Source organism: Prunus persica, chromosome G1, assembly GCF_000346465.2.
Source record: "Prunus persica cultivar Lovell chromosome G1, Prunus_persica_NCBIv2, whole genome shotgun sequence".
In the NCBI taxonomy this organism is placed as follows: Eukaryota; Viridiplantae; Streptophyta; class Magnoliopsida; order Rosales; family Rosaceae; genus Prunus; species Prunus persica.
Window position 1 is genome coordinate 45,722,658 of NC_034009.1, and position 110,945 is coordinate 45,833,602.

The 110,945-nt window shown below is 36.5% G+C and overlaps 12 protein-coding genes and 1 long non-coding RNA gene across 20 annotated transcripts; 7 read left to right on the forward strand and 6 right to left on the reverse strand.

Moving 5' to 3' along the window:
• Positions 1,575–12,681, forward strand: LOC18791802 (NAC domain-containing protein 104). Of its 3 annotated transcripts, XM_020566409.1 has the most exons (4): positions 1,577–2,116; positions 2,557–2,885; positions 3,142–3,290; positions 12,607–12,681. In XM_020566409.1, the coding sequence occupies exons 1-3, from the start codon at positions 1,954–1,956 to the stop codon at positions 3,280–3,282; spliced, it is 633 nt and encodes a 210-aa protein (XP_020421998.1). In that variant the 5' UTR covers positions 1,577–1,953; the 3' UTR covers positions 3,283–3,290; positions 12,607–12,681. The 3 variants fall into 3 exon arrangements, with proteins under 3 accessions (XP_007224294.1, XP_020421998.1, XP_020421993.1); XM_007224232.2 differs by lacking the exon at positions 12,607–12,681 and having other exon boundaries at positions 1,575–2,116; positions 2,557–2,876; positions 3,142–3,431; XM_020566404.1 differs by lacking the exon at positions 12,607–12,681 and having other exon boundaries at positions 1,578–2,116; positions 3,142–3,431.
• On the reverse strand, positions 5,141–10,995 carry LOC18788576 (TMV resistance protein N). Its single transcript, XM_020566393.1, has 6 exons — positions 10,097–10,995; positions 8,672–9,791; positions 8,013–8,285; positions 7,106–7,858; positions 5,935–7,008; positions 5,141–5,805 (listed from the first exon to the last, which is right to left on the reverse strand). The coding sequence occupies exons 1-6, from the start codon at positions 10,612–10,614 to the stop codon at positions 5,266–5,268; spliced, it is 4,278 nt and encodes a 1,425-aa protein (XP_020421982.1). The 5' UTR covers positions 10,615–10,995; the 3' UTR covers positions 5,141–5,265.
• Positions 15,037–17,555, forward strand: LOC18791828 (putative clathrin assembly protein At1g03050). The gene is made up of 2 exons (XM_007221998.2): positions 15,037–15,697; positions 16,190–17,555. The coding sequence occupies exons 1-2, from the start codon at positions 15,037–15,039 to the stop codon at positions 17,311–17,313; spliced, it is 1,785 nt and encodes a 594-aa protein (XP_007222060.1). The 3' UTR covers positions 17,314–17,555.
• On the reverse strand, positions 18,182–31,859 carry LOC18789176 (probable manganese-transporting ATPase PDR2). The gene is made up of 22 exons (XM_020564935.1): positions 31,556–31,859; positions 31,157–31,407; positions 30,662–30,754; positions 30,317–30,519; positions 29,336–29,408; positions 29,068–29,240; positions 28,814–28,985; positions 27,480–27,584; positions 27,256–27,366; positions 27,076–27,162; positions 26,804–26,986; positions 25,835–25,885; positions 25,619–25,744; positions 24,586–24,665; positions 23,693–23,801; positions 22,545–22,673; positions 21,894–21,959; positions 21,628–21,699; positions 20,711–20,862; positions 20,368–20,479; positions 20,167–20,283; positions 18,182–19,658 (listed from the first exon to the last, which is right to left on the reverse strand). The coding sequence occupies exons 2-22, from the start codon at positions 31,403–31,405 to the stop codon at positions 18,537–18,539; spliced, it is 3,585 nt and encodes a 1,194-aa protein (XP_020420524.1). The 5' UTR covers positions 31,406–31,407; positions 31,556–31,859; the 3' UTR covers positions 18,182–18,536.
• LOC18793937 (peroxidase 43) lies at positions 33,108–36,378 on the forward strand. The gene is made up of 4 exons (XM_007222630.2): positions 33,108–33,368; positions 33,600–33,782; positions 33,900–34,062; positions 34,999–36,378. The coding sequence occupies exons 1-4, from the start codon at positions 33,165–33,167 to the stop codon at positions 35,418–35,420; spliced, it is 972 nt and encodes a 323-aa protein (XP_007222692.1). The 5' UTR covers positions 33,108–33,164; the 3' UTR covers positions 35,421–36,378.
• Positions 37,264–39,411, reverse strand: LOC18788334 (serine decarboxylase 1). The gene is made up of 5 exons (XM_007227545.1): positions 39,168–39,411; positions 38,729–38,960; positions 38,407–38,600; positions 38,180–38,316; positions 37,264–37,830 (listed from the first exon to the last, which is right to left on the reverse strand). Exons 1-5 carry the CDS (start codon positions 39,409–39,411, stop codon positions 37,264–37,266), a joined length of 1,374 nt encoding a protein of 457 aa, XP_007227607.1.
• On the reverse strand, positions 40,296–57,180 carry LOC18788213 (phosphatidylserine decarboxylase proenzyme 3). The gene is made up of 21 exons (XM_007221743.2): positions 56,887–57,180; positions 56,696–56,775; positions 55,382–55,406; positions 54,871–54,930; positions 53,748–53,816; positions 51,571–51,669; positions 51,438–51,488; positions 51,256–51,339; positions 50,794–50,885; positions 50,051–50,206; positions 49,852–49,936; positions 48,990–49,101; positions 47,534–47,634; positions 46,443–46,490; positions 45,695–45,841; positions 43,532–43,627; positions 43,357–43,431; positions 43,142–43,234; positions 41,539–41,625; positions 41,380–41,430; positions 40,296–40,659 (listed from the first exon to the last, which is right to left on the reverse strand). Exons 1-21 carry the CDS (start codon positions 57,073–57,075, stop codon positions 40,513–40,515), a joined length of 1,947 nt encoding a protein of 648 aa, XP_007221805.2. The 5' UTR covers positions 57,076–57,180; the 3' UTR covers positions 40,296–40,512.
• LOC18788246 (cytochrome b-c1 complex subunit 6) lies at positions 58,459–62,399 on the reverse strand. Of its 2 annotated transcripts, none has more exons than XM_020555794.1 (5): positions 62,307–62,399; positions 61,726–61,795; positions 59,284–59,368; positions 58,764–58,853; positions 58,459–58,665 (listed from the first exon to the last, which is right to left on the reverse strand). In XM_020555794.1, coding segments are annotated over exons 2-5 (210 nt in total). In that variant the 5' UTR covers positions 61,728–61,795; positions 62,307–62,399; the 3' UTR covers positions 58,459–58,632. The 2 variants fall into 2 exon arrangements, with proteins under 2 accessions (XP_020411383.1, XP_020411384.1); XM_020555795.1 differs by lacking the exon at positions 62,307–62,399 and adding an exon at positions 62,011–62,034.
• Positions 64,081–65,565, forward strand: LOC18788658. The gene is made up of 4 exons (XR_002269778.1): positions 64,081–64,289; positions 64,380–64,427; positions 65,148–65,223; positions 65,309–65,565. It is a non-coding gene; the product is annotated as an uncharacterized LOC18788658 (long non-coding RNA).
• Positions 70,626–71,708, reverse strand: LOC109946741 (uncharacterized abhydrolase domain-containing protein DDB_G0269086-like). The gene is made up of 2 exons (XM_020555424.1): positions 71,429–71,708; positions 70,626–71,228 (listed from the first exon to the last, which is right to left on the reverse strand). The coding sequence occupies exons 1-2, from the start codon at positions 71,636–71,638 to the stop codon at positions 70,827–70,829; spliced, it is 612 nt and encodes a 203-aa protein (XP_020411013.1). The 5' UTR covers positions 71,639–71,708; the 3' UTR covers positions 70,626–70,826.
• Positions 76,971–81,210, forward strand: LOC18789979 (diphthamide biosynthesis protein 1). 4 transcript variants are annotated; one of them, XR_002271958.1, is made up of 4 exons: positions 76,971–77,234; positions 78,395–79,723; positions 79,857–80,464; positions 80,911–81,210. XR_002271958.1 is itself a non-coding variant. In XM_007222086.2 (3 exons), exons 1-2 carry the CDS (start codon positions 77,220–77,222, stop codon positions 79,718–79,720), a joined length of 1,341 nt encoding a protein of 446 aa, XP_007222148.1. In that variant the 5' UTR covers positions 76,971–77,219; the 3' UTR covers positions 79,721–79,723; positions 79,857–81,181. The 4 variants fall into 4 exon arrangements, 1 of the variants encoding a protein (XP_007222148.1); XR_002271960.1 differs by having other exon boundaries at positions 81,069–81,210; XR_002271961.1 differs by having other exon boundaries at positions 79,893–80,464.
• Positions 77,093–85,669, forward strand: LOC18791240 (Golgi apparatus membrane protein-like protein ECHIDNA). Of its 2 annotated transcripts, none has more exons than XM_020565251.1 (6): positions 77,093–77,234; positions 83,394–83,450; positions 83,560–83,763; positions 83,906–83,965; positions 84,333–84,459; positions 85,284–85,669. In XM_020565251.1, the coding sequence occupies exons 1-6, from the start codon at positions 77,220–77,222 to the stop codon at positions 85,370–85,372; spliced, it is 552 nt and encodes a 183-aa protein (XP_020420840.1). In that variant the 5' UTR covers positions 77,093–77,219; the 3' UTR covers positions 85,373–85,669. The 2 variants fall into 2 exon arrangements, with proteins under 2 accessions (XP_020420840.1, XP_007223546.1); XM_007223484.2 differs by lacking the exon at positions 77,093–77,234 and adding an exon at positions 82,151–82,399.
• Positions 94,482–98,831, forward strand: LOC18792799 (WAT1-related protein At1g25270). The gene is made up of 7 exons (XM_007224773.2): positions 94,482–95,328; positions 95,717–95,779; positions 96,314–96,430; positions 96,567–96,831; positions 97,716–97,874; positions 98,019–98,170; positions 98,369–98,831. The coding sequence occupies exons 1-7, from the start codon at positions 95,129–95,131 to the stop codon at positions 98,586–98,588; spliced, it is 1,176 nt and encodes a 391-aa protein (XP_007224835.1). The 5' UTR covers positions 94,482–95,128; the 3' UTR covers positions 98,589–98,831.

Consider the following 110,945-nt stretch of genomic DNA (forward strand, 5'->3'; position numbering starts at 1 on the left):
GCCTCGTTTCCCCTGCTGGAAATAAGCATGTCCGAGTGCCCTCACCTTCTATAAATTGACAACAATGACCTAGGCAAAGACACCCTTCTTTTGGATGCTGCAAAACATGCAGGTCTTTAGCTCATATGGAAAATTCCAGTAAAAGAGAAGAATCCGTGCTCAGAAACACTCCAAGAGGCCTAAAACACGTAGCCATTGGAAGCACAACAAAGTATTGCTCTAAGACTTGTTTGTCATTCAGGATGCTTAGTTCTTGCTAACTCAGAAAATGGGACAATAAATACTTGATTCACCTTTCTACGGCATTCCAAAAAATCTACAAGTCCAACCAAACCTTCCAACAGAAAAAGGACCCCAACAAAGTCATTTAATTGTTAAAACTTATGAAGAACTCAAATGAGTGCCTTTTTTTTTTTTAACCTTGTTTGATTCTTTTTTGACAAATGAAAGGAATATATTTATAAGATACTTTTATAACGGACTAATAAATTCACACAATGGATCAATACACCCACAACAAAGCTATACACCACAACTAGGTATTGAATATATATCATCCTCGCCATCTATATGAATCGAATTGAGGCCTCCTCCAACCAACTGGATAATTAGTCTATTCATAAGTTCACTTTATCTTCAACTATTTTGAAATTAGGTTTATCTTCAACACACTTATTTACGTTTATCTTATATTTCCTACTTCATCTATCTGCCTACTTTAAGCTGAGTAATGTCACATCCGCACACTCCTAAAAAAACAAAAAGTTAAGCGTTGACTCTCAAGGCTGAGAGATTTGTAGGTGAATAGGGTTTTTGTTCGGCTTTGTGTTTGTAATTTGAGGGTTAGAGAGTGAAGTGTTGTCAAATTGCCTTAAAAGAAGTATAGGTAAGTGGAAGTAGCAGTCAGCAATTACCAGAACATGAACGTTAATTGTTGTTTTTATGTGAGTGCAAGATGATCTCGATTGCCGTATTAAATTATTGGTGACTAGTATTCTAAAAGAGAAGCAAAGCCAGAAGTTTAGCTCAAGATTACAATAATTATGAATCCGAAATCATTATTGGTGTTTGGGCACACTCCAAAAGGAATGTGGGCCATATCCAACCTCAAATTGGTCCACGACCAAACCCATATAAACGTGTGCTACGTGGATGAGAAGAGGTGCATGAGATCAGCATGAAGTGGGATGATGAAGTACACCTAATTTTTTATATATTATTTTGTATATACCAAAATGCAAAAATTTACATAATTGGATGAATGTGGCACAGCCACTCACTCTTATTGCAGGCTTGCAGCTGCTTACGGTACAAACAAGTCTCCTCTTTATTTATTATTATTATTATTATTTTTCGAGTGATACATAAACACAAGGAGGGAACCACACTTAGACTGAGATGGGCAAGCTCAGTGCAATTTATAAAACTTTAACAATTTTGGTGCTAATTTTGTAAAGAAATCGATCTTAGCAAGTGAAAATTTGGCAACCCCACCCTTGTAATAATTGATTGTTTACACTCGAACATCTCTCTTATACAAAGTCATTCAGCCATTCATATATATATAGACACAAGTCGGTTGGAAATTTCTAACTCCGCCGTTACATAAATAGGTCCTTTGGCCGCCGCCTTGCATATGGAAAGCACTTTATCATCAATCAAACCATCAACTCCACATTTCTGATGAAAACCCACCTTCTTTTTCACGTCACTCACTCACTCACTTTTTTCTTTTTCTAAACTATTTATCTTCTCTCTCTCTCTCTCTGCTTTATCGCTTAGCTATAAGTATCACCTTCAGCTAAAACTTCGTTTACACGCGAATCATCCAAAGCCTACCTATATACTGCGTTCTTCTTTCTTCTTTCTTCTTCTTCTTCTTTGTTCTTGTTGTTTTATTTTTATTTATTTTTATTATTTGTTGTTTGTTTTTTTGATCTTGGGTCGATCGTAATGGGAGATGACCAGTTTAAGCTCCCTCCTGGATTTCGATTTGACCCGACGGACGAAGAGCTTGTAGTTCATTTCCTTCAACGTAAGGCAGCTCTCTTACCTTTCCATCCCGACGTCATTCCCGATCTCCATCTCTACCCATATGATCCATGGGAACTAGATGGTATGCACCTACCATATAGTCCTTCACTACTATATTAATGCTACTAAAAAATCTCTTGGCCTTGCCTTAATTTAATTAACTTATGTATTAATTTCATGATGTTTGATATTTAATTGCCGCCCTTTTATGTACAAGCACTTGTGCACTTACATATATAGCTGAAATGAGTAATTGACATACTAATACTAGTACGTACATATTGCACACATAAGTAGGGTACTATTCTCTTGTCGAATTACTTATGTTGTTAAAATAATTGTTTATTGTATGAACTGTGAATATGGACCACACATATTCAAATAAAGTTTCACATGACAAATGGTGTACTGATTAAATCTGATAGCTTAAATCTTGTGTTGCCAAATTGTATGATAAGAGAGTATGTTTTCGCGTATATATGTATCTTGATCTATGCACCGTATGCATATATAAATGTATAGGTAAGGCTCTACGTGAGGGAAATAAGTGGTACTTCTACAGCAGGAGGACGCAGAATCGGGTTACAAGCAATGGGTATTGGAAGGCATTAGGCGTTGAGGAACCAGTGATCACAAGAAGCTCTTGTAATTCTACGCACAAAGTTGGGATGAAAAGATACTTGGCTTTTTACGTCGGAGAAGCTCCAAATTCAGGCATCAAAACTAATTGGATAATGCATGAATATCGTCTCTCTCCACTCTCAGCAGGAGATGGAGCTTCTTCTTCTTCTTCTTCTTCCACCACAACAAGATCATCCAAAAGAAGAGGGCATCTCAAAACAGTTAATAATGCATGTCTCAATCACTACTTGTAATTACGTTATTAATTATTTATTTGATTTAAATAGTCATTTCACTCTATGACATGGTAGCATGCGTGGCAAGTCATGTACTTTATTTATCACGTCATCAAGTAAAATAATTGCGCAGATATGACATTTTTCTTACATGTGCATACCAAAAACAAAAAACAAAAAAGAAAGGAGAATGTGCATGACATAAAATAAATGGAGTTTTATTGATATTTTGGTTTACAAATTTTCTCAGGAATTTAGTGAATACGTTCTATGTCGAGTCTACGAGCGTGATGAAGATGACGACGACGACGATGATGGGACAGTGCTTTCATGCTTGGACGAGGTGTTCTTATCTTTGGATGACCTTGATGAAATAAGTTTGCCAATTTAATTAGCATGGAGAGAGAGAGAGAGAGAGAGAGAGAGAGAGAGCTAAGTGCTCCCTTGTTATGAATTAGCTTTATCCCAATTGTACAATTTCATTACTGGATTAATGTTATGAACAAATTCAAGTGGATTTCACTTATATGTGTACTCTAACAAAATATGTTATGAGTATAGTTTTGAGAATTCCAATTCATACCATCCAATACATGGAACTTCCCTGAATGTTTATTCCAAAAGTGACGTATATATTGAGCGGAAACACAACAGCTACATGCATGTTTTACATATATATTCATATTTCTCACCAAAATGAGACTTAGCTAGGTTTTATCCTGACGTATGATTTGATCAGTATTGTATTTAATACATATGGGACAACAATACGTATTCAATAGTTAATGATTGAGAGGCTCCTAAGAACTTTCAATTCTTCCCTTCCTTACTGATTAAAAAATATCCAATAATTATGTTCGTTCTTCAAAATAACTTAATTATGTGTTATATGAGAGAAGATATATACAACTAAGTAATTTTTATATTAAATATATTATCACGTGATATAACCAATTCACTTACATTATGACACATATATACTGTAACACTTCAAATAATAACATCCCTTGAAGGTTCGTAATACTACCACTCAATAATTTCTTGTATATTACTGTAGAATTTCCTCTTTTCTTCCATTGTCCATGACAGGTGTTAGAAGTTGACTTGAGCTTATGTTGCATAGAAATTTGGTGCACTTGAGATCTGGTAGTTTTGGTCCTCAGCCTTTGTTGGAACTTGGGATGCTCACGTGTAGAAATTATTGTGAGGAGGATAAACGTGAGGGATGAATGTGGAGCCCAGTGAGCACTGTAATGTGTAAGTTTGCAGCTAAGAGGCATTGAGCATACCTCAAAAACTCTTCTTTTTCCTTTTTCTACTTTTATGGCATTCGAGTGTAATATTTTGCACAATGCCAAGCCACAATTGGTATTTTTGGGTGGCCGCTTAGGGCAGCATGACTCATACGTGATGCTAGCTAGCTAGCATTCCCATGCCCCATTGCATACTATAGTAATGGAAAAGAAGTTGCATGGATTGCACTATTTTATTACTTATGTCCAATTACATTTTATTATCTGGAATCCTTATTACGTGTGACGAAACGTAATTTGTTGGAGATGACAAAATAATGTTATTCCTTTAATATATAAGTTTTTCTCAATCTTTTTTCTCAAGTTGCAATCTTCTTTATCAAAATCGTTCAATTTATCTTAGCTATATGGGTTTAAAATTTAATATTACAAGTTAAAGAAAAATGGAGACATACAGTGTGTAAAAAGATTACAAATTTATTGTAATCACCTTATCTACCACTAATTTTCTAAACAAAAAAATAATTTGAAGCATAGAATTTTTCTATATTTTGGGATCTACGTTTGGGCTTAAATTTGAAGCTCATGTATTATTCAGCCTTGTAAAGAGCTATCTCATATAAATACCTCTAATTTTGTGCACGAGTGGTTTGCGATGTTTCATGTGCAAAGAAGGTGTGAAGTGTATGTTGCTATGCTGACACGTGTCTCTTACTTCCAGAAGTGAAAAGTGCACCAGAATGTGACATGTGGGGCTTTGGGACAGGTCATGCGTGGCTCTCTCATTTGAGTCATCTCATCACCAAATCATTTAAGTAGATTTCATACTGAAATTTGTAACGTTGTAATAGATTTGGGTCATTTTACCAAACCACAGCCCAGAAAACGGGGTGGACGTCTCTCCGCACTGGAAGTTTTGCAAGTGCTGTTGCATTAGGGTGTTGGTCTAATTCAGGGGTGCGTTAGGTGTGCAAGGCACGTGAGTTGTTAGTAGTGTATTTGAATTAGTTAGACAGCTGTATAAAGTGTAATAGTGTTGTAGTACAATCTCTGCTTGCTCAGTATGGTTACCCTTTGTCTCAGTGACAACAATTTCTTGAAATGGATTCATCAACTCCCCATCAAAAATCCCGATTCGTTTTCCAATCATACAAATGAGGATCCAGATTATCCATATTTTCCTTCATGACTTTGTCCCATTCTAAATGAACCCCCGTCTTCTTCACTCTCACAAAATCCACATCATGAGGCCTTACAAGAATCGATACGTGGTCACCACCTTCCAAACAGATCACATCGTTTGACAATTGTCCCTGCCAAAGATAACGGTCTTTAAGTCTGGTTGGCAATAGTCTCCGAATAAGCAAATCCGGTCCTGATCTTCCGTATCTGGCAAACACTATATTGGCGTGCAAAGTAGTTTGTTTGGTAAGATTTCTAACGATTATGCCAACAGGACCTTCAGAATCTTCATGTTTTGGGCCAAAACCAAAATAAGAGTAAACGAAGCATATAGTCAACCCTTTTAAATCACGACCCATGATTCTTTGAGGAACTTCAAAGAAGACGATATTGTCCGCATCATTGACGATTTTGAACCACTCAGGAATATCATAAATTCCATTCAAATAAATTCCACCAAATCCGCAAGAAGTCCATCTCTGCACACCAGAAGCAACACATTCTTATACATGCATATGCAATTTACATGGGCCGCATCTGCAGCTGTGCCTCTGTGTGTGTGTGTGTGAGTGAGAGAGAGAGAGAGAGAGAGAGAGAGAGAGAGAGACCTGTTGGATGTTGTTCCTAAAATCGGCAGTCAGATTGGTGCAGCCTTCCATATGAATCCTTGTCATGGAGTTTAATGACTTATCCAAGCCTGGAACCTCAGTGAGTTTGAACGAATCACAGAGATACAATTCTCTCATATTCCACATTTTTGAAAAATCTGGAATTGTTTCCAATTTTGGGCAGCCATTTGCTTTCAGAACATACAAATTCGTTGGTAAATCTAGGATTGCATGAAGTTCTCTGCATGCATTTAAACACAAGACCTTGAGCTTTGAAAGAACAGCGAGACTTGGAATTTTTCTGATGGCTGTGTTATCTGCTTTCAAAATTGTCAATGATACCATGTCCCCTAAGCCATCAGCCAACTTTTCAAATCTTGAACAACCATTCAGTATAAGAGTTTCAATAGACTTGGATTTATAGAAATTCAGTGGGAGATCCCTTAGCATTTCGCAGTCTTCAAGATTTACCAAAGAAAGTCTTCCAAGATCCCCGATGTATGAGTGAACCTTAATCAACTTCTTACAACCTTTCAATATCAACTTCTCGAGATTTGGGAATTTTGAAAAGTCTGGTGATTTTGTTATGTGATTATCATCTTCGACATGAATGATGTCATCATCATTGACCAGATTTTGAGATGGGCGTCGTTCATATCGACAAAGATGGTAATCAATCATATTTTCGTTCATAAATTTGTCCCATACCAGACTAACACCTGTTTTCTTCACCTTCACCCAATCCTGTTTGGGTATTATTTCAATCAAGACTTTATCACCGTCTTGCAATTTGAGCTCGTCATTTGATAACTGTCCCTGCCAAAGATAATAACCCATAGTTCGACAATCGGGTATGATCCTGGCTTCAAGCTCAGCACCCTTGGTCAAGTTTTTAATGCTAATGATAAAAAAGCCTGGAGAGGAAACGAAGAACAAAGTCAACCCTTTAAAATTACGACCAACACTTCGAGGCACAGTGAAATACACAATATCGTCGTCATGGACACAGTCGAACCAATCAGGAAAATCATTTACGCTGAGAAAAATGCCACCATATCCGCAAGAAGTCCATCCCTATACCATGTAGAGCCAAATTTCTATAAGAAATACGTTCTTATTGTATGTGACTGAAAGAGAAAGATGTATGTGCGAGAGAGAGAGAAGGATTGACCTGTAGGATGCTCTTCCTAAAATCGGCAGTGAGTTTAGTGCACTTCTCCATATGAATCCTTGTCATGGAGTTTAATGACTTATACAGGCCTGGAATCTCAGTGAATTTGCCTGATTCACGTAGATACAATTCTCTTATATTTGACATTTCTGAAAAATCTGGCATTTTTTCCAATGCAATGCAGCCATCTGCTCGTAAGACTTTCAAATTTGTTGGTAAATCTGGGATTGCACGAAGATTTTCGCACATATGTAAAGACAAATCTTGAAGCTTTGAAAGACGACTGAGGCTTGGTAGGCTGCAAAAGTAATTGCCTGCAAGATCTAACCTTTCTAAGGAAATTAGGCTACCGAGATCCTTGGGGACTGCATCATTAGTTAAACTACACTTTGCAAGAGCTAATTCTCTTAAAGAGCTTAAACTATGCAATGAAGGATCCGCTTTCAGAGTTGTCAATGATACCATGTCCCCTAAGCCCTCAGCAAACTTTTCAAAACTTAAACCCCAATTAAGTAGAAGAGTTTCAATAGACTTGGATTTATAGAAATTCAGTGGGAGATCCTTTAGCATTCTGCAGCCTTGAAGATTTACCAAAGAAAGTCTTCCAAGATCCCCGATGGATGAGTGAACCCCAGACAAACTCGTACATTCTTCCAATATCAATTCCTCGAGATTTGGGAGTTTTGAAAAGTCTGGTGATTTTGTTAGCCAACGGGAATGACTGAGATTAAGAATTTTCAAATTCTGATGCAACTGTTACACAAAAACAAAATTAGAATGGAAATTAAAATCCAAAAGGAAGGTCTCTGATACAGAAATTAAACCTAAATGAAGAGAAGGTGAAGTATAATATATGCATAGAACCACAAGGAAAGAACCAACAACAACTAGGTTGAGATTATTATACCTTCCAATCCTTCCAAACTATTTTGAGTGCGCTCCGCTGCAGGTCTAAAGCAACTAGTTTTGGTTGCATAGGAAAGTCATCTGGTATGGACTCTAAAGGGAATCGATGCCAGCACAACCATATTAACGTTTTGGGAAAATCTTTGTACTCTCCAGTGAGCTCTACTCCGCTGAGGTGGAGTAACCTCAGTTTTTTCATGTTGGTAAATGCTTGTGCACTGAATCTAGTCCCGTAAGAGCCATGTAGAGCAACTCCTTCAATTTTTTTAGTTCCCTGTTAACAAAAGATACCGAGTTAGAAAAATGATTTACAAACATGAAAATCCGTGTATGTATTAACCAAGAGGTATAATTAATAGTTTGTGTTTGCAATTAAAGCACATATTTTTTTGTTGGTTATGCCTAATTGAGCTTTGATATTAATGGATATAATATAAGAAATAGGTCTAGTGAAGTGAAAAATGGTCTAAACTTGCAGACTAAGGTCTCATGTTCAAATGGCACCTTGGTAGCGTGGATGTGTGAGAACCCCCTCTTTTACTTTGATTTAGCGCTTGTACTAAACAAAAAAAAATAAAGAAATGGAGAAGGACATTTTAATTTATTATAGACACCGGATACATATGCTTCTCTTGCATGATGCATTGGGAAAGTACTTACAGATTCATCGTTCAGTACATTTGTTACGTCTTCATGTTTCCACAATCTACTACATTTTTCTGGGCGGCCATCGACATTTTCATAAACGATCTTTCTTCCCATGTCTCGAAGCAAATCATGCATCCCCAGCTTGTTATACTTACTAAGAGTTACAAGGCACCGTTCGATGAGGACACTGATTCCTATCGTTGCATAAAAGCCACATCCATCTAATATTTTTGTTACATAGTCCTTGTCATCTCCAATAAAGAAACAAGATATATCAAGGAATATCTTTCTCGTTGTATCATCAGGTAGCCCGTCAAAGCTTATTCTGAGTATTTTTTGAATATCTCCATCAAGACTTGTTTGCAATTTCTCCAAATGGCTTTCCCACTCCGCTATGGATCTATTAAACAGAAAAGACCCAACAACTCGAAGTGCTAGTGGCAAGCCTTGACAGTAACGAATTACTCGTTTTGAGAGGTCAAGGTATTCAGGATAACATCTTTTGAAGGCCTGCCAACTAAAGAACTCTAGAGCTTCTTCCTCATCCATTTTTTCAGCGATATATGTGCCATCCACTCCAACTTGCTGTAGCAAATGTTGATTTCTTGTTGTTATAAGAATTCTACTTCCAGGGCCAAACCAATCACGAGCTCCAGCTATTGCTTCTAGTTGGTGTAGATCATCTGCATCGTCAATTATGACAAGTGCTCTTTTACAGGGAAGTCTTCTTCTTATCATATCGATTCCGTTAGCAACAGAGCCAACCTTTATGAGGTCCTCGCTTTTCAAGATATCATTTAGAAGTTGTTCTTGCAAACCAACCAGACCATTACTGCGTTGGTTTGCAAATACTTCCCTCACGTTTTCAAGGAAACTCCTACCTTCAAAGCTACGTTCAAATTCGTTATAAATGGCTTTGGCAAGCGTTGTTTTCCCAATGCCGCCCATCCCCCAAATACCGATCATGCGAACATCATCCTGATGAGAACCTGAATTTTCAATCTGTAAGTGATTACTCAAAGCCTTCACCCGAGAAGTAATTCCAACAGGGTGTTTGATGTCTAATTGGGATTTGATGTCCAACAGCTTATTAACCACCCCAAGAATTTTGTTGATAAACTTTGCTTCATGCCTGGCAATTAAACAAAGAAGCAGAACTACGAATCATTCGATGTGGAACAAACTACAAGGTTAAATTGAATCCCTAACTTAATAATTTAGAATTAAGATATAATTAACAATTAAGATTGGGATTTAACATCAACTGTTAAATGGATCTTACATTATCAAGTTAGAAAGAATGGATAGTTAAAATCAAACCAAACCAAACCAAACCATAGTTAAAAACAAAAACAAAAACAAAAACAAAAAGGACAGAAAACATATGGTTGTCAAGTAAGGAGATGATAATCCAAGGAACAAGAAATTAGTAATTACCCATTGTCAGCATTTTTAAGATCTTCCCCACACAAATCTGCAACTTGAGTGAGAGCCTTTTTCCATCGCTGTACCTTTTCTTTCTCATGTTTACCTTCATGTTTCTCAAATGCTTGTGCAAAACTACCTTTTTGGTTCCGGACATCTGAAGCATCAACACTGTAGAACAATGGAATAACATGTTTCCCCAATCTTTCTCTACACTCCATGATCTTCACCAGCTCGTCAAGACACCAACTGGAATCGGCATAACTCTTAGAGAAGACAATTATGGAGATAATGGACTTGTCGATTGCCTGCTCCAGTTGGGTTTTTATAAATTCCGCTCTTTCTAGCTCGTTGTCGTCAAGAAAGGTGCTGATTCCGGCATCAGATAATGCGGCGTGGAGGTGGCCTGTGAAGCCCTTGCGTGTGTCTTCACCTCTGAAGCTCAAGAACACGTCGTACTTCAAACGTTTTGATGAGGAGGTGGATGTTGAGGATGAAGAGGATGCTTTATGGGCTTTCCTGGCATCCATTAATTGATACTGGAGGAGCTATCGGTTCAGATCAGACCAGCAACAAATTATGCACAAGTTGGCCTTCCGATCCGACTTGAGCAGAAGAAGTTATCAATTATTTTTTCTGGGCAGTGGTTTGTGTGTTGCAGCGCAGATGAATAATTCGAAATACGCATAGTCAAGGTCCTCAAATGTTTCAGTCAACAAAAGCAAAAGTTCCCATGTGGGGAGAACAGTGAAAATATAATATCTTATTGGCTACAGGATCTACTGGACGGCTAAGATTGAAGGTCAGGAAAATGCAAGGAAGCATCGGGGAAAGAGGCATGAAAGCAGAGGGAAGAGACGAGCACAATGTCCACTCACAAAAGAAAAAGAGAAAAGAAGAAGAAAAACACGTCTTGTTTCAGTGACAAAAATTGATGATTTCATTTATAAATTTTTTTTTAAAAAAAAACCTTATGCAAATTGTAGAGAAATTGAGAGAGGTAAGAGAGAATAAGAAGTATAATGGAAGAATACCCCACGATGAGTATTCTGGTTGTATTGGAGTTCTTTTATATGCAAGTTGAGTAAACCGTTCGCGAGACAAGTTGTTGGCGAAGAGATCGGCAAGTTGAGAAGAAAAGGGAACATAGTGCATCTGAAGAACACCTTGGGAAATTAACTCGTGAACAAAATGTTAGTCGATTTCAACATGGCGGGTACGAGCATGGAAGATGGGATTCGCAGCCATGTGGAGGGCAGATATGTTGTCGACAAAGATACATGGAGGGGAACAAAGAGGAATACCCAACTCACGAAACAAGTAGCCAAACCAACAAAGCTCAGCTATAGTGGTAGCAAGTGCGCGATACTCGGCTTCAGAGCTTGAGCGGGATACGGTGGATTGCTCAAGAGTGCCCTTAATGTAGCGATAGATCCTTTTAACAGCTTGGAGGTGAGTGGAACACGGGTGATGCATGAATTGGCACACATGATTCATGGCAAAAGCGGTATCGGGGCGAGACAGAGTGAGGTATTGGAGGCCCCCAACCATGCATCAGTACAGTGTGGGGTCAGAGATCGGATCACCATCATTTGCAGAGAGTCTGGTGGAGGAGAGCAGTGGTGTGGGACTTGGTTTACATGCTGCCATATTAAATTTCGTGAGAAGGTCAGATGTATAACGAGCTTGAGAGAATGATAGACAGCCATTGGTGCGACAAACTTCCATGCCAAGAAAAAAATTGAGCTCTCCTAGCCTGCGACTATCAAAGGTTGAACATAAGTCATCAATGAATTTGTTAACTGCAAGAAGGGTACTATCTGTGACAATTAAGTCATCAACTACAAATTATGCACAAGTTGGCCTTCCGATCCGACTTTAGCAGAAGAAGTTATTTCATAATCAATTATGTTTTCTGGGCAGTGGTTTGTGTGTTGCAGCGCAGATGAATAATTTTGAAATAGGCATAGTCAAGGTCCTCAAACGTTTCACTCGACAAAAGCAAAAGTTCCGATGTGGGGAGAGTAGTGAAAAGATAATATCCTTTTGGCTACACGATCTACTGGACGGCTAGGATTGAAGGTCAGGAAAATGCAAGGAAGCTTAGGGGAAAGAGGCATGAAAAGATAGGGAAGAGGCGAGCACAATGTCCAATTAAAAAAGAAAAAGAAAAACACGAGTCTTGTTTGTGTTTGTTTTCACAAAATTCTTTTCGTTGATTGTTTGTACAAAAATTGATGATTTCATTTGTTTTTTTAATAAAAAAAATCTTATGCAAATGATAAAATTAACCTCAATGAGTATATGCAATCTAACATGAGTAGGTGTTAGTATAAATAACTCAAAATGGAGACATACAATGTATATAAAGATTACAAATTTATTGTAATCACCTTATCTACCACTATTTTTCTAAACGAAAAAAATAATGCATTAAATTTCTATTGAAAAGTTGATATAGATACAAATAATGCAGTTGTATAAAAGATTTTATTGAAGAGAGAGAGAGAGAGAGAGAGAGAGAGAGAGAGAGAGAGAGAGAGAGCTAAGTGCTCCCTTATTATGAATTAGCTTTATCCCAATTGTACAATTTCATTACTGGAGTAATGTTATGGACAAATTCAAGTGGGTTTCACTTGTATGTTGTACTCTAACAAAATATGTTATGAGTAGTTTTGAGAATTCCGATCCACACCATCCAATACATGGAGCTTCCTTGGATGTTTATTCCAAAAGTAACGTATATATTGAGCAGAAACACAAAAGCTACATGCATGTTTTACATATATATCCATATTTCTCACCAAAATGAGACTTAGCTAGGTTTTATCCTGATGTATGATTTGATCAATAATGTATTTAATAAATATGAGACAACAATACGTATTCAATAGTTAATGATTGAGAGGCTCCTAAGAACTTTCAATTCTTCCCTTCTTTATTAATTAAAAAATATCCAATAGTTATGTTCGTTCTTCAAAAATAATTTAGTTATGTGTTATATGAGAAAAGATGTATACAAGTAAGTAATTTTTATATTAAATATATTATCACGTGAATTCATATACTGTAACACTTGAAATAATAACATCCCTTAACAGTTTCGTAATACCACTCAATAATTTCTTGTATATTACTGTAGAATTTTCTCTTTTCTTCCATTGTCCATGACAGGTGTTAGAAGTTGACTTGAGCTTATGTTGCATAGAAATTTGATGCACTTGAGATCTGGTAGTCTTGGTCTAAATGAGAAATTAGCATACCAACTACCAAGCGCTGGCTTTTTATAATTTACTGAAGTTTTAAATATACACCAAAATGTTGTATTTTGCCTCTTGCATTATTTAAAGTGTTAACATAAAATATGATATCTTGAATTGAAAGGAATCATTATGGTGGTTGGCCTTGTACTAGCATAATATTCATGATGCCTTTCTTTGTTTTATTAATTTATTTTTTAATTTGGTTTGAATGCCATGACTTTTCTTGGTAAATTTGCAAAAATTAAAATTAAAAATTGAAAAAAATGGTATATACGTGTTTACTGATCAAACACTCCTTAGTGCACTAGCTGCATGGTAACTTTTTCTATGTTGATCAACTCTCGTAGTACGATGGAGCTGTGTGCATAAAATATGATAATGAATTGAAAAAAAATCCAATAACACAACTGGTATTTTGATCAACAAAAAGAAGGTAGCTAGCTTCAAATATAGTTTTAACAATGCTTTGATTTCTCACCAGTCCCCGTCATTATCAAACATGCATATGTCAAATGACATCAAAGTTATATAAGTGGTACTAAAAAAATCAAATTGTAGGCTAACTTCTTTAGCAAGGGAATGACCATCATATTTTTTAAATATTATTTCTTTTTCTTCCCGGAAAATGTGTAGTTTCATAAACTTCTTTATAGCAAGGGAATGACTTTTGCTCATATGCTCTTTTGCGTTTTGATCCTCCAAGTAATTAAAAAAATATTATTTTAGTTTCGTTTTTATTTTTCAAGACAATCCGTGTAACTAAAAAAAGATGAGACAGTAGATGACATGTGTTGTCATGCCATATGATATGTATTCGTATCAATATGTTGGTAAACAAATTAGCCCCATAGCATTATTACACTAAAAAAAACTCATCCGTAGTTTGACTTCATTTTAGGTTTGTGTTTTTTTTATCATAAAAAATACTACTCATTGAAGGGGTGGCAGAAATTTTCATCATCTCACTAAAACATTAATTTGAAAAGAAAAAAAAAAAAAAAGAAAATAAATCGAATTTAAGAAATTCATTCACCCCTATAGTCAACAACTCAATAAGGAAATGAACCGTTGAATTCTGTTCAATTGAAGTTGAAGTGAGAAGATTTTGGGGAATTGAGAGAAAATGAGGGGAGAAATTTAGAGGATCCAGCTGCTTTCCCAACACCAATCATTTTCGTGGCCCCAAGAGCGTTGAAATGGTCAAAGGGTGATGAGAAACTGACAAGCTAAGAATTCCTTAGAGACCAACCCCCCACAAAAAGAAAAAACAAAGGGTTAATTTCTGCATTACAAGAATTCCTGAGACAGGCAATCATCATGTGACACGTGGCTCCATTGCTCCCATTGAATTTGCACATTTTTTGGCTACAATGCCGCGATATTGCATGGTTGTTTCAAAGGCGTAAACCCTTAGATTTTGAGCAACAAGGAAGGAAATAGGGATCGACAGAGGAGAAGAACAAAGAAAACAAAAACACAAAAACACAAAAAACACAAAAAAAAAGGAAAAAAAGAGGAGAAGAGAAGCGAAAAGGCGAAGCTGTCTTTCTTCTCTTCTTTTCTTTTCTTACTATCAAATCTTTCTTTGTTTTCCTCCATCTTAACATCACAAAATAAGTGAAGTTACTATAAATTTTTAATAAGGCAGTCCCTTTTAATTCCAACATTTGCTGCCGTTAGGTGTCAATCATGACTTCGAGCAAGTTTAGAAGAGCCTTGGGGGCGGTGAAGGACCAGACGAGTATAGGCCTAGCTAAAGTTGGTAGCAGCACATCTCTGGCGGACCTAGACGTGGCCATTGTGAAAGCATCGAGGCACGAAGAGTACCCGACAGAGGAGAAATACATACGAGAGATTCTGAGCTTGACATGCTACTCGCGCGCCTACATCAGCGCCTGCGTCAACACCATCTCCAGGCGTCTCAACAAGACCAAGAACTGGATCGTTGCCCTCAAAACCTTAATGTTGGTCCAACGGCTGCTGTCCGAGGGCGACCCGGCTTATGAACAGGAAATATTTTTCTCCACAAGGCGCGGCACTCGCTTCCTCAACATGTCCGATTTTCGGGACGCTTCCACGTCCAATTCGTGGGACTACTCTGCGTTTGTGCGCACGTACGCCTTGTATCTGGATGAACGGCTTGAGTTCCGAATGCAAAGCCGGCGCGGGAAACGTAGCGCCTTCGGAATCGACGAAGAAGAGGATCCTCAGGAGCCGCCCCATAATTATGCTAACCAGCAGTCATGTCCCAGAGCCACGCCTGTGCATGAGATGAAAGCTGAGAAGCTTTTTTCTAGGATGCAGCATGTGCAGCAGCTCCTTGAGCGCTTCTTAGCATGTCGCCCAACAGGTTTCATCCAATCCAGTTGCCATTTACCATTTACCATATCCATAACGCACGCACCTGCATGCAAACGTTTCATCCATGCATGCATGGCTGCGCTCCTGCATTATCTGTTCAATCAAATCAATAATGTTAAGGAGACAACATCATTTCTATAAGAAAATCATCTGCCACATCATATTATCAATTAAATACATAGTTTGTCTAGAAGGGAATACATTGTAGGTCAATCTTTGGTACTTGGTACATTGTCGATATTTTGTCAATAGTCTTTTGATATTAGGTAACATCGATAAAATATTGACAAGACATTAGATATTAGGTACTGTAGATTAGTATTCGATACTAGTCAATCACTCTATTTTATAATTACTCTTTTTTTTTCTTGTTTCGGAGAGCATTACTCTTTTCTTTCATGAACAATTAATATCATAATTCATCGTTTCTAACATTTTTGTTGCTTTTATGTGCAACCAAATTGGAACGTACGTACAACAGGTGAAGCAAAGACCAACAGGGTAGTAATAGTGGCGCTGTTCCCAATAGTGAAAGAAAGCTTCCAGATATATTATGACATAACAGAAATAATGGGCGTCTTAATCGATCGCTTCATGGAGCTGGAGATCCACGACTGTGCCAAGGTATTCGAGATATTCTGCCGCATCGGAAAGCAGTTTGATGAGCTGGACACATTCTACAGCTGGTGCAAAACCATTGGCATTGCTCGCTCCTCAGAGTATCCCGAGGTTGAGAAGATTACACCCAAGAAACTGGAGGTGATGGAGGAGTACATACGCGACAAGTCAGCCTTGGCGCAGGGCAGGAAGTCGGTCAAGGCGCTGCTGGAGCAACAGAAGATTGAGGAGATAGATCAAGAAACTAATCGGGACGAAGAAGAAGAAGATATGAATGCCATGAAGGCCTTGCCACCACCTGAAAGTTTTGTTGAGGAAAGCAATAACAAGGAAATAGAGCCAGTAAAGGAAGAAGAAACTAAGAAACCGCAACAAGAAGAAGGGGACCTGTTGAACTTGGGAGACGACGCTGTGTCGAGCGAAGAGCATGCTGACAAATTGGCGTTGGCTTTGTTCAATGGCGCTACTGCAGAGGCAAAAACACGCCTTCCAGCATGGGAAGCCTTTGCTGATGAAGCTGATTGGGAGACGGCGTTGGTCCAGTCGGCCAGTCACTTGTCCCATCAGAAGGCGTCCCTCGGAGGCGGCTTTGACGTTTTGTTGTTGGATGGAATGTACCAGCAAGCTGAGATATCAGCGGCGATGGCTGGCCCAGGATCTGGAGTGAGTGGAAGTGCGAGTAGTGTTGCATTGGGGTCAGCAGGACGGCCTGCAATGCTAGCATTGCCTGCACCACCATCATCATCAGATCATCATGATTCTAGTAAATCAAACGTACACGTGGACCCGTTTGCTGCCTCGTTGGTGGTGCCGCCGCCTTCATACGTGCAAATGTCGGACCTGGAGAAGAAGCAGAAGCTGTTGGTGGAAGAACAGTTCATGTGGCAGCAGTATGCAAGAGATGGGATGCAAGGGCAGCTTGGATTGACAAAGCTGCAACATAATCCTCACAACATCAACATGGGAGGTTACACACACACCTACTGACGATGACTTAACTTAATTAACACATTGGTTGAGTTGTTAATGGTCATTAATTAGGGTTTAACCAACCTCCATGTGAATTTGGACATATTGTTTTTTCCTCTTATTTAGGTGAGGTTCAGTTCGTTAGCATTTTATGCTGGTAGGGCAAGTGAAATATGCAAAGGATTAAGGTAATCCATGTATCATCGAAGTATGAAAAAGGTACTAAATGGTCCACATTTATATTTATATGCATATGCATATATAGATGGCCCTCTTGGCAACCATCGTTTTGAAAGCTATCCTTGCAAACTAGAATGATTGTTTTCTGCCTCTCACATCGGTCCCCAATACACATGTATACAAAACACAAGTACAGGCAGACATCTAAAGGCAACCGGAGAAAGGGAAACTTGTCAACCACCTGTGTTAACAAATCAGGCAGGTGGCATGGAAATCCTAGCCGGACACTTGCAAAGTATTGTCGATGCGAATCAGCATATTTCTTGCGACCCAAGAATTCACATACGCTTATCTTTGAAGCCCTACCTACGAGTTCCAAACGCAGTTGATAGTCCACCTGTAATAATTTCAATATCATCGAAAGTGTTGCTCTTGCTTCTGATCTAATCATCTTGGCGAGCAAAGATCAAGGTCACCAAAATATGCTGACATTATGAATTCCACATCGGAAATTAAATAGTCCAACTTGAAGCGTTGTGCAATAGTTTAACAAAAACGAAGCTATCTGAGCAAATAATGAGATTCAAACAAACTGGCCTGCCTGTTTTAATATCAATATTTCATGAAATTTTAGACAAACATTGAAAACCAAGCAAACCACCAACTGAAACATAAATGAAACAAAATTTGTTGAATGAACATACAATGAGTAAGGTTAATCAGCATAAACATCATTTCGAATTGGGGCCGAGATTTCCAATTTTTGACATGTAATTTCAAATACAAGGGATTTGAAGGGGTCAGACAATTTGTAAAAGAAACTAATTATGAATACAGATGCTTACAAGGCACATGTCCCAAAAATAATGCTCCTAGAAATAGAATAACTGATCGTTTAATAAATATTCCCTAATACAGGGGGATGAAACCTCGTACTGTAATGAGAGCTGTGGCATATTTAGAAAAAGAAAATCCATATTATGCTATATGTAACTCTGCAGGGCCATTTGCCAAAAATGCCAAATGCAGTTGATTTTTCTGGACATCAAGCATACATTCACTCAAACATTTTTCTTCTTTTCAAGACTAGTTGCAGCATGCCGTTGGCGCTTCTTCCAGGCAGGGACTTTACCTGGGAAAGCCCACCGTAAAAGCTTCTCCCATGAGTAGCAGGTCAAAAACATAAGAAGGGCCCATAGCAGTAGCTTATCCCTCAGTCCCACTGGCAAGGGCACCAGCCTAAGCCAGTCATTCAAGTCCCTGAATAGATCAGATGTGATGACTGTGAAGAAACCAGCAGCAGCCACGATGGCATACAAGAATGGCTTGTTTTCGGAGATGCTCTGATTGAAGGGATGCCCCATGTAGTTCACAGCAAAGGTGGCCACCTGGAGCATCATGCTGACCATGTACGAAACTGTGTTAACAAGATTCGGATGAAAATCAGAGTCCGGTTCGATGCACTCATCAGGCATGTATCTCTCAGCCTCGTTCACAGAAGAAATCAAGAAAAACAAGTGGATTGCGAACTGCCCTAACAGAGAAAGAAACACATAGGAGCAAAAGACATGTGGATGAGGCCTCTCAGCTGAAAGGGTTGGAAGAGGGCGCGCATGTGAGATAAATAGGAAAAAGGCAGCTGTAAATACACCACTGATTGTAGCCTGCACATCGCCCAACTTGACACCATCCAAATACATAACACTCAACACATATGCCGTGGCGAGACAGTTAAGGCCTAGTATTTTAAACATCTGGAGGGTAGTCACCAGAGTACTGCGACCTTGACGAATTATGTCCGTGGTGGGAGCAACGGATGCATGCTTTGCTGTGAATGGTGATGCCATGGAGGCATCTCCAAGCCTTACAACTGGAGCTGAGCGACCATCCCCCTCTTCATTCAGCTCATCCATTAGTTTCTTTTGTAATGAGACTAGCTTCTGCCGTTTCAACTCGGCAGCTGACACATTCTGGTTACCAGCTGAGTGGCTAGCGGTTGCGATGGCCTTTCCTTTTGAAGAGACTTCTCCATTTATACCAGTAGATTTACCCGCAGCATCCAATGCAGGCTTGGGCTTCTTTGTCCGCATAGTCTTTCCACTCTCGTCTTTAGATGTTTCATTGGGTGACTTTCCACTCAGAGTTGGAGGCACCGCATTCAATAGAGCAACTCCCACATGGGCCTGACAGGGGAGAAACATATATCAAAAGAATTTAATTTTGGAAAAAACGTACACGCAATGCTTACTTAGCTTTCTTATATTAAATGCACGAAAAGAGATTAAAATGTACAAATTGGAAGTATCTCAAAATTTGTTAGGGTAAAAAGTGAGACACCTTATCTGAAATCTGCAGAACCTACAGGTGTGAGTGTAAATGTGTGTGGTGCACAATGGGAGTGAGAAAAGTTGCCACACACAGAATTTTAAATTCTTCTTCTTTAATTTAAAGCCTTGATAACTGACTTTAAACTTGATGAGAGCTCTACAGCTGCGGAGTCGATACAAAGGATAACCCCCAAGGGGACTAAATGGTTTAGAACTGTATTAGAGCTACCACTACTAATAGCCATTATGACAAACGCCGGTTTCTAATACTTATACTGAGGAACTATTATTTAACACGGGTTGTCTGATTACAAAAGAAAAAACAACTCAACCAATAATTGAATATCTTCACAAAACAAATTACCTGCTTCAAAGCTCCAACATCATTGGTTCCATCCCCACACATCAATGTTATCCTCCCCACTGTTTTGAAAGTGGTCAAGATCAGTTCCTTCTGCTCAGGAGCAACCCTAGCATAAACCTAATAAGATGACTCAGGTCAGCAATGACAAGATAAAGCCACTATCAAAGACAAGTTTCACAATCAACAGTTTTGAATAAGCACCTTAACATATGGAATGACTTGTATAACAGCAGAGGTTTGTTGCAACATTTCAAAGCAGTCACCTCCAATACAAAGATCATGACTCTCTGACAAAGCTTCCACCTCGTTTTCACTGAAATCAATTTCATAAAGTCCAGTCAGAACAAAGAAGGAAGACGAAATACGCAAGTGAATTAGCAAATAGACAGACCAACAAGGAAAAGCAATCACAAGACAAAAATGACAACCAAAAAGGAGAGCAACATCCATGTCCAGAACAAGTATTAGGTCTCCAGCCAAGAAAAACATCAGAAGTTTAATACCAAATTGAAAATAGTCAATCCAGTAACAAGAAGAACTTTACCTGTAAGGAATCACCTCAGCTTCATCAGGAGATATCCACTCATATACTTCACTGTCCCTTTTTGGACCAAGAATTAATGCTGGTTTTGATATAATATGAACTTGGCTGGCAACATGGCAAGCTGTCAAAGCCTGGTCACCAGTAATCATCACCTGCCAAAAGAAAAACTTCAGATTAGTATCTAGACTTTATTTTTTTACATCCGCCCATGCGGCACCAAAGTTCATTATGAGAACAAATTTACATCAGAAAGGAAGACCGAACACCAGAGACATGGAACAGTAAACCAAAAAGAACTGGAGGAAAAAACACGTAGAAACAACACTAAGCTGTGAACCAGTACAACCCAAACAGAAGCAGTTGGTCGAATATTCTTAACACTATACGCATGCATGGTTCAATATAATAAAACTAAAGAGCATACTGGGAAGACTCATAAATGATTCTAGGCCCTTAATTTCACCGTTTCTGTCAGAATTAAACAGTAAAACATGGTTTGAATTTATCAACTGAAAGAATTTAAGAACAGCTACACCAAAATCAAACTTAGAATTCCATACTGCTGATAATTCAACAAATCAAATCTCGTAACTCTCCAATATCTCTTCATTGGAATACTTCCTAGAAATGTAATAATAATATCAAATATGAATCTTACAGATTCTTTGCTAAATGTTTATTTCCAAAAATAACTATCAAATAATGGAAATGACTTCTACACTTCACTAAAAGACTTCAAACTCATCAAAGATTTACCTTTAAATCTTCTTCTTTCTTCTTTTTTGGTTCTAGAACTTACACTTTTCAAGCTATGGCAGTTATGGACAATATACAAGTTACTATTCCTTTATATAAAATATAGATAGATTATGTACTAGTTAGTCAGGGGAGTCTGAAAGTATAGCATGCCCACATACCAAGTCATGCGAGGATCCTTTTAGCTCAGACAAAATAGCCGCTGAATCTGCCCTAATTGGACAGTTAAAAACCTGAAATTCAAATTATGAGAATTTAGTGACAAGAAGTAACACAAACTTACTCCAGACACTTATCTAATCATCTACATCGGATTAAAAAAAAGGACGAAAAACAAATACATAATCTAACATAATGTCAAAACTAGTAACTTCATGTGGACAAGGAATTCAATAAACTTGCATTAATAGAAAAAAAAGTCATTTACCGCAAAACCAGCAAAGGTAAGCCCAGTCTCCACCACATCCCTATCCAAGCTTCTGGCTTCACTAACCTTCATGCAATAAACATATAATAAAAAGCACTTCAATATACACTTCAGAAAACAAAGCCTACAATATTTCGTCTCACAGGGGTTAAAGTACATGATTCTCAGCCCAAAATAAACTCAGATAAACCAAATTTTTTTTGAGTAAAGGAAGTTCCAATGCAGTTGATTTCACTTATCCATAATACTATAAAGATGTACTTAACAATGATGTAAAATGGAAAAATAAAGAACTGTGCTTTATTTAATTCATGTTGTTTGACTTGGCATCTTCATGCATGTCAAACTTCATAAACAATTCAATATTTGTAACCATTCTATCAATAAGGTCAAATCTCTAGAGTAAAAAACATATACAAGAAAAATACTTAGCCTTGGGATAGACTGAATATGATAAGCAAAATGAGGTTTGCTTAAAATTTGACATGACATTATGAGGCAGACCAAAGCATTAAATCCACAAGTTTGATTGGGCAAAAGAAGAAAACAATAAATAAATAAAGAGTGGCGTACAGACTAACTAGTTATTAGTATTACTAATAGCTTCAAACTCTAAGCTTTCTGGAGAAAAAATAAATCTGAAGAACTTACTGTCATGTCGGGAAGGGATTTGTAGGCAAGGGCCAGAACGCGAGACCCTTGTCGTGTAAATCTCTTGTAAGTCTCAACATAAAATGATGGTACCTCAGTTAGTCTACCCTGAATAGTTTCAGGGGCACCCTGCAGAGAAAAGACAACCATTGCTTAATGAATACCAAACTGGAGTGAACATTACTATGGCAAAGAAGTAAGACATTTATGTCGGCTTCCTTTTAGACATGAGGTAAAATATAGCGATCGGAGCTTCTAGATTGTGCTACTTTAAATAGGAAACAGAACATCTTAAATGACAACAAAAGGGAACAATACAGAATGGTGAAGCAGAGGATAACCTAAAAGAGACTTAAGCAAAACAAGACCAGAAAATACATATCAAACAGACAGCCAAACATAGCAGGATAAAGCAGCCCAATAAACTGCATTCCGAGTTCACATTCAACACAAAAGGACAGTCAGTAAACTCATTAGAAATTAAGGCTCCCAAATCCATCCCACAGTTCTTCCGCCTCCCTTCCACAATCTTCAAAAAAACCCTCCTCCTTTGCTCAAATCGCAAGTGTTGAACAAGTCACAACAACAATCCATAAAAATTAACATTTACAGGTAAATTAACCAATACTAGACATCGAATACCATCGAACCTTCATCTCTTTCCCAGTTATCCACTCTCAATCAAGTCATCTCTACTTAGCCACACATTCAGAAAACAAAAGGCTACTTTATGATGGCCAATGATTTGAACTAGTCAGGGTAACAAGCTGTCAGATAGCAAAAAAGCTTCATAAACATGTCCAGCTATTTTTTTACTATGACTTGCTCAACACTAATTCATTTTTCCACTCCAGCTTTACCATGTGGCTTTTGGACCAGAACAACATTAACCAATTATTATCCCTATCTTCACGGCCCAGTATGGTAACTATGCTAATGGAAAAAATCGAAGGAGACCAAACATGACAAAATTCCTTCATCCGATTGATTGTAGAAATAACCAGATTGATGAATTTAAGATATATTGTGCCCTGTCCCAGACCAGAAACATGCAAATTGACCATAATCTAGTACTCTATAATGACAAATCTACTTATGGCATTCACATAATATAGTTTGCATGGCACAGTGATGAATGACTGGCAAACCTTCACGAAAGCAAAAAATGTCTCTTCAATGCGAACAACAACTGCCATTCGTTTCAAATAGGATGCAAAGTGGTGTCTCTGAACAATCAGCACAGGATTACCAGTTCCCCTGCATTTGGTGAGAAGTACAATAAGCAAAAAGTAGAAACCACCATAACTCATAAAGATAGATGAAACCACAGCATTTGCTGCCTCAGAAGAAAATAATGAATGGTGAAAATAATCAAACTTTATGATGATAAATTAACAAATCGTAGATTTATAAGATACTCATATGTCGGCCCATTTTTTTCATTTATAAATTTCAAATTGATACCAACACACATTACGGGTGAATTTTCCCAACCCTGTAAATCTAATTTCGCATCTACCTCTCATACTATACCGGGCTTAAAGATAAGCACTGTCTAATGTTATTTTTGTACAAAAGAGAAAAACAATCTTTCCATAAGAAACTAACTGGCTTAAGCCTTAAGGATACATAATTGGGTTGGACATTTTAAGACAAATTAAATTAGATATGAAAAAGGGCAGTTCATACCAAGTGGATCCTGGGCTTTTCGAGATAAGATTCTACATTGATCTATGTTCTTCAGAAGGTTTTCTTTTCTTAACTATTTTCTAAAGCTTCCCTTGCTTAATTAGATTTTAAAAGTTGTCATTCCTATTAATACAACTTCCAAAAACACTCTAACATCAACAGAGTCAGGATACTTTTAGAGCAACCAACAAATAGGGAAAATATGAATAAGCAATAGGAGAAGAAAAGGTTGAGAAACAAATATGAAATTACATGTATTTAAGGATATATGAATCAGTCCAGAAGTGTGATTATAACAGCAGACATTTTGATATGTGAAAAAAAAATAACAATAATAATAATTGCAGCTTACTTTTTTGGCACAGCCTTCTCATCAGATTTAAAGGTCCAATCTATTCCTTTAAGCGCAGCCTTTTCGAGAGGATCGCCAACCTACATGCAGTTGTGGATGGAGCATTACTCAACAATTAATGTCACTTGTAACCAGGTCTTGATAGAAAACACAACAGCATATTGAACCATTTCATGAGTAAGGATAAAATCTTTCTTCAGCAAAGTATTTCTAGTTCCACTCACTGTAGTAGCCATTTATCTTCTTACAAACATGTTAACATGATCTTACGTTCTAACTCATTTGAAAGTGTTACATATTCCAGTAAAATACAAAAAGGAGCTGTTTTGAAGATTAATAAATTCATACAAAAGGTGGGAAATGCAACTTAAATAGATTGGATTACGCAGTTGAAAAAGTGGATAGACAAGATTCCAAAACAAATAGATTCACGAGATTTGTTATGCATAGATACTCCAGAAGCACAAACAATACAAAAATACGTAGAGCTAGATCGCTTTTAGCACTCCTTTTCATTCATATCAAAAACCAATTGATGCAGTAGATAAGAAAATCTAGGAATAGCACAGAACATTATAGTCGAAGATTGTTTTGTAAAATAAAATAAAAATATTGAAACCTTTTCTTGTAAGATACACGAACTTTCAATATAAATAAATAAAGAAAAATAGAAGGGTGCACTAGATCAAAAAACAGACCAAGAATCATCAAACAAAAAAACATGTGAGAGACAAACTTTTCTAACTGACCATTGAATAGAAAACCACAAAAGGACTGAGGCTCCTCTTTATTGCAGGTTTTAAGGAGCAAGCATCTAATGGTTCTTCAAAGATGAAAGCAAAGGAACAAACATCTAATGGCCATAAAACTAAGCAACTGCAATTGGCATATCTTTTTTACAACATATGCAATCTAGAACTAAAAGAATTTACTTCATCAACAAGCACATTGTATCACACAAACTACATAAAATAGAATACAACCAAAAACATAGTTCAGAAGACTACTTGTTTACATGATAACATTAGCATACCAGCTTATTGTCCACAAACACCAACGCATGGCAAGAAGCCAAAATCTCTGCTGCGCGCACAGGCACTTTGGTCATGTCGGGTTCTATATCTGTACTACTAGTTGACCCAACAACCCCACAGAACTCCTGGAGAAGAGAAAGGAAGAAAGAAGTAATAAACTGTATATAAATCCATTCAATTTAGTGAGAACTGTATACTCAATTAAGGTGGAATACCATGTCGTCTGATGTAAGTGTTCCGGTTTTGTCAAAACAACATATATCAACCTGCATGCCAAACAGAAAACAAATGGTGTATCAATATACTTTGCACAGAACAATGGTACTGTGTTGTATACCATATTTGGCAATGACTAGGTCAGTACGGCAAAACAGTGAAAATAAGGTAATAAAAATAAAGTACAAGCATCAAACAAATATGAATGGTTTATAACTACCAAGTCTACAGATATTATCACATTTTATAAATCCCTATAATGCATTTTCTGCTTGAAATGGAAGATAACATCAGAACACTGCATGCCCAAGCAGCCAAATTGTGCATTGGATTTCCACGTCAGGTAAATACAGCCATTTTGAATAAAGCAGTGCTACCCTGTTTGATGGTGTGAGATGTATAAAAATGATGCTTCATTGTCTCATTACTCTGTCCTTGGGGCAGATTGTTTAGAAAGAGAACAAAGAGAACTGGGAAATTCCAGTTTCATGCAATCCCTTGTGTGAGAGTTATAAAATCTTTGGAGGAAAGACGGGCAAGGTGCTGGGAAGATGTACTGTGATGGTAATTTTCTGGGTGGTGTAGTTGGAAATCTTTTAGGGGGCTGGGGGTTAGGAGGTTGATCACTTTGGGCGTGGGAATCTTCAGAGTTAATAGATAGTTCACTTTGTGCTACTTTTAGTGATTGGAGTGCTTCTGTGCTCTAAACTATTAATTTCTTAAAGATTCATTGTAACAGCTAGTATAATTGTTAATGTTATAGTTGCAGATCAGATAGTTCAGTGTACATCATGTCCCCTGTGTTGTACTTTTCATCTTTATATTAATAAAAATTTGATACTCATAACGAAAAGATTCAAGCGGCATTATCCAAAGAACATCCTTTCCATATATGAAAGAAAGAAAGAAAAAAAGAAAAAAAGAAAAGAAAAAGAACGGACAACGTAATTAAAGCGATCAGAACAGACCTTTCCAGCAAAAGGAATCCGGAAAGGTTCTGTGCAAAATATTCCACGGCGTGCCAGAGCAATCAGAGATGTATTAACAGCTATAGATAATTCCATTGGTAGCTCAGGAGGAATCACAGAAGTAATAATAAGTGAACAACTAAGGAAAAGCTTGTACTTGCTCCTAGTGGGATCCTCAAGCCCCTACATCAAAGATGTCCTGATTGTCACAAAACAACATCACAAGCATAAGCCTCAAGTCTCCTAAGTACCCATGAAGAAGCCATTTTTACCTTCTTTAGTACATAACCAGCAGCTATCACTGCAAATACGACCAAGAACAAAATGAACAGCCCACTTTCCCAGCTGTTAGCAGTCACCTAGAATAAAATGTGTACACAAATTATATAAAGTATAAATAAAGTAAAACCATAGTGCGTATAGAGTTGAGTAGTCATTGCTAAAATAATTACCCTCTCTGTAGAAAACAAAATTGTACGCATAAGTTTACCCTGACTTGTTTCAAACCCAGTTCTCAGAACAACAGCCACACAGCCACCATCAGGGGTTTTTAATGGAAAGCCCTGACTCCAGAAAATGAAAAGCATAAATACAAAATCCATGAGATTATGAAAACATTTTTTACGAGTTTGTTGGTTTTTTTCTTGGTTAAAGCATATGTTCGAACATAAACCACCTTATCCAGAGTATGCTGCAATATTTTAGTCCCACCAAATAAAACATGGCTTTTATCTCGCCTTGCTGATAACTTCTCCTCAATTCCTCTGCCCATGATTGATACCTGAAAAATAATAATCCTATAATCATTCTCCAATATGTATATCATCAAAATAACAATCCACAATAAGCCAAAAGCAATGGACTCAACCTTGCTTTGAAGAAAAGTTTATGCCATTAATCTAAATGCAATTGGAAAATGGAGAAATAAATTATCAACATTTTCTGCTACCGTTTCCAGATGAAATACACCAATAAGTAACAAAGTTTGGAAACCATCAGTTATCGTGTATTCACCCATCCCTATGAGCAATTATCCAAGAAAGACCTTGTACCTTACAAGGCACCTTACTTTTCATATATAAGTGAAATTTATTAATTAATTAAAAATGAGCACATACAGAAATAGAGCACAAGAAGTCCACTGCACTAAAATCTTCTACCAAAAGCTAGAAACCAAATACACAGCAGAACACATCCAGAAGAGCAGAACGTGGTACTAGGAAGCATCCACAAATTAACCCCATTCCTTTGCTCCTATCAAAAGCCCGAATCCTCCACATATTTATCAAACTCTGGCCCCAAAAAACTACCCAAGCAACGATATAAAACAGAATCTCCCTGCCTGCAACCAGATTTTCTCGACAACAAGCCCCTGCTTATTCCAAAATTGTATTTTGTTCAAGCCCACCAATTCTTCAGACTTTACCACACCAAATTTACTCCGATCTTGGATTTGAGATCACAGTGAGCTTAAAACCTATTATTTTTTACAGTGAATGAAATTTCATTTTCAGCTAACTATGAGATACAGCTGCCTAGTAGTGTCCCTCTTTTTGCTTCCTCTACCTCTCAATTTCTCCTACTTTTACACCTATTTGCAGTCTTTAGTTCTAATTTTCTCATCCACTTGTTTATATCTTATCCACCTGAACCTAATTACAACCCCTTTCTTGTTCCACGAAGGATTCATCAAACCACACCCTGATTACCCTCGTAAACTTTGCATCAACCCTAAATCTTCAAATTTGTGCTAAGCTATTAAGATTTTGAAGCTGCATCAAGCCTCCAGGGAAAAGTAGAAGGCGAAGACAAAGATAAAGTGATATTAAATAACAGGGAAAAAGTGTTAGTAGGAGACCAAAGCAATTTTTCCAAGAAATCATCACCAGGAAGAATGTATGCACATGAGATGCATGTATATGTGTATAAATTTATACATTTATATCTAAAGAAACCAAAATTGAACAATGGCAGCATATTAAAACATATAATATGAAAAGAGGTGACCACCTTCCACTGGGGAGTAGACTCGCCTGTGAGAATGGCTTCATTGACAATCGCACTTCCAGCTAATAAAAGCATGTCTGCTGGCACAGCCCTATCTTCACCATTCGGACCAGAAGATCGCCCAATAGAAACAACATCCCCAGGCAAAAGATCAGTTCCAGCAAGCTTTATCCACCTAAAAGTTATAGCAGTCATGTATAAGGTATAAACAGCTTAAAAATTCAAACAAATAAATAATTTCCTTGTAGACAACGTACTTCCCACACCGATGCACCATGAGGGTCTGGTTATCCACTCTGACACGTCTTAGCTCAGTAAGAGTCTTTAACTGACTTTTAGCCATTGTTGACTCAAACATAAACAGCATAAAAAGCGTGAACAAACTATAATACCAATATTCATCCAAACACCAGAGGCCCACACAGAACACCTACATACAGTGAGCACAAAAGAATGCGGTGAAGGAAAGTGAGTACGGAAGAAAAGGAGACCTCACATTGGAGAGAGAGAGAGAGTGAGAAAAACCTGGAAGACAAAGAAGGGCTCCATGCAATTTTCTTTCATTAATTTCTGGAACGTAGGTTGTGGATATTCAAATCTGCACAAGCAAGAAACGTGTACAAGAAGGAGCAGTTAAAAAATGATAATTTAACTGGATCATGCTCAGTGTACAGGATGTAACCAATTTAATGGGGAGTACATAAAATAATAGATGTTAATTAGCCACAAGACTTTACAATCAAGGATACCAGGAAAGAATAAAACCAGTAGCTAACAGGTGCATCATATACATAAGCTAACGTTAGCTAACAACCAAAAAGAGGAGCAGGAAACAAGAATAGTTGCAGAAGTAATGTGTGAAATACCACCGATACAAACTGGATAATAAAAGGTAACTTCATGTTCCAAATCACCAAGAGATAGTTAATACATGCAGAATATACAATACACATTAACGATCCAGTAACAAAACAAGGCATGCAGAATTGCACCTAAGGATACTTACAATGCAAAGCATATGCAAAATCCATGAAGAGCTAAACAACCAGAGGGCAAGTGACACACAAGAAATAATAAATTGCCAAACAGCAAACAACCAGTTACCTTATAAGTAATATCAAGTAATATCATCAACACATCTTCTTTGTATGACTCGCAAGGGTTGCCAGAATCTCATAAGTTTTTTATATTAACAAAAGAAAATTCTGAAGACTGGTGTAAAGTGACCAGGCAGAAGCAAAGCAACAATATATTCATCTACGAAAGAAGCAAAATCAACTAAATGGAGGGCAGTCCAGCATTAAAAATTTATTGATACTCATTGGCACAGCTTAAAGAAAACAAGATGGTAAATCAGTCTAAAATTTAAAATAAGAAAATGTAATCCAGCTTCCATAGGAACCAAACCTATACTTTAATTGCCAAAAGATGAATCAAGAAACATTAAAAAAAATGATAATTCAACAAATACATCTTTAAGAATGAAAAAGGGAAAAGGCAACTAACACATTCCGTCCCCATTTTTCAGTAGCAGCAATAACTTTAGGTTCCGAGCCATGGCCAGTACTTTTTAAATAGTAACCGAATGTTTCCTTGGTAGGGTAAGGAAGCTTGCAAAAGTTATCCTTCTCTTTTGAAAAGATGTAACGTTGCTTTCTGAAATCAAAGTAAATCTCTTCGACATCCACTGAGGATGATGAACCTCCAAGCTGAAAAAGTCACCAGATAAATCAAGGGATAGTTCCCAATGTGGGGAAAAAGGCACATCATTTTGCAAAATTTGGTCATTCTAGTAATTGATACTGCTTAATAACCAGGAGTTGAAGTATTCCAACTGTATAATGGACTTACAAGCTTACGGAAATGGAGTGATACAATTTCTTTAGAACCGGAAAACTTTGCTGGTGTTATTTTGCATGCGTCTGCCTCGTGAATGTCATTTACCTTAAAAACAAAAGGAACACCGATTACAACAACAAATCATCATAAAAACTTAATGGATTGCCAATGTATGGTCCAATTCATGTATTTGCATACTAATTAGGATTATATTACAAAGGGATTGTATCTTTCTAGACTCTAGCTTATTCAGACCCAGAATATGCTTTGTTGCCAGAATCTCTGTTATTACCCATCAAAGAAGTTGATGAGTGAGACTATGTGCCAATATACGGTCCTCATTGTCATGACAAATCCTCCCTCAGAATACAGCACCACTATATACAAGATATACACAAAGCGCAACCTCCACTTTGCATGGTGCAACTTTATCGTTGTACCAAAGTACACACGCATATACATACATAAATGCAGATGCATATATCAAACGAATACATATACACATACCTTGGTATAATGTACAAAGCATTTGAAATCCACGGACCAAACGGTGAAAAGCCAAACGAGAATATGAAGAGCTACAAGGGCACCGAAAACAATAGCGGAGTCGACAATGTCAATGCTAGGAACAATTGTAGTAAGCCACAGAGCATAGAGGACACAGAAAGGCCAGACATCGAAGCGCCACCCCAAGCTCTTCTTCCTCAACAAATCAACTTTATCTACCACCTTCCCTCCCACATGGAACCTCGACATCTCTATCAACCACATTACAGATTCAAAAATCAAACCCACTTCAGCAAAATCAAAAATGAAAACAAAATAATCGAACAAATTATGTAAATTATCTCCAAATCAACATCAAATCTTTCTGAAAACAAATCACAACATTTTTTTTCTCTTTACCTGAATCTCCTCGTTTCAATTTCAACGGCGATCGCAAGCCTAACGCCTCTGTGCAAGCCCTAATTTGAAACTATCCAGGACGATGATGAGTACGGTACATATTAAGTTCAGGTGGTGGACGGGGATACAAACTCTGCAAGCCCTAATTACTTCCGTGTCGTCGTCTTAAACCCCCCTTGTTAGCCAACCGAGTTCAATTCTCCTGTATGCCCATTTTCTCTTTGCCCTCCTGTACCCTCCATATTCTCTTGACAGCTGTCCTCTCACCTTTTTTTTTTTCTTTTTTTTAACGAATACCTGTCCTCTCACTTAACCATCAATATAACGCTGTTAGCTTTTAATAAAATATTTATGCAAAAAAGGTAAAACAAATAAAATTCGAAGAGAGAGAAAGGAGACTTGGGGCGGTGAGCAGAGATGTTGCCGCTGAGGTGGGCTACAGAGAAGATGAAGGAACCAAGCTTTTGTGTATTATTTTATAATTGTTTTTAGTAAAATTAATAACCTTAACAGAGTCTGGCAAAAATAATAATGACCTTAACAGAGTTAGTGTTCCGTTAAATATTAAAGCACTAGATTCTTACTTTTAGTGCCAATAATAAATATTTTTTCATTTTAAAGTACCAGATTCTTACTTTTAGTGCTAATAAGGAGAGTAGAAATATTACCCCCAAAAATAAAAAGACAGAGAATAAAAATAGATTTTTTTACTCGTAATAATCTCTAAACTTATACCTGAATTTCATTTTGATCCTTCAACTCTTCCTTGTGTGTCAATTGTCATTTCTTAATAATTTCAATAACTTTGAATAACATGAATAGCACATGAAGTTCCAAGCTCTTTGGCTGTCTCATTTTCTTAAACAAGCTTGGCATAATTTTGGAAAACATCCCGCATTGCATGGACTATGGTTTGTAAAATTAGGGGTTATATTCAATTAAGATTTTAAAAAAATGTAAAAGTACAATTGTATTTAATTACAATTTTATAGAAGTCTATAAATATCACAACTCACTCTCTTAGTCTTAGCAATGGAGGGAAAGTGGCTTGGCAGAACCCTAAACATGGCATGATGAACCAAAGTTCCCATCCACATGAGAGGCACACATCTAAAAAGTAACATAAATTAGAGACATTTTACAGAAATTCACGATTATTCTTGAATTGCTCAAAATTAGAAACTACATAGATAAAATTGATCAAATTAAAGCAACAATGACCAAAATGATAAAAGTAACAAACTATTGAGACTAGAAGTGACTTTTTACCTTTACATTTCCTCATCCAAAAGCAACATAAAAGTTAAAAATTGGTGGGAAAAAAAAAAAAAAAAAAGGAATTTGACTGCGGAAAAAGAACACACTACTACAAAGTAGATAGGAGGTGAATAATAATTATTAATGCGGCTAAAATAAAAGGATTATAGCAAGGTGACAAATTCTCATGCACTCTAGTTGACACATTGCTTGTGGTCCCATCCTCAAAAACCTGTCAAGCGTTTCTAACATAACATGTGTGTGTGAGTATATGTAAATTACTTTGCTGGCCTTTCTCTTATTGCTTCTTTCTGCCTCTTTCTGACGAGAAGCCCATTGAATTAAATTTGAAATGGCCTTGGTTTTGGCTATGGCTTTGGCCATGGTTTTGGCTGTGGCGCAGGAGGTTGAGGGGCAGCTTATGGTAGGTTTCTATGGTGAAACATGCCCCCAAGCCGAGCCCATTGTCCGCAACGTCGTTAGAGAAGCTATTCTCTCCGATACCAACATGGCACCAGTCTTGCTCAGGCTCCATTTTCACGACTGCTTCGTTGAGGTCCTCTTCTCTCTTTCTCTCTTATTATTGTTTTTTATACAAGTCATATTAAAAAAGAAAGAATCAAACCTAGGATCTAGGGTTCATGAGTAATCTTTGAGCTACAAGCTTCTTGCCTCTCTCATCTTTAACCCTTAACTTCTCTACACACTAATAAACAGCTGATTAGTTAGTTAATTAATAGATTAATAATATTGTTAATTATTTATATAATTAGCATTTGTAAAGCAGGGTTGTGATGGGTCAATTCTGATTGAGAACGGACCAAGCGGTGAGAGGCATGCATTTGGTCACCAAGGCGTTGGGGGATTTGAAGTGATAGAGAAAGCCAAGGCAGAGTTGGAGGCTGCATGCCAAGGCGTGGTTTCTTGTGCAGATATTGTGGCCTTGGCAGCTAGAGATGCTATAGCCATGGTGGGTTATAATTTACTACTTAATTAATTAAGCAAATTAATTAAAATATTAATAATATTAATAATTCAATAATATTACTTGTACCATATTTATTGATCACTTTATCGATATATATAGGCTGGTGGACCGGCGTACGAGGTGCCTACCGGCCGGAGAGATGGGGTTGTTTCAAATATGTCTCTGGCAGATGACATGCCGGATGTTAGTAATTCAATCCAACAGCTCAAGGTTAAGTTCATGCGCAAGGGCCTTACAGAAAAGGACCTTGTCCTCCTCTCTGGTACTCTCTCTCTCTCTCTCTCTCTCTCTCTCATGCAAGTCAGGGTGATGGTAAGGTTTGGTGAAAAACCAAGTTTATGTGACTAATGTTACACGCATGATCAATTCAAGTAATATTCCTGCCTTTAATTAATTAATTAACTAGCCCCTTGGCAATTGATTTTTTAAAATATTTTATTTGATTTTAGAATTATAAAAGATAATGGATAGTTGTGTTCTATAAAAATAGAACTAATTATTTTATTATTTTATTATTTATTAATTTTTTAAAATATGAATATAGATAACGGGTATTTATTATCTATATATAAAGCAAAAAGTGGAGAATGATAAAATATTTAAAATACGAGAAAATGCTCTTAGTTAATGCAAACATTAACGATTGAAATTATTAATTAATTAAGGATAATATGGTAAATTTACACTTTTTATATTTAAAAAAATTAAAATTAAAAAAATCAAATCATAGATTTTATTTTTATGAAACACAACTACCCATTATCTTTTTTTTTTTAAAGCCTCCGTGCCTGCGAAAAGGCTTGTATATATGTATATATATATATATAAATGTACATACATATAAACCTTTTATTTAACAAGGAAATTTAAAACAATCCTCTACATATTAATTGTATGAGAAACAAAATGAGGAAAATTACAAAATCAAATATAGAGTTATTGACAATCATGTCATAAGATTAGCTAAAACTATCTGCCACCATGTTTGCTTCTCTGAGAAAATATGACGTATAGATACTTCGGATACTCGATGTGGTAAATGATAAATGTCATGAATAATTGATTTAATGCTCCACGGAACTTGAATTTCTTTGTTACATATAAACTTTATCAAGGAAAAAAAATTGAATTGCAAGAAGGATTGGTTTTCGTTTTGTTGAAAATAACATACATTTTATTGATATTTTCTTTTTTTCAGCTGCTCATACAATAGGGACAACGGCATGCTTCTTTTTGACCAAAAGGCTGTACAACTTCTTTCCAGGAGGGGGATCGGATCCAGCAATCAACCCCACTCTCCTCGTCGAACTAAAACAAAAGTGCCCTCAAAACGGCGACGTAAATGTGCGGTTACCCATTGACCAAGGAAGCGGGCAGGCATTTGACCTTCATATTCTGCAAAATATCAGAAATGGGTTCGCCGTGTTAGAATCCGATGCCAAGCTCAACGAGGACGCAGTGACCAGGGGTATAATGGACAATTACTTTGGTTTCTTCAGTAATCTCCCGTTCGGACCTTCTTTTGAGGCAGATTTTGTCGAAGCAATTCTAAAGATGGGCCAGATTGGTGTAAGGACAGGTTTCCAGGGTGCGCCTAGGAGAGTTTGTGCTAGCTTTTAGTACAAAGGATGGATGACAACACATAGGAGGAGGCTTTATATGATGTTATGCATAATGCATTGATATTTGACTGTGGTGGTGGATGGTGAATGGTGTAGATAGGTTCATGTTGTATATTCCTAGACCTCTAGGCTCTATTCACTAATTTTTTTTTTTATTTTTATCCTTCGTTTCTTTTGATGTTGTTGCCAATAATAGGGTTAGTTGATATCTTACACTAATAAATATTTATTATTATATAAGCAATGATTGTTAGAGGTGTCAAATGGACATGGCCGACTCAAGCACAACACGAGTCCCGCCCGATTAAGGCTCGGCACGACCTGGTTGTATCTTTGATGCGGTAATTCGGCTTGTTTGAAGCCTATTTATTGAAGGGAGCTTTAGTTTAAGTTCACTATATAGTTTATTAATATGGAAAATAAGAATCTAATTCTCCATATTCCACTAAAAGCCAATCACTTAAATATACAATCCTGATTTACTATAATGCATTGGAAACACACCAAAATTACAAAAAATTTGGGTATCTGCGATTTGATTGCTTTATGCATTAAACACCTAGCATTGAGGTCCACCTAGTTTTGAAGTCATGTAGTTGCTCTTACAGTGCATGTTCCTGTTTTTTTTTTTCGTATTCTACCTGATGTATCTTGTTGGTTTCTTGCCTCTGGTGGCTCAGTTTTGCTACAATAACTGGCTTCTGGGTCGATTATATTATATGTTTTTTTTCTTTTCATTTTTTGGTTTATAATTAGCCCGTTAATATGATCTCATTTTGCTATGTGATTGCCAACCTCATATGGTTGGGTTTTTGGTGCTACATAACATAGTGATACATAGTGGTTTCACTAAAGTTTGTGAAGGAAATTAAGGAAGGAATATATAGCTGCATGTGTTTCAAGTTTCAACTGTTGCCAGATGTTTTTTTTTTAAAACAGTGAAATCAATCAAAAACGGCTTAGTTGCTTGAAAAAAAAATGTAATGGCTAGTTTACACTAATTAAATGTGATTAAAAAATTAATGTTGTCCATGTGTCAATAAAAGAGAGACTGTAGAGTTATTATGGTGAGCCATCTTATTGCAATGAATTTCATTTCAGAGTTCATTTTATTGACCCCTGAAATGAATTGAACTTTACCACTGCAACTCAAAAGTTCAATTTATTAAAATAAAATTAAAATAACCCTCACCATTATAGCTGCTCTTAGTGTAGAGGAATTGAGTTTTATTTTTGAGTTTCAATTGATAACGTGACAAGCCAAGCAAAATAAAACAAAAACCGGTGCAAACTCAAAACATAGGGAATGATAATTTACATTCTTTCCGATACCTTCCATTTTAATAATTTCCAGTTATTAGTCCACTGGACAAGAATAAAAAAATTGATTTTATTTGTAAAAAATAATAAACGTTAAACCCATAAATACAACAACAAAAAATAAAAAATCACCAACATTTTGTGGATAAAAAAATGTTGAATTTCATAGCATAAAATTGCTCGAATGCCTTTTGAATCTAATTTTCAAATTACGCAATCTCATGGTGGCCTTTGGCTGCACCTTAATTAATTGTCTAACTTTCTTAATTTAAGATTCTAGTTAACTAGTGCATTAAAATAACCCCTCATTATAGCATTCCGTATTAACTGGTGCTATATTGCCAAGCATATATTTAGCCTACATTTTAATTTCGACGACTCTCTATTGTAACACAGATGAGAAAATTCCCCAGTTGCTTGATGTGTTAATTTTAGGGTTTATATTCGTCCTTGTAATTTCAAAAAAACTAAAATAAAACATGAATCAGGGATCTGGATTACAACAACATCTAGCATACCGGTCACTTGTGCGAAGCACATAGACAATTCTCTGTGCCCACATCCGACGCAATACAAGGAGCTTGAAGCTTTCCATCTTGAAACCATTTGGCACGATGCTGAAGAAGCTCACTCAAGAAATCATCAAGCTTTTCAATGGTGATGTTGGGCATTACAATCACATGAGCGATATTTCCTTGGCAAGCAAGCTGCCACTTGCGAACAAACTCCTCCTCTTGCGGCCGCTCAAACACAACCGTGCTACTCAGCTCATTCAGCATTGCACCAATCCCGGCCTCGCGTAGGCGGTCTTTTAAGTAATGTGCATTCTTAAGGCATTTCTGAACTTCTTTCTGGAACCCTCCGTATCCTTTTCGATTCAAGGTGTACCAAAGGAAAATAGGAGCATGCCCATTTCGGCTGCCCATGATTGTTGCATCCCTTGAAGCAAGATACTCCACATTGCTTGAGAGGCAATTAATGTGCTTCAGTCTTGTTATTTGCACACCACATGGCATTGGGCATCCAACAAACTTGTGGCCTGAAACACTCACACTTCCTATGGGTTTCTTGAAAGTAACTTTTGGCGCCTGTCATCCCCAAAATCAATGAGAATGTGGGGTTTTGGAAGATGTAAAAGTTATATAGAAAGGCAACTTAATTAATCAATGTTAGAATCTAGCAAACCTTCATGTGTATTCTTGGAAACACAACCTTAATAAAAGACAAGAAAACTGTTCTTGGCACTCCAAAAAAGTCATCATGCGTTCGTGTATTATAAAAACATAAGAGAGAAATTGCAATTCAAGGAGTGCAGGATGACTTATTTGATGGGCACATTTGCACTTGAAATGAGCAGTATGCGTGCCCCATGTATGAAAATATTTGTATCCTCTGAGTTTAACTACATTTGTTTTAGGACAAGCATTGAATACATACTCGTTTGACGAAAGGCATCATGAGACCAAACAGAGCCCCATCACAGTGGATATAGAACCGGTCGTGTGTGAAGCCAGCTTCTTCAAGTTTCTGGATAACCAGATCAAGATCATCAACAGCTCCTTTAACAGTTGTTCCTGCAACAACATAGTATGTGAGCCATAAATCAAATGAGAGAGAGAGAGAGAGAGAGAGAGAGAGAGAGAGAGAGAGAGAGAGAGAGCTACCAATGTTAACATTTAGGATGGCTGGCTTGTCTTTGTGACAAAGAAGTTTGGCTTTGAAGTCATCACAATCTATCTCACCAGAGACAAGAGTGTTCACCTTTACACATTCCATCCTATACATCCTTGCTGCCTTAAACACAGAATAATGTGAGTCTTTTGAAGCATATAGAATCCCATCTGGAAACACTTCCCTCCTGCCAAAATAAATAAATGATAATCAACACATCTATTTTCTATTTTCAAGTTCATAAAATTCCACTGTTTTAGTCTAGGAAAAGAAATTAAAAAAGAAGAAAGAAACTGAGAATCTTTGATACTTAACCCAACCAAAATACCATGAAGGTTCCCCTCTGTACCACAATTTGTAATGTAGCCCCAGTATTCGTTCTTCTCCAATTCCCACAGGAGCGCAAACCAGTCCAGAACGCCCACTTCAAACTGTCTGGAATGAACACCGTAGTTGCTCTCGATAAACGGATCCCCAAGGTTGTTGATGGAGAAGTGCTGAAGCTGTCCCAGTGCACCATAATCGAAGTCCAAGTTATAGGGGTAGCCTATTCCAGATTTTCATGTGCCAACATATGACAGTCAGAATTTATAAGCAATATACTAATTTTTGAACAGCAACTTTTAGAACAATAAGCTAAAGCTGCAGTAGAAAAAATTTCATAACCCAATGTTCTATTCTATGTATGTAGTTAGTGCAGTACGTAGCGCGGTATTAATGTACTAACTAAAAAGTGTACAAAGGTTGCAAATACCAAGATGATGTTTGGTCCTTTCAATCAAAGACTTTCTGTAGCGAGCCAAGACGCTAGCCATATAAGCTTCCCTGTCGCCAGTGGAATCATCGTCGTCATCGGGCTCACTCACTTCATGGCATGTGGTGTGCACGTTCCTTCCGAGCGAAATCTCCCTCTTCTTCTCCACCTCATCATCAACCGTCGTCGTCACGAAATCCTCCGGCAACGCTTGGATCTTCTCGTTCTCAACACTTCCAACCATTGCTATTTATGTCATGTAATTTTATTGAAAGAAGCTCTCTTTTATTTTGTCACGCTAAAGCAGGGAATCAAAGAATGGATGCATAGAAAACAAGCTGCATTACAGTGAACAAAGTGCAGAACAAATCCAAGGCATTTTAAACTTTGTTTTTACAAGAAATGAAACAAGTTGGATCTGAAAGAAGAGAACCCTTTGCAGACTTGGGAGAGAGGCGATCAAGGCGCTCAAAAATGGGACAAAGTCAAGGTTAGAGGTAGTGGCCCAAAGTGTCAGACTTTTTTTCAGGAGGTTTAGGCCGTGGAGCGCGCGCAATCAAGCCTAGTTATTAAATCTAACGGCTCTATATTTGGTGCGGTTTTGTGATTGGAGAAATCCACATGAAGAATACATTTTGATTTGTTGCAATTTACCAAACAGGTTTATTACATAATAGCCCCCAAATTTTGGTGGTCATTTCAAATTGGTATCCGATACTTGAAGACTTTAAAAACTCAAGAAAAACCTACAAGTAAGTCGTTCGTCATCAAGACCGTTAGTCAATCTATTAAATGAATTCACTATCATTTAAAATAATTAAAAGTCAAATCAAGACTCCCCCTTCTCTTCCCTTCCTCAAACATCCCCCCGCCAAAAAAACCCCGTACTCACCTCCCCACCCTTTCCACCACCACCTCCCCCTTTCCCCATGCATTGTATTTCAGTGATACATGGTTTACATCTGGGGGTTGTGGTTCGTGATTTGCAAGGGGAATCAGGGTTTTTGGGGCTGGGGAGTTGGCTAGGTTGAGTACTAAAACATAGATTGTTCGAATCACTGAAATACAACACATGACATTCGTAGTTATGGCAAATATTCAGATTGGTGTGGACAACGAGATAATGAGTGGGATATCGGACAATCTTTCAAAATAAGATGAATTGTTTTCAAACTAGTTACATTAGATCATCCTTATAATAATACAATATTTGTCGATTACGCTGAAAAACTTAGTTTAGCATGAATAATATAGGTTTTGGCAAACCCTATTATGCTAAATTTAAGGACATCTTTTACACATAAAGACTATATTGTGTATATATAGAACACAAGAATGAGCTCTCTCAATCTTGCAACACACATTTTTCTATGTTTGGCAACCCAATATTGGCTTGTTTCTTGGAGACACCTAACTTCATCCCAACAGTAACCAAGGTCTCTAGTGATCTGGCACTATTTGCTAGGAGGTCCTCATCTATCTCAATAGCATCCTGCATAACAACCCACACAATAAGCCAACAGTTAAACTCAGAAATACCCTATGCATGCCACCATAAATCTGAAAGTGCAAACTTTTGACGACATTTACCAAGTAAAGTTTAGATTAAGAAAGCTTCTATTGCTCCCTTAAAAATAGCCACCTCACCTACCATGAAAATTTAAAAATGGCAAAGGTCCCCTTATAGTTGCCGGTTTTATTTTGCCACCTTGGTCCCCCGTAGTTTCAATTTTGTCAATTTTATCCATGTAGTTTTAAATTCCTCACAATTCAAGGACATGTTACAAATTTGTCAAATTCCTTACAATTCCATCAAAATACCCCTCAACATCAGTGACACATAGAATTGGAAGGAAATATGAACGTGGCCTAGAATTGCGAGGGATATCAAACTATAAGGACCAAAAGTCACTTTTTGTCTTTAAAAATCTTTAAAGTTCTCACAGGTCCTCACATAGTCCCAAAACAATAATCTCACCATCTGTTTTTGTGGCCCCATGTCCCACTTAACATCACAACTCATAAAACTAAACAACCTAAACCTAACTGAAAGTGCACAAACCGAACTGTGTCAAAAACAAAAGCTAGACGTGTCAATTCTCAGAACATAGGAGACTTGTTTCCTTACAAGATATAACAAAAAGAGGCCAAAAAGCGAAAAGAATAGTAATGTGACGACGTTTATTCAACCCCTATTCATTCAAACACCAACCTTTTCAAAGACGCAGATTACAGTGCTTCCACCAAATGAGAAATAGCCAAACTGTAATAAATGAACACAATGTCAAGACAGTATACATCAACCCATTATCTGCCTGTAAATAAATAAAATATAAAACCAAAGAAAACTCATCAAATAAAGAATATTAACCTCTTCTCCTTTCTTAACATGGTCACCCTCCTTCTTGGAAAAGGTAATGCTGCCAACCATAGTTGCACCAATGGCAACAAAAGCCACCTGCAGAGAAAAAGATGATCAAAAGAATTAGGCTACCACTATCGGCACTCCAATATGTAAGTACAGAAAAGTTATAAAACATTCACTTTGAGGTGCAAGAAATAAAAGAGGAGTGCTAATAGTATTATGTCACTAATACCCAAGAATGATACATCTCTTCTTAATTAGAAAAGAAAAACGTACCGACTCTATCCAACAGAATGATGGCTCTATTCTAACAGGAAATAAATATGAGAGCTCAACCCAGTTTACTATTGAAATTTGCCATTCAAGTAAAGGGTGTGAATGCTTTTACTTTTCTTGCATTATAATAGCATAGCAACTGCAGGTATTTTCTGTAGCAGATTTACCCAAGACAGATATTTCAGTCAAAGGCTAGGTTGAGAATGTCAACGTCAGTGGAAATTATGGTAGTGAGATTTTATGAAAAATATTGGTATTGGTGGAAAAAGACGACAGAAATTTGCTTAACAACATGAAAATTTTGAATGAAATTTTACAAAATGCTAAACCAATCAATAATCCATCATCTAACCATGTGAACTTCGTAAAAATGGTATTCTAATGATAAATATATAAGGTGATAAGCACATGACATTGAAAGTTAATTATAAATGTGCAAAAACATTTTTGGTTCATTGAATTTTATCTTTGAGAACATGTACATACTAATTTAAATTTAACTGGCCTTCCTTAAATAACATTAGTATACATTTACCATAATGAGCTTTGACACCAACTACAAGCATACAACCTTAATTACAACAGGGAACACCTGTAAATCTAAATCAAATTAATTGAGTTTGTAATTTACAGCCCATACTTCAATTTGGTTAGAAGCTGACACTTTAATTTCGGTTAAAATTTTGATTGAGTAGCTCAAATTTCATGAAGGGCAACACTTTGAGGGACCACTTTTTTATTAAGCCATACATACAGCCCAAACCCAAGCCACAATTTATAAGCACAGTTTTTACTGAGAGTAGTTTGAAATTCTCTCTTTGGATCTATATGTCTACAAATGCAGACTCCTGCTGGTTCACATGAAAGTGGGTGCCTTTGCAGCCTCTCTTTCTTGTTTCCTATTTTGGTAAACAACTACTTTTTTATCACATGGGGTGCATAGCACACACCCCAAGCAGGCAGACCACAGCCTACATAATTAAGCAGCTGGAATATTTTCACAGATAAAATATATTCCACCAAATTTAGGTGGAAACATCGGAATTTTCGGATTTCCACCCAAACTCTTCTTGGGCAACAGAATGCAATGAACCAACTTTCATCCTGTATTTGTGTCAGCACTGCCAAACCACCAAAGCATAAACTGATTTTTTGAAGTTTCAGTCAGTTTTTTCATCTCAATGTAATGCACCAGTTTAACTAGTTTCTAATAAGAAAAATGGAGTGAGCATGTATCACTACTAATATCCAAGAAATGGGGTTAACTTTTGCCTTTTTGTAAATAGAAATGATATTGACATTTTGAAAAAAATAAATGATTGCACTAACAAACCTTTCCAAATTCTGCAGTTGATAGAATTGATACTACTCGCTTATTCTCCGTGAAAACATTACAATACTTGCTATTCACAGCTATGGGGTTAACCTGAAGAAAGAAAAAGGAAAAAGATCAAGAAAAAGAACAAAGGAAATCTGTAGAGAAGCCAGAAAATAGATGATTAGCCAAAAATAAAGGAATTCCAACATGTCACATCTATAATCACATACCGTATATAAGCATCCAGGTATATGCACAAACTGTTGAATAGTTCCAGAAACAGGAAAATGGAAACGATGATAATCCTGAAACCATAGTAGATGATTAATATCAAAATACAAATCAGAGTATGTATGGTTCAACTTCATGGTACAAGTTAATAAAAGTACATATTGCAATAAATACCTGTGGTGCCAAACGAAATATTACCAATGTTCCATTGATGAAAGCATTGGAACATTGATCTTTCCCCAAAAGCCCTTGAATTGAAAATTTTCGACCCTAGAAATACAAACAAAAACCAAGAAAATAAAATCAGAACAAAAAACAAAACAACAATAAAAACACGAACAAGATTAAAAACCATATGTGGATTACAGACATCCAATCCAAATATAAAAGAAAAATGACCCAACTGATCTATTAATTTAATACAATTTGAACCTTCATCCTTTTAACTATTTGTTCTTTGCAATGTCGTACAAAACAGAATAACTAAAATTGGGTACACGGGTGTGATGATAAACTGCCAGTTCAGGAATGGGAGACATGTCCCGCTTGAAGCTTGCAAGACAATATGCCCCTCACTAACCAGAAGGCGCCACGTCATTAGCTCAGGATGGAACTACCATGCAGAGCAGACCTAACCGGATGGGGTGTGCAACAGGTGAATGAGTCACAGAACTACCACATCAGTACAGTTCTAGTAAACAGCTCGGCAGTAGCATTTCAGCACTTAAGAATACATCATATCTAATATCAGTTCAACTAAACTGGTGCTTTCATTGATTGAGTTGAATACTTGGGTTCTTTAGCCAACTGAACGCTTGAAAGGAAAACTTCTCCAAAAACTTAAATACTCAAACACTCAGCTCCATGGTACAAAACACAAGGACCAATTCGAACAACCAGACTGAACAAAATCAGGACCCTGTGTCGGCGTGATTTTCTTGTATAGTTGACATTTAGAATTAATTAGGTTGATTATATGTAACTAGTTAGGCTAACTGGGAAAATTTAGCATAATCTGCTTATTCCCTTTGGGGACATAGAGCTTCTATCCAACTGACACTTGACCAATAACTGGTTAAACAAAGAGCTTCTCTTCAACATCAAGATGACAGAATGTTGCTCAGCTCCAGTGAGATGTGGTATTGATACTGAACACTGGGGGTAAAAAATGTGAAACTTCCCATAAAATTGAAACCATTGTTTGGGTAACAGAGTTTCCCAAGATGAACAGTGAGGGTACAGTCCCCAATAATCTGAGACGTGGGGTAGAAACCTTGGGGACAAGGGCAATGATTGTAGAATTAAGCACTTTGAGAGCCTGCTTGAACAGATCAATAACATTGATCGCATCATCTTCAAGAATATGCCAGACTTTTTGGAAGAATAATCCAACAAAACCATCTGGTCCAGGCCTTACTAGGATTCGGGTCAAAACCATACCACCCTGATCTCCTTAGCTGTCATATTATAGGGAGCTAGCTTTCTCCTCAGAGATGGGAGTCTGGATTATGCTTCTAAGGCAGGAAAGGCTAGAGGCAAGCAAAGTCCTGAAGCAGGAGACAACAGTGATGTCATTCTTACCCATTTCCACAGTACCATCCCATCTCTTTGATTTCTACTAGCTTGTTTCTATTCCCATCTTAGCCATAGACTTACATATATATATATATATATATATATATTACTGTCTTAGGAGGCCTTATTTTTTTAGACTCTGTTTAATGGATACCTTTAAATCATGATTCTATTTAGTTTACACTATTATTCAATTTTCATAAAAATTCTAAAATTCCTTTCTCACTGTCAGGAAATATGATTTCTTCCTATCAACCCTTACATTCCAAGGTGGTTAAGATTGAGTGCATACTTCTCTACCAGTCAGAAAATTTCCAGGTCTAAGAGGTAAATTCGACCAGCCAAGTCACTGTTTTAGAAGAATTCAAAGTGCTAACAGCATGAGTACAGGAACAGGCATTCTTCTAAATAAATTGGAGGTGAAGTGGCAGAACAGAGGATAAAGGATTAATATACTATGGGTTTATTGCATTGATACATTTATACACAAGCACCTTCTAAACTTTTGTCTATGAGAAGGTAGTCATGAAGGGTCCAGCGGAATAAGTGTTATTTCAATGCATAACAATTAAGAGCCCAGAGTGATTAGGTATTCTCTTCAAGAAAACGTCATATTTATCATTTAACTTTCATCTTTCTTAATTCAAATTAGTCAAATATGCTGCAATTCTGTTCTCTGAACTAAGAAGAGACAAGCACGAAAAAATCTTTAGAAACTTGTGAATTCTTCTACAAGAACTCAAGTGCAAACAGTAAAATTACCTTAATCCAAAATCTCAGACTTTCATCAACAGATTTGAATGCCATAAGACGGCTATCTGCAGCAGATATGGCAACATCATCACGTTCCATGTAGGCAATGGGTCTTGCTCCAGGCTTTAACTCTCTCACAAAAAATTCATTAAACGTCTACATCCAAAAATTTAGAAATTAGAAATGTTTATCATCTTCATAATGTAAAAGACATTGTTACATGTCAAAAATTCCAGCAAAAGCAAGAAATCAATAGTAAAATAAGCTTGTCCTAGGCATAAAATAGTCAGCTAAAAGAATGTACGAAACTTGAAAACATGGTTAATAAATTAAATCATAAGATGAAATATCAAGAAATGTATTTTGTACAATTTTTTCCCTTTGTTTTTTTGTATGAATAACAAACAAGGATTTTATTGATGAAAAAGGAAAAATGATACAAGGAGGAAAAACAGGATGCCCATTTTAATCCTATTAATACACTCAAGCTTAAAGACAACTACATTTAAATCAAAGCTCCGCCCAATTTAGAAAAATTACACGAAAAGGAATGCTTCTGAAATGTTTTGACAAGCATCTGCAGAATTTTACCCTTAGGCTATAAATTTAAAAGCTTGAACATCCCCTCAAAACAGTGGTTCAAACATATTAAATCAAAGTTATGGAAGCATTGATAAGCCACACAAGCAGAAATGTTTTCAATATGTAGATAAAATAAAACAAGATGAAATTCATCGACTTCAAATGTACAGCCTACCTTAAAATGTTCCAAAGGGTGCTTGACTTCAGCCAAATTGATTTGATCCTACAACAACCAAGTTAAACTTAATCAAATGGATGTAATTTCAGCTTAGCATAAATGTACACTACATTATTCAAACTCGAGCATTACAATAAAAACAGTTCAAAACAGTGAATAAAGTTTACATACACATAAGAATGTACTTTTTGATAAGAAACACACTTTCATTAAAAAGACAAGAAGAAAGAAAGAGGAAGACCAAAGAAAGTGGACAAGATGGCCACTACAAAGAAAGAAAAAATAAAAAAGCATACATACAAATGCTCACTAAGGCTAACACAGTACAACACCTAACACACAACAGCTTCCCAGCATAACCAAATGTGAGTGAAAGATAAACCCTAAATTCTGTAGAAACAGGAGCCCGAAGTACGGACAAAAAACGAACTTTATTCGATAACTGCTCTGTCCCATTGTCAACAAAGTCTTCAAAATCCTTTTATTTCCCTCCAGCCAAACTCCCCAGATCACAGCATACCCATGCAACGCAACATAACTTTGGCCTTCTCCCCTTGCCAGAAAATTTATGCTTCTCACAAAGAAAAGAAAAACAGTCCCTCGAAATTACTTCCATCTCCCCAAACATCCTCAACTGAAGTCAAAAAAACCCACAGGACAATGTAAGAAAACATGATCCAGAGATTTATGTTCCCTGAAGGGTCAGGTAATTACATATCTGTTGTCCAGGGAACATAAGATATGGAGCACACTCCCCCATCTTATAAAATAGAAAGCTTAGTTTTGGGCTTCCAAAGATGAAAATGTTGTAGGCACTGCATCACACACAAACATCCCAGCCTTTTCCAAGTATTTATTGTAGGATAAATGTATCAGCGTATCAATTTCAATGTGTATGTTCACCCTCAATAACAACATATCCCTGCTTTTGTCTGTATACATGGCCACTCTTCATAACACACCATCAAACCATCTGTACACTTTTAAATTTCATTTCTGGCAACAATTATGTGAATCATGACACTGCATCATTACAAGAAAGTTCAGAACAGCATAATCATAATGTTATTCTAAGGAAAGAGTCCTGCCTTAAAAAACTCGACAAATTTTGGTATATCTTTAGCAGATTCCACTGAGTTCATTTTCTTCCCCTGCTTTTCAGAGAGGCTCTGCAAGATATCCTTTGCCCCTGTGTTGAAATAGTGAACCACGGTAAAGAAAACAAGATTATGCAACGATCATAAACAAAGAACTCAAAAAAACTAAAACCTGCTACTAGTTAGCAAACGAACTGCAGAAATTATTAAATATTATTATTATTATTCTTCTTGTTATTTTGGATAGGCAATTGACAGTCAGTTCAAAACAAAGGCATCTCCTCTTGAAGTAAATTTAGTGTTGGTAGATTTACTATTAGCGTTAAGAGCCTAACAAGTTACAACCAACCTGTCCACATGGACAAAGACCCTGAGCAAACTGAAACTAAAGTTGTTAATATTGGATTGCTGAACTTATATTAAACGCATCTACAAAACAAACTTATTGGAGGATGAGGAAGGCAATATTACTGACAGAGAAGATGGAAGGTGACTGAGATCAATGGTTGTCTTAGTAGGTTGTTAGTGTAAGCTACATGGCTTAACATGTGTTGATGGTTTTCTGGTGGAAAGGAAGCCTACACAGGTTTCCCATTTACTGCTTTTCACTTTGGAGGAAGAGGAGAGATTGCTTGCTTTTCATTGATTCTGAAAAAGGAAGACCTATGCTTGCTCATCACAAATTTATCTTCTCGATGAAAAAGTTATGCTAAGAGCATAGACCGCTGCCCATTCACTTCTAAAATGTGTTTATTACACTACCACAAGTGTTAGGTTAGGAGTAACGGGTGCTTGGCCTATAGATTCCTACCTTTTGTGGATGGAGGTTTTTCTGGGGTTTGGTAAGGTAGTCCATTCTTTGGAAATGTGCAGTCTTGGTGATAATTTAAATTGACTGGATGAAAAAGAAAAACAGAACACTTGAGGAACATATTCCTGGCATCTTTACAAGGTTCATAATCTAAGCATTTTAAGGGCACCCAGAGAGGAAGTGGAATCTCTATGGGAGAGGAAATATTTTTGGCATCTTGACAGGGCTGATAGTATAAGTGTTTTAAGGGCACCATTTAGTCTAATTCATCTTGATTAGACACGAGGTAAAAACTAACTTTAATGTTTTTCTGTAATTTTTCCTGTTCATGTATTAAGCTTTGAACACCTCATCCGTCTTTTCTCATATCTTTTCCTTTACGTTTTGTAAAATTAATGTTCTACAAAAATAATAACACAGAACTGAAAATGAAAGGAAGGTATAGAAGGGCATCAGCATGATATTTTTTATGGGCGATCTAATTCTGATAGATAATATCGAAAAATAAGAAACAACATTGCATCAACAATTTATTGAGTAATACAAGATAGCAATTGAAAGAAAGAGGAAGGTGCTTATAATATAATCTCTGCAACTTCTTTAGATAAACATCTATTCATAAATGCAACTTAATACCTGTATCCAGGAGGCCAAGCCCTAGTTTTGACTGATAAATGGCTCTCATTGACAACACAATCTTTTCATCTATTAGTTCTTCCACAAGTCTCTTTGTCCTCCGATCAAATACCTGAATCGATAAACTGTTAATGGAAAAATAAAGTAGACCAGAATTATAGCTTGGAAACAAAGAAGATTGAACCACATCTGCTTCAATGAGATGCTCAGGGAGAAAAAAGAAAAAAATTAATAGGTTACATAGATACTATGATGCATACCAGTTAAGCTCGCCAGTACTATGATCAATTTGTTATTATATCATGAAAAACCCATATAGGGAAATTAAAAGCCTTGTATAGCTACATATAATATTCTGGGCCTCTCCACCCATAGCCAATTGGTTTTGGGTTGGACTTTCAAACAGGCTAAGTTGCCAACACAGGAAGTGATCCATATAACTTAGACTTCATAAATGATATCAAGGACATCTAACATGTCCGCATAACACCTTACCACTACAGGTCCCATTCTTGTGGTACATTATGATCTCACTAAAACATTTCATTATAATGCAAACAAGACTCAAGTACATTACACTCATGCAAATTATAAGTTTTTAAATATCTGCGTATCTTGTAACTTGTACATCATTTTAAACTTTCAATTCATCATTATGACTTAAAACATTGTTTACAAACATACAGCATCAGGGGCAGAGCATAAACTACATGAAAGAGAAAATGGGAACAGTATTCCAGCTAAAACACTTCATGCCTATTACAGAAAGGGTCCCATTTCAAATGAGAAAAACCCATAATTTTTTTTTCTGCCACTAATCTTAGCTGATTTAAAAAGAAAAAGCTAAACCAAGAAAGTATACCACAATATGGTTAGCACTCGATCCAGAATTTAAACCAACGTCATAAGATGAAACATGGGCCCATTCACTGAGTTTAAACATCCACCTACATATAAAATTTGATGTTACTATTCCAATCATCCATAGATTGAGAGTAATAACCACTGAACTGAAATGAACCACAACAACAAGAAGCCTGATGATATAACACAATTCTTACCCATAAGAAGCCTGTTTATCAGTCAAAAATCCTCCAGTCATGACCTGTTTTCCAGTTCCTTCATCGAAACATAGGGTCAAATGTATCATGTAGTTCAGCTTATCAGAAACTTCAAGAGTCTCACCACAAACAGGACAGCAATTCATTAGTGGTTCCCTGAAAAACAAAATAGTTCTGCTCATTTTTCCAAGAATGGGACCTAAAGGAAAATACATTCTACATTCAAACGTGTTGCAATTATATCAAACTGAAAATCATGGCACAATCCAAAGAAATAAAATGAAAAATCCAAGCTCAGGTCTGTCATTAGAAAAAACAGTCGTGAAATGGTATGAACCTGAATTGTGAGAACTATAACACTTCTTCCAATGTATATACCGGTGGGTTGAACTAATTTAATATAAATTTTCAGTAAATTTTCTCACTGGCCTAATAAGAATGTGCTGGTCAATGGTCTCAAGTTGTACTACATGAGAAACATTTTGTAACAAAATCAAATAAAACATTTTGCAAATATCTATAAATACGATCTATAACACAAAATGAACATATCTATAAAAAAAAAAAACAATAAATTCACATTTCTTACATAATAAGAATTTGCAACTGTATAGGCATCTTTCTTCTTTTTTTTTTTCTTTTTTTGGGGGGGGGGTGTCTGATTATAGACATGGAGATCAAAATAGCAATATATACAGTGGTAAGTTCAAACTTTTTGGTCTAATATCTACATGTATCATTACTTTTCTTGTTGAATGGCAAGAAGGGCAGCCAACTCATCCATGCTAACAACACCATCCCCGTTCTTGTCAGCAGCTTTAAACATCTCCTCTTTCTATTAAGGAAGGAAGATATATTTCTGAGACAATGGAACCAAAAGGAAAACACAAAACACAAAACAGAAACACGCCAACAAAAAAAATATATCACAACGGACTTCTGAAATTGGAGGAAGCCAACTCTATGGATTCCAATCCACAAACCCATGCCAAATGTAATGTGGGTTTTGTAATTAATTGCTTATTTTGTGCGTATTGAGAATTTGAGATCAAATTTTTAACACACCAACAGCCGCTTAGACTATAGGAGTTAGGCTCAGATGAGCCAAGACCTGTGAGAAAAAAATTGAAAACGTGTATTAAGTGTGGTTATACTGGGTTGACGATGAACACATGTGAATTAAAATAGGTTCATTAAGTTCAAACCTTGTTGGCTGCCACTTGATTCCCGAAAGCATTAATTAAGTCAGAAAATTCAGAGAAGGAAAGCTTTCCGTCTTCATTATAATCCTGTGTATATTACAAAGCCTCAGAATTGGGACATACCACTATAGATAAGAATTGGGACAACATTGAAGAACATTTCTTTCCATATATAAAGGACATACCACTATAGATAAGATGCGCCTTGCAAAACTCTTTTCTGTTTCAATTGGATCCTGTCAATTTTTCCAATGAAGTGTTATTAATCCTAAATATAGACTTTGTTACCGAAGAAAATGAGGTTTATACATGGCATACCTCAACAGAGCATGAAACAGAAATTTTTCCGACAATTTTGTCTGATGTCGATGGATCTAACAGGTCCAATATCTCAGAATTGGAGTTGGAATCTGAATCCTGCAACAGCAACAATTTATCCTCAGAAGAGAGAGTGATAACAAGAATCAGTAAGAAGATGAACAAAAAAATCTGAAAACATAAGAATCAGTCAGTTAGCCAACTAATTCCATATTCAAAATGCGCTTAATCATAAATATTGAATGCTGCCAGCAGAAGGGAAAAAAAAACGCTGCAGAGTAAAACAAACTCAGAACTTGTAAACAAAAGAAATTTGGAAAAGGGTTCATACTCAATTTAGTGTTTCTCAGAAGTTCACCATGCAATTTCAGCATCCCCTTTTTGATCATTTTTACGGTATTTACCTCACTGCATAAACTTTTTCTCTTGGCATGCTTGGAATGTAAAAATAAAAAAATCCCAAGATACTAGGAGATAGAATATTGGCCCCACGGGCCATGATTCATATCAATGGAAAATTGTAGTTAGAACAATTAAATTCTAGACATTTCCAAGGAAAGGCATATATGTTGATAAGGAAAGCAAAATGAAAATATTATATGGCAGTGATGCAAAATCAAGGTGGCACTCAAACACAGCAGAAACCCCAAACTACAATACATAGAAGAGGCCTGATAGGCACTCAAACATCTAACCAAACCACAGCAGAATAATATCTTGGCACCTACATTATAACAGCCACAACCATTTACCCAGCACAGCTCTATCCTTTTTTTTTTTTATGAGAGCTCTATCCTCTTATTGAGTTACCAATGGCTTCCAATGACCTTAATTTGGCACTCACTCACCACCCCCACCCCAGATTACAAGTCAACTATCTTGTTCACAATTCCAAGTACATTTTTTATTTGATGCGAAAAATTTGGCTTCCAAAATTATTATTTACACATGAATTCACTGAAACTTTGACAACTTTTATGATTCTTTCGCAAATTATGTCTCTTTTTTATTCTCAAAAGGTAAGTAATAAGATAAAAGTGATTCCTCTCATTGAGCTACCGATGGCTACCCCTCCCTTCAATATTGGTCTCTGAACAATATCCCAAATAATTGGGTGATCCTATCTTCCTTCATCACATCCTTCCCGCACAAAATCCCGTATCAACTTCTTAGTCCTCCTTGCAACCCTATTAGGCAATCTGAAAGATTGGAAGGACACTACTCAGCAATATGCCCCCAAGGGAAGGCCAAAGTAATTCAAAGGGCAATTCTCTCCCTCACTTGCCACTCCTTGTTCAACAGACTCCCAAAGCCTATAATCCATCAGAAGTAGAAGAGAAAAGAACATTAATTAGCTTTCCAATTAGAACAATGTCAGATAAAGATATGTTCCTTAAATCAGGATATACAGAAACCCGAAGTGCTGCCCAAAACTTGACCATCTCCCACACCTCCTCCACTTGCATCCCCTAACATCTTCAAAGATCCACCGATTCCAAAATAGTCAGATAATAGCCATCACCACCATACACCCCATATTTATTTAGCCTTTTTTCCACCGCCCAAAAGCCTATAACCCACATTGACAACAACTAGTACACTCTTGGCCATTAATCTTCCGCTCTTAGACTAACACAAAAGATTGACAATCTGAACCAAATTGACGATTTCCCTGCCTCACTAGTCAAGAAAAAAATAGTATCATCCTCACTTGTAGTTTTCATCATTATTCATACTATTTCCCATTAACCAGACACTGAAATTTGAAAAGAAAGTATGTTTAATTTTCCAATGCAAATTGAAGCAGTTCCTAAGCCTTTGGGCAAGCAATTAGTATATGGTGTATAGATTTAAATGAACTGTTGCAAAGGTGACAAGATGCATTCTCCCAGGAATGAATATGGAGTCTGTACACATTTGTACCAAGCTTCTTCTGAGTTACAAAAATACACAAGTTTCCAAAATCAACTCCATTGATTTTAAATACCGCAAAGCGTAATTGTTGTAACACACAAACATTAATAAATAAATAAAAAGGAAAGAAAAACAGTGCATCATTACTGGAGCTTGTGGAAAAGTGCAATTAGAGAGAGTACCATGTAGTGGCACAATTTAAGAAGTTAAACATGTCAACAAGAGAGAGAGAGAGAGAGAATTCAACAAAGAAGGTTGCTCACCCTGGTTAGAAATTCAAGCAGATCAATTTCACAATATCCTATCAGATTGTTTCTGGACATTTTATTCGTCTGCATTGTATGATAAATTGAATAAGTGAAAATATAAAAATTATACCTGAAGAACACTTATACGTTTTCAATTTGAATATACAACAGAACCGGGAAAGAAAACTTTGACATAGAGAAATCTCTTAAATAAAGAGCATACAAGACTGTCAGATACAATAAAATTAGTGTATACAAAAGGAAAAGGCCTTAAATTTGAGATACATACAAAAAAAAAAAAAAAATTGAAAAAAGGGGTATGACTACATCTGAAGCAAAACATGAATTTATACTTATAAAAGGAAATAGAAGATAAAAAGGCCATTACATTCTGCAGGAAATAATTCATGGAACACCAGATATAAACACGATTACCATATGGTCATCACTAAATTCATGTATCTTTGTATCCATTCAGTTATTCATGTATATGTATAAACTTACGATTCATTGCCAGCATTAATTTTGAATGCTTCATAAAAAAAAATCTACAGTTGTAGCTTTTGATTATATATATAAACATTCTGTAAGTGACTGCCACTAATACTATAATTCAAATATATATATATATATATATATGGAAGAAAACAAATCTAAGAGAAGTGAAAATGAAGCATGTATCTATTTAACTCTGAGATACAGAATATAATGGTAGAGACATGCAACGGGTACTGAAGTGTATGCTGCGTATCCAGTTTACAGTTTCAGAAATCTGGAAAGTTTTCCTAAATTATGGGACTATTTGGTACATTGCCCGTGTGTATTTGGGAAGTTCCTAGAACATGATTAGCATATTTCTCCAACGTGTCAATGTGTGATACTGCACTTTGCATACTAGCAGCTTTCTACATAAGAAACTTTGAATTTCCATTTCCTATATCTCATACAATACAAAAAATCCATACGAATCTATAAGAAAAAAAGCATTCCAAATTCTATAAATCTATGCCATGCCAGTCACCACAGCCATCCCTAAATAAGGAGACCTAAATATCCGTCCTTGTCACATGGAAGAACATACCTCTTTCAGGACACTACTAAATGGGAAGAATGTAAGTAAACTGAAAGCAAAGCATACCTCATAAATGGATATCCTTGCAACATGAGGCCCATTTTTTTCCAAAAGAAGCTTCTTCTCCTGAAAGTCGAAGGGAAAAGTTTCAAAGGGTTATGTTCAGCTCAGTTGCTTGCTCGTACTAAGAAGCAAATGAGAGAGAGAGAGAGAGAGAGTTGAGTTTTTCCACAATTTCAAAGACGGTAATGAAGGTTCCAGTACTTTATCACATTACCAAAGTGATCCAAAAAGCATACCTAATACTAACAAGTGTGTCAGCCCTAGCATAAAAGAAAAGCACTCAGCAAATTAATCTCAACTTCCCCTCAGCATCTCTGATGTGTGTATGACAGATTATGTATATTTTGTACATCACAGAGATACGGAGATCTAAAAACCAAAAAGAGAAAATACAGGAAGATATACTGAGGTCTTTCACAGATGGCACTAAGTGAGATATATTAAGGTTTTGAAAAAAGGCCAAGCACTCATATGTTGCCATAATAAGATACAATATAGGGTTTCGGGTACTTACAGAGTTCCAAACAGGCTTGTCAGTTCTGCAACACCAGTAAAAACAAATTAATACAAATAAGCTGGTGTGTTCTGTGAAAAAAAAATACAAAAATGCAATATTATCTCATAGGGCAGACTTTGTGTAGCCTAAAGAGAAATGAATGTCTGACAAGCCAACTACGGTGGAATTTTTTATGCTATGTATCAAGCAGTACAATGTCTGATCTACTGCGACAATGTGTTACAAAAATTTAAAACTCCTTATAATCCAAAATAAATAGACATGCACATTTCTTTTCTAACAACATTGCTAATTAAATTTTTATGCAGTTATGCAATAATAGGAAATCCATTTCCTAAATCGAAAAATCATCTTAAAAGGATGAACATTGAAAATTTGAAAATAACAATTTCTACAGTTGTGTGACCCTTCAACCAATTCACTTGGCCTTTTAAGCCCTTTCTTTTGCGGCACTTTAATTTTTTTGAGAGAATAAACAATTACATACAAAGTTACTAAGGGGGCATTTGGTACCCGTTTCCTAAAAACAAACAAGTTTCTTTTTTGTGCTGGCCTGAAGATGAAAAACAAATTTGGTGTAGTGTTTTTTAAAATAAAATAAAAATAAAAATATTTATTAAAAAAACAATTTCAAGATACGGTATACAAAAAGCAGATGCATTTTATATTGGTAGCCAGTTAAAGACAAAATCTCGTATTTTAGAAGAATAGAAACAAAAATAATAATTAAAAACATAGGATTCTGAATCGGAGAGGTCATTCCTCCTCTCCATAAAGAATTTCATTGCAAATAGCATTTTCATATCTATGGGCATACAAGATTTCGGTGGGATTTTACTGCAAAGCTGCAAACAATGTGACTGCATCAGACAAGGAATGTTGTGAACTAGAGGACAACTTCCTTAACCCTGGGAGTTCACATGACTATTGATGATGAGGATGTTGATTTCAATTTTCAGTGATCCTTAAGATTAGAGTCTAAAGGAAAAGGACAATGGATGATCACTGCTTAAAGAAATGGGACAAAACGAAAACTTACCTGTAAGTTTGTAATGAGAAACGACTCAAAACGTAAAAAAGAGGAAAAGGGTTGCAGAAACAAGTAATTTCAGGCACTTGTAGTTCTTTCTATTTTGGTGTTTCTATCTATCTATGTGCTCATTATACTATTCAGTTATTTTAAGAAAACAAATAAATTAATGAATGAATGAATGCACAGGGTAGTTGGCATTCAAAGATAAAGATTCGAAAAGGAGAAAAAGAAGCTTCTCAACAAGGAGAAAAAAGAACAAAGAGACAAAGAGGCATTACTGATCGGAGATATTCGTACGGAAGGTCTGTTCTCCAAAAGATACACAGGCAAGCCACTTGTCCTTGAACTTCATTTCAGCCTACCACAAAACACAGAAAAACACACCAAAAAAATTCCCTATTAATTTCACTCACTCCAAACACTGCAATGCTAATTCAATAAAACAAAAAACAAAGAACAAGAAACTTACTCGAACGAGAGTGAGCAAAGCGATTCCGGCGAAATTTTCAGCATCAAGGCGTTTGCTATGAGACGGGGAATTTGAGCGACTTCGACGTCGTCGATGAAGGTGAAGTCGCTGCTTCAGCCGAGCGCGACGCGATCCTTTCGACTGTGACTCTGCAGCGCCATTCTCTTCTTTCGAGCTTCCATGCCCCATTGCCTCTCTCTCTCTACCTACGGGGACTGTGATTCTCTCTCTAAACTGTTCTGCTTTTTGATTGGTAATGTTTCCCTGCAAAATTGGGGACTTGGGAGTATATTCTTCTCTGGTATCTTCTTTTATAGAAATAACCAATACTAGGCAATTATTTGAATAAAGAAAAGTCAACTTTTACGACAACTCCAAAAAGAAAAATATAATTACCTTTTGGATGATGGACTTGTCAGATCGCACTATTAGTGTACCATACAAAAAACTTATTTTATGCGGTGACCCATGGTTGAAAGCTTTTCTTGTAACAACTAGGATGGACATTGACGGGTTTGGTTGAATTTATGCCAAAATTAGACCGAATCAAATAGAGTAATTGATGTGGTTCGGTTTTGATTTGGGTTTAGGGTCGTGCTGTGTCCTAAACCCTTTCGATTCAGTCCAACTTCAATATTACTTGTATAAATAAAATAATTGAGGAAATAACTTAAATTTAATGGGCTAAATTTTAGCCCTAAACGCTAAAATAATCTGATAAAATTATATATTTTAAGAGTATAGTATAACAGCACGGCTATACTCTTTAAATATATTAATATTTTAAAAGTATCACCAGACAGCTATAGTCAAATATTTTAAAAATATAGCCGTCCGGCCATACTGTTCAAATATATATATATATATATATTTCTTTCTTCATGTATTTGAGTGCGATTGAGTAGTAGTTGTGAGTTGAGTCTCTTTCCCTCTCCCATATATATTTCTCTTAGTGTAACCCTAGAACAAACTAGGGAGGAGAGTTATGTTTATTTAGGGGGTTAAGAAGAGTAAATACGGGCAAGACTTTTTTAGGACATGGAAAATTAGATTCAAAAGGCATTCAAGCAATTTATGCTTTGAAATTTAACATTCTTAGATCCACAAAATGTTAGTGAATCTCTATTTTTTGTTGTTGTATTTATAAGTTTAACCCATACTATTTCTTATAAATAAAATCAATTTTTTATTCTTACCGAATGGGCTAATAGTTAAAAGTCATTAGAATGGGAGGTATCAGAATTTTTTTTTTTTAAATTATCATTCCCCAATGTCGCTCGTATAAATAAAATAATTGAAGAAATAACTCTAACTCAAGCTAAAATAATCTGACAAAATTGTATAATAAAAGGGTATAGTCACGTAGCTATACTCTTTAAATATATTAATATTTTAATAGTATAATCACGCAACTATACTCTTTAAATATATTTGAATATTATGCTTTTAAAATATATGTTGCAACTTACTCCCTCATTTATTTGGGTACTGCCAGGGGTTTCAAGTTGTAATGTTTTTTCAGCATAAAATAATAAATAGACCTCCAATAAAACTACCAATGCAAGCTCCATCGATCAAAACCAACAAAGAGGATATTTTCATTTTTATTGATCATAACTTATGTGTCCCCATGTTCTGAAAACTGCGTCATACATCCATCCCTAGTTCAGGGAAACAAAATAAACTGTTCTGAAACATTTAATCCATTCAAAAACGTAAAGACATGCTATGTCAGTTTAGGACAAATCACTTCAGTTTTGGGAAAAGCTTTGGTGCAACCTGCATTGCAGAATGGTGGTTTTAGTTTAGGATTTTAGCATAGCATACAAGACGTTATAAATAAATGGGTCTCAAGACAATCGAAAAGTACTACTTACGCATTTGTCAACACAAGACCAGTAGTCGAAATATTGCCCAGTACAATGCTTGTGCCCGCTTTCATCACCTTGGATTCTCTTAACACATGCCTGTAACAAAGTATGAAGCCATTACACACCATTTGCAAACTAATTCAAATGCTGCGTAACACAAACTTTGATTCAGTGTAGGTCACTATTTTGGGAAAGATTTTACAATTTAAGCCAAAGAATGCTACTTGTTCAACTCAGGCAAGTCAGAGAGTACACGTAAGTATTAGAGTCGAGAGTTCAGTTAATATTCTATCTTCATGATCTCTTATTCATCAATTCCCTATTAGGGTGAAATACATCTGACTTTCATTTCCGTTTCCTCATTTTCTCAATTTCAAAAGTCAGCCCCATCTTCTGGGAGACCCATGCACTTAAAGAATAGTTCACCATTTCTGTTTCTTTTTTCATTTTTCATTTTATACAGAACAGTTTTATCTTTAAACTGCCGATGTTATGAAGTTCAAATTTTCAAAATGTTGCAAATTACCTGATACTCGAGTAGTGGTTTGACACACTTTGGCTTGCAAGACTCTTCAAGGTACTTCTTTTGATCAACAGGTTCCTCGTCCGCCCTAAACATATATTAACAACCTATGAAAAAAGAAAAACAAACGTGCATACACTCACATACAAAAGACAAACAGCCCAACATCGACGATATCATAGGTTTTACACACAGGCGTTGGAGAATACATTATTGTAATATCGCTAGAGCAAGAAACTGAACTACCAGTGCCAACTATTAATGGAAGGATCCAGTACTGTGAACATTCAGAACTGACCATTTTGTTATGGAGAGAACAGAGTTTCCAGTTAATTCTACCTGATCATGAATTGTTGTGATTTACCTAGTTACTAAGAGAGAAATTAATCTTAGAATATGTATTACCCATTACTGTATTACCCACATTCTAACCTTTTGAATATGTATTCCATGATTGTTGTGAAACATTGATTCCTCAATATCAAATTCCATTTTGTTTCAATTGTACAAATAAAAAAGTAGGCTGTTTCTATTCTTATCATCCCTTAAAAGTTCTCCTATGTGTTATTCTCTTTAGTAATGTCCAATGGTAAAAACAGTTCCTGTTTCTTATTTTCAACATCACAATTTATGTTCCAAAAACATGATCCTTATGAACATCTTTCCCATTATTGATCTATCATCATCGAAATCTGTTGGGCATAGACAAAATCAAGCATTTTCTGCACCTGAACACTGTACAAATCTATCATCATTTAAGTGTCGTGGTCCAATTTTGCAATCAGGGTATTGATGTATATAAGGTTTAGGGACACTGATATTCAGATGTAAGATTAAGTGTGATTTTCCAAAGTTCACCAAGTTTACATTGAAATTTTAAGATATTTAGTTGGGCAAAATTCAGATATTCTGTGGTTTACTTTGTAAGTGTGATTTTGCCTTTCAAAATTCACATGTACAATATTAAAGCTTTTTTAATAAGTGTGACTTTTATTTCCTTGTTGATAAGTAACATTAAACACCCCTTCATTAATAAAAAAGAACAATACAACACAGGGACAAGTTGTCAGTTCTAATATTTTCATTTTGAAAATGGTTGTGGTGGATTCACCAATCTATCTGCAAGAGGATCACATGAAACTACTCAACTATGACGTGAAGCAAAAGAAGCTAAGTTCAATATTACTTACCACATACAACTGATAATTATATACATATATATGGTACAAGTGCTAGTCAACAAATACTGAACATGATCCTTTAATTGGTTAAAGTCAGTGAGCTAACAACTTCATGTGATTATGGAAAAATATCATCATATATTACATTAAGATCTAATTAATGAAATTTCCAACCCACAAAGTTTAATCTGAGAAGCAACTATAACAATGAAATCATGACACACACAAAAAAAAAAAAAGAAAAAAAAAAAAGGGAAGACATTCTTGCTTTATTTCCAGGACCACACGAGAAAGTAAGCACGCCAACCCAATTTTTAGTTAAGAATGTAACTAAAAAGATGAAACCATTTAAAGAGCCCTCTGCTTTTATAAGGGGGGAAATATATATAGGTAGAAAAACATGAAATGTCAAGTATTATCATGTTGCTAATCCTTAATGTCAAGTAGTACTTTTTGTTTCACTAATCAGCACCCACCAACAAAACAAAATAGTACTTGAAAAATATTTTTTCTGACCAAGAGTTCAATACAAGACCTACTTCAAAGCTAACTTGATTCATAACTTTTTTGACTAACAAACCAAAAGCTCAGTGGGATATATAGAGTGGTAATCTATATGTCCATCCTACAAACTTACCTTATAGTACAAAAGATTCACCTCTCTATTGTATCAAGATGATAAATCTTGGTCTGTTTCTAAAAGAATGCTTATCATACTACCTTTTGCCTATCTAAAATTTTTTTTTTTCTTTTTCACAAAGGGATATTTTAAACTACAGTAGTGTACGGGGAGGGGGATCGATGCCTTAGCCAACCGACCTGACCCACATCTGCAGCCTATCTAACATTTCTTTTTAACTCCATTGAGTTTTTTTTTCTTCTTTTATTATATTGTATACTAGTCCAATCACCTAGCACTATGAATAAGCAAATATGGCTTGTGGTTGTGGAGGCGCTATCTCCTAATAAGGTGAAATCAATCATTTGGTGCATTTAGTAAAAGAAGAACAAAGTGAACATTTTAAGAATGGTTGCACATCTTGGAATACTATTACAAAAGGTTGACCTCTCACCACATAAGTTAGAAGATTGGCAAATGCATTCTTCAGGCAAAGATGAAAATGGTCATGGAAAAAAAAAAAAGAGATGCGTTCACGAAATGTAAAGAAAACATAAGTTACTCTAGTACACATAAATGTTAACATCATCGACAGACGAATTTCAAGCCATAAATAACCCCAATTTAAATAAAATATACACTTACATAGCAAATAAACAAAGAGGAAGTTGAGAAGTCACAAAACTGGGCACAGAGGAACCTTCAAGTCACCTGACTGCATCACGTAACCAAAAAGACAAGTTTCTCAAACTACCCAGATCGAAAAATTGCATAATATGATTATTTAAATTACTAAACAGAATACCAGAAAATCTATCACCAGGCAGGTAAAACTGAATGCAAAAAGAAAAATGGTAACAGGCACGACTCATAATTACAAGCATTAGATCTGCCAAGAAACAAATTAGCTCAACCCAGTTAACCATCTACCTTTTTTCATTCACACGCAAATTTAAAGAGAAAGATGTTGAATAATCTGTAACAAAAACCATAATAATCAACAACCCATAATTTTTTGTTGGCCCAAAATAATTTCAGATAGGCTCATTCCGCATGAACAAATACAGGTCCTGCTCTTTTCTAAAAATAAATCAATCAAAATAGCGGAAAATGAAGAAGGATTAAAAAGTAAAACAGATCTGATAAATAATAAAAAATCGAAAACATGGTAAATATGTTGGTTCGAAAAATTTATTTAGATGCGTAGAGAAGAACACGGGGTTTACCTCTCAGTCTAGAAGAAGTCTGCGGGAGTTCGAATGAAGAGCCAGAGCTAAACTCTTTTGTCCATTGCTTCAGCGTAACGCTGCGTTTTTATGTGTCTGAGGAGGTTTTATTGCCTGGGCCTGGCCACCATAAACCAAGTCAGTTTTCAAGGCTTTGGCAAGGATGGGCTGACCTTTAGCCGGCCCAGGCTGCTATCAATGGCAAGTCCAATAACACAACCTAGATATGAGAGTTATTTTAGAGGGCCTTATATATAGCTCTTATGTGAGATTCTATCTCTTAATTGTTGGATCAAATTGATTAGCCGTTGAATTAAGGTCAGGCCCTATATCTTAACCATTAGATCAGACTAACTAATTTAATTCAACGGCTAACTAATTTGATCAAACGGTTAAGAGATAAGGTCTCACCTAAGGGTCATATATAAGGCCATCACTGTAGAATTCTTGCTATATATGAATAGGTTGAGTTTGAACGTGATTACTACTCAGGAATCAGAGTATTCAGGAATCGGGTTAACCAGAAATCAGAGTCAAGTATTTCAATTAAGTTATTTACTAACTATCAGGAATTATAATGAAACAAAACGGATTGTCATTAAAACCGTTTACTATTGTTAAGAATCGGAATCAAAATCAGTTTGATTACCAAAATTCCCTTGCAAACAAATTCAACTTGTTCAATTACTTACACAATTTTTCAAATGATAATTTTTTTTTGTTTTAAACCCAAAAAAAAAAAACATAGAACAAATGACAAAAGTTCTCTAATCCTTTTTTATTGTTGTTGAAGTTTTCTAATATAACAATAAACTTTTTTTTACAAAAATAATCCAATTTATAAGTTTAATTATTACTTCCTAGTATATCTAAATATCTATATATATAAAGCAAAAGGCAGAGAATGGTGAAACATTCGTAATACCATAAAATGCCCTTGGTTAATCCAAACATTAAGAATTAAAATTATTAATTAAATGAGGATAATATGGTAAATTTACACCTTTTCATATTAAAAAAATTAAAATTAAAAGAAAAATTAGATAATGAATCCTATTTTTATGGAACACAACTACCCATTATCTTTTTTTAAATCTAAAATAAATTTTAATTTAAAAAGCCTCTCGCAGGCGCGGAAGCGCGTGCAGAGAGGCTAGTATAGAATTAAGTGAAATATATTTATGTTCAAAGAAAATGGCATCAACTTTTATTTTATTTTATTTTTTTGGTTTTTTGGTGTTTTCACAAAATATATGAGGGCAATTTGGGTAGGAAATTGTCCATTCCGATTCATCTTGCCTAATATCACCTCCCCATCCGGAATGCCATTACCCCTATATCAGGAATCAATGTCATAATTACATGTGAGTCTCGCATCGCATCACTTTTCATTCCCAACATGCAAGTAAACAAAGGAATGATCATGAATGGTCTCATTCCTCTCATTCCCTTTCAAGGTAAGTAAACATACCAGTAGATTTGATTAAGGTAACTAGTTCAAGTGTACAACATATGGACAGCTCTTATAGATAGCTCAACTTGACATGAGTATATATCTGCTTTTCCAGTTTCCATTTTAATGAGTCCAACTTGTCATCCAGAAAATAAGGAATAAATTCCTATTCCTACTGCCTCTCCAATTCCATAATCCACTTGGAATTAGTTCTTATATCTTCATTCCATTTTCACTTTGCATCTCTCTGAAATCTGAATAATCATTCATTCATTTATTTATTTATTTATTTATTTCATTCAAATCAATTATAATCATATAATATCAGCAGATAGACGGATAGACAGATAGAGAGACAGCCGATCTGAGCAATGGATAATGCTGCTGATGCTCAAAGAACTGATTTGATGACCATAACTCGTTATGCTCTTAACGAGCAGTCCAAGCATCCGGAGGCATGCGGCGATTTCACCATCTTGCTCAACCACATTGTTCTCGGTTGCAAATTTGTCTGCTCCGCTGTTAGCAAGGTTTTAATTAACATATTGTTGTAAGGGTTATTTGTTCATTATTCATTTAAAAACATTTACATATATTTTTGTTTGTTTTTCCATTTGCAGGCAGGTCTTGCAAAAGTAATTGGACTTGCTGGAGAGACCAATGTTCAGGTGAGTAATTTGTTCCCTTTTTTTTTTTGCTATCAAAGTTTGGAAGGAGAAAGGGGAGGTTCTATTGGGGCTTCGAACTTAAGACCACTTATCTGCAAACAAATGATTTTACCATTGAGTTATAGACCCGTTGACAGTTATTTGTTCCTTTAAAATGAATCAGGCAATTGATCATTACTAATTCATTAGCTATGATCTGTTGTTGCCCCTTTAAATTTTTTTTATATTTATACAAGCGATATTGGGGGAGGAGGAATCAAACCTAGGGACTTGAGTACATAGATAAATATTCTTAACCGCTTGAGCTTCAAGCATATGATGTTGTCTTTTTATTGTGGGCTTCATAGCTGATGTATTCAAATGTTCTTAGGTTTCGTTTGGATGGGGGATTTGAAATGAAAGAATATGTATTTTACCACAAAGCTAAATTTGCTACAAAAACAAGAACTGCATTAGATTGAATATATTTGAAATTACTATATGTACTGATGTAGTACATTTGCAATGAATTTGAAATGATTATACCGAAATAATCATTTAAAATCCATTTAAAATCTTAGCATATAATATATACTTGAATTCTAATAGTCTAAACAAATAATTTTACCTTATAATATCATTGAAATCCCTAGTCCCTCCATCCATATGGAGCCTTAGTCTTTTTTTATTATTATTACAACTGCTTTGGCAATTAACTAGAATTTAATTCCTACAAAACAGAGTTCTTTATGAAGTTTTCCCAATGTCATTCTTGGTTGAGCAAGCAGGAGGTCAAGCTTTTACTGGCAAGCAACGGGTATTGACCATAGTTTTTGTTTGTTTTTGTTTTTGTTTTACACCTTACATTACCAGATTATTTAATGTATATGTTCTTACCACAGGCTTTGGACTTGGTTCCAAAGAAGATACATGAGAGGTCCCCAGTTTTCCTTGGAAGCTATGCGGATACTGAGGAAATTAAACAACTTTATGGGGCTACGTAAGGAAATAACGCACATTGTATTCATAATAAAAATAAACGCATAAAATTTTATATATGTTTTTGTAATATATATAAATTTTAGACTACATGTTCTGGTGGGATTTCAATTTTGATCAACTTGTTTGCAATTTGACCAATTTGGTCATTGTGGTTCTATTTGTTACGTGTGTTGGTCATTTGATTCATTTCATAAAAGAGTGCTACTATTTGCATTATGGTGTCTTATTTTCTCATTTCATGTAAATTTAAAAAAACACAATCTTATCTTTCAAGTAAATTCTCTTTGACTGCCACCCAACTCCACCCCCATCCTACCCTCTCATGATTGCCACCCACCTCGACCTTACCTCAACCTCTCGTCGCTGCCGCCATCCCAAACCCACCCGGAAGTTTACAATTTCAACACCCAATGCTGGGTTTGGTGCACCCTGTTGGAAGTTTGAAAGCAAATGTCCCACATTGGAGAAAACAAAAGGTTTCATAAGCTTTATAAGCATGAAACCTTAACATCAATTAAATAAAGATTGATGGGCTGATGGGCTGATGGGCTTGGTAGTGAAGACTATTATGGTTGGCTTGCTTGATTAATACTAATATTTAATAATCAAGACTTGGGCCTTGGGCCTTCTCTTGGGGTCTTTGAAAAATAAAAGAAATATACCTAGCCCGAAAATAAAATATATTTTTTTATTTTTTATTTTTCGGATTTCTTTGGCAGAAGTTAAATTCAAACCAGAAAGACTTATCTTTTTGTTTGAATTTGAACAGGTATAACTGATACTAACTGCTATTTTGAAAGGGTGTAATTCTATTATAAAACCACAAGTCCTAGGCCATAAGAAGTATCTCTTTTTCTTTAAAACTATCTCATATTATTTTAAAGTTACCAACTGTATTGGAGAGAAGCACACCAACGTTCGCCAGAATTCAAGGATCCGGTGCTGGACCCTTGAATTATAGATAGTTGAATCCTGGGAGATAGACGCCTGTTGAACTTCAAGCACTGAGAAGAGGCGAAATTCTGTCTTTAGGACATTGCAAATACGCAAGCCTCTATCTTCAATAAAAGTCAGTATTCTGTACTTAATTTATATATTTGCACATTTATACAGACTTCGTAATTTTGCTACTGTTTGTATTTTAAGAATTGTGCAATAATATAGTGATCCTATAGCATACAACATTTACTGATTATTTTTATAACACACCCGTCAACACCACCACAGCAATCACTAGAGCCAAGCATTTCAACCCTCCACCTTCCATTTTGAAAACCCAAATGCTTTTGATATGTGTCATGAGACAAATATGTGATTGTGAAGCGTGAATTTATGAGAGAAAATTGTTTTGATCCTCACCTTTTTTCCCTTCCCTTTCCCTTAAACAAAAATCCAACAGAAATGGGCTCCAACATGCTTTGTGAGATGTAGTTACAGGCATGTCAGTATTGGTATTTTAAAGCCTAACATAAATTGTTATAAATAAAGCTATGAAATTCGCCGAAGTCAATTTTGGTACAAACAAGCTGTTCAAGTGAAACAAAAATATATATTAAAAAAGAAAAAAGAATTCCCCCAGTCTCTTTTCATGGCTATTTGGAATTGTTCCCAATTTTTCATTTGGTGCAGCTTCTAAAAGCTTTGCCCTGAACGACCCTGGCTTAGTGATGAACCTCCTCTCTCCTCGTTCTTTGGTTTTTCTTGTTTTGACGCACGTGAACCTCCAGATGACCCTTCACGATTGTTTTCTCTCATTTCTTCAATCTGCGGATGCCATATATACTGTCAGAAAAATATTTTTGACTAATTAATACTAATATTTTTGACAAACTAATTAATACTAATTAGCCAAAAAGAAAAAATGTGGTTTCAACTTTTCAGTTTTTTAAATTTTTTATACAAGCAATATATTGAGAGAGAGGGGATCGAACCTAAGACCAATGAGCTAGACTCCGTTGGTTTAACTTATTAATTTTTACTAAAAGATTTTCCATAGAATTTAAAAAATATCAATAACAATGATAGTGATGAATAATAATGCCATTCATATTCAAGTCTTTCTTTAAAAGCAAAACATAATGTGGCAACTGAGATTTCCAATTAGGAAGTTATGGTTATGTTCATTGCATAATAATGAAAAGTTAAAAATAAAAAAATAAAAAAATCTTTGATATGGGGAGATAAGTGCTAATTAGATTCAGAAATCCTCACCACCTCAATGGGTTTACAATTGTTAATTTGTATTTTTATGGGGAGATAATTTTAATTCTAAGTGTTACTGTTTAAAAAAAATACAAAATAATTACAAATCTTAAAAATAAAGAGGTAAGGCAGAAATAAATAGAAAATATTTTTCTTTAACTGAACCTTGGATATAAACCGAATAAAATAATAAACAAGTAGCAATTTCACAGCAAAATTAAGTAAACTGTAAAAGACGAAGAACTCAATGTGAAAAATAAAACCGTCGAAAGTATTACTAGAAATAATATTACGTACCGATTTGATCAAGGCCTGGATAGCCCGATCAGGTCCTACAACCACGGCATCGTCCTCCACTTTTGTCGTCGAAGGAATGCCGACATGTCGTTGCTTTGGTGCAGAAGGACCACCTCTGATTGCATCTTTTGCATCACTGCAACCACAATCTCCCAAACTGTTCCCCATTTTTGTTTTCAAATTTAATCTATTTTCAATCGGAAGAGCAAATTAATTTGAAATTCAAAACACCAACAAGAAGAGGGAAAAATAAAAAATAAAGGAAGAATGAGCATATATATATAGAGAGATTTACAAATCTATTACTCTCTTCTTCCTAAGACCAAAAAATTTGGGATTAATTTAAAAAGTCCCAAAACATTAGTAGAAGTTTAATTGCTCCGGGTGTGTCTTTCCCTTTTTTTTTTCTTTCTGGATTAATTATCTGTCAAACATGATTTCCTTGAATGATGTTTTTGGTAAGATGCTCTGGATTAAGCAATACGAAAAACTGGGTTTCCTTTTCTTTCTTTTTTCTTTCCCTTTTTTTTTTGTTTGTTATGAAAAAATTATTGGCCTATATAGCCGTTGTTCTTTTGCTTTCCTCTCTAATTGCACGATTACCTAGTTGTTTCAGGTAATACATAAACTAATATTTAGTTCACGAAATTTTTTTTTTTTCAACCAAATCCTAGTGACTCTAGGGTTAGGAAATTAGGGTATCAAGGCCATCAGACCATTGTGAATGATGAAACAATTATATTTTGGAAACGTAAACAGGCAAATTTGTGAATATAGAAAGAGATGAAGTCGCAGAAGGGGAGGAATCGTCATTATAACCGCAGTGCAGTCTGAGCTGAAAGTCTTCTCAACACGCACAACACAATGTGAGATTCTGGGCATCATAGTTTTAGCCATTGTATCGAGGAAAAAAAAAGAATTAGATAAAACTCAAGAAACGCAATGACTTGTTCAAACTCAGCAGCAAAAGATTGAGCAGAAGAGTCAAGTTATGCAATGTGGAGAAGAGAAGCTAAAACCTATATGTGGAGCTAAAAATTGACAAAATGTACCCACATAATAACGCAGTTATATCCAATTATAACATCCCAAATTTTCAAAAAACAATGGAAAAAACAATGCGCTCAGAAATTATATGGGTACCTAATTTTGCAACAATGTCCAAAATCCCACGTGCAACATGATAGGAATATACACAACGACATCTCAAAAACCTTAGTCGATAATAGAAAACAAGGGTCGAGGAAAAAAAAAAAAATGTTGATGTCCAAAATTGGATTCAACTTAGATAGAAGAAGTGTGGAGTTTTCAACAGGACTAAGGGGTTGTGGACCTTCGGAAGGAGGGATCTTCGGTCATAAGGTCATCTTGCAGAAGAAGGATGGAAGAAGCAATCATCAAGCATCGGGTACTGGTGTGGTACCTGCCGAAGGCTCTCCGATACTTAAGTCAGTAAGTGTAGGTTACACAATAATTTTGAGAAAGTAACAGTAAGGGTGAAAAGTAGTTACCTTTCTTCGATACTTATGTCTTCGATAGCTGGAGTCATGATGACGTTATCAATGTTTGAGGATTTTTCAGAAATATCTTACCTTCGACAGGCTGTAAATCTGCTTATGGGCCAATCCCTCATAACCGAATGTGCTCGGTTGATTATATTACAAACACAGCCTAATAAAGGAAATACATTGTTTGAACCACGTTTGTTAGCAAAAAATCATTTATGGCTTGAAAGTTAGTCCTCAAACCTCGTGTTGAGACCAATAGTTTGGATGTGATTGTCTTGTATAATTTACAATAATAAATTAATAATCATCCAAAACCATGATAATTTCCAGCCAAATTCAAAGAAAACCAATGTTATCGTCCAAATAACACCAAATATGGGATGTAATCGATGAGAATGGATATAAGATCCTATGTTTCTCTCCCATTCTATTCATAATGTATGTATGCTCTTTTCTTAACTCTCATTCACCGAAATTCCAAATAGTCCTTGATTCTTCTTCCTCACCGCATTCTCAACCAAATCTAGAGGAACCATAAATATCCAAAACACAAAGTGATGAGAGATGGGATCATCATCTTATAATTTGTAAACAAACATTAACTTGCTTTGAATGAAGGAAAAGATTTAAACTTAGATAAAGAGGTGGTGGCGCTACTACGAGATAGGGCAGGCGATGTGGTCTTATGTGGCTATTAGTGGAGATACACCTCGTGTACGTTTGTTTTGTTTAACCATGTGGTTACTGTGTTTTCATATTTGTATGGCCTTCGTGACTGATGGTTTTTGTGCTTGATTTATGAATACAATTATATTCTAAAAAGAAATTTCTTTATTTCAAATGATTCCACTTGATTCAAATGGCAAGTTTACACAGCTAGGTATTCACATGGTTTAATTCTAAAACATGAATTTACCCCAAATACATATTGATCATTAATGTGTAAACGTGTGAACAAGCATGACCTACGGAAACTTGACTGTACATGTCCATGAATTAAGAAAATTAATGAACCTTCAATTGAATTTGGTTTATTCATCAAACAAGTTCCACGTAAATTTGGTATTTACAATAAATTCTTTCTTCCTTTTTTTTTCTTTTCCTTTTCTGTTGTGACTAATATGCAAACTAACGAAAGCAAATCTCAATTAGTCATACTGGGATTTAGGAAAATCAAGGGTCTAAATCGAAAACGCATTAAACATCTGAGGATATTTGTGAAATATACTAAAAAGATTCACCAAGAAAAACCATATTTAAACCAGCAAATACAACCAAAACAAAGAAAGGAGACTCCTTCTTCCCCAACCAATCTAATAGCTTTCTCTTCAAAACATTTGGAAACACACAAAATTTGTATAAAGTCTTGTAGTAGAAATTACAGGCCCACAGTGACTCCCTTAGCAGGTCTTCATATTTGCTCCTTCTTTTCTTCTTTTGTCTCCTTCTCTTCTGGTTTTGTCTCCTTTTCTTCTGGTTTTGTCACTTTCTCTTCTGGTTTTATCACTTTCTCTTCTGGTTTTGTCACTTTCTCTCCTGGTTTTGTATCCTTTTCTTCTGGTTTTGTCACTTTCTCTTCTGGTTTAATCTCCTTCACTTCTGGTTTGGTCTCCTCCACTTCTGGTTTGGTCTCTTTCACTTCTGGTTTCTTCTCCTCAATATCAGATTTCTTCTCTTCTTGGGTAACTGCAACTGGTGTTGCTTCAGATGCCTTCTCCAACTCAACCACTACTTCCTCTTTCTTTTCAGTGGTCTTTGCCTTTTCTTCGACTTCTTCTAGCTTTGCAGCAACATGAGCTGTCTTTTCTTCTTCCTGTATTTATAGGGTAAGGGATACATCAATATTTATAAATTATAAGTACATGCATAAACAGGTGTGTGAACATGTAATTTGCAGATAAAAAATCTAGGCCAAAACATAAGAAATCATCCAAAATGCATATACAAGTTGATGCATGCACACTGGTCTATATAATCAATTAAGGGGAGAAGATAGATAATATATATCTATACCTCCTTGAGCAAGGCCCCAAGAGAGGGTTGCTTGTTATGACCAGCATCGTTGTTTTGCTGAGCATCTCCATCATCAGCCTTGTTCTCCTCCTGCAGCAGCTCGCGGTTCACCTCGTTGCCCTGGACCAACTCCTCTGTCTTGGGCTCGGGTGCTGGGACTCCAGCAACATCATCACCCTTGGTCTTGGGTTCACTAGCGCAATTACCCATGTTAATTTCTTTGATCTCAATAAAGGTCTTCTTTCCCTCTCTACGTTTTAGTGAGAGAAAGGTTGAAGAAGACCGGAAATATTTTTAGATTAGTTGTGAGAGAGAGAACATTATGTATCATGTTTTATAGGTAGGATGTGGTTTAGTGTATCTAAAGCCAGCCATTCTTCCAGTGGTGCAGAACATTTTTAGGAAGGCCAACGGTGGTTATCATTTCAATTCTTTCATATTTAGCCTGCAACATCAAACTTGACCCTTATAACAGCTGGATGATTACCAATGACATGCTGTTAATGTATTCATCAATCATTTACTTTGAGTTTCTTCAAGAAGAAAGAAAGAAAATATAATTTTCTTTAAGCATTTAGGATTTTCTATACACGTCCCCATATTTCGGGGAAAAAAAAGAAAGGAAATGAAAAAAAAGAAAGAAAGATATCTCCAACCAAAACAAAAGAGAGGGGCTGAGAGAGAGAGAGAGAGAGAGAGAGAGAGAGAGAGAGAGAGAGAGAGAGAGAGAGAGAGAGATTCCACTTCTCACTAGTTTGGCAACGGAAATTCTCTACATATCCACATACCCTAACTATTTGATCTTATCAGTCCCGATCTCTTGGACCACAGGAGTCCAAGAGATTTGTGGTCACTCATCGTTGGATGTAAATTCAACAGTTCACTCAATCTTGAACTCCTTTTAAGAAACTTTTTTGAACCATTAGATTAATATCCAACGGTGAGTGACTACAATCTCTTGGACTCCTGTAGTCCAAGAGATCAGAACTGTTGATCTTATATATACACACCTTTATTTTTCCTTCAGGTCTTGTAACCTTCATATGTAACATTTATAATTTGGTGATCATTTTTGCTCTTAGTGGTCCTAATAGATATATTATAAAATTAAAATTATCATTCATTATCATTAATTCGTGATCCTATAATTCTCATGTGTATATGCATGCATAATTTTTAAGCATCTTATTGCCTTTGGGCACTTATGCCTCTCCATGGGTGTTATTTATGAACATGACTTAAATTTTCAATGAAGTCTACTTCTGGGAAGTTGAGTATAGACCTTATAGATCTACCATACTTTATTATAAATTTTCCAATAATATGGAAAAATTCACATACTATACATGTATTTTTCACATTGTATTAAATACAAATTAATATATATATATATATTACCATTTTAAATAAATAATATTAAAATATTATATAGTGACAGAAAATTTCATCGTATTTTTAAAAAAATTTACTGTATACGTATTTTATTTGTACATTTCCCAGTTCGTATTTTACTAACTATGTTACATGTTCCTGTGAATGTCCTTATTTGTTCAAAAAATATATCGAATGTTTCTACAGTATTTTAAATGTTGGAAGAGTTGCATGTAATTCATTTAAAAAGTTAAAATTGTGAATTAACTAGAAATATATGTATTATATTTATAAACTTAAATGGGATGGAAAAAATGTCCAATATTTGAAAGTTAAGGCTCTTAGCATGAGCTTATAAGAAGTTGGGTTACTCCCCGTATTGTCAATTGGGGTTTTAGAGTAGAACCTCGACTTCTTTTATAGTATCATAGTGGGTTTGCCCACATGTGACACTTAATGACAGTGCACGTACTCCACATCACCCATATATGTTCTTATGTATTATGCTTAGTCCAATAACCACACGTGCTCCATGTCATCCAGTATATGTGAGAATGATGATTCTAATAGTGCTCTTTCTTGAGAACCAAAAAGGAAAAGGCCCTCCCTAGGGTGACAAACATTGAGATATCTCAAAGGTGGTGTATCAAAGTTAAACCTCTTCTTTCCTTCATTAAAGTGTAGTGGTAGAGTCATGGAACAATCAACACATAGTATATGATGAAAAGTTTAGTTTTAAGCTAAATATTCCTTAAATAGCTTATGTTACATATATTAAAGGTTAATATTGGTCATGGCGTAATGAAATTTTCCAAAATATTGCACATTTCCTTCACAAATGACCTGCACAACTTGGAGAACAAGTCACCAAATAAGTACTAGTGTAGTACCAGCCAACCCTCTTTGTTGCCTAAGTCAAAGTGGAGGAAATGGTGTTTTGAGAGAACAAATGGATAAAGGTTGTATGAGTAGAGAAGTTATTACATTTGTTTGAATGTAGGTGGTGAAATTGGTACTTAGGTGAAGTGGTGGTAAATTAAATGCCAATCTAACGGACTCAACAATATCCATATACTTTTAACTTAACCAGAGACAAATATGATTAGTCAACTACTAGTCATAAAAACTAGCAACAAACACACACTCACAAAGAACAACGATCAATACCTGCAAGCCTAGAAGATTACTAGTGACAACCTAGGTACTCAGAATGATCTGTCAATCTAGGCATCCACTGTGCTAGTAAACTAAGGTGGCACGTATGTGAATACATCATAACCATATGAACAACAAATATCAGATGATGACTAGTCAACAGCAAGAACACAAACCCAAAAAAACATCAACATCAGAAGATGACTAGTAAACAGCAAGAACACAAACCTAGAAAATCGTGAACAACAAAACCAGAAAACCTACCACTGGGAAAAACTGAGGGTCATTATCCGACCAGACAATCCACTAAGTAAAGAAGATTCTTATAGAAAATACACAAGCAAGCTCAAGAAATCATAGATCTATTTAGGAAACAAGCTATATCTCCTTTGTGCAATCTTCTTCTCTAACTTGGTTCAGCTAGTAGCTAGTCCGTCATGTAAGTGGCAACTAGTCCATCAACTCTTTCACTCCATGGCATCGATGACTCAACTCCAAATCGAACAGACATAATGAGATATAGATTTTGAGATGAAAGAGTCAATTCTTTTATGAAACCATACTCTTGAAGAAATCAACCAAGAATCTGATCTAAACTAAAGACGATGACTAGTCATAATAAACCCAGATGAAAACAAAAGAAGATGACTAGTCATAACTGAACCTAGATGCAGATTATAAAAAAACATAGCAAATTTTAAAAAATCATTTTAAAAATCTCACAATGAAAAATGTTAAATAATAAGTTTTACTCTCAAAATTTCTCAATGGGTGAAGTAGATTTCGAAAATAAAAGCATATTTCAAAAGCTATTTGAAAACTCAAACTATACCCAGCAAATGCAGAGAAGAAGAAGAATATATATATATATCTCTCTCCCTCTCTCTCTCTCTCTCTCTCTCTCACAAAGATCTAGACCTCATTCTCATAGAGAAGATGTAGAGCAAAATCAAAGCTCTCAAAACCTTGCTCTCTGAAAATGGCAGAGGCAAAAAAATGCCTCTCAAAATCAAAACCCATACCCAGTCTCTCACTAGAGCTCTCTCTCTGAAAACCATATCAGAAATTGTAAATGAGAGAGATGGTGAGTCTAGACCAGCCCAAACCTTTTTGGTAGGTCAAAAGGACACTTGGCAGTTAATGATTGGACTTAAAATAAGCAAAATCACGTGCCTTGGTTAAAAATCCCATGATGGAAATATTGGCCTATATGACTAGTCATCTCGACAAAGTATATGGATGCAAATGATGATTTTTCTATTGATGCCCATTATAAATGAATGCACAAATTACCTTGATTTTGTAGCCTCATAAGCTCTTCAATGTACTTCAACTTTGTAGCAAATAAAATAACCAATGCCTAGTTTCTAAAGATGAATTAAGAGGAATTACATGAAAGTGTACATTTGGCAAGGAAAGCTAATTCTAAGAATCCTAAACTTAATAGGTGGAGGGTATTTATAGGAGAAGAATGGGGAGCAGATCTCCTTAATTCCATGCTTAGAACATGTCTAACTTGTCAACAAGCTCATTTAAAAGAATTCTACATTATTTGTACTATACTAATTTTTCTTCAACAACGCTTAATTTGTTAATGATGTATAACAAGAAAAACAGGGTTTTGGAACATAATATGATGGTATAGAAGATGGCCAAGCCAGCCCAAATATTGTGAAAATAAAATAAAATACACAGCTGCATCTAACGAAGTAAACTAATAACTAGGGTTGGACATAATTACTAAAAACTCAACTAAATCATTCGAACTGGGCCAGTTTTGTCGGGTTGGTCCAGTTTTTATATTAAAAAAATAGTGAACTGGTTTTAATATTAATTTAAGTTTTAATTTCTTTGAATCGGCAAAAAAAGGGACCGAACCGGCCTCTTTTGTTATATATATATATATATATATATCTTATAGTAAAAAGTATTAAAAAATCAAAGGGAGTGTAGGTGGATGAAAGGGGAGTGGAAAAATCACCACCCTATATTTTTTAAACACCTTTTCCACACTGGGCAACTTTCAAGCTCATGATGGGCCTAACTATTCTTTCTTCCATCTTCTTCTCTTTTCTCTGCTCGCCGCCTCCTACTTCCCTTTCTTTTCCCTCTACTAGCAAAGTCATCGTCTTCTCAACCAAAACCGCAATAATTTCTCGGCGAGCCGATTATAGTCGATCTTTCATCTCGTCGGCGCAATGACGGTCTCTGAAAAAGCTACACGGACTTCATTCGATTCAGTGATCGGCTACTTTCCCAAGAAACAATTATCGAACTGTGCCCAACCTTACTAATAACGCAAGAACAAAGCTCAGGATTCTTCTTCTAACATAGAGAGGGTTTAGCATTTTGGTTATTTAATAAAAGACCCCATTCATATAATATTTTTCAAAGTTCGGAGATATGGATCTCAGCCAGGTGAGTTGACTCGGTTTCACATCTAACCCATCTTCAATTTATTGCTTGCTATATTAGATGCTGCAATTAGAGTTACGATTAACACGCTCTTTGATGATTTTCGATTTTCTTACTTGTATGTATATATGTTTTTCCTTTGACTAGGGGTTTTGTTCACCTCAACTCAAAACTCATGAGTACGGTTGGATGACCATGCTTATGGGTAATGAGAGTGAACAAAACCCAAACGAGTTTATGCGCACTATACTCCTTTTCTCTTTAACACTTTTTATCCCATTGAATTTTTCTTGGCAAAGTTTTAACGATACAACATTAAGCATTTTCAACATGTTATGGACGATGGGGACAAAAGTTACATTTTTTACCAAACGTTTTAACGAGGCAAGCTATTATTGATGTGCAACTATCTAAACGAGAAAAATTTGTATATCATAGAGATAACAGTATTTTGCTACATCAACTAATCACGTTTTATTTTGTGCAAAAGTTATTATGCATATTATTGTCGTCATGATTCTTGTTCACAATTTATTGTAAAGTTAGAACTTTTATTGGTCACTTTTGTTTCAGATGGGTTCTCTATGTCGGGTCCTGCCCATCTTGCCAAATTGACCCAGAAGACGGCCAAGCCCACCCAATATTGGTGAAAATATAACAAAAATAAAAGGCTGCATCTATCTAACGAAGTAACGTAATATCGCAAGAACAGAGCACAGAAATTCTTCTTCAGAGAGAGAGAGAGGGGGAGATCTGTTATCTTCGGTTATGTTCATCCCCATAAGACACAAGCTATAGCTGAATTTTCCCGAAGACCCCCATTTACATAATATTTCCGAAGTTCAAAGATATGGATCTCAGCCAGGTGAGTTGACTCGGTTCCACATCTAACCCCTCTTCAATTTATTACTTGCTATATCAGATGCTGCAGTTAGAATTACGATTAACACGCTCTTTGATGATTTTCGATTTTCTGTACTATACTTGTATGTATATATGTTTTTAATTTGCATTTTATGTATTGTGGGTTAAATGCTGCGATTACGAGAGTTTTGGGGTATTACCAGATCTGGCTTATGGGTTTTGGTTGTTGAGAGGGTTTAAGCTTGCCCATTTGTTTGGTTCCTGAGAAAATAATGGGAAAGACTTGGAAAGTTAACTAACATTTCATTTGGAAATTTGCCATGCTATATATTATTGACGGAAAGACGAAAGGGAGAATTGTTGGAATTTGCTAGACAATGTATATGGTCATCTGTACCTTTTGTTTTTGCAATTTTGTAGATGAAGTATTTCCATTATTACGGTTTTGGCTGAATGGTGGATCTGTGATTTCAGATTCTCTTTAGGTGGATGTTGCTGTTGAAATTTTCTGAGCTTAGTCATTTGTTTGGTTGAGGAGAAAATTGTGAAAACTAAGGGGAAATTATTTAATAATCCATTAAATTGAGCCAGAATTATTATAATCTATATTCTTGTGATTATTTATTTTTACCTAAAGATCAATATGGTACTTAAGATGTCTGGTGTTGTGCAGGTGTTTAGTTCTACTCTGCATAGGATTGGAATTAAATCCAATTCTTGAATATGAAAGGTTTTATAGAAGAGGATCAACAAATAGGAGAAATTTTTTGTTGTTTAGTCACCAGAAGAAAGAGTTCAACTGACTTCTAAATTCTTCATTTTTAGAGGAAAATATGTCATAAGAGCATTGTATTTTTTATCATGGCTGCATTATTTTCCTTGAGAAGGACAAAACATCATGGTATGCATAATATGGAAGTTTCTTATCATTAAAACAAAAATATGAACGTTCCGTAGGATGCATGATACCTTTTGCTTTTTTTTGCCATTAAACATGAACTTCGGGTCTTATTATGCTGTAGTTGTTTAGTAATTTAGTATAGTAAGTCAGGAGTTCTTTTGAACGGATTCATGTGTCTAAACGAGTTATGATGCTTATTTGGTAGAATTTGAATTGCACTTTTCCATGTAATTAATTCTATTCTCCCTGATTCTCAACAGACGAAGAAGCCACACGCGCCACCAAAGCGCTTTGTGAGGAGCCAAATCCCGGACTCAATCCTCCACGACGTGGCTCTTAACGCCGCAGTAGCGCTGCTTCCCTCCAACTACAACTTCGAAGTCCACAAGTGCGTCTGGCGTGTCCGCTCCACCCATGCCTCGCGCGTGGCCCTCCAACTCCCGGAGGGCCTCCTCATGTATTCTCTGGTGCTCTCTGACATCCTCTCTACCTTCGGTGGCGCCTCCCAGTGCTTTGTTCTTGGCGACGCGACCTATGGAGCGTGCTGCATAGACGACCTAGCTGCCAAAGCCCTTGACGCTGACCTCCTCATACACTTTGGCCACAGCTGCCTCGTCCCCCTCCACGTCACCACAATCCCCTGCCTCTATGTCTTCGTTGAAATATCCATTGATGTCTCCCGATTAATCGAGACTGTCCATCTCAGCATCCAAAACCCTCACTCAAAAACCCTTGTCCTCGCTGGGACCATCCAATTCGCCTCTGCAATCCGAGCCGCCAAACCCGAGCTCGAAGCCCGTGGTTTCAAGGTCCTCAACCCACAGTCAAAACCGTTGTCCGCCGGTGAGGTTTTGGGCTGTACAGCCCCCAAAATCACACACAATATATGCAGAAACAGCAACCAGGAGGAGGAGGATAAGGAGAGCATCGTGGTTTTTGTGGCGGACGGGCGGTTTCATTTGGAAGCGATTATGATAGCGAATCCAGAGCTTAAGGCTTTTCGGTACGACCCCTATTTGGGGAAGCTGTTTCTGGAGGAATATGATCAAAAGGGAATGAGGGAGTCGAGGAAGAGCGCAATTTTGAAGGCAAAGGAGGCCTCAAATTGGGGTGTGGTGTTGGGGACTTTAGGAAGGCAAGGCAATCCCAGGATTCTACAGAGGCTGGAGAAGAAGATGAGGGAGAAAGGGTTTGCTTATACAGTGGTTTTGATGTCGGAGATTAGTCCTCCGAGAATTGCTCTGTTTGAGGATTCAGTGGATGCTTGGATTCAGATTGCTTGTCCCCGCTTGTCCATTGATTGGGGAGATGCGTTTAAGAAGCCACTGTTGAATCCGTTTGAGGCTGACATTGCTCTTGGTTTGATTCCTGGTTGGTGGGACAAGACTAAAAAGAATGATGTGGGTTGCTGTGGTTGTGCTAATGGAAATGGGGCCGCGGCTGGGGAGGAAGAAGCTGTTGTTGGGGATTATCCCATGGACTACTATGCTTTGGATGGTGGGGAGTGGAATTCATCTTATGTCAACAAGCCTTCCCGCCCTCTTAGGAGGGATTGTGCATCGGCTACTGCTGCTAACATTGAATAGCTGGTGAGTTTTGCTTTTTGTATATTTGTATTTGTATTAGAGAAAATTTTCTTGTTTTCAATCCCCATTGGTTGGTTCCCTGAATAAAAGCAAAAAAAATTACACACATCTTAATTTGAAGTACTACTATGTGCAGTTGGTTTGATGTTCTTGGGGCTGGAGTGTTATGAAGCTGGTTTGATGTTCTTGCGGCTGGAGGAAGCTCCTAGGGTCGAGGCAATAGGATTGCAGCCCCAGGATGAGGTTTTCAAACATTCTAAGTGATTGAATGGATTTTTATGAAAGAAAAAGAAATAGGGTTTTGTGGCCTAATGATGTCTTACAGCCTGATCTCCGATCAAAGGCCAAAATAGCCTATTATTATATTATGATGTATAATGTATAACATGCATGTTAAAGGCCACATGGCTTGGAGAGGTGCGGCAAGCCAAGAAAGAAAAGGGGCAGAGTTGGCCTATTACTACATTATAACATATAATATGCATGTTAAGGGCCACATGGCCTGGAGATGTGCGGCAACTCAATCAATTAGTTTAGTGGGGCTTTCTTTCTGGCTCTATGTCGACTTCATTTTGGGTTAAATAGGGTTGGCATCAAACCAGCCGATCCAACCACACCGGCTGAATCAAACCATATTTGCTGGTTTGGTTTGACCAAAGAAAGAGAACATAAAAAGATTGCTGCAGAATCTTTGGCCTCACCGATCTCGTTTGCTGTAGAACCTTGAAAGGTCATACAGGAAAGGTACGATACTCACAAATATACGTAATACATATACATCATATGTTTTCTGTGCGGTCTGTGGAGTGTTCTAGTTGTAAAAATGAGCTTCTTTTGAAAGCACATTAGATGGGTTAATGGAATTGTTGGGCATTGGTAGTTTGAAGTGTGCTATTAGAAATAAAAAGCTTTTTAAATAAAATAAAATAAAATTGAGTACGGGAAAATTGTAGTTGAAGATTAGATAACCAATGTGGATTCTATTTTGCTTGGTATCTGCTTGTTTCATGCTTGGTATTGGAAATATCATGATCTCTGGATAAATAGGCTTATAAATCTGTTGTTTTTCTGTTTGCTTCCTATATGTTTGTTAGAATGTAATCTGCTGATATTGACTTGTGTCAAAGATCAGACCATTCAATTATTGTATCATGAAATCTGGTTTCATTACTTCCACCTTTGGTGTGCAGAATGAGGAGAATGATCAAAGCAGCAGAGATAACAGGCTGCTTATTGCTAATATTATTATTATATTATTATTCTTTTGTATTTCTTGACAAGTTGGGTTTGTATTAACTGTTTAATAGGATGTTTGATGGAATGTTGATGTTTTGAAAGTATGTAGCAGGGTATGGTTGATTTGCGGACAGTATGTAGCGGATATGGTTGCCGCTTCATGGTGATTGAATGCTATTTTGATGCTTATGCTTATGTTGAATGCTATGTTGATACTTGTGAGCAGTTTATGTGTGATTGGATTTTTGATGTTTTGAAAGTATGTGGCACTGGCAAGTTAACAAGTGAAAAAATGGATTTGCATTAGGTACAAACTGCCCGAACTAAACCGACTATTAATTGTTTGATTTGGTTTGGGTTCCATTGTTGTTTTAGGCAAAACCGAATCAAATCAACCCATGGTAATCGGTTCAGTTGTGATTTGAGGGCAAAATGGAATCAAATTGGTCTGTGCCCGCCCCTATTGAGTACTATTTATTAACTCTGAAATTTTTTGTCCAGCTCGCAGCTCCCACGCCCCACCCCTTCCTTTTCACCTTCTAGAAACTCAAAACTCTGAAAATTTGTGACTAATAGGAAACTCAATTCAGAAGCTCAAGCTTTGGTGGCCATGACTATGTGTAATCGTCATAAACTCCACACCTCACACCTTGATGACCGTGAATATAAAGATTGCTATGGTTATATCACACAAGCCTTTGACTAGGGGTTTTGTTCACCTCAACTCAGAACTCATGCGTACGGTTAGATGGCCATGCTTATGGGTACTCAATTGATGAGAGTGACCAAAACCCACGAGTTTATGCGCAACATACTCTTTTTCCCTTTAACACTCTTTATCCCATTGAATTTTTCTTGGCAAAGTTGTGAAGAGAAAACATTAAGCATTTTCAACGTGTTATGGATGATGGAAATAAAAGTTACACTTTTTACCAAATGTTTTAAAGAGGCAAGTTATTATTGATGTACAACTATCTAAGCGAGAAGAACTTGTATATCATAGAGATAGTAATATTTTACCACATCAATCAATCACGTTTTATCATGTGCAAAAATTATCATGCGTATTATTGTCGTCATGATTCTTGTTCACGATTTTTATTATAAAGTTATAACTTTTATTGGTCACTTTTGTTTAATATGGGTTCTCTATGTCGGGTCCTGCCCATCTTGCCAAATTGACCCAGAAGACGGCCAAGCCCACCCAATATTGGTGAAAATATAACAAAAATAGAAGGCTGCATCTATCTAACGAAGTAACGTAATATCGCAAGAACAGAGCACAGAAATTCTTCTTCAGACAGGGGGAGAGAGAGAGAGGGAGATCTGTTATCTTCGGGGTTATGTTCATCCCATAAGGCACAAGCTATAGCTAAATTTTCCCAAAGACCCCCCCCCATTTAAATAATATTTCCGAAGTTCAAAGATATGGATCTCAGCCAGGTGAGTTGACTCGGTTCCACATCCACCCCCCTTCAATTTATTGCTTGCTATATCAGATGCTGGAATTAGAGATAGAATTAATACACTCTTTGATGCGTTTTGTTTTGCTCTGCTATACTTGTATGTTTATATGTTTTTCATTTGCATTTGATGTATGCTGGGTTAAATATTGGGATTACGAGGGTTATTTTGTTAATGCCGGATCTGGATTATGGGTTTTGGTTATTGAGAGGTTTTGAGCTTGCCCATTTGTTTGGTTGGTGAGAAAATAATGGGAAAGGGCTAGAAGTTAACTAACATTTCATTTGGAAATTTGCCATGCTATGTATTGTTGACAGAAAGACGAAAGGGAGAATTCTTGGAATTTAATATACGATTTGCACTTTTTGTTTTTGCATTTTTCGTAGATTAAGTATTTCCATTGTTACAGTTTTGGCTGAATGGTAGATCTGGGATTTCAGATTCTCTTTAGGTGGATGTTGTTGAAATGTTTTGAGCTTAGTCATTTGTTTAGTTGAGGAGAAATTTGTCCAAACTAAGAGGAAATTATCTAATCGTCAATTAAATTGAGCGAGAATCATTATAATCTATTTGTTGAAAATGAAAGGTTTTATAAAAGAGGAACAACAAATAGGATAAATTTTATGCTGTTTAGTCACCGGTAGAAAGAGTTCAACTGACTTCTAAATTCTTCATTTTCAAAGGGGGAAAGTATGTCATAAGAGCATTGTATTTCTTATCATGGCTTACATTATTTTCCTTGAGAAGGACAAAACGTCATGGTATATATAATATGGAAGTTTCTTGTCAGGGAGAAAACAATATGAATGTTCAGTATGATGCATGTAACCTTTCCCGCTTTTCTTTTTTCCATTGAACATGAACTTCGGGGCTTGTTATGCTGTAGTTGTTTACTAATTTAGTATGGTAAGCCAGGGGTGCTTTTGAAAAAACTCATGTCATGTAATTAATTCTATTCTACTCTCATGTGCAGCCACAAGGGGAAAACTATGCTAACCCAAAGACATGCTTCTTCCATGTTCTTTTCAAGGTCTAGCATCTAAACTTTTGTTGCGTAGCAATTCTCATAAAAAGAAATTGTTATTTACAAATGTTGTGCCTCCTTCACTGTATAACATTATGTTCCTTTTCTTCCACAGGCTGGGGCGTTGGCTTTTTACATACTTTCTGCCCTCTTCTTTGATAACTTTGTCATCATTTTTGTTGTGACTGTTCTTCTTGCTGCTCTTGATTTCTGGGTAGTTAAGAATGTGAGCGGACGCATTTTAGTTGGTTTGAGGTGGTGGAATGAAATAAATGATCTTGGTGAGAGCGTGTGGAAATTTGAGTGCCTTGACCAAGAGGTTAGCATTACCAGTAACAAAATTTCTGTTGTCAGCTTCTCTTCCCTTTTTTACTATGCTCAATTGCTTTAAAGTTATTCTACTACTGGCTCTGCTATCACTTGGCTGTCATCCATGCTGATCCTTCCTTGTTTGGCTTTAGTCATTGGCTCGGATGAACAAAAAAGATTCATGGCTCTTCTGGTGGACACTTTACCTCACGGTAAGAAAATAGGCTTTCAATATAAACTGTGGTGAGACACCAATTTTCGATTGTTCCATATTTCATAAAGATTGAGAAGATATATCAGGTGGTCTATACTGATAATTGATCAATTAAATACGATAGGATGTAGATATTACAAGTGTTGTGTAACTGAAATGCTTTATAAGCATCTGGATGGATCCATGATGATATGGATAATATTCATAACTGAAAAAGTACTTTAGAGTTCGTGTTGCGAGGTCCATTTCTGGTTTCATGTACCTGTAACCTGGAAGATCTGGATGCATGCATACGTGTGTACACATGTAGTTGTATTTTTTAGCTGTTTTAAATTCACAAGTTGCTGTTTTTCATTTTTGGGCAGGCTGTTGCATGGATTGTGCTTGGAATATTTTCTCTAATAAAGTTTCAGGCAGATTATCTCCTTGTTGTAGGAGTTTGTTTGACCCTCAGCATTGCAAATATTGTTGGCTTTACCAAATGCCGCAAAGGTACGGAAGCACCAATTTGACTTTGTCATTGTGCATATACAGAAATTCTCTGTGCATGAAACCTGTTCTTTGTTAAAGGGCGGATTTTGTATTTATATTGTTGATAATGTGTATGGATAACATGTCGGTACATTTTGTGGTTGATATGTTATCCACAGTGATATCGACACCTTATCAATACCATATCTACAGTCCATCCTTCGATAAAGAATGTATGTCCTGTCCAGAGAAGAACTATATATATAAAACATGTTTTTGTGTGTCGTGTGTCATTAAAAGGTTGTCTACATAAACTCAGGCATCTCTAGGCCTTCTCATTTTGAAATGTGTAGTGTACACCCATTTTGGATAGATAACATGAAAAACAATTCTAGTGCATCAAGTCCAGGTTATGCTAGATGCAAATCTTGCAGCCTCATAAAGTGAAGCAAATCCACAAAGAGAATATATTAAATGATGATGCTTGATCACACCAACAATTTTTAAAACCACAAAATCCAAACATAGAAATCAACAATGAAGCAAACCTGCAAAGAGAATCTATAAGAGAGAAGCATCAAAATGTTTTGATTTCCATGTACAAACATATATACAGGGGATAGAAAGTTAATATATAAAAAATGAAGTATGAATGTAAGACTTTTTTATTTATTGTGCTTTAGCTACTAAACTCCTCTTTATAAGGACTAATTCCTGCAGGTAACATGCATGTTACGCATACAACTGTGAGATAACATTACAAACATCCTTGCCATTCTGTAGACTACGTATACTAATTTTGTTTCCATGTTCGTGATTAAAAACACTTTCGATGTTCCTTCCAGATGCGAAAAAGCAGATCCAACAGTTTGCCTCCCAGACCATTGCCTCCCGGTTCTCATCAACGATTCAATCAGCATTCAGTGTTGTGTGAGTCACGCAAGCAGGAAGATGGAAATAATTTTTGTGGAATGAACTTGTGTAAGAGGCGTGTACATGATCACCATATTGACCGGCGTTAGCCTGGCTTCTTATTGAGCTTCTGTAGGGATACGAAGGTTGCAGATACAAAGTTTTTGTATGGAATGTTTAATATCTCTATTGGCATGTTTGATAAATACAGGAATATTCAGATTTGGACCATTAACTTTGGCTTTTTTGCCCTCTTTTTTAAAATCATAATTTGTATTTTATAGGCATATTATTAATGAAAGAGTCCCATGCACCAGAAGATGCGAAAGCAGTGTTTTCTTTAAGGTGCCAAATGCACTGGAACATTGGCTGCCTCCGGTGCCCTTTCCTCAGTTAAACCAAAATACAATGTTGGTGGCACCTGAATGTTTCAAGAATCAGACCCTAATAAAAAACCTAAGGAGAGGTCGATTGGTTGGTTAGTCTTGTGTTGGATGAGCAATAGAACAGAGGCATGCCATGGTTGGCAGTGTCCTCTCTCTTTTAGAGAAAACTTGTCTACACCGAGGATGTTACGGTGGTGGTATTTCAAGTCAAACACGTAATGTCATGCACTTTAATTTTGTCATATAACAATGTGTGATTAGTTTGAGATGCCATCATAGTGACAGTTAAAAATGTGACATTTGTATTCGAACTATAGATGAGAAGCCTGTTTTGTACCTTAGAACAACACCCTTTACTCTTAATTTTACTACCATTAGCAATCATAACTTCAAAGATAGAACTAGTGTCAAGGGGCACAATCCTTAAACTCATTGGTAGGTTTGGTAATGGATGTGTTGTGTCAAGATTATATATGTGTCAAGAATGTTCAACTCAAATTCAACCCGTTTAATAAACGTGTCGTGTCGGGTTGACCCACTAATTTCTCGTGTGGTTTCGAGCCGTGTATCGGGTTGACCTGCTAAGTAGTAGCAACTAGTAACTAGCGAGGTAAAAATGTAAACAAAAAAAGTTGAGAAAGAAATGACTATTCAAAGAATTTTTCCATGATCACAATAATGTGAGAATTGGCTATGATGCGTAAAGAAGCATGTATAAATATAAATATCAAATGATATATACATGTGAAATTCTACTTCTTTGAAAAACACCTTGTAGAGACATTATAAATATAAAATGTCGTACCATATAATCACAAAGTTATCATCAACGTGATGGATAAGGCACTAAAAGAGGAATGGAAGTGGCAAGAGTTTGAATCCCCTTTTGTGTGTGTGCTGAAGTCACCATTTCCATTCATTTTTAGCGCATTGGCTTTAGTGCATTGGTGGGTATCACACGGGTTTAATAAATGGGTTATATAGGTATTTTCATAGTTGGCGGATTGACTTGAAACCCACCTGTTTATTAAACGGGTCGACCCAAAAAGACCCAAATTTTTATTGTGCATGTTGAACCAACTAATTTCCCGTGTGGGTTTTGAATCGTATATTGGGTCGTATCAGAAAGTGCCATCCCTTTTAGGGAATAGTATCAATAAATATATATTTATATTATAACATGTTTTCAAAATGTACTACGTGGCCGTATTACCTTAATTTTTTATAATCACTCGCGAAATTGGACTTTCTATCATGCACATACAATTTTAGGGTTTAAAAAGAATTACCCCGAATGTCTTGTGTATCCATGTATTTATAGGCTCTTTGTGTGCTAGGGTTTTGGGAGAATATTTCTTATTTGGTTAGAATTATTTTTATCCAAAAAGATGATAGGAATTACTCCATGAGATTTGGTGGAAATTGATTCCTTAATTTAGGGAGATATTCATATCTTAAATTAAAGATAATTTTCCTAATTAAATAAGATTTAATTAGAGTAATTAATTGACCTAAAGAATATTCTTTTTTCATGTGTCATCTCCTTATTGGCCTGCGAAATATGTGTTCCCACATTGGCATATCTGTATTGGACAAACAATAGTATACTTACAAGATTCTGTTACAATTAACTTATACATCCACTACAAAATTACGTCACTGCAATAAAATTAAACACAATTACGTATTGAATTGAGCACAAGAAGTGTATATGGTTATCACCATCCACGAATCCAACCTCATATCTTCTCCAACCAAGTGTACAAAAATAAGACATGACCATTGACCAGTTTATACAGTATATCCATATTTAATGAAGGGAGTTGAAGTTTCACTCCAAAATCAGTTAGCAATGGGGAAAGTAGCCTAATTCCTTATAAACTAAAACAAGATTTCGTAACTTTTCAACGTGAGACAAACACTCTTAACATTTAACTTCATGCATCACCTCGTTGAAGGGAAGGAAAAAAAAACTGCAAGATTATAGAATAGTGGACTCTGATGAAGTAGATCTAATTTAAAAGATTCACGATTGGGAAAAGATTATGTTTCCTTTCTTGTTAGAAGATTTGATAGTCTTTACCTCAAATTGTCTCATGAATATTTAATTGTTTGTTTTGATGGACGACTCATGGACTTCGATTTACAGCTATTAATGACAAAAATCATTACCGATGATCTTCTATTGATTGAATAAAAGAAAAGATACTTGAGCAATTGAATCAAAGCAAGATTTAAATAAACAAAACGAGGAAAGTTGATTTTCATCAACGTAGCCAATTCACTCAAAATTTTCCGAGAAATCTGAGATGAAACTTCGATTAAAAAATAACCCTAATTAAACCTCAACCTTAAAAACTAAATAAAACCCTAAACCTAGCATATACTACAAGTCTCCAAAATTATAATCCCGAAACCTATGAGTGTTGGTCTGCATTTACTTTCTTGTTCTTGAAAAACCAAGCTTAAGGATTTGCATAAATGGGGGCTTGTGTGAGCTCTGTGTCCAAACGTACAAAGGGCAAGACTAGAAAATCTTCGAAAACACCATCGCCGCCGGAGCAACAATCAACAGATAAAACGGTTGATATTCCAGAAGTTGATGAACACAGCAGCAATGGATTGGAGAAAGGAAATGGTGTAGAAAATGGAGGCGGTAAGGAGCAGGATGTTATGAGTGAAAATGGCTCTCTGCCTCAGTCTCAAATCTCTTTGCTTGATGAGACGGTATGATTTAATACTTCTTTAAGCTCACACTAGAGCAATCTCACCCTTTTCTCAAATGGTTTTATTTTCTTAACTTTTAACATCAATTTCATTGCTTCATTAATTTTTTTTTTTGGGGTTTTTTTTTTAAAAAATACAAGCGCTCTTGTACTTTAATATAATCTAAACTACGGAGAGGGGAATTCGAACTCGGGTGCAGAGTGGGAAGCACATCCACTCTAACAAACTTAGTTAAAACCCATGTCTACTTCTAGTTATTAGTTCACTGATTTCTGTACCATTTTTGTTGACACTTATCAAGATATTTAAAGCACGTTTTATTGTTTCTCATTAGTCTTTTTTTGGATTTTTTCTGGGCTCATCCTATGCAAAAAGCATAGTTTTGACCAAGATATTTAACCTTTGAATTAAATGTGTCTCAATAATTTGTTAATACCTTCTTTTTCTTTAGTTAAAAAGTTCTGATTGATGTATGGATGACACGTGCAACTTGTTTTTGTATTAATTCATGTGTTTCATATTTAGATTCCTTGGATTAGTATATGTATGACTCATAAATCAAACATTTATATTGATTTGAACATATTATATATACATTTTGCAATGTTTTCATTGAGGCATCTATCATTTTTAAGTGTTAATGGAACTTGACCGTGCCACTACTAAAAAAAATGTTAATAGGCACATGTATATGCATATGTAATGGAACTCGACTGTGGTTTTGGTGTCCAACATATTCAAACTCAATTTGTAAACACTAATATTCATGCATGTGTCGTTATATTCATTGGTGTCTTTTTCTTTTTTTGTAGCTAATTATCAACGTGTTTAATTTCATGTGCGCATTGTATATTGTATTGTTTGTAATATAATGTGTGAATTAATTGGCAGGATGATTATCAATTTTCACCAGAGGACATCCCCACATATCGTCCCCCAAAGGCATTGGATACCATATCCGAAGAATCTGAAAAGTCTGATGTAGCTAGTGGACTTCAAAGAGCATTGTCGATGAAGGGGAATGAGTCAGTTAACGGGGGAGATAACAATATTATGCTTCAGGAAGATCAAGGGGTTTAGAAGTCCTAAAAAGTAACATTTCGACTATGGTTAGGCGAAATATATGAAAATAATTTTATGAATTCAATAGGTAGTGGCAGCATTTTATGAGGCAATTTTTTTAATTACGTAAATCTAAAGCAAATAATTACCACCTATACTACTCCCTGTTTGAAAGTGCTATGCTCATAAGCCGATTTTTTTTTTTAGGTTGAGAAATTCTGGGATTGCATTTATAACTTAGCTGAAAAAGCCACTAATCACAAAAAGTCAATACAAACTAACTGCAAAGGGCTATTATAATAACGGAGCTATCTAATATTAAAATTAGGACAATTTGGGGCTCCTCTACTAACAATCAAGCATGATCGCGAAAAAATTATGGCACAGACATTCCAAATAAGAGTGCACACTTAAAACAACTAAAAATAGATAAGACTTGAAAAAATCAACCCATAACGTGTTGAAATTCTAATGTTTGGACATATAGTTTGAAGTTTTGTCCTGGCCGATCTAAAATAAATGGCTTAACATGATTAGAGAAGGGAAGTCTTGGAACCTAGTGTTGGACCAAAAGGCCGTTAGGGAAATTTTAATTAATGTGCTTAGAGAATCCTGAGGAGATTTGCATGTGATGGTTTTCAAACGAGAATTGAGAAATCAATGTCAGCCGAAGGAGTGAGATTTGCCTGAGGAGATTTTATCAAATCCCGAATTAAAGTATATCTTCTCCGAATTTGACCTCAAACATTGGAGGCCAAACGAGGAAGGTTTTCAAGTTGGTGGCATAGGGTCCAAGTAATGGCCTATTCGTAGGCTGGTAAGAGCTCTATATATACTCCAGTTGAAGAATAGAAGTTATTCTTAGAAGACGTAATAGGTTAACTCAAAAATACTTTGACCCTCCTTCTTGATTTGATGGAGGAAAATAACTTGGAATTTAGTTAAATGTCAGGAATTGAAGAGGAGAAATTGATATTTACATTGTTTGGCAACTTAAGCAAGGAACTTATTAAATGACATGTGGAAAAAAATCGTTGAAATCGGGGATTGAGATTTTCGAGTTTAATTTTCGCTAAAATATGTCTCATTTTGCAATTTCTATTGTCCAAAAATTCATTTTTCCATGTAAAAAGAACAAAATTCGATATACATAAATCCAAACACTGAAATTATTAATTGTCAAAAATGTAAACACTGAAATTATTAAGAGTGCTGCTAAACGAACACTAAACTTAACTGAGTACACTCTATAATCTAAGTTAACCTTAATTTTTTAATTAAAATGTAAAAAACTAAGTACACCCTATTTAACTACCAAAAATAGCCCTAGTGCAACACTCTAATACCAATCCTAAACCAGGTTTCTCTTTTTACATGAATTTGTGCCCTCTTTTCAGATTTTGGGTTTCATCAAAATCTTTAATTTCGTAATACCAATCCTAAACTAGTACTCCCTGCGTTATTCGTGAGCACCAAGCAATACGAAGATTTTTCTACGTCTGACAAGGGTTGAATATAGTGAGTAAGGTATACTTATTAAAATTTTATTTGTTTCACAATTCAATATATCCTTTTTGGTCATTTTATATTATGGTAAATTAGTAATTCAATAAGTAGTTTGATACTAGGGTGTACTCAGTTAATTTTAGGGTTCGTTTAGCAGCACTCATTAGTAATTGTCATAAATCCAAACACCAAATTATTAATTGTTATTGAAAAATTTTATGTAATTTTCAATTAATTCATTCCAACATAAGGTAATTTTTTTTTCTTGGGGTCAAAAAACACTTTAACGTTTTTGTGCTAAATATTGACATAAGCATAGTGGGTTAGCTATGTAGCACTACTGAACATGCTCGTTGGTAAAAGGTGAATTAGGTAAATAAGGGGAAAGAGTGGCCGAGGCTAGCCAAAAACAAATGTAAAGTATATTTTGTAGCCCATAAGTCCAAGCCCAGCCCCCTTTGTGAAGAAAAAACCATTTCCACCCAATTTGGGTAGCCTACTTTCAACCTACTGCCACTATTACCATAGTTGTCTTTTAAGTAAGGTTTTTGGAACTTACAGTTGTATAAAATATCTGGTGTAAACCAGTCGTATTTCCAGTAAACCCAATCCAATAACACTCAGAAACACGTGCAATTTTAGTATTTTAACTTTTTTTAGAGAAACGTTTGTAAGGTCTACCACATATTGTATTTCAATTATTCAAATTTTATTTTTTAGGTATTTCTTCAAAGATCATTTATGAAAAAAAAAATTCACTTGAATATGACTCTATTAATAACTTGGTTAATGCTTATTATTTGGTGTTTTCTTCAAGTAACGTGTTTGTCTATTTTGTTGGTCAAAATTAGATATTTTAATGGTTTTCAGTTTGTCTTCTTTTTTGGCAAAGATGACCTATAAATGAAGATTTGAAAATAGACGTTCGGATCGTTCAAATAAAATTTGTAGTAGACTCTCCAAAGTTGTTTCTCAAATAAAGTTATTTGAGGGAATCACTTAATAGAAGGGGATTGTATGCACATAATATAATTAGTCTAATTAATTAAGGGTTAGTATAAAGTTGTAATGTATCTACTGCCTTTCTTGGCTATAATCCGAGTGCTTGTGTCTATTTAATTAGGTATGCGCACTTGGTTCTCGTGAAGAGCACGGTTCTAGCTAGCTACCACCATGTCCATGCACTGCGTGATGCATCATACCAACAACAACGCACTAATATTTGCTCTCCATCTCCAACGTCCACTTTTATGGAAAAATTACCTCAACAAAACAAATTTTAACTCTGCTTCCATTCCATAGTGCCATGCATAGCAAAAAGATAAAAAGGTGTTGATGTACGTATTGGACTAATGATGTTACTTATATTCAAAGTTGATTTTAACAACCATTAGTGCCTTTGGATATCATTCACAGTTGAAGAAAAATGTGGAAAAGGCATTGGGAATGGTCGTATGGAAATAATTCGAGTTAACTAGAGTCTCCATCTAAATTAAGAGTATCATTGATCTAAATTAAAAAGAGAAAAGTTCATAAAAGGAGAAATTATAGAATATTATGGTATGATCACGTGATACATCTTGTATATGTGTTATAATATAGGTGAATAATGGGGTTTATTTTCCCCCCTTACTACCGTATTATACTATAATCACTCTTAAAAAAAAAAAAAAAAAAAAAGAGGTGGGGGTGGGGCTGAAACATAACTTCTTATAATGTTGTCAAATAAAAATTGTTAAATTTCTATTTATGGCAACTTGACATTTCGTAAATTTTTTAAGTCTATTCAAAATATCAAATGTCATATTATATTATTACACATATATCTATCTCTTTTAATTATTTAAATGAGGCCATATCATCAATACAGTTATTTTTTTTTCCCAAAAGAATGATAAATTAGATGTCAATTTCGACATCAAGCTTGTTCCCTTCAAATTCATATAGTGTTTGAATATTCAGTTGAAACATTCTCCCTAATTTATACCATTTCATGTTCACGTGAGAATTTAGCAATTTTTAAGAGACTATTTAAGAGTAATTTTAGTTTTTTTTTTTTGGTTGGTATTTTGCTTCTAATTAGGATTCCTTGTGGTTCTAGGATTTGAGGTTAGTATTAATATAACACCACATGTTTATGATAGCGTGTTTAGTCTTAATGGTTAAAATACTGAGTTGATTTCCACTTCATAAACGATTGTATCGAGCCTAATTAGTGACTAGTCCTTATTGGAGTATAACATGTAGGAAGTTAATCTGTCAGGAAGACATTATTATGGCACTAACCACTCAATTAGGCCCACACCACAATGTCATCACATGATCATGACTGCTGTTCATTTTTTAGGTCCTTATTCAAGGTTTACCTTTACAAAAAATTAACCAAATCAGACAAAATTAAGTCATCTATGAGCATCCATAATGGACTCTCTAAACCACCTCCTTAAATAAAATTTAGAGAGGAAGTGAGAAAACCCATCTCCAACCATGCTCTCTATCCAACTCTTAAAACAGGAAAACCTGTAGGAGCTCCTAAATTTGAGAAGAGAGAAAGGACTCCTAGTGGATCCCTAGAATTGAATGCTTCTTTACTTTAATGTTATTTTAAGTATTTATTTAATGCTACATATTTTTATTATTATTTTATATGAAGAATGAGCATTTATGCTAAACTAAAAAAAGAAATAAATCATTTATGATTCCATAGACTAGGGAGTATGGTTGGAGTTGAAATTTTATAAGGAGCTCCTAAAATAGCTTTCTAGTGTTTTTAGCTAAATTTTAACTAAAAAGTAAGTAGCATGATTGTGGATGTTCTATTTGTGATAAAATAAATATACAAACATGATATTTGTTTTTATAAATAATGAAAATATTGACAATGATAATCAAATAAAACGATTTTAATTCGGCTAAGTTTTTACAAAGATGTTCCTTGAATGATGACCTAAAAAATGAAAGACTCTAATCATGAGATGATATCGTGGAGTGGCGGCCTAAGCGAGTGGTAGCTTTGTATTAACATACTAACTACTTGTTTGGACTTACTCCGCGATATAATTTTATAATATGAATTGTTCAATTTTTAAGTCCTTATTAACTAGATAGTGGAGTGGGCCACAACATTGTTAATGTCTTGTTAACTTATTAACTAGTGAGTGAAGTGGGCCACATCACTGTTAGTGTCGTATTAACTTACTAACTAGTTAGTGGAGTGAGCCACAACACTGTTAATGTCGTTTTAACTTATTAACTAGTTAGTGGAGTGGGCCACAACACTGTTAGTGTCGTGTTAACTTATTAACTAGTTATCACTATATATAAAAATACTAAAAGTTACATAAATGATATATGAAAATTGATAGAAGTTACATTTGGCGAAAGCAAAATAGGCGAGTACAAACAAAGTTTAATTACAAATATTAATATTTAAGTTTATTATTAAGTTTACCATATGCAAAACGGTTGTAATTTGCATTTTAAACGTTGTGGTTGACAAATGATTAGACAATAGCGTAAATACACCTGAGTACATTGCTGTTTTGCTGCGCTAGAATTTTTTTTTGTTTTTTTGTTTTTGACAAACGATAGGATATTTACTAAATAATTTTTACAACATGTCAATATACTCACAACACAGTTACACCACAGCAATGAGACTAGTGAATATGTATCATTCCATCTTTTGCTTTAGTTTCCCTTTAGTGGCTCAAATTTGTTTGTTAGTTTTTTTGGTCAGTAGTTTCTCAGAAAGTTATATGTGTAGTGAACTAGGCTTGGGTTATTCTAGATGCAAAGTTGGCTACAACTTCTTTCTGTATCTAGGCTAGGATTATTCTAGAGGGTTAATTTGCTGCACAAACTCTCTGTGTGTAGCTGTTTCCTTTCGGCCTCAGATTTTGTAGTTAGCTAGTTGAATATATAGGCCTCCATGTGGTTCGTAGGTGGTGACGTGGGGAGCTCCCACAGAAGCCAGAGCCACAGAGCTTTAAAACCTCGAATACAGTCAGCCCAATTCACTCCTCAATTTCTCTCTTTTATCACTCAAACCTCTCTCTCTCTCTCTCCCTCTCTCTCTCTCTCCAGTGTGTTTGGTGATGGGGGTTCATGAGATTTGTGATGCTTTGCATGACATGAAGCCAGTGTTGTTAATGGTGGCGGTTCAGTTTTCATTTGCTGGGGTTAATATTTTCTACAAACTGGCGACTAATGATGGAATGAGCTCAAGGATTCTTGTTGCATATCGCTTCATTTTTGGAACCGCCTTCCTCCTTCCTATTGCTCTTATCTTTGAAAGGTGAATATTAGTATTGCATTTCTCTTCTTTGATAGAATAAATTAAAAGTTCTTTCCATCTTTTGCGTTTTTCAGAACGAAGAAATATTCAATAATGTCATATTTGCTAGAGCTTTCCCTAATTGCATCATGCGTGCTCTGTTGATGACGTGGTTTCAGTAATATCTTTCAGAACATTCAATAAGTTCATCATATACACACGAGAAGTTTCCTTTACAAAAACACACTGGGAAAATAAGAACGAAAAGAAAAGAAAAAAGGAAAGGAAAGGAAAGAAAAGAAAGGGAAAAGGAAATCAAATCCCAAGTGCTACCTTTTGACATTTTGCCACATTGACCACTTATATGTTTCAAACCAATTGGTGTCCAATTTGTTTTATTTACATGCAGGAAAAGCAGGCCAAAGCTCACATGGATGGTGCTCTTGCAAGGATTTTTGTCTGGCTTATTTGGGTAAGCAACTTATCCCTGCGCAATTGTGTTTCTTCAATCTTTACCAAAATCATTTTGTTCTGGGTTATAATTATATGAAGAAACTTTTTACTTTTATTTTTATTGAAATAGTATAAAGCATATATATATGACATCCGGATGAGAGAATAACTTATATATGGAAATTCTCCTCCGTGGATGTCCAGACGTTATTATCGTGTGGACGTCGTGTATTTTCTATTACCCATCTTTGCTTTCCTTCATTTTTACAATGACATCCCCACGATAATAATGTATGGACAACCATATGAAAGAAAAACTGTGTACATATATATTTTTTATTTGTATTGTGCATATAGAGATATATTAGTGCTTACAGTTGGTAGTCCACTAGAAATAGAAGCCAACTGTGGCCATTGCAATCTCTAAAGTACGCATGTCCACAACTTTTTACGTGACTCTTGTTATCTTCTAGGCTTTCAAAAAGCAACATGTACAGTTGTTGACACAAATAAAAAAAAAAGATATAGCTAAAAAGATTCAATATTAATGCAGGGGATCATTGACACAAAATTTGTACATTCAAAGCTTAGCCTTGACATCTGCAACATTTGCTTCTGCCATAGCCCAACTCATCCCAGCCTTAACTTTCGTCTTCGCCATCACCTGCAGGTAAATTTATGTTGGGTTTGGTTTCATTAAGGATTTTATATTAATAAATTTTTTACTTGCCGGGTACAGAAGTAAATGTTATTTTAACTCTCTGCATAAATTGATGAATTGTGATTGGTTTGCTTTGGTTATATAGGTTGGAGAGATTGAATTTAAGAAGTATAGCAGGGAAGGCAAAGGTGTTGGGAACATTAATGGGAATTGGTGGAGCGATGGTTCTGACATTTTACAAAGGTGCGGAGATCAACATCTGGTCTACACATGTTGACCTTTTGCATAGTAGTCAGCAACAAAACAACCACTTGGCAGCATCAGCTCATGCAGACTCTGGTAATCGACTATTGGGCTGCCTACTGTCCTTGGGGAGCTGTTTTGGCTTTGCTTTATGGCTCATTATTCAGGTGACACATTCACATACAAATTTAGGGGTATAATATAAGCGCTTTTATTAGAAGACTGTTGAAATTTTTGTTAAAAATTCAAGAGTTTTCGAGAAAAGTATTTGGAAGTGCAGAGATCGTTTTCATGACTCATAAGCATTTTTAAATTATTGTGTCATACTCAATATTAGAATTGCTTTTGATTGTTAGAAAACACTTTTAGGCCCCGTTTGGTTTATGGAATGAATTTGAGGGGAAATCATTTATCATGTCATTTCTCAATGAATGGAAATAGAAGATTCATTTCCCATGTTTGGTAATGCTGGAAAAGCAACCGGGATATATCACTTTATTTCCTTTTCCATGTTTGTTTTGAGTAGGAATGGAAAACAAAGTTTGTATAAATTTTCAATTATACCTATATTAAATCAAATAAAACAAGAATGTATTGAATGATATATTATAATTCTAAATTGTTAATGGGGATAAAATGGTCATAAAAAATCTGTATTTAATGTTAGCTCATTTCCCCAAACTTTCCCATGATGAGGGAAAACAAAACTCAAGTTGGGAGGATGACTTCACTTTCTCCCCTACTTTCTCATGAGCCAGGCAACGATTTCCTATACTTAGACTTACCAAACATGGGAAAACAATTGATTTTTAATTCCCAAGTCTCCTTTCCCATGAACCAAACGGGACCTTAGCCCTTACAAAAGCATTCCTAAACATGCCCTAGAGAGAAAAAAGAAAAACCCCCTTTCCATTCCTCCCTATCCGGCCATGACACTGCCAAAGCTCAGTGCCCATGAAATTCTTATTAGTAATATATATTATGATCACATTAGACTAATACATATTTAGTTTTTTTTTTTTCTAACATTTGTTTTCTGTTTGTGCAACAGACTAAAATGGGGGCGACGTACCCTTGCCACTATTCAAGCTCTGCTTTAATGTCAGCAATGGGGTCAATCCAGGCCGTTGGATTTGCCCTCATCAAGGAGAGGGACTGGAGCCAATGGAAATTAGGTTGGAATATTAGGCTTCTCACAGTGGCATACGGGGTATTACCACCCTAAGCTTCTTCTACTATTTGTTGTTCTTAAATTTCCATCACCCTCATCTAAAAATATTGCGATTTGATCTTATATATGTAGTCAATTAATAATAATTGAATATGGCTATGCTCATGACTTTTTTTTATGTAGGGAGTTGTGGCCACTGGGCTAAGTGTGACATGTATTGCTTTGTGCATACGCATGAGAGGCCCCTTGTTTGTATCTGTTTTCAACCCTCTTATGCTGGTGCTTGTTGCCATTGTTGGGTCTCTGGTATTGGACGAGAAGCTGCACCTTGGAAGGTACTATATATACCACTTTTTTATGGAACTGATTGATCGATCTCTCAACTAGGGCCGACCTTGAGATTCTGAAAATTTACCATAAATTGATGTCGTAAAACAATAAAAGTAATGAACGAGAAATATGTAATATACGTTTGGGGCTCTGCTTGCATTTGAATTTAATTATTAATTTGTTGTTTAATTTGCAAATAACAGTGTGTTAGGAGCAGTACTGATAGTGTGCGGCTTATATGCTGTGCTGTGGGGTAAGGGCAAAGAAATAAACAAGAGTCAATCAGTGGCGCCGTCTGAAAGCTTTCATCATCAAGATTCTGGATCAATTGATATTGTTATAATGCCTAACGGCATGAGCAGCAACAATGAGGGCCTAACAAGTAATAATGCTCCAAATACCGTAGAAGAAAGGAGGATTTGAAGAAAACCCAGCTACAATAATGTGATAACAGAAATGTTAATTATTGTAATGTTTTTCTGGGTATCCCAATTCCAATTACCCAAATATTTGGGAGTTTTGGTATTGTTCCGTGTATAAGATATTGTATATAGATCCATCCCCTTCAAGTAAATTTTTGGGGAGGTTATAAATATATGTATGTTAAATATTTTTATACAAATAATATTAAAAGAGAGAAATTCTAACATAAAATCTCGCGCGTAAAGGTAACTAATTAACTGTTTGAGTTACATACTCCTTGCTATTTTTTGATATTGTAACAAATGAATTATATTCTGTTCAGTGACCAGTCATGCTAAGTTTTGGGCCTATGGGCAACTTCTATCCATTTAGTTAAGAACAATGGTACCCTTATTACTATTTCTCTTAAATTTTTTTAAAACCAATTTTGTTTTTATTTTTATTTTTATAAAACCAATGTGGCACTATCACCTTATGTAATAGTGTCTGCATGGGGTGTGAAACATTAATATTGTTCCAAATAGTTTGTGCTTTGGAGCTCTCATAAATTATTTTCATTGAGGGTTTGTTTGTGTTGGGCCTACTGTGTTCGTGTCACATTCAACGAAAGAATCTTGGTTGATTTTTCTCTAACCATGGATACTATGCACTCGAGATGATTGGTTTAAGACATTCCACTCCCATGACATGCTTTTCATTAGCATCTCCAATCGATATGTTAAATTATTACGTGAACATGAAATGATAAAAATTAAATGTTAAAATTGTTCTAGCCGAATAGTCAAATCCTATCATACATAGATTTGAAAGCTAGAAGAGATATGTCAAAAACAACATATCAAGAAACTGGATGTCAAATATTATTTTAATATTTTTTCAGTCATGGACCTCACTATCATTTACTCTCTTTTAAAATTTTATGCATCATATGGGTCTCATTTGCTTTAAAAAATATAATTAAAAAATATGATATTTGGCATTTCGGGTGGAGTTAAATTTTTTCCTCAGTGTTAAATTGTCACATAAGCCATCAAATTTTAACATTTTGTATTTGACATCTCCCTTGGAGATGCTCTAATAAGTCCTCTGTTTGTTCACCCATTTTTTTCATCAGCAAGCCCAAGAGTTGGCTGTGAGATTTTGCATGAGATTTTACGATTGTGCCACTATTGACAATGAAAAACTCCAACATATTGAGATAGTAAAATGTAAAATGCGAGCCAATATTGACCTTAATCAAAACGATTATGAATTGGGTGGGGAATTGGCCGAATATAGGTTCTTTTTTTAGCCTCAAGAAGAGGGCTTTCTTTTAATAATTTTTGGACCAAATTGCCCCTTAATAAGTGTAGACAAAGAAATTTTGGTGCAATAAATTCCATTGACAAGAAAAATAATTAGGGTTCGGTGGATTAAATCGTGGGCCCCGTAATTCGCCCATGTGGCGTGTGACTCATCAAAATCGGATTAGTTGTCAAAAATGACAAATGGCGACATCTGACGGAGTGCATCAAACGGTTCAAGATGAAGACAAAATTAAAGGAAAGAATCTTCTGTGATTGACTTTGATTTAAATCAAATATTAATCAGGTTAATCAATTAAAGATAATCTGGTTAAATTGCCAGATTATGGGAATTGATTTAAATCAAATCAGAATCCCACAAATCAAGGTTTTAAATAGGGAAAGTTATTTAGGTCAAGCAGCCGACAAAAGCCTATAAATAGGAGGCTTCAAGACGAAAGGGGTCGGGAGAAAAAAACCTAGCACTCAGAAGAAACAGAAAACTCTCTGCATTCTTCGCCCTACTTTGGAAGAGCCACCAAGCACAACAAATACGTGCCGGTTCCTTCACCATAGAAAAATCCCAAACACCAAACAAGCTTCGTGCTACCCGTTTGATCAAGATCAAGTCTCTACGACCCTTGTATCAAACACAAATTTTCTTTAAACACTTTGGAGATCGAATCAGAGGATTCAATACAGAGATTGTAACCCTAAATTTCATTAATACAAAATTATTTTGTACACGTGTTCTTGTCTCGTTTGTCGCAGGAAATTCGTGTTTACAAATTTGGCACGCCCGGTGGGATCATCTCTGCCTCTCATCTCTTTCTCCAGTTCCAAAATCAATCAACACACCAAAAACGATGGCTTCCAAGAAGATTCAATCCGTCCCCTCGACGAGAGGCAAAAGCGTGAGCGCCTCCTTCTCAAGTGGAGATTCTGCTGGGGTCGTCACCCGGAGCAAGGCCAAGGCGATACCCGCAACTCAACATGTTACTTCCATACCAACTCAAGCCAAGGCGAAAGATGTTCACCGAAGGCGCGAACCGGTTATCAATTTGGCCTCATTGGGGCAAAAGAAGAATACCTCACGAGCGGATGAGAGAAACTCTCGGAGTGAAGGGAGGAGTTTTTCGGGTTCGAAGAATTCAAGAGAACGCTCACTCTCTCCTGTTTCAGACGCTGACTCGAGCACATGCTCATACCATGGATCCCCGCCTGACGATCAACAGAAAAAGCTTACCTCGGCATCTGTAGGTGAGTCTTATTCTATGGCTATGCAGGTCATGGTGACGGGAGCTATGTCCATTGAAGAACAGCTGGCCCATATGAGCGAAGCGGTCACCAAACTGACTAAGATGGTTGAGGAGAAGGATGCGCAGATTGCTTCTCTCATCAACAACAAGTGGGAAGTGCATCAGGATAAGGAACCTGGTCAAGACGCACACAAGAAAGGACCACATCATGAGGCTGAATCCAGCGAGAAAGGATTAGGTCATGAAACAGAGTCGGGTGAGAAGTCGCACGGAAAAGGTGACGCTGCCTCGGTGGGTTCTTTGTCGGTCCAACAACTTCAGGACATGATCGCAAACACCATCAGGGTTCAATACGGAGCACCTTCCCGAGACACGCTCATGTATTCTAAGCCATACACCAGGAGGATAGACAACTTGCGGATGCCAACAGGATATCAACCTCCCAAATTCCAACAGTTCGATGGAAAGGGCAACCCAAAACAACATGTTGCACACTTCGTTGAAACATGCAATAATGCCGGGACAGAGGGTGACCACCTGGTGAAACAATTTGTTCGTTCCTTGAAAGGAAATGCATTTGATTGGTATATAGACTTGGAGTCCGATTCCCTTGATAGTTGGGATCAGATGGAGCGAGAATTCTTAAACAGATTCTATAGCACTCGTCGCACTGTGAGTATGATGGAACTCACAAATACCAAGCAATGGAAAGATGAACCTGTCGTCGATTACATCAATCGATGGCGCTCGTTAAGCCTGGATTGCAAAGATAGGCTTTTGGAGTTATCGGCGGTTGAGATGTGCATTCAAGGAATGCATTGGGGGTTACTTTACATTCTACAAGGAATTAAACCCCGCACGTTTGAGGAGCTAGCCACTCGTGCCCATGATATGGAGTTGAGTATAGCTAGTCACGGAGGAAAGCATGAGCCCGTCATGGAGCAAAGAAAGGAGAAAGTCTTTGGACAAAGGACAGATAAGCCTGTCAAGAAGCCTACTAAGGAAGCAATGACAATAAACACCGTCCCCGTCAAAATCTCCACCCGAGACAAAAAGAAAGAAGTCAAAAGGATGGAGCCATCTCGAGAAGTGGATAGACGTCGACGCACTTTGAAGGAGTTAGAGGAAAAAACGTACCCCTTCCCTGACTCCGATGTTGCAGGTATGCTCGAGGACTTGCTTGAAAAGAAGGTGATCGAATTGCCGGAATGTAAGCGGCCTGAAGAGATGAACCGAGTCAATGACCCTAAGTTTTGCAAATACCACCGAATTGTCAGCCATCCGGTAGAGAAGTGCTTCGTGCTGAAGGAGCTAATTATGAACTTGGCTAGGCAAGGAAGGATTGAGTTGGACATTGACGAAATCGCAGACGCGAACGTTGCCACAATTGTGTTTGGATCCTTCGATCCAATGCCACTGCCCGCATTGTCGAAAAGATTGGAATTCCAAACAACAAGGGGCATACGCCAGGTGACTGATCCGTGTACAGAAGAAGTGGCGGGCAAACCGAACAATCAAAGTGGTGATGGCTTCGTTGGTGACTCATCTTTCGATGACAATGAAGGATGGACGCTCGTTACCCGGCGGAAACCTCGTACGAAGCGCATTCCTCAAAGACAAAATACTCAATCAAAGAGGGAGCGGCGAAAAAGGAGTTCGCACAAGCGCTCTAAAACCAAAACCAGAATAATGGTGAAGAGAGATTCTGGCCAAGAAAATGGACCACTAATCCAAGAACCACGAATTCCAATTACGCTAGAAGAATACTTTCCCAAAATGTTCTTCGTAAGAGGACCAACGGAGACTGTTCATATGACAACTTGCTATCAAGTAGGTGACGAAGATGTCTCGGAATGAGGATCTGAAACTCATGAAAAGCAGAAGGTCCTAACACAGGTAGAAGATTCACCATCGCACTTCAATATTGAGGAAGTGGTGGAACTTCCTGAAGCAATACGTATAGCATTGGTAAAGACGTTGATGGATCTCAATATCCATCCAAATCAAATAAGAGAGGCCAAAAAATTAGAGCCTGAGTCTCGAGACCGTGCTATCTGTTGTGCGACATGTGCTTCCATCACATTCACCGATGAAGATCTTTTGTTAGGGTCTAAACCACACAACCGTCCGCTTTTCGTGTCCGGTTATGTACGAGAACAGAAACTCAGTCGCATGCTCGTGGATGGAGGTTCAGCAGTAAACATAATGCCTAAATCCACAATGATAAAGTTAGGCATCACCGTGGACGAATTGTCTCGAAGTCGTCTCATGATTCAAGGCTTTAATCAAGGAGGGCAAAGAGCCATGGGCATGATCAGAATTGAGCTCGTGATAGGCGACCTAAAGTCAAACACCCTATTTCACGTAATTGATGCTAAGACTTCCTACAATCTTCTCTTAGGAAGGCCGTGGGTACATGAAAATGGGATAGTACCTTCAACTTTACATCAATGTTTCAAGTTTTACAGAGGTGGAGTGAAGAAAATCCTAGGTGATGTCAAGCCATTCACTGAAGCTGAATCCTATTTCGCCGACGCCAAGTTCTACATCGATGAAGACATGGCATCTGAAGTTATTCCCGTTGAGGTTCACTCAACTGGCCAGGCCATACCAAGAAAAGATGAGCAATCAAAGTGCCTTTTCGCTGAAGAAAATAGCTGTAACAAGCCAAAAAGCACTGCCTTTGGACAAATGGGATCACCACCGATAGATTCACGAAAGGTATCTATCCCTGTTCTTCGTTATGTCTCATCATCCCGAAGGAAGGAAGGTCAATCCCCATTTGGAGAAGAAGTGAAACCAAGGAAGTTAGGGAAAAGTGACATGAAGTTCTTGAAGGAGTCTACAACCATGCCTTTACCCAAGTTGAGCAATTCAGATGTGTCGAAATCTTCAGTACCAGGGTTCGTCAGACCATTACAAGATGCAACAAGATGTGAATATCTTCCGGTCAAAAGAACTAAAGAAGGTTTTGATCCTAATGCTTATAAGCTCATGTCAAAAGCAGGTTATGACTTCGGCTTGTCTTCCTCGCTGGGAGAGCTTAATCCAGATGTCACAGGAGAGAGGACACATGGCCTTAGCGAAACCCAAAAGAAGTTGAAAGAGCAGGGTTACACAATCGACTCAGCCAGAACAGGCCTAGGTTTTACTCCTGTTGCACCTGTTAAGATCTCTGCTAGAAGAAAAGAAAAGAAGGCAGAAGCTCAACACATTAGTGTCGAAGTGGTTGAGGAGGAAGAAGAACCAAAGGCTATGAAGAGAGCCTCAGTGTTCGACCGTTTAGCCAAGCCTACTCAGCGGACTTCAGTTTTTGACCGCATCAAAAAATCGACACCACGACCTTCTGTGTTCAAGAGGATATCTGGACATAAGAATCAAAGGGGAATTCAATCAGCTCCGTGCAGATCAGCACTAGAAAGACTCGGAGTTCCAAGCCAACCGTCTGAAGAGAAAAGCCGGCGAGAGTTGGAAAGTGGAGTTCTTGTTGATTCGACGGAAGATAATGAAATCCGGAGCCTGATCCCGTCACGTATGAAACGTCTCTCAACACTAGACGTAACTTCAGGTGACCAACTCAAAGTGAAACGACGAACAATCATACAAACTCGGAAAGCTTTGAGTCAACAAAATGAAAGTGATGATGAAGTAGAGATTCTAGCTGTTCATCACGTTACGATTAAAGAGCTCGATGAAGAGGAACCTTTCGAGGATGAGGTTCATGACGCTCCTGCTGCATTAGAAGATGGGGGCCAAGCGACTGTTGATGAATTAAAAGAGCTCAACTTGGGCACAAATGAAGACCCAAGAGCTATCTTCGTTAGTGCACTTTTGAATCGTAGTGAAGAGGAATCATATCATCAGCTGTTGCTTGAGTATAAAGATGTCTTTGCTTGGACGTATAAAGAGATGCCAGGCCTCGATCCGAAAGTTGCGGTTCACCACCTTGCAGTCAAACCTGGAGCGCGTCCAATCAAACAAACTCAACGTCGCTTCCGTCCGGAGCTCTTAAGTCAAATCGAAGCCGAAGTTGACAAGTTGATCGCTGCCGGATTTATTAGGGAGGTAAAATACCCGACGTGGATAGCGAACATTGTTCCAGTGAAGAAGAAAATCACGGGACAAATTCGTATTTGTGTTGACTTCCGAGACTTAAACGAGGCTTGCCCGAAGGATGACTTTCCATTGCCCATAATTGAGCTCATGGTCGATGCAACCACAGGTCATGAAGCCTTATCTTTCATGGATGGCTCCTCTGGATACAATCAAATAAGAATGTCGCCAGAAGACGAAGAACTCACGGCCTTCCGCACTCCAAAAGGAATTTACTGTTACAAGGTGATGCCATTTGGTCTCAAAAATGCAGGTGCGACCTATCAACGTGCAATGCAAAAGATCTTTGGTGACATGCTTCACAAGAATGTCGAGTGCTACGTTGATGACTTGGTGATCAAGTCAAAAAGAAGGGAAGATCACTTGAAAGATTTGAGAACGGTATTTAACAGATTGCGGAAGTACCAACTCAAGATGAACCCTTTGAAGTGTGCTTTTGGCGTCACGTCAGGCAAATTCCTTGGGTTCATCGTTAAACATCGAGGCATCGAAGTAGATCAGACTAAGATTAAAGCCATCCGAGATATGCCCGAGCCGAGAAATTTACGTGAGTTGAAAAGTTTACAAGGACGCCTCGCGTTTATTCGACGATTCATCTCAAACTTAGCAGGGAGGTGTCAACCATTCAGTCGCCTTATGAAAAAGGATGTTCCATTTGTTTGGGATGAAGCTTGTCACAATGCCTTTGAAAGCATAAAGAAATACCTATCGAGTTCACCACTGTTAGGAGCTCCTATTCCAGGCAAACAACTCAAATTGTACATTGCGGCTCAAGAAAGGTCAATTGGAGCCCTTTTAGCGCAAGAGAATGAGTCACACAAAGAGCAAGCACTCTACTATCTAAGCCGAACGCTTACTGGTCCCGAACTAAACTACACGCCTATAGAAAAGACGTGTCTTGCACTTGTTTTTGCTATCCAAAAGTTAAGGCACTACATGCAAGCATTCACAGTCCATCTAATTGCACGAGCTGACCCGGTGAGGTACGTTATGTCAAAACCAGTCTTGACGGGGCGTTTGGCCAAGTGGGCGTTACTTCTCAATCAGTATGAAATCATCTACACTCCAGCAAAGGCGGTTAAGGGGCAAGCTGTTGCAGACTTCCTAGCCGATCATCCAATTCCAGCAGACTGGGAAATTTCAGATGACCTACCCGACGAACAAGTCTTCTTCGCGGGCGTTTCTTCTGCTTGGATGATGTTCTTTGATGGATCGGCTCGTAAAGACGGGGCGGGGGCTGGCGTAGTCTTCGTATCACCTGAGAGACACGTATTGCCCTATTCATTCTCCTTAAGTGAACTTTGCTCGAACAACGTTGCAGAATACCAAGCTTTGATCATGGGCTTACAAATGGCCGTGGAGATGAAGATATCAAGCTTAGAAGTATATGGTGACTCCATGTTAGTGATCAACCAACTGCTGACTCACTACGAAGTTAGAAAGGATGATCTAATTCCATACCACCAATTAGCCACGCAATTACTAGAAAGATTTGACTGCGTGACGCTGGAGCATGTGCCAAGAAAAGATAACCAAATGGCAGATGCCTTAGCCAACCTTGCCGCTACATTGGCATTGGCAAAAGATGAAGCAATAAATCTTCCAGTTTGCCAACGTTGGGTCGTTCCATTAACGCTTGGGACATCGCAAGAAGAAGTCAACATTATCTCGGTACTGTCCATTGACGTTGACGACTGGAGACAACCTTTAATTGATTATCTTGAGCATGGGAAACTGCCAGATGATTCAAGACATCGATCAGAGGTACGACGTCGGGCACCTCGATTCATTTATTACAAAGAAATTCTCTACCGTCGTTCATTTGAAGGCGTATTTCTAAGATGCTTGGACGAAGAAGATGCATTCAAAGCAATGGAGGAGGCTCACTCAGGAATTTGTGGAGCACATCAATCAGGGCCAAAGTTACATTTCCAAATAAAACGGATGGGCTACTATTGGCCGACTATGGTCAAGGATTGCATGGATTATGTGAAGAAATGCCAAGCATGTCAATTCCATGCCAACTTTATCCATCAACCGCCGGAGCCGCTACATCCTACAATTACTTCATGGCCATTTGATGCGTGGGGTCTTGATGTGGTGGGACCAATAGCACCTAAATCTTCCGACGGTCATTCTTACATCCTTGCAGCCACAGACTACTTCTCAAAATGGGCGGAAGCTGTGCCTCTAAAGGAAGTGAAGAAAGAAAATGTAGTGAGCTTTATCAAGGTAAACATCATTAATCGGTATGGTGTGCCACGCTACATCATCACAGATAATGGCAAGCCATTCTCGAATCGGTTGATGGATAAATTGTGTGAAGACTTTGGTTTCAAACAACGCAACTCTTCAATGTACAATGCACCAGCCAACGGTCTTGCGGAAGCGTTCAACAAAACTCTTTGCAGCCTGTTGAAGAAAGTTGTTGGAAGAACCAAGAAAGATTGGCATGAAAGGATAAATGAAGCTTTGTGGGCTTATAGGACGACATACCGGACGCCTACTCAGGCTACACCGTACTCACTCGTGTATGGCGTGGAAGCAGTTTTGCCTCTAGAAAGCCAACTTCCATCATTGAGGATGGCCATACAAGAGGGATTGACTGATGAGGAGAATGCGAAGCTACGTCTCCAAGAGTTACAAGCACTAGACGAAAAGAGACTCGAAGCGCAACAACGCTTAGAGTGTTATCAAGCTCGGCTTTCGAATGCTTTTAACAAGAAGGTACGCCCCAGATCTTTTCAGGTGGGAGATCTCGTCCTCGCATTACGTAGACCTATCATCACAACACACAAAACCGGAAGCAAGTTTACTTCGAAATGGGATGGGCCCTACGTAGTACAAGAAGTATACACAAGTGGCGCTTACAAGATTATAGCGGAGGATGGTTTAAGAATTGGCCCTATCAACGGAAAATTCTTGAAACGATACTATGCATGAAGTGACTACCAGCTCCTGGCCCGCATGAGCCTAAACTGCGTACGGCACCCCAAAAAAAAAAAAGAAAAAAAAATGGCTCGTTGGATTGAAAACCCGAAAGGGCGGTCTAAGCAAAAATTAGAGCGCAAGAAAGTCCGTTGAACTGAAAACCCGAAAGGGCGGTTCAAGCAAAAGTTAGGACACCAAAAAAAAAAAACAAAAAAAAAACAAAAAAAAAAAAAAATCCTTTGAACTACGTGATGACTTGATCCCTTTTCATCGAGGGTACGTAGGCAGCTTGGACAAATAATTCCAAGTTCAGTCACATCAAAATAAAAACAAAGGGTTTCCCACATCAACCCGAACCATTAAAAAAAAAATTAATTAATTAATTATTTTTTAAATTTAAATTTTTTAAAAAAAAAAAAAAAAAAAAAGCTTACTTGTACAAGTTTGAAGAGCCGGGTAAAGGTGGAATGTCTCGAGAAACAATCTTCGCTTGTCTTCCACTTACGTAAAGCCTAAGCGCTTGAGTGGGTTATCACCAAGTCGGAGAGATGGATCAAACCCAAGCGGTATAGGACGTCTACGTTCTTCACTCGTCCTCCACTTACGTAAAGCCTAAGCGCTTGAGCGGGCTATCACCAAGTCGGAGAGATGGATCAAACCCAAGTGGTATAGGACGTCTACATTCTTCACTCGTCCTCCACTTACGTAAAGCCTAAGCGCTTGAGCGGGTTATCACCAAGTCGGAAAGGTGGATCAAACCCAAGCGGTATAGGACGTCTACGTTCTTCACTCGTCCTCCACTTACGTAAAGCCTAAGCGCTTGAGCGGGTTATCACCAAGTCGGAGAGATGGATCAAACCCAAGCGGTATAGGACGTCTACGTTCTTCACTCGTCCTCCACTTACGTAAAGCCTAAGCGCTTAAGCGGGTTATCACCAAGTCGGAGAGATGGATCAAACCCAAGCGGTATAGGACGTCTACGTTTTTCACTTGTCCTCCATTTACGTAAAGCCTAAGCGCTTGGGCGGGTTATCACCAAGTCGGAGAGATGGATCAAACCCAAGCGGTATAGGACGTCCACCTTCTTCACTTTCTTTCAAAGTACCTATTATATAAAAAAAAAATTAAGGGTTTAGGTGCAGCCGAAAAAAAAAAAAAAGAAGAAGAAGAGGAAGAAGAAGAATGGGTTCAGGCTTACCAACAAGCAACTCTCACCACTTTGGTTGCTGAGATTCGGATGATGCAAACTTCAAAGTCGTAGACCTTCTCGCCAACAAGAGGAGTTTTTCTGCTGTTCTATTTGGTTGATCTCAATATTCATGAACATAGTGTTATTTAAAGAAACCAAAGACCATCAAAGCTCCTAGTGATGCTAGGGTTTCTCATTCCTAGTTTAGGAAAGTATCTTGCTTCCCAAGATCTTACCAATATTGGATATTATTAAGCTTAATAATATCACCCCAAAAAAAAGCTCCTAGTGATGCTAGGGTTTCTCATTCCTAGTTTAGGAAAGTATCTTGCTTCCCAAGATCTTACCAATATTGGATATTATTAAGCTTAATAATATCACCAAAAAAAAAAAAAAAAAAAAAAAGGGAAACCAACGTTGGAAATAGGTTAGATATTCTCAATGATATCTACCACAAAAAAAAAAAAAAAAAAAAAATCCCTGGAAACCAACGAAATATGTTAGATATTCTCAATGATATCTACCACAAAAGAAAAAAAAAGAAAAAAAAAAAAAAGGGAACACTTCAAGCTGCACCTCCTACATGTGAAAAGACACATGTCTACAATGCATCATGAAGTGGGGGCAATTTGTAGACAAAGAAATTTTGGTGCAATAAATTCCATTGACAAGAAAAATAATTAGGGTTCGGTGGATTAAATCGTGGGCCCCGTAATTCGCCCATGTGGCGTGTGACTCATCAAAATCGGATTAGTTGTCAAAAATGACAAATGGCGACATCTGACGGAGTGCATCAAACGGTTCAAGATGAAGACAAAATTAAAGGAAAGAATCTTCTGTGATTGACTTTGATTTAAATCAAATATTAATCAGGTTAATCAATTAAAGATAATCTGGTTAAATTGCCAGATTATGGGAATTGATTTAAATCAAATCAGAATCCCACAAATCAAGGTTTTAAATAGGGAAAGTTATTTAGGTCAAGCAGCCGACAAAAGCCTATAAATAGGAGGCTTCAAGACGAAAGGGGTCGGGAGAAAAAAACCTAGCACTCAGAAGAAACAGAAAACTCTCTGCATTCTTCGCCCTACTTTGGAAGAGCCACCAAGCACAACAAATACGTGCCGGTTCCTTCACCATAGAAAAATCCCAAACACCAAACAAGCTTCGTGCTACCCGTTTGATCAAGATCAAGTCTCTACGACCCTTGTATCAAACACAAATTTTCTTTAAACACTTTGGAGATCGAATCAGAGGATTCAATACAGAGATTGTAACCCTAAATTTCATTAATACAAAATTATTTTGTACACGTGTTCTTGTCTCGTTTGTCGCAGGAAATTCGTGTTTACAATAAGTAACAGAAGTTAGAAGAATTTGACATAAATTAAGAATTGTCCTCGAATTGCTTCAAATTGAAACCACATGGGCAAAAGTTATCAAATTGAAACCATAGAGACCTTAGTGGTAAAAGTGGTAAACCACAGGGACCAAAAGTGACATTTTGCCTAAGTGTTTTGCAACTCCTTAAACTTAAGATCAAAAAACTTGTAGTTCCCTTATTTGGTTCTCTTTATCAAGG

Excerpts from the sequence above, each read along its gene's own strand:
- LOC18791802 (XM_020566409.1), top strand. The coding sequence starts at position 1,954 with ATGGGAGATGACCAGTTTAAGCTCCCTCCTGGATTTCGATTTGACCCG. Across the intron at positions 2,117-2,556 it reads TGATCCATGGGAACTAGATG|GTAAGGCTCTACGTGAGGGA; the intron begins GTATGCACCTAC and ends ATAAATGTATAG. Across the intron at positions 2,886-3,141 it reads ATCTCAAAACAGTTAATAAT|GAATTTAGTGAATACGTTCT; the intron begins GCATGTCTCAAT and ends AAATTTTCTCAG.
- LOC18788576 (XM_020566393.1), bottom strand. The coding sequence starts at position 10,614 with ATGGATGCCAGGAAAGCCCATAAAGCATCCTCTTCATCCTCAACATCC. Across the intron at positions 9,792-10,096 it reads CTTAAAAATGCTGACAATGG|GCATGAAGCAAAGTTTATCA; the intron begins GTAATTACTAAT and ends TTTAATTGCCAG. Across the intron at positions 7,859-8,012 it reads TAGTTTGGAAGGATTGGAAG|TTGCATCAGAATTTGAAAAT; the intron begins GTATAATAATCT and ends TTTGTGTAACAG.
- LOC18791828 (XM_007221998.2), top strand. The coding sequence starts at position 15,037 with ATGACTTCGAGCAAGTTTAGAAGAGCCTTGGGGGCGGTGAAGGACCAG. Across the intron at positions 15,698-16,189 it reads CTTAGCATGTCGCCCAACAG|GTGAAGCAAAGACCAACAGG; the intron begins GTTTCATCCAAT and ends TACGTACAACAG.
- LOC18789176 (XM_020564935.1), bottom strand. The coding sequence starts at position 31,405 with ATGTCGAGGTTCCATGTGGGAGGGAAGGTGGTAGATAAAGTTGATTTG. Across the intron at positions 26,987-27,075 it reads CTGGTTATGTACTAAAGAAG|GGGCTTGAGGATCCCACTAG; the intron begins GTAAAAATGGCT and ends TCTTTGATGTAG. Across the intron at positions 20,284-20,367 it reads AAGTCATTCCATATGTTAAG|GTTTATGCTAGGGTTGCTCC; the intron begins GTGCTTATTCAA and ends TCATCTTATTAG.
- LOC18793937 (XM_007222630.2), top strand. The coding sequence starts at position 33,165 with ATGGCCTTGGTTTTGGCTATGGCTTTGGCCATGGTTTTGGCTGTGGCG. Across the intron at positions 33,369-33,599 it reads TTCACGACTGCTTCGTTGAG|GGTTGTGATGGGTCAATTCT; the intron begins GTCCTCTTCTCT and ends TTTGTAAAGCAG. Across the intron at positions 33,783-33,899 it reads CTAGAGATGCTATAGCCATG|GCTGGTGGACCGGCGTACGA; the intron begins GTGGGTTATAAT and ends CGATATATATAG.
- LOC18788334 (XM_007227545.1), bottom strand. The coding sequence starts at position 39,411 with ATGGTTGGAAGTGTTGAGAACGAGAAGATCCAAGCGTTGCCGGAGGAT. Across the intron at positions 38,961-39,167 it reads AAGGACCAAACATCATCTTG|GCTACCCCTATAACTTGGAC; the intron begins GTATTTGCAACC and ends AATCTGGAATAG. Across the intron at positions 38,317-38,406 it reads CATCCTAAATGTTAACATTG|GAACAACTGTTAAAGGAGCT; the intron begins GTAGCTCTCTCT and ends ATGTTGTTGCAG.
- LOC18788213 (XM_007221743.2), bottom strand. The coding sequence starts at position 57,075 with ATGGGGCATGGAAGCTCGAAAGAAGAGAATGGCGCTGCAGAGTCACAG. Across the intron at positions 53,817-54,870 it reads CAAGGATATCCATTTATGAG|ACGAATAAAATGTCCAGAAA; the intron begins GTATGCTTTGCT and ends CATACAATGCAG. Across the intron at positions 43,628-45,694 it reads GTCTGAGATTTTGGATTAAG|GGTCGAAAATTTTCAATTCA; the intron begins GTAATTTTACTG and ends TTGTATTTCTAG.
- LOC18788246 (XM_020555794.1), bottom strand. Across the intron at positions 58,854-59,283 it reads AACCACTACTCGAGTATCAG|GCATGTGTTAAGAGAATCCA; the intron begins GTAATTTGCAAC and ends ACTTTGTTACAG. Across the intron at positions 58,666-58,763 it reads GGTCTTGTGTTGACAAATGC|GTTGCACCAAAGCTTTTCCC; the intron begins GTAAGTAGTACT and ends TCTGCAATGCAG.
- LOC109946741 (XM_020555424.1), bottom strand. The coding sequence starts at position 71,638 with ATGGGTAATTGCGCTAGTGAACCCAAGACCAAGGGTGATGATGTTGCT. Across the intron at positions 71,229-71,428 it reads TTGGGGCCTTGCTCAAGGAG|GAAGAAGAAAAGACAGCTCA; the intron begins GTATAGATATAT and ends CTATAAATACAG.
- LOC18791240 (XM_020565251.1), top strand. Across the intron at positions 83,966-84,332 it reads GGTGGACACTTTACCTCACG|GCTGTTGCATGGATTGTGCT; the intron begins GTAAGAAAATAG and ends ATTTTTGGGCAG. Across the intron at positions 84,460-85,283 it reads CTTTACCAAATGCCGCAAAG|ATGCGAAAAAGCAGATCCAA; the intron begins GTACGGAAGCAC and ends TGTTCCTTCCAG.
- LOC18792799 (XM_007224773.2), top strand. The coding sequence starts at position 95,129 with ATGGGGGTTCATGAGATTTGTGATGCTTTGCATGACATGAAGCCAGTG. Across the intron at positions 96,832-97,715 it reads CTTTATGGCTCATTATTCAG|ACTAAAATGGGGGCGACGTA; the intron begins GTGACACATTCA and ends TTTGTGCAACAG. Across the intron at positions 97,875-98,018 it reads TTCTCACAGTGGCATACGGG|GGAGTTGTGGCCACTGGGCT; the intron begins GTATTACCACCC and ends TTTTTTATGTAG.